This window comes from Leucopleurus acutus (assembly GCF_964270905.1).
Source record: "Leucopleurus acutus genome assembly, chromosome: 11".
Classification (NCBI taxonomy): Eukaryota; Metazoa; Chordata; class Mammalia; order Artiodactyla; family Delphinidae; genus Leucopleurus; species Leucopleurus acutus.
This window is the reverse complement of record NC_139152.1, coordinates 49,777,092-49,921,270: the sequence shown is the minus strand read 5'-3', so window position 1 is coordinate 49,921,270 and position 144,179 is coordinate 49,777,092. Positions and strand designations below refer to the sequence as shown.

Here is a 144,179-nt window from a genome sequence, read left to right as displayed (position 1 = left end):
AAAAAATAATTATTAAGACAAATTTTTTTTAAAAAGTTAAAAAAACAGACGGATAGAACCCTAGGACAAATGGTGAAAGCAAAGCTATACAGACAAAATCTCACACAGAAGCATACACATACACACTCACAAAAAGAGGAAAAGGGGAAAAAATCATAAATCTTCCTCTCAAAGTCCACCTCCTCAATTTGGGATGATTCGTTGTCTATTCAGGTATTCCACAGAGGCAGGGTACATCAAGTTGATTATGGAGATTTAATCCTCTGCTCCTGAGGCTGCTGGGAGAGATTTCCCTTTCTCTTCTTTATTCTCACAGCTCCTGGAACTCAGCTTTGGATTTGGCCCCGCCTCTGCATGTAGGTCGCCGGAGGGCGTCTGTTCTTCACTCAGACAGGACGGGGTTAAAGGAGCCGCTGATTCGGGGGTTCTGGCTCACTCAGGCCAGGGGGAGGGAGGGGTACGGAGTGCGAGGCGAATCTGCAGCGGCAGAGGCCGGTGTGACGTTGCACCAGCCTGAGGCGCGCCATGCGTTCTCCCGGGGAAGTTGTCCCTGGATCCCGGGAACCTGGCAGTGGTGGGCTGCACAGGCTCCCTGGAAGGGAGATGTGGAGAGTGACCTGTGCTTTGCACTCGGGCTTCTTGGTGGTGGCAGCAGCAGCCTTAGCTTCTCATTCCCATTTCTGGGGTCCGCACTGTTAGCCATGGCTCGCACCCGTCTCTGGAGCTCCTTTAAGCAGTGCTCTTAATCCCCTTTCCTCGCGCACTGGGAAACAAAGAAGGAAGAAAAAGTCTCTTGCCTCTTCAGCAGGTCCAGACTTTTCCCTGGACTCCCTCCCGACTAGTCGTGGCGCACTAACCCCTTCAGGCTGTGTTCACGCTGCCAGTCCTCTCCCTGCGCTCTGACTGAAGCCCGAGCCCCGCCCAGCCCCGCCTGCCCCAGTGGGTGAGCACAGAAGCCTCTCGGGCTGTTGAGTGCCGGTCGGCACCGATCCTCTGTGCGGGAATCTCCCCGCTTTGCCCCCCGTAACCCTGTTGCTGCGCTCTCCTCCTTGGCTCCGAAGCTCCCCACCTCCACCACCCGCAGTCTCCGCCAGTGAACGGGCTTCTAGTGTGTGGAAACCTTTCCTTCTTCACGGCTCCCTCCCACTGGTGCAGGTCCTGTCCCTATTCTTTTGTCTCTGTTTATTCTTTTTTCTTTTGCCCTACCGAGGTACATGGGGAGTTTCTTGCCTTTTGGAGGTCTGAGGTCTTCTGCCAGCATTCAGTAAGTGTCCTGTAGGAGTTGTTCCACATGTAGATGTATTTCTGATGTATCTGTGGGGAGGAAGGTTATCTCTGCATCTTACTCTTCCACCATCTTAATAAATCTCCTCCAAATTATTTCCTTTAATAATCATAAAAGTTTTACTTAAAAAGGAAAGAAAGTATTTTGTTATGAAACTTGTATGTAGAATTTAGATGTTAAATGCAGAGCTGGTTATGTTTTTGCCATGCATAATCACAACACTAAATGTTAGGTTTGTGATTTGGCCACCTGTAAAAGGATGCATATGATTGGAAGTTTTCTTTCTTATTCTATTTAGTGATTCTTCACCCAACAGCTGTAATGTCGCCATCCTTGTCATTCAGAAGTGGATGCTTTGCGGGTTGTCAAGCACTGCGCCACCAGGGAAGCCCAATCTACAACTACTTTGAAAGGAGTGAAATACCCCAATAGGGGGCTTCCCTAGTGGTGCAGTGGTTGAGAGTCCGCCTGCTGATGCAGAGGACACGGGTTCATGCCCTGGTCCAGGAAGATCCCACATGCTGCGGAGCTGCTGGGCCCATAAGCCATGGCCGCTGGGCCTGCGCCTCCGGAGCCTGTGCTCTGCAATGGGAGAGGCCACAACAGTGAGAGGCCAGTTTACCAATAAATAATAATAATCATAAAGCAAAATACCCCAACAGGGCATGTAAGAAACATGTGTTTAGTGTTGTCTTCTTGGTGCCTTGTGGAACAGATATTGAGATCAGTCACCTGGTTTTTCCTTATTGAAAAAGGAAGATAATCACAGAAGAATTTTAGATGATGACTGTATCACAGCTAGCATTTATCGACTGATTACTATGTGTCAGGATCTGTGCTTATAACTTTACATAAATTAGCTCATTAACAATTCCAATAGGTATTGTTATTATCTACATACTATGGAAGCAGAAACTGAGGCTTTGTGAAATTAAATAGCATGTCTCTAGCAGCTAGTATGAAGTGAAATCTCAGCACCCACCACTTATTGAGGAGACTGTCTTTTCTCCATCGTATATTCTTGTCTCCTTTGTTGTAGATTAATTGGCCATAGGTGCCAGTTCATTTAAACCTATAAACATACATAGTAACATTAATAACTTCAGTTAGCATGCTATGTTCCAGCTATCTCTACAGGCGTTTCAGGAGTATTTGTCCTTGTATCTAATGATCCTAGAATTCTGTATATTTATAAATTTGATGTCTATTCTCTGATATCCCAGTATCAATATTCATTTTGCAGAGCCATCAGAAGACTCTGTTAACCAGTCTTGCTTCCTTTTTTTTTAGCCTGTTTCATATTATCTTTAATTCTACAGACTTAGGATAAATTCCTAAAAGTAGATTCATTTTCACCTATGATTATAACACATCAGTTCTTTTATTTGTTGCTCAAATACTTTATTTCCCACTAATTCCTATCCAGTTGGCTATGTTCCAGATATTATTAATAATGTATGATAATCGCTGCAAATTGAGTGTCTCCTTTATTCTGGCTTTGTGTTAGATGCTTTATATTCATTGTATTTATTCCTTACAACAGTCCTACCAGTATGTAATAATATTTATGCATTCCATATGTGGGCATTGAGGCTCAGAGTTGTTAAGTAAACTTGACAAATGCATTTACGTATTATGTGTTGGAGCTAGGATCATATTCGAGTAGGTAGTTCTGACTTGCAAGCCCATGCTCTGAAAGAAGGATCTTTGAATAAATAGTAATACTGCTGATTTATCACATATCTTTCTTTTAAGTTCAAACTGTCACATGATTTCTTGTTAGATATAATGACATTCCTGTTTGAGAAAACAGATGGCATTCCCATTTTATAGATAGAAAAGGAAGGTAAGTGATTCAGTTGTAATAACAGATGCACAGCAATGTGGTTTAGCTTAGCCCTCGTCATTTCAGGTGTCTTTCATAAATGATTGCTTTACTTTGCCTATAATGTTTTTGTCTGTTTTGGGTATTAGTGCTTGTAGCCTTAGAATATTGTATGTTTCAGGAAAAATCATTTAAATGATAATACATTTCTATTTCCTATCATTATGGTCTGTAGGTGGCAAAGGTATTTATGTAAAATCAGCACTTTGGCAGTACATTGCTAGGCATAAAGGAAAAGCACTCCTAGGTTTCTATACCCACCAAAATTGCTGTATTGTAGGAAAATGAATGGAAGTATAAATTTTGGGTGAGGGAAGGAGGCAATAGTGGTTCTTAAATAAGGCTTATATTTGCTGCCAGGCAATCCTTAGAAACCAGTGGAGCTTTCTTGGCTAAATCTCCAGGGTTGACTCCTTAACTGAATGGAATCTAAAAGGTGCATTCATCATGAAACACTGATTTATCAAAAGAAAAAGAGAAAGAAAATTTTATAGCTATGGTTTCCATTTAGAAAGAGTTGAGAACCAGATTTATATTCCGAAGCTTTGCTTTGAAGTTACCTAAAAAGTATGAGCTAATTGGACTAATCATATGACTGGCATACAAAAATGCAACTCTATAAACTTTTGATGATAATTTATAAAATGGGAAATCCAGATTCTATTTATTCAATGGGGAGATTCTAATTCAAATAATGTACATAGTAAGTGTGGTGTGAAATACTATAATATGATGGTATTGGATATCGGTGTAAAATGAATCCAAATAAATAGCAATAATAAAAATGACTAGAATTGACCACCTCAGCTTCTGGATGATATAACACACACTGTAGGATTATTGGTAGGGTTACATGATTGCCTCTTAAATTTGTTACTTAAATTTGTTACTATATATTTGTTACTATATATTCTTGTATGTACAAAATATATACATACATGAATCTGTTATACTTTAATATGCATCTATATCTATTTAATCTTTATCTATCTACCTACCTATCTATCTACCTACCTATCTATCTATCTAATCTCAATATGGATATCAGTATCTATCTCAAAGATAATTGCTATTTCAGTAAGTAACTTGGATCTCATAGATAGAGTCATAGTATTTATCATAAATGCTAGTCAGGTTGGACATTATTATTGGATAAAACCAGCAATACAGTGAAATTTGTGGCTCAAGATGTCCTATTTAGTAGGGTTATTATAATAACCTATCAGCAAACAAAGGATAATTTATTTTTGGCAGATACATTTGTCTCTATATAAAATAGGGAAGGACTTGCCAGCAGTATTGAGAGCCATCACTCTAGGCAGCGATTTTCAGACTGTGATCCCAGGATATGGAGCAGAGCAGCACCAGGGCACATGTGAGAAATGCAAAGTCTTGGGTTCCACTCCAGACCTCCTGAGTCAGAAGCCCTGGGACTGGGGTCCAAGCCTTCCAGGTGATCAAATGATGCACGCTCAAGTTTGAAAACCACGGCTTAAAGAAATGAACCTTTCACTGAGGGTTCCTGAACCAAGATGGTGGAGTAGAAGGACGTACTCTCACTCCCTCTTGTGAGAACACCAGAATCACAGCTAACTGCTGGACAATCATCGACAGTAAGACACTGGAACTCACCAAAAAAGATACCCCACATCCAAAGACAAAGGAGAAGCCACAATGAGATGGTAGGAGGGGTGCAATCACAGTAAAATCAAATCCCATAACTGCGGTGGGTGACTCACAAACTGGAGAAAACATACCACAGAAGTCCAACTACTGGAGTGAAGTTTCTGAGCCCCACATCAGGCTTCTCAACCTGGGGGTACAGCAATGGGAGGAGGACTTCCTAGAGAATCAGACTTTGAAGGCTAGTGGGATTTGATTGCAGGACTTTGACAGGACTGGGGGAAACAGAGACTCCACTCTTGGAGGGCACACACAAAGTAGTGTGCGCATTAGGACACAGGGGAAGGAGCAGTGACACCAGGGGAGACTGAACCAGATCTACCTGCTAGTGTTGGAGGGTCTCCTGTAGAGGTGGGGGATGGCTGTGGCTCACCATGGGGACAAGGACACTGGCAGCAGAAGTTCTGGGAAGTACTCCTTGGCATGAGCCCTCGCAGAGTCTGCCATTAGCCCCACCAAAGAGCCCAGGTAGGATCCAGAGTTGGGTTGCCTCAGGCCAAACCACCAACAGGGAGGGAACCTAGCCCCACCCATCAGCAGTCAAGTGGATTAAAGTTTTACTGAGCTCTGCCCATCAGAGCAACAGCCAGCTCTACCCACCACCAGTCCCTCCCATTAGGAAACTTGCACAAGCCTCTTAGCCTCATCCACTAGAAGGCAGACAGCAGAAGCAAGAAGAACTGCAATCCTGCAGCCTGTGGAACAAAAACCACATTCACAGAAAGATAGACAAGATGAAAAGGCAGAGGGCTATGTACCAGATGAAGGAATAAGATAAAACCCCAGAAAAACAACTAAATGAAATGGAGATAGGCAACCTTCCAGAAAAGCAATTCAGAATAATGATAGTGAAGATGATCCAGGACCTCAGAAAAAGAATGGAGGCAAAGATTGAGAAGATGCAAGAAATGTTTAACAAAGACCTAGAAGAATTAAGGAACAAACAAACAGAGATGAACAATACAATAACTGAAATGAAAAATACACTAGAAGGAATCAATAGCAGAATAACTGAGGCAGAAGAACGGATAAGTGACCTGGAAGACAGAATGGTGGAATTCACTGCTGCAGAACAGAATAAAGAAAAAAGAATGAAAAGAAATGAAGACAGCCTAAGAGACCTCTGGGACAACGCTAAACGCAATAACATTCGCATTATAGGGGTTCCAGAAGGAGAAGAGAGAGAGAAAGGAGCAGAGAAAATATTTGAAGAGATTATAGTAAAAAACTTCCCTAACATGGGAAAGGAAATAGCCACCCAAGTCCAGGAAGTGCAGTGAGTCCCATACAGAATAAACACAAGGAGAAACATGCCGAGACACATAGTAATCAAACTGGCAAAAATTAAAGAAAAATTATTGACAGCAGCAAGTGAAAAATGACAAATAACATACAACGGAACTCCCATAAGGTTAACAGCTGATTTCTCAGCAGAAACTCTACAAGCCAGAAGGGAGTGGCATGATATACCTAAAGTGATGGAAGGGAAGAATCTACAAACAAGATTACTGTACCCAGCAAGGATCTCATTCAGATACATGGAGAAATCAAAAGCTGTACAGACAAGCAAAAGCTAAGAGAATTCAGCACCACCAAACCAGCTCTACAACAAATGCTAAAGGAACTTCTCTAAGTGGGAAACACAAGAGAAGGAAAGGGCCTACAGAAACAAACCCAAAACAATTAAGAAAATGGTAATAAGAACATACATATCGATAATTACCTTAAATGTGAATGGATTAAATGCTCCAACCACATGACACAGGCTTGCTGAATGGATACAAAAACAAGACCCATATATATGCTGTTATAAAAGACCCACTTCAGAGCTAGGGACACATACAGACTGAAAGTGAGGGGATGGAAAAAGACATTCCATTCAAATGGAAATCAAAAGGTAGCTGGAGTAGCAAGACTCATATCAGACAAAATAGACTTTAAAATAATGTTACAAGAGACAAGGAAGGACACTACATAATGATCAAGGGATCAATCCAAGAAGAAGATATAACAATTATAGATATATATGCACCCAACAAAGGAGCACCTCAGTACATGAGGCAACTGCTAACAGCTATAAAAGTAGAAATCGACAGTAACACAATAATAGTGGGGAACTTTAACACCTCACTTACACCAATGGACAGATCATCCAAAATGAAAATAAATAAGGAAACACAAGCTTTAAATGACACAATAGACCAGATAGATTTAATTGATATTTTTAGGACCTTCCATCCAAAAACAGCAAATTACACTTTCTTCTCAATTGAGCATGGAGCATTCTCCAGGATAGATCACATCTTGGTTCACCATGCAAGCCTCAGTAAATTTAAGAAAATTGAACTCATATTAAGCATCTTTTCTAACCACAATGCTATGAGATTAGATATCAATTATAGAAAAAATCTGTAAAAAGTACAAACACATGGAGGCTAAACAATACATTGCTAAATAACCAAGAGGTCACTGAAGAAATCAAAGAGGAAATCAAAAAATACCTACAAACAAATGACAAAACACGACGATCCAAAACCTATGGGATGCAGCAAAAGCAGTTCTAAGATGGAAGTTTATAGCTATACAAGCCTACCTCAAGAAACAAGAAAAATCTCAAATAAACAATCTAATCTTATACCTAAAGGAGCTAGAGAAAGAAGACCAAAGCCCAAACTTAGCAGAAGGAAAGAAATCATAAAGATCAGAGCAGAAATAAATGAAATAGAAACAAAGAAAGCAATAGCAAAGATCAATAAAACTAAAATCTTGTTCTTTGAGAAGATAAAGAAAATTGATAAACCATTAGCCAGACTCATCAAGAAAAAGAGGGAGAGGACTCAAATCAATAAAATTAGAAATGACAAAGAAGTTACAACAGGCATTGCAGAAATACAAAGCATCCTAAGAGAGAACTACAAGCAACTCTATGCCTATAAAATGGACAACCTGGAAGAAATGGACACATTTTTAGAATGGTATACCTTCCAAGACTGAACCAGGAAGAAATAGAAAATATAAACAGACCAATCACAAGTAATGAAATTGAAACTGTGATTAAATATCTTCCAACAAACAAAAGTCCAGGACCAGATGGCTTCACAGGTGAATTTTATCAAACATTTAGAGAAGAGCTAACACCCATCCTTCTCAAACTCTTCCAAAAAAGCAGAAGAAGCAACACTCCCAAACTAATTCTATGAGGCCACCATCACCCTGATACCAAAACCAGACAAAGATACTACAAAAAAAAGAAAATTACAGACCAATATCACTGATGAATATAGATGCAAAAATCCTCAACAAAATACTAGCAAACAGAATCCAACAACACATTAAAAGGATCATAAACTATGATCAAGTGGGATTTATCCCAGGGATGCAAGGATTCTTCAATATACGCAGATCAATCAATGTGATACACCATATTAACAAACTGAAGAAGAAAAACCATATGATCATCTCAACAGATGCAGAAAAAGCTTTCGACAAAATTCAACACCGATTTATCATAAAAATTCTCCAGAAAGTGGACATTGAGGGAACCTATCTCAACATAATAAAGGCCATATGCGACAAACCCACAACAAACATCATTCTCAATGGTGAAAAACTGAAAGCATTTCCTCTAAAATCAGGAACAAGACAAGGATGTCCACTCTCACCACTCTTATTCAACATAGTTTTGGAAGTCTTGGCCATGGCAATTAGAGGAGAAAAAGAAATAAAAGGAATACAAATTGGAAAAGAAGAAGTAAAAGTGTCACTGTTTGCAGATGACATGATACTATACATAGAGAATCCTAAAGACACCACCAGAAAACTACTAGAGCACATCAATGATTTTGGTAAAGTAGCAGGATACAAAATTAATGCACAGAAATCTCTTGCATTCCTATACACTAATGATGAAAAATCTGAAAGAGAAATTAAGGAAACACTCCCATTTACCATTGCAACAAAAAGAATAAAATACCTAGGAATAAACCTACCTAGGGAGAAAGAGACCTGTATGCAGAAAACTATAAGACACTGATGAAAGAAATTAAAGATGACACCAACAGATTGAGAGATATACCATGTTCTTGGATTGGAAGAATCAATATTGTGAAAATGACTACACTACCCAAAGCAATCTACAGATTCAATACAATCCCTATCAAATTACCAATGGCATTTTTTACGGAACTAGAACAAAAAATCTTAAAATTTGTATGGAGACACAAAAGACCCCGAATAGCCAAAGCAGTTTTGAGGGGAAAAAACGGAGCTGGAGGAATCAGAATTCCTGATTTCAGACTATACTACAAAGCTTTAGTAATCAAGACAATATGGTACTGGCACAAAAACAGAAATATAGATCAATGGAACAAGATAGAAAGCCCAGAGATAAACCCACACACCTATGGTCAACTAATCTATGGCAAAGGAGGCAAGGATATACAATGGAGAGAGGACAGTCTCTTCAATAAATGGTGCTGGGAAAACTGGACAGCTACATGGAAAAGAATGAAATTAGAACACTCCCTAATACCATACATAAAAATAAACTCAAAATGGATTAGGGACCTAAATGTAAGACCGGACACTATAAAACTCTTAGAGGAAAACATAGGAAGAACACCCTTTGACATAAATCACAGCAAGATCTTTTTTGACCCACCTCCTAGAGTAATGGAAATAAAACCAAAAATAAACAAATGGTACTTGGTGAAACTTCAAAGCTTTTGCACAGCGAAGGAAACCATAAACAATACAAAAAGACAACCTTCAGAATGGGAGAAAATATTTGCAAACGAATCAACGGACAATCGATTAATCTCCAAAATATATAAACAGTTCATGCAGCTCAATATTGGAAAAGCAAACAACCCAATCCAAAAATAGGCAGAAGACCTAAATAGGCATTTCTCCAAAGAAGACATACAGATGGCCAAGAAGCACATGAAAAGCTGCTCAACATCACTAATTATTAGAGAAATGCAAATCAAAACGACAATGAGGTATCACCTCACACCAGTTAGAATGGGCATCATCAGAAAATCTACAAACAATCAGTGCTGGAGAGGGTGTGGAGAAAAGGGAACCCTCTTGCACTGCTGGTGGGAATGTGAATTAGTACAGCCACTATGGAGAACAGTATGGAGGTTCCTTAAAAAACTGAAAGTAGAATTACCATGAGATCCAGCAATCCCACTACTGGGCATATACCCAGAGAAAACCATAATTCAAAAAGACACATGCACCCCAATGTTCATTGCAGCACTGTTTACAATAGCCAGGCCATGGAAACAATCTAAATGCCCATCGACAGACGGATGGATAGAGAAGATGTAGTACATATATACAACGGAATATGACTCAGCCATAAACAGGATCGAAATTGGGTCATTTGTTGAGACATGGATGGGTCTAGAGACTGTTATATACAGTGAAGTAAGTCAGAAAGAGAAAACCACATATCATATATTAAAGCATTCGATAAAAATGGAAATCTAGAAAAATAGTACAGATGAACCAGTTTGCAGGGCAGAAATTGAGACACAGATGTAGAGAACAAACGTATGGACACCAAGGCTGGAAAGCAGCAGGGGGGTGGTGGTGGTGGTGTGATGAATTGGGCGATTGGGTTTGACATGTATACACTGATGTGTATAAAATTGATGACTAATAAGAACCTGCTGTATAAAAAAGTAAATAAAATTCAAAACCTCAAAAATAAATAAAATAAAATAGTGAAATTAAAAGTAATAACAATAACTTATGGTAATAATAATAATATTGTAATAATAACATATTTGTAGAGCATAGAAGTTTACAAAAACTTTTAGTCTTCTTAGTCTACCCTGACATTGGTATTTTTAACTTATCTCTTCCTTCTAGCTCTTTCCCATCACCTGTTCCAGTCTGTCTCTTTTGCTACCATTTTATCTTTACTTCCCTTCTCAGCATGTCTCTTGAAAGATTAGTAATTTAGTCTGCTTTCATTTGTTTTCATCTCCCACTCTCCTCACTTCATTTTGTATCAGTCCACCAGTATGTACACTGTTCTTTCCATTGGCATTCTTAGCTTCTTAGTGTAGCTGACATTTAGCTGTTTAAAATAGAAGAAGTAATAAAAACTTCTTCATTAAAAAGGATTCATTTGTTCTGATTCTAAAATCAATGCACTCATTCCTTCATCAAACATACATTGATGTTCTGTGATGTAGGTATTGTTCTGTGTGCTGGAGCAGTGACTAATAGAGAGGATCTTAGACTTCCCTGGTGGTCCAGTGGTTAAGATTCCATGCTTCCAATGCAGGGGGCACAGGTTCGATCCCTGGTTGGGGAAGTTCTTCATGGTGTGGCCAAAAAAAAAAAAAAAAAGAGAGGATCTTGCTTCAGAGAAATAACATTTTAATGGGAGAAAAAGAAAATAAATACCTCAAATATATAAATAAGTGAATAAGGTAATTTCAGATATAATAAATGAAGAAAATACAGATGGTTCCCAATTTACAATGGTTTAACTTACCATAGTGGGAAAGTTATATACATTCAGTAGAACCTATACTTTGAATTTTGATCTTTAACCAGGCTAGCAGTATATGGTACAATACTTGCTCCTGATACTGGGCAACATGGGCGAACTGCAGCTTCCTTCAGCCACGTGATCCCAAGGGTAAACAACTTCTGCACTTAGAACCATTCTGCACCCATACAACCATTCTGTTTTTCATTTTCAGTACAGCATTCAATGAATTAATGAGATATTCAACACTTCATTATAAAATAGGCTTTACATTAGATGGTTTTGCCCAACTGTAGGCTAATGTAAGCATTCTGAGCATGTTTAAGGTAGACTAGGCTGAGCTATGATGTTTTGTAGGTGAGGTGTATCAAAGCATTTTCAACTTACAATGGGTTTATCTGGATGTAACCCCATTGTAAGTTGAGGAAGATCTGCACTACAGAATATTGGGAGCAAGAGAGACTGGGGTGGGTGTCTCTGGACTCTGAAGGGCAAGATGCTCAGGAGGTGCTCTCTGTGGAGGTGGTCATGAACTGAAATTTACCGTGCAAAGACTAGAGGGAGAGCCTTCAAGGCAGAGCTAACATTTAATGTGAGGTCTAGAACAAGCTTGGCACAGGGACATTGGTTTGCACCCTTGGGGCTTCCAGGGTGAAATCTGAAACCGGCTCCAGTATTTGGAGGGCAAGGAGAGACCCAAGAAAGAGAGACCACTGCAGATTGCTAGGTGGTACATTTAACAAGCAAGAGAACTTACAAGCTTGTCTTGGGTGCTAGATGATGAGTAGATCTCCACACCTGCCCAGGAGATCTTAAGAGGTTTTACTGGGGTTCAGTCACGTATTCAGTCCAGATGGTCTCAGCAACACATTACTCTCAAGGCTACATCCTTGGAACAGCTCCCACTGTGGGCACGGTGGGCAGAATGTACATTCCAAGGACAGGGGAGGGAGTGAGGAGCCTCAGACTGCCTGGGTACAGCTTGAGGGTCAACCGGTGGTCATGTCCTCTGACAGAGGGACAGAGGGAAGGCCAGTGTGGCTGAAGTGTAGGGAAAGAGGGGAACAGGGCTGTGAAGTGAGGTCAGAGAGGTTGAGGGGGGAGATGCTGAGCTTTCTCTCCAATGAGAAATTTAGATTTTTAATCTCATTTTAATAGGTAGGTAAATTCTGAGGTTTTCATCAAGGAGTGGGGTGCAGTATTATCTGATTTACATTCTTTAAGTCTCATTCTGGTCCCTATCAGGAGAGAAGGAACTTGACTTATCAGTTGGAGAATGCTACCTCAAGGTTAAATTCCTGTACTAGATTTGGCAAGTAAAGTTCATGTCATTGTAATTAGTTAATACTAGGTGGGTATGAATGTTAGACCAACGTAGAGAAATGTCCTAAAAATGACTTTTGTTATGTATTGCCACAGAAGTGCCTTAAGCTCTAGGTGAGGCCAGGTGGTTGGATTCTGGGCCGCAGCTTTTATCTCCTTTGTATATAAGCCTTTCCCACCTTGTTTCCCCTTCCATCTTCTCTTCCTTAGATCAGTTAAACTTACCTTCTTTTTTTACAGGGAAGTGATTTTTCTAGCAGCATAACAGTTTTTCAGCTCTTGCTTATTTATAATTAAGTGCACTTTTAATATCAGTGGGGAGGCAAAGGGTTTTAACACCATTCAAACACCTACATCTCAGTGAATAAAACTGAAACATGTAATACAGAAGAGAAGAGCAGAAGAAAGTCTGGAGATTTAATTGTCAGTCCTCTACTTTGACAACTTTTCACTTCAACATCTTTCACTGTCAAGGTTACCATTTCTGAATTATCCTGTTTCCCTTGTCTTGCCAGCTGCTGCTGCTTGGGGAGCAATTTCAAAGTTTCATCCTCTCTGAATTTATCCTTCAGTTTCCAGTTTCTTCTTCCCTCAGCTTTTGCTGTTATAAAATTCACTTAAATTTTGCTTTTTTCTTTAAACAGATAAATGTGACAATTCTGAAAGTGCTTTCGGCCCTTGACTGTGGTGGAAGTTTTTAAACTGATACCTGGTGTTCAGCACATTGAATGAGAAGTGAATGCCCCCTCCTTCTGTGCTCTTGTACAAAGTCCAGAAAAAGTGTATCATTCAGCTTTTTTTCTTTTGGGTTTTCTTCTTTGGTGATGCCCCTTTGTCCAAATTCCTTCATTGCCCTATTATACTTCAGTTTGCTCAAACTTGGTTGTTATTTAAAAATCAGTCAGAATAAGTCACATTACAGATTGGATTTCTCCCTTCTCTTTTTCTTCTTGTCCACGGTGCCCTTTCTTTTCTTCCTCCCTCCTACCCCTTTCCCACTTTCTTCTTCCTGTGTGTCCCTTCCTAGTTTTATCCTAAAATAGTGACACATACTTGCTTCCTGCTCGTGTTGACAAGTACACAGTATATTTGGGTCTACCACATGCCATGACCAGCGTTCAGCAAATACTCATTTGCTAGTTATTGAGCTGAAACTTGGGCCATGCCCTCGGTATTTCCAAATGTGTGGCACACAGTCCCTATCTTTAGGAATCTTATATGACAGTGAAGGATGGAGATAAGTAAATAGAAAATTATATTACATGTGGCAAGTGCCTAGTATGTAAAAGTAGGGCACTTAACGAGGTCTTGCCCAAATCCTATAGGAGGAATTCTAACCTGCACCCTGACCAATGAATAGAAGTTAGAATTTTGAAGAGTGGATGGGGTGAGGAGTGGGTGGCTAATATGTTTCAGGTGACAAGGAGGTGCGATTTAGCTGGAAGCCCTGGAAGAAATTTCGTAGAGTTAAAATGCTGACTGTGAGTGTATGTGGAGAAAGAGATGGAGAAGAATGGAGTAAAATAAGATTGGAGATGTAAAGAGAAAGGTTTTTTTGTTTTTTTCCCTGATACCAATACAAGTTTTGTGTAACCCTGCTAAGGATTATGGCCTTCTTGTTTTTTTTTTTTTTTTCAAAATAGAAGGGAATCATGTGAAGGTTATAATCATATGAAGGGTGTCTCATGATCATAGTTACATGTTTGACTACAGCATAGAAAAATGCATTACACTCAGTCAACAGTATTTATCAGGCACTTACTAAGTACTACATATGGCAAATAGAGTCATGGAAAAAGCAGACACAGACCCTGCCTTCAATTCCAGAGGATGGCAATATTGGCAGCAGGAAGTCCAGTTAGGAAGCTGTGTGTTGCCCATGAGATTTTGGTGGTCCGAATTGCAGTATTGCAGTAGGTATGGAAATAAGTGTGTAAGATTAACAGATATTCAGGAAGTAGTATTGACAGAACATGGTAATTGACTGGACTGGCGTGGGAGTGGTATGAGAGGGAAGACAGGGGTCTTTACAGACTTCCAAATGTTGACTGGCATTCTCCTTCCTTTTTTAGTTTGACAGACTGGTGACTTTTTGGTGTTTCTGTTTCCATATGTCTAGTTACCAGTTTGACCAGCTGTCAGTTCTGTCATCCCATTTGGTGGGTGGACAATGGTATGGAAAATACAATGGGTCATTGACCTTGTAGCAGAGGCCGTTTGCTATGGGAAACCTATTATCAAGAATTATGCTAAGCAGCTCTTCTTGTCAGATGAATTTTGCTAAACTGTTCATTCTGTTAAGGGTATGCAGTCCAATATAGTCACAGGGATTGGATGTAGAAGAGCAGGCAGGATAGCTGCAAAAATGTGAGAAAAGTAGGAGCTCATAACAAAGCTATTAGTAAGAGTGCCCCCTCTGCAAAACAAACACAAAGGCAATAGAATGGAAGATTTTAAATGGGCATTTGGTTTACTGAGAGTGAATAATAAACCAGATTATTTCTTTAAGACACTTCCTGAGGACATAAGTATCCTGTATTACACTGTGAAGAAAGGTTTCTGGAAAATGCTGCACACTCAGATATGCCTCTGGTTAAAAAAAAGAAAAAATCTGGTTAAGTTTGTTGAACCCAGAATTTTGCAAATCTATTTGCCCCCTTTGTTTTTCACTAATACCGTATTAACATTCTGTGAAAGTGATGCCTCACAGAACACACAGATTAGGAAAATGCTGGTCTAATCAAGTAATGACCATAGTAATGCTTAATACTTATTGAGCATTTATTATCTTCTATGCATAGTGTTAAATTCTTTTAATGAACTATCTCATTTAGTTTTCATACAAACAACACTATGAGGTAGATATTGTTGTTATTCTCTTTTTTTTTTTTTTTTTGGTTGCAGAATTTATTTTTTCTAAATTCTTTTTTTTTTAACATCTTTATTGGGGTATAATTGCTTTACAATGTTGTGTTAGTTTCTGCTTTATAACAAAGTTAATCAGCTATACATATATACCCATATCTCCTCCCCCTTGCATCTCCCTCCCACCCTCCCTATTCCACCCCTCTAGGTGGTCACAGAGCACCAAACTGATCTCCCTGTGCTATGCAGCTGCTCCCCACTAGCTATCTATTTTACATTTGGTTGTATATATATGTCCATGCCACTCTCTCACTTCATCCAGCTTACCCTTCTCCCTCCCCGTGTCCTCAGGTCCATTCTCTATGTCTACGTCTTTATTCCTGCCCTGCCCCTAGGTTCTTCAGAAACTTTTTTTTTTTAAGATACCATATATATGTGTTAGCATACAGCATTTGTTTTTCTCTTTCTGACTTACTTCACTCTGTATGACAGACTCTATGTCCATCCGTCTCCCTAAAATAATTCAATTTCGTTTCTTTTTATGGCTGAGTAATATTCCATTGTATATATGTGCCACACCTTCTTTATCCATTCATCTGTCGATGGACACTTAGGTTGCTTCCATGTCCTAGCTATTGTAAATAGAGCTGCAATGAACATTGTGGTACATAACACTTTTTGAATTATGGTTTTCTCAGGGTATATGCCCAGTAGTGGGTGCTGGGTCATATGGAAGTTCTATTTTTATATTTTTTAGGAACCTCCATACTGTTCTCCATAGTGGCTGTATCAATTTACATTCCACCAACAGGACAGGAGGGTTCCCTTTTCTCCACACCCTCTCCAGCATTTATTGTTTGTAGATTTTTTGTTGACGGCCATTCTGACTGGTGTGAGGTGATACCTCCTTGTCGTTTTGATTTGCATTTCTCTAATGATTAGTGATGTTGAGCATCCTTTCATGTGTTTGTTGGCAATCTGTATATCTTCTTTGGAGAAATGTCTATTTAGGTCTTCTGCCCATTTTTGGATTGGGTTTTTTGATATTTTGATATTGAGCTGCATGAACTGCTTGTAAATGTTGGAGATTAATCCCTTGTCAGTTGCTTCATTTGCAAATATTTTCTCCCATTCTGAGGTTGTCTTTTCATCTTGTTTATGTTTTCCTTTGTTGTACAAAAGCTTTGGAGTTTCATTAGGTTTATTTGTTTATTTTTGTTTTTATTTCCCCTTCTCTAGGAGGTGGGTCAAAAAGGATCTTGCTGTGATTTATGTCATAGAGTGTTCTGCCTAGGTTTTCCTCTAAGAGTTTTAGAGTGTCTGGCCTTACCTTTAGGTCTTTAATCCATTTATGAGTTTATTTTTGTGTATGGTGTTAGGGAGTATTCTAATTTCATTCTTTTACATGTAACTGTCCAGTTTTCCCAGCACCACTTATTGAAGAGGCTGTCTTTTCTCCATTGTATATTCTTGCCTCCTTTATCAAAAATAAGGTGACCATATGTGGGTGGGTTTACCTCTGGGCTTTCTATCCTGTACCACTGATCTATATTTCTGTTTTTGTGCCAGTTCCATACTGTCTTGATTATTGTAGCTTTGTAGTACAGTCTGAAGTCAGGGAGCCTGATTCCTCCAGCTCCATTTTTCGTTCTCAAGATTGCTTTGGTTATTCAGGGTCTTTCATGGTTCCATACAAATTGTGAAACTTTTTGTTCTAGTTCTGTGAAAAATGCCCTTGGTAGTTTGATAGGGATTGCATTGAATCTGTAGATTGCTTTGGGTAGTATAGTCATTTTCACAATGTTGATTCTTCCAATCCAAGAACATGGTATATCTCTCCATCTGTTTGTATCGTCTTTAATTTCTTTCATTAGTGTTTTATAGTTTTCTGCATATAAGTCTTTTGTCTCCTTAGGTAGGTTTATTCCTAGGTATTTTATTCTTTTTGTTGCAATGGTAAATGGGAGTATTTCCTTAATTTCTCTTTCAGATCTTTCATCATTAGTGGATAGGACTGCAAGAGATTTCTGTGCATTAATTTTGTATCCTGCTACTTTACCAAATTCATTGATTAGCTCTAACAGTTTTCTGGTACCATCTTTAGGATTCTCTATGTATAGTGTCCTGTCATGTGCAAACAGTGACAGCTTTACTTCTTTTCCAATTTGGAATCCTTTTACTTCTTATTCTTCTCTGATTGCTGTCACTAAAACTTCCAATAATAGTAGTGAGAGTGGACAACCTTGTCTTGTTCCTGATCTTAGAGGAAATGGTTTCAGTTTTTCACCATTGAGAATGATTTTGGCTTTGGGTTTGTCATATATGACCTTTATTTTGTTGAGGTAAGTTCCCTCTATGCCTACTTTCTGGAGGGATTTTATTATAAGTTGGTGCTGAGTTTTGTCAAAAGCATTTTCTGCATCATTGAGATGATCGTATGGTTTTCTCCTTCAATTTGTTAATATGGTTTATCACATTGATTGATTTGTGTATAATGAAGAATCCTTGCATTCCTGGGACATACCCCACTTTATCATGGTGTATGACCCTTTTCATGTGCTGTTGGATTCTGTTTGCTAGTAATTTGTTGAGGATTTTTGCATCTATGTTCATCAGTGATATTGGCCTGTAGTTTTCTTTGTGACATCTTTGTCTGGTTTTAGTATCAGAGTGATGGTGGCATCATAAAATGAGTTTGGGAGTGTTCCTCCCTCTGCTATATTTTGGAAGAGTTTGAGAAGGATAGCTGTTAGCTCTTCTCTAAATGTTTGATAGAACTTGCCTGTGAAGCAATCTAGTCCTGGGATTTTGTTTGTTGGAAGTTTTTTAATCACAGTTTCAATTTCAGTGCTTGTGATTGGCCTGTTTATATTTTCTATTTCTTCCTGCTTCTGCCTCAGAAGGTTGTGCTTTTCTAAGAATTTGTCCATTTCTTCCAGGTTGTCCATTTTATTGGCATAGAGTTGTTTATAGTAATCTCTCATGATCCTTTGTATTTCTGCAGTGTCAGTTGTTACTTTTGCTTTTTCATTTCTATTTCTATCGATTTGAGTATTTTCCCTTTTTTTCTTGATAAGTCTGGCTAATGGTTTATCAATTTTGTTTATCTTCTCAAAGAACCAACTTTTAGTTTTATTGATCTTTGCTATCATTTCCTTCATTTCTTTTATTTCTGATCTGATCTTTATGATTTCTTTCCTTCTGCTAACTTTGTGATTTGTTTTTGTTCTTATTTCTCTAACTGCTTTAGGTGTAAGGTTAGGTTTTGTAGAGATTTTTCTTGTGTCTCGAGGTAGGATTGTATTGCTGTAAACTTCCCTCTTAGAACTGCTTTTGCTGCATCCCATAGGTTTTGGGTCGTTGTTTCTCCATTGTCATTTGTTTCTAGGTATTTTTTTATTTCCTCTGTGAGTTCTTCAGTGATCTCTTCGTTATTCAGTGGTGTATTGTTTAGCCTCCAGGTGTTTGTACTTTTTACAGATGTTTTCCTGTAATTGATATCTAGTCTCATAGTGTTGTGGCCAGAAAAGTTACTTGATATGATTTCAATTTTCTTAAATTTACCAAGACTTGATTTGCGACCCTAGATATGATCTGTCCTGGAAGATATTGCATGAGCGCTTGTGAAGAAAGTGTATTCTGGTTTTTTTCGGATGGAATGTCCTATAAATATCAAGTCCATCTTGTTTAATGTATCATTTAAAGCTTGTGTTTCCTTATTTATTTTCATTTTGGATGATCTGTCCATTGGTTAAAGTCCCCTACTATGTTTGTGTTACTGTCGATTTTCCCTTTTATGGCTGTTAGCATTTGCCTTATGTATCGAGGTGCTCCTATGTTGAGTGCATAAATATTTACAAGTGTTATATCTTCTTGGATCAATCCCTTGATCATTATGTAGTCTCCTTCTTTGTCTCTTGTAATAGTCTTTAAAGTCTATTTTGTCTGATATGAGAATTGCTACCCTTGCTTTCTTGTGATCTCCATTTGTATGGAATATCTTTTTCCACCCCCTAACTTTCAGTCTGTATGTATCCCTAGTTCTGAAGTGGGTCTCTTGTAGACAGCATATATATGGGTCTTGTTTCTGTGTCCATCCAGCCAGTCTATGTCTTTTGGTTGGATCATTTAATCCATTTCCATTTAAGGTAATTATCAATATGTACGTTCCTATTACCATTTTCTCAATTGTTGTAGGTTTTATTTTTGTAGGTCTTTTCCTACTCTTATGTTTCCTGCCTAAGAAGTTCCTTTAGCATTTGTTGTAAAGCTGTTTTGTGGTGCTGAATTCTCTAAGATTTTTCTTGTTTTGTAAAGGTTTTGATTTCCTTGTCGAATCTGAATGAGATCCTTGCTGGGCAGAGTAATCTTGGTTGTAGTTTTTTCCCTTTCATCTCTTTAAATATGTTCTGCCACTCCCTTCTGGCTTGCAGAGTTTCTGCTGAAAGATCAGCTGTTAACCTTATGGGGACTCCCATGTATGTTATTTGTTGCTTTTCCCTTGCTGCTTTTAATATTTTTTCCTTGTATTTAATTTTTGACTGTTTGATTAATATGTGTCTTGATGTGTTCCTCCTTGGATTTATCATCTATGGGATTCTCTGAGCTTTCTAGACTTGATTATTTCCTTTCCCATATTAGGGAAATTTTCAACTATAATCTCCTCAAATATTTCTCAGTCCCTTTCTTTTTCTCTTCTTCTTCTGGGACCCCTATAATTCGAGTGTTGGTGCATTTAATGTTGTCCCAGAGGTCTCTGAGACTGTTGTCAATTCTTCTCATTCTTTTTTCTTTTTTCTGGTCTGAGGTAGTTATTTCCACTATTTTATCTTCCAGGTCACTTATCCATTCTTCTACCTCTGATATTCTGCTATTGATTCCTTCTAGAGAATTTTAAATTTCATTCATTGTGTTGTTCATCATTGTTTGTTTGCTCCTTAGTTCTTCTGGGTCCTTGTTAAACGTTTCTTGTATTTTCTATTTCCAAGATTTTGTATCATGTTTACTATCATTACTCTGAATTTTTTTCAGGTAGGCTGCCTATTTCCTCTTCATTTTTTGGTGTGGTGTGTTTTTACTTTGCTCCTTCATCTGCTGTGTGTTTCTATGTCTTGTCATTTTGCCTCACTTACTGTGTTTGGGGTCTCCTTTTCACAGGCTGCAAGTTCATATTTCCTGTTGTTTTTGGTGTCTGCCCCCAGTGGGTAACGTTTGTTCAGTGGGTTGTGTAGGTTTCCTGGTGGAGGGGACTAGTGCCTGTGTTCTGGTGGATAAGGCTGGATCTTGTCTTTCTGGTGGGCAGGACCGTGTCCAGTGGTGTGTTTTGTGGTGTCTGTGACATTGTTATGATTTTAGGCAGCCTCTCTGCTAATGGGTGGGGTTGTGGTCCTGCCTTGCTAGTTGTTTGTTGTAGGGTGTCCGGCACTCTGGCTGCTGGTTTTGAGTGGAGCTGGGTCTTACCGTTGAGATGGAGATCTCTGGGAGAGCTTTTGCCGTTTAATTTTCCACCAAGCCGGGTGGTCTCTGGTGGACTAGTGTCCTGAACTGAGCTCTGCCACCTTAGAATCACATGCCTGACACCCAGCTGGGCTCACCAAGACCCTGTCAACCACAGAGCTCAGAAGAAAAAGGAGAAGGAAAGAAAGAGAGAGAGAGAGAGGGAGGGAGGGAGGGAGGGAGGAAGGAAGGAAGGAAGGAAGGAAGGAAGGAAGGAAGGAAGGAAGGAAGGAAAGAAAGTTATTAAAATAAAAAATAAAAATTATTAAAAAGTAAAAAAAAAGAAAGAAAGGAGCAACCAAACCAAAAAACAATCCACCAATGATAAGAAGAGCTAAAAAACTATACTAAAAAAACACAAAAAACAAAAAAACGGATAGACAGAACCGTAGGACAAATGGTAAAAGCAAAGCTCTACAGACAAAATCGCACAAAGGCCACCGCCTCAATTTTGGGCTGATTCATTGTCTACTCAGGTATTACAGAGATGCAGGGTACATCGCGTTGATTGTGGAGATTTATTCTCTTGCTCCTTGTGGCTGCTGGGAGAGGTTTCCCTTTCTCTTCTTTGTTCTCACAGGTTCTGGGGTTCAGCTTTGGATTGGCCCTTCCTCTGCATGTAGGTCGCCTTAGGGCATCTGCTCTTTGCTCAGACAGGATGGGGTCAAGGTAGCAGCTGATTAGGGGGCTCTGCCTCACTCAGGCCGGAGGGAGGGAGGGCATGGAATGTGCGGCAAGCCTGCAGCGGCAGAGGCCGGCATGACGTTGCAACAGCCTTAGGCGCCCCGTGTGTTCTCCTGGGGAAGTGTTCCCTGGATCATGGGACCCTGGCAGTGGCGGGCTGCACAGACTCCCAGGAGGGAGGTGTGGATAGTGACCTGTGCTTGCACACAGGCTTCTTGGTGGCTGCAGCAGCAGCCTTAGCGTTTCGTGCCCGTCTCTGGTGTCCCCACTGATAGGCGCAGCTCACGTCCGTCTCCGGAGCTCGTTTAGGCAGTGCTCTGAATCCCCTCCGCTTGGGCACCCCAAAACAATGGTCTCTTGCCTCTTAGGCAGTTCCAGACTTTGTCCCAGAGTCCCTGATCGCTAGCTGTGGCAAAGTAGCCCCCTTCAGCCTGTGTTCACGCAGCCAACCCCAGTCCTCTGCCTGGGATCTGACCTCCGAAGCTGGAGCCTCAGCTCCCAGCCCCCACCCGTCCCAGCAGGTGAGCAGACAAGCCTGTCAGGCTGGTGAGTGCTGGTCGGCACCGATCCTCTTGTGGGAATCTCTCCGCTTTGCCCTCTGCACCCCTGCACCCCTCCGAAGCTTCCGCCATCCACCACCGGCAGTCTCCGCCCACGAAGGGGCTTCCTAGTGTGTGGAAACTTTTCCTTCTTCACACCTCCCTCCCAGAGGGGCAGGTCCTGTCCCTATTCTTTTGTCTCTGTTTTTTCTTTTTTCTTTTGCCCTACCCAGGTACGTGGGGAGTTTCTTTCCTTTTGGGAAGTCTGAGGTCTTCTGCCAGCGTTCAGTAGGTGTTCTGTAGGAGTTGTTCCACATATAGATGTATTTCTGATGTATTTGTGGGGAGGAAGGTGATCTCCACATCTTACTCCTCTACCATCTTGAAGGTCTCCCCTTCTCATTTTAAATACAATAAAAATACTCTTAGTTAAGTAATTTATCCGAAGTCATATAGAAAGTAGGCAGGAAGCCAGATTTTAAACCAAGCAATCTAATCTGAAAGATCAAACACCTATTCCTTTGTACATTATCTAGACATGTCACAAGACCAAGGTCCGTGGAGGACTTGCAGCTATTGGGGCCACTGAAATTCTCTCCAGTCATCTCCCTCCACAGGCCTCTCATGCACTCAAGGAACAAAACATCCAAATGACTGAACACTTTCCGGTCTCATTCTTTTTGAGCCCTTATACATGCCAGCCATTGGGCCAGGCTTTTCACATACATATCCCACATTAGAGAAGAAGAAACTGAGGCAGGAGATCCAGAAACTCGCATAAGATGACAGAATTAAAAACCAGGAGGGCCTGGACTCAAATCCAAACAATCTGACTCGGGGGTAAGTCTGTGTTCTTAGTCATACTGCGCTGTCTTCTCAACATCTGAATCGGCGTGCACAACTTCCCCAGGCCAAGAAGTGTTCATGTATACCCATATTAAATATAAGTAATATAGCAATTTATTTTTTCATCCACTTATCAGTGTGAATGACTTCTCTTCAAAATTATACAGCCATCATTGCCACCACTGAGTCATACTTTTGGATATAGTATATTTTGGAAGTGAAGGTATAAGGAAAAAGATAACTTAGAGAACTCGAGGAAGGGGAATCAATCTAGGTCAGGAAGTGACCTCACAAATTTGCAGTAGAGTGAAGGCAAGAATGTAGGTCAAACAAGATTAGAGTTCAAAATAGGATCCGAACCTGAGAAGGCACAGGGTGATGGATGTATATTTTATCTGCCTCATAAATAAATGCAGATGGATTATATCTTATATATTTCACTTACCCCTTAGCAATATAGTAGTTAATATAAAGATTTTAGATTTAGACTATTTGAGATTTGACTTTTTACTCTATCATCAAACATGACCTCAGCAAATTTCCAAATTTCATCATCTACAAATGGGCTTAGACATACCAACATCCCCAATTCGTCCTGAAAAACAATTGAAATATATTGTATTAGGTGCTATAGAAAGTAGTTGCCAAATTTTTATTATGGGTGGCTATTATTTTATTATAACTTTGGTTCGCTTTCCTGAGTTTTGTAGTCTCAACTTGAAAATGTTAACCTGATATTTTTCATTTTGCTTTTCCATTTTTCTTCTACTTCTCATAAAGTACAGCATGGTAGATTCCAGTAATATTAAAACATCTGTGTATCTCTAGTAGTAGTGTTGTACAGTAAGGTGACTTTTTTTTTTTGCGGTACGCGGGCCTCTCACTGTTTTGGCCTCTCCCGTTGCGGAGCACAGGCTCCGGACGCGCAGACCCAGCGGCCGTGGTTCACAGGCCCAGCTGCTCCGCGGCATGCGGGATCTTCCCAGACCGGGGCACGAACCCGTGTCCCCTGCATCGGCAGACGGACTCTCAACCGCTGCACCACCAGGGAAGCCTGTAAGGTGACTTTTTAAAAACACATTAGGAATAGTAGATTTGAAGTGACTTTATTCTATGCAGGGATTCATCACACACATTTTATCTAAACTGTTTACCCTGACCATTTGACCTGGCCTTGAAGAAGGTTTTGTTTTGTTTTTCTTAAAGTAGAATAAGTCACTTATTTAAAGATTATTCAAACAACTGTGCCTTGGATTTTTTGAATAAGTTGAATCTATATTTATATGGAAAGAAAAATGGTAATGTTTCCCAGTTGATTTAGGCTGTTAAGTGAAATAAGATTGACTGAGGTAGGGCCTCTCTTACCTCTTGCATTGTATCAAGGTACTTTATTTGGAAAACTTTAATATTTTTTCTGTTCATAGTTTATATACAGTGAATAGCATTTTAATATAAGGAATGCAAATTGAGGTGTTAAGGTGTCATGGGAAGCTTTAAATGTAGCGCAGTTATAATGGAAAAGCAATGGTTTCACATACTTAGGATTTTTATTATTATTTTTTTTATTTGCAGGATGAGTAAGAGATACTTACAGAAAGCAACAAAAGGAAAACTGCTAATAATAATATTTATTGTAACCTTGTGGGGGAAAGTTGTGTCCAGTGCAAACCATCATAAAGGTAAGCTGTTCTGTTTTCTTCCTCAGCTCTCTGAGGAAGGGGACTCCATTTAACACAAACTATTATGTTCTGCTTTTACTGGTCAGTTAATTTTACTAAATGTGGGTCTGCCCATGGCAATTCTCTTTAAGTAAAAATGCAGAAAGAGTTATTCTTAATATGGCTTTGATAGGTAATGAATGATTATTTAAATGTTTCCAGGATTACTGACACTTCTGCAAATAATGTTCAGAGTATGGAATCGTGACTTTGTTTTCTTCTTAGCATTTCCATTTTTAAGATAATGATGTTAAAATGTTGAGTTGACACGTAATAAAGATGAGTTTCAAATTGCAATCATCCTATAATGAAACCATCTTTAATGATACGTGTCTTAATAATACGTATACATGTAAATTTCCTTTCCGTGCTTTTTCTAGATCATATTTCTTCATGCCAGAGTACATCTTTGGCCACTCTTTTGATTCTACCCCAGTATGATATTGCGAAGGCTCAATTCTGCCATAGAACAGGGTGACGATATTTGTTTTATATGTGTGTGTTAAGCTTGACAGCTCAAAATTATGCCCTTTCTGTTCTCTTTTCTGAGCATAAGACTCAGTATAGTGAATACTTTTTCCAAATGAATTAAAATTCCATTTACTTTTATTTGAGTCTATTTCTGGACTGTCCCTACCATAATCAAGTATTCATAACCTGAAAAGTCAATTTAGATTTTTCTGTGAAATATGATTTTACAATTCTGTTCCCTTTCCTCTGTAAAGTCCACAGACTAGCAACTTACTTTCTTGTTTTATTTTTGATTGAAGAGAAAGTTAAGACTGCCTTGAATTTTGTAACACTTAAAATAGTTACACATGTGCATTTAATTACGGAACAAGTACACCAGGGAATGGAAAGAGGTGGTGTGAGGGAGGTATGCTTATAAGACAAAATCTTTCCCCCCTGTGTTTAAAACCAAAAAGAGTCATCTTTCAAAATATGAATTTTATAAAGAGGTCCTTCATATTTCACAATCCTGTTTTTGCCCCACAGTGTGTGTGTGTGTGTGTGTGTGTGTGTGTGTGTGTGTGTGTGTGTATGTATGTGTGTGCGTGCATTTCTTCTTTTCTTTAGTACAGCACTTGGATCCACAGATAAAACTTTAAATTCTCTTGAATAAGGGTTACTGGTATAAAATTAAGAAGTTGTTAAGGAAGATGTTATTCACGTGTCTCCAAATTGGCTACAGTGAACCAAACTGAAGGACAAAGCAGCCTTAAATACTTACCTTGTAAAAAGGAGCAAACCACTGGGTCCAGGCCCCATGCCTTGGGCTTAACAGGAGAAGACACATCATGAATACATGGTCACCCCAGTGCACCTTCCCAGCCTATAAAAGTAGAATTGAGAGCTTTGGGGGAGGTTCATAGTAATTGTGGGTGTCATCCCAGCAAAGCGAGGGTTCATGATAAGCATGCTTTCTCATCTCCAAAGCCAAGTGATGGGATCTCTAAGAGAATCATTCATGAGGACTGCTCCGCAGTGAATATTGCATACAATTTTTAAAGCTGTTTTTAAGAATTTTTAAGTTGTGTTATGTTCTATGCTAACTCCAAAACTAAGATCTTTTCTTACTTTTTGCCGAAAAATATATTTCTTGAACATAAGAGATTATACCTTGACTCAGAAAACTCAAAGTGCCAAACTCAAAGTTCTAAAACATTATAGAAGATAAACTTTTGTGTTGTTTTGCTGATCCATTTCCACCCTACCAAGAATATTTTGGAGGAAGAATTGAGGAAAGATTTCTCTGCCTCTCCCTCTTTCCCCTTTTCCTTTCTTTCTTCCCTTTACATTTTCCATGCAAAATGCCCCCTTTGTTTAAACTGTTTTACATTTAATAAGTGTAATGTACATATATGTTTTAGGACCTATTCATAAAATGAACACAAGTGTGCTCACCCCCGAGTTGAGACATGTAACATATCTAATTCTCTGGAACCTGATTGTGTCTGCCACTCTAATTTCATTCCTTTGCCTCCTTACCCAAGATAATCACTATTCTAAATTTTGTGATTGTAATTCCCTTGCTTTTATTTATAATTTCACCATGTATTTATACCTATCCAAATGGCATGCTGCTTAATTCTGTTGTTATTGAATTTACATAATAGTATTATACTGTGTTTTTCTGTAATTTGCTAATTTGCCCAACAATATATTTGTGACATTCATTATACTTGATGGTAACTATAGTTAATACTAATTTTTTTTTTTTACCGTTGCCCCATATTTTGTTGTATGAAGTCACCACAATTTATGTATTTATTCTCTTGTACCTGAACAGTTGGTGTTCTATTTTCTTGTCATTATGAACTATGCTTCTATGAATATTCTACTTCTTTCCTGGTGCACATGTGCAAGGGTTTCTCAAGGGCACATTCCAAGGAGCAAAATTCTGGGTCACAGGGCATTGCATATCTTCAGTCTTACCAGATTATGTGAAATGCTTTTTTCCAAAGTGGTAGTACTAAGAAAGTTGTTCAAGTTATTTCTTTTTACTGATGTATAGTAGATTTACAATATTATATTAATTTCAGGTATGCAACATAGTAATTCAAAATTTGTATAGATTATATTCCATTTAAAGATTTTATAAAATATTGGCCATATTCCCTGTACTGTACAATATACCATTGTAGCTTATTTTATACATAATAGTTTGTACCTCTTAATCCTCTATCCCTATGCTTCCCCTCCCTCCTTTCCTCTCCCCACTGTTAATCACTAGTTTGTTCTCTATATCTGTGAGACTGTTTCTGTTTTGTTATATTCATTTGTTTATTTTAATAACATACAGTATTTGTCTTTGTCTGACTTATTTCACTAAGCACAATACCCTCCAGATCCATCCATGTTGTTGCAAATGGCAAATTTTCATTCCTTTTTATGGCTGAGTAGTATTCCTGTGTGTGTGTGTGTGTGTGTGTGTGTGTACTGCATCTTCTTTATCCATTCATTTTTTGATGGACATTTAGGTTGCTTCCGTAGCTTGGCTATTGTAAATAAGACTCCTTTGAGCACTGAGCGTATGAAAATTTCGAATTAGAGTTTGCGTGTGAATTTTTTTTAATTGAAGTATACTTGATTTACAATGTTGTGTTAGTTTCAAGTGTACAGCACAGTGATTCAGTTATACACATATATGTCTGTGTGTGTGTGTATGTGTATACAGATTCTTTTCTCAGATTCTTTTCCCTTATAGGTTATCACAAATATTGAGTATAATTCCCTGTGCTATACAGTAGGTTGTTGTTGGTTATCTATTTTATATATAGTAGTGTGTATATGTTAATCCCAACCTCCTAATTTATCCCTCTCCCACCTCTTTCCCACTTGGTAACCAAAAGCTTGTTTTCTATGTCTGTGAATCTATTTCTGTTTTGTAAACAAGTTCATTTGTATCTTTTTTTTTTGACTCTACATATAAGCAATATCATATGATATTTGTCTTTTTCTGTCTGACTTACTTCACTTAGTATGATAATCTCTAGGTCCATCTGTGTTGCTGCAAATGGCATTATTTCATTATTTTTTATGGCTGAGTAGTATTCCATTGTATATATGTACCACATCTTCTTTATCCCTTTGTTTGTCGATGGACATTTAGGTTGCTTCTATGTCTTGTCTATTGTAAATAGTGCTGCAATGAACATTGGGGTGCATGTATCTTTTCAAATTATAGTTTTCTCCAGATATATTGGATATATACCCAGGAGTGGAGTTGTTGAATCATATGGTAGATCTATTTTTTTTGTTTTGTTTTTGGAGGCAACTTCATCCTGTTTTCCATAGTGGCTGCACCAATTTACATTCCCACCAGTAGTGTACAAGAGTTGCCTTTTCTTCACATCCTTGCCAACATTTATTATTTGTGATCCTTTTTATGATAGCCATTTTGACAGGTGTGAGGTGATATCTCATTGTGGTTTTGATTTGCTTATCCCTGATTATTAGCGATGTTGAGCACCTTTTCATGTGCCTCTTGGCCATCTGTGTGTCTCCTTTGGAAAATTGCCTATTCAGTTATGCCCATTTTTTTAATCAAGTTGTATATTTTTTTGATTTTGAGTTGTATGAGTTGTTTATGTATATGGTATATTAATCCCTTATCCATCATATCATTTGCAAATATTTTCACCCATTTAGTAGGTTGTCTTTTGTTTTGTTGATGGCTTCCTTTGCTGTGCAAAAGCTTTTAAGTTTAATTAGGTCCCATTTGTTTATTTTTGCTTTTGTTTCCATTACTTTAAGAGACAGATCTGAAAATATATTGCTATGATTTATGTCAAAGAGTGTTCTGCCTATGTTTTCTTCCAGGAGTTTTATGATTTCAGGTCTTACATTTAAGTCTTTAATCCATTTTGAGCTTATTCTTGTATATGGTTTGAGAAAATGTTCTAATTCCATTCTTTAACTTGTAGCTGTCCAGTTTTCCCATGGCTTACTGAAGAGACTATTTTTTTTTTCCCCATTGTATATACTTGCCTTCTCTGTCATAGATTAATTGACCATAAGTTCATGGCTTTATTTCTGGGCTCTCTGTTCCATTGATGTATTTCTATTTTCATGCCAATACCATCCTAATTTGATGGCTGTAGCTTTTAAGTCAGGGAGTGTGACACCTCCAGTTCTGTTCTTCTTACTCAAGTTTGCTTTGTCTATTCAGGGCCTTTTGTGTTTCCCTACAAATTTTAGAATTATTCATTCTAGTTCTGTAGAAAAAAAAAAAAAAAAAGTGCCCAGCAGCACACTCCCCTCTTGTCATCCAAACGATATGCTCTCAGAATTCCCCCTGAGAGGGCTGCCTAGGTCCTTCTGTTGTGGCAGGCTGACTATGTAGGCTGACTGGTGGGCTTTGTTGGCCCCTAGCCCAGTTGATTACCAGACCCTGCCTTGTGTGGATGTTGCTAGCTACTGACTAGTGGGGCCTGGTCATGAGGCAGCTGACTGCAGAACCCCAAGGGGCCCTGGGGCTAATGTTGGCTCACTGGCAGTAGGAGTGAGGGTCCAGAAGACTCTGGAGCTGTTGCTCCACCTACTGGCAGGCAGAGCTGGGTCCTGGAGTCTGGCTGCAGGGCCCAGGGATCCCAGAGCTGGTATCAGATCACTGGTGGGCAGGGGTCTGGTTCCTGACACAGTTGGGTATGTGGTCCATGGTGTCCTGAAGCTTGTGTTGGCCTGCTAGTTGCAGGGCCAGGGCCCAGGGCCCAGATCCCAGGCCCCAGGCTCCACTGGTCCCAGGGTAGGGTCTAGCTTGCCGTAGGTGGACTAGGTCTTCAGGCTGAGGGACTGTGATTTTCTTGCATCTGGTGTCTGCCCCCTAGTGGGTTAGGCTGGTCTAGAGGCTGGTGCAGGCTTCCTGGATGGCAGGGCTGGTGTCTGCCTACTGGTGGGTGGAGCTGTGTCTTGGCCCTCTGGTCGGTAAGGCTGTGTCTAGAGGTGGCCGTGGGTTCAGGAAGTCATTAGGCAGCCTGTCTACTGATGGGTGGGGATGTGTCCTCACCCAGTTAGTTGTTTGGCCTGAGGCTCCTTAGCACTGATGCCTACAGGTTGTTGGATGGGACCAGGTCTTGGCACTATTGAGCCAGAGGGAGGATCCCATGATGCCAGCTGCCGGCAGCAGTGTCCATGTGGTAGAAAGCTCCCTAATATGGCTACTGACAGTATCTATGTCCCGAGAATGAGCTACAGCCACCCCCCGCCTCTCCAGGTGACTCTCCAAGACCAGCAGTTAGATCTAGCCCAGGCTCCTGTCAAATTACTGCTTTTGCCCTGGGTACCAGTGCATATGGGATTTTGTGTGGGCCTTTAAGGGTAAAGTCTCTGTTTCCCTCAGTCCTGGCACTCCCCAAATTAAGCTCCACTGGCCTTCAAAGCCAAATGCTCTGGGGACTTGTCTTCTCAGTGCAGGACCCCAGGGCTGCAGTTCGCCCACCCAGGGGTATGGGAATTGATTATATTGTGAGCCCACCTTTCCTATCCTACCTGTCCCATTGTGGTTCCTTCTTTAGGTTTTTAGTTGTGAAAAATCTTTTCCTGTAGGTTCTCGTCTTTTTCATAGATTGTTGTTCTGCAGATAGTTGTAATTTTGGTGTGCTCATGATAGGAGATGAGCTCAGGGTCTTTCTACTCCACCATCTTGGCCAATGCACCTATTCTCTCTTTATTTTTTTTCCATTTAAATTACAGTGTGTCTTGTTTTGTTCCTCTTTGGGTTGATCCTCTTTGGGACTCTGTGCTTCCTGGACCTGGATTTCTGTTTCTTTTCCCAGGTTAGTGAAGTTTTCAGGTATTATGTCTTCAAATATGTTCTCTGTTCCTTTTTCTCTCTCTCCTCCTTCTAGGACCCCTATAATATGAATGTTAGTATGGTTGGTGTTGTCCAAGAGGTCTCTTAAACATCCTCATTTCTTTTTTTTTTTCTTTTCTGTTCAGCTTCAGTGATTTTCACTACTGTGCCTTCCAGTTCACTGATCCAGCCCTCTGTATCATATAATCTACTGTTGATTCCTTCTAACTTATTTTTTATTTCACTTATTGTATTCTTCATATCTGTTTGATTCTTCTTTATATTTTCTAAATCTTTCTTAAAAACTTCTAACTTCTCATTCTATTCATCCATTCTTCTCCTGAGTTCTTTGATCATCTTTATAATAATTTCCTTGAACTCTTTATCAGATAAATTGCCTATCTCCATTTAGTTCTTCTTCTGGAGTTGTATCTTGTTCCTTTGTTTGGAACATGTTCCTCCATTTGTAACATATTCCTCTGCCACCTCATTTACTACTTTTAATATCTATGTATCTGGTAGTTTAGTTGTTCTTCCCAACCTTGGAGAAGTAGCCTTTTGTAGGAGATGTCCTCTGCGTCCCAACAGCACACTCCTCTCTGATCACCAGAGCTACATGCTCTAGTGGTGCCCCCTATTTAGACTGTGTGGGTCCTTCTGTTGTGGTGGGCTGACTACTGTGGGCAGTCTGGTAGATGTGCTGGCCCAGGGTCTGGTTGGTTGCCAGGCTATGCCTTGTATGGAGGCTGGCTATGGAAGCCTTTGGGGTTCTGGAGCTAGTGTTGACTCACTGATGGGCAGAGCTGGGTCCTGGGGTTGCAGGCCAGGGTTTTTGGATCTAGTGTTGGCCTGCTTGTAGGTGGGGCTGGTTCCTCACATGGCTGGCTACAGGTTCCAGGGTGACCAAAAGCTGATGTTGGCCCACTTGTAAATGGGACTGAATCCCAGGGCAGCTTGTTGAGAAGTCCAAGGTATCTCAAGCTGGTGTTGTCCTGATGGTGGGTGTGGCCAGGGTCTGGGGGTTCCTAGGGCTGGTTATCATCCTGCTGGTGAGTGGGGCCAGAGCCCAGGGTCTCCTGGAGCTACTGCCAGCTCACTGGTGGGCTGAGCTGGGTCCTGGGATCTCTGGCTGCAGGGACCTGGGGGTCCTGGAGCTGCTTTTAGCCTGTTGGTGGGCAGGGACTGTTCCTGACTATGTTCAGCTGACTATGTGGTCCAGGGTGTCCCAAAGCTTTTGCTGGCCCACTGGTGGGTGAAATCAAATCCTGGGGCAGCCGGCTGAGGGTCCCAAGGTATTTTAGAGCTTGTGTTTGGCCTGTGGGTGTTCTGCGGGGCTGCGGTGGTTCTGGGGATGGTATCAGCCCACTGGTGGACAAAGCTGTGTCCTGGGGTCTCTGGTTGCAGGGCCCTGGGGGTCCCAGGGCTAGTGCCTGCACACTGGTGTTTGATGCAGGGTCCTGGTCAGTCTGGTAGACAGGGCCATGTCCTGGGGTAGCTGTGGCGTTGTAAGGCAGCCTGCCTGCTGGTGGGTGGGACTGTCTCTCTGCCTGGCTAGTTGCTTGGCCTGAGGCATCCGAGTACTGGAGCTGATAGGCTAGTGGGTGGGACTGGGTCCTGGTGCCAATAAGCTAGAAAGCGGATTCCAAAATTGCACTTGCCAGCACCTGTGTCCACATGGTAGAACAAGGTCCCCCCAAATTGGCTGCCACCAGTGTCTATGTCCCCAGGGTGAGCTCCAGTTGCCTCCTGCCTCTCTGAGAGACTCTCCAAGATCAGCAGGTGGATCTGACCCAGGCTTCTTTCAAATTACCACTTCTGCCCTGGGTGCCAGAGTGTGTGAGAGTTTGTGTCTGCCCTGTAAGAGTGGAGTCTCTATCTCCCACATGGCTTTCATCATGCGTAAGGCTTAGAGCAAGGAAGACCTATTCGCTTATTTCTATTTTTTATTGTGAGATAATTAATAAGAAATCTGTGTCTGATTGAGAGCACTTCGTGTGAGCATTCAAGATAAAAGTAATACAGTTGAATATTAAAAATCCAACAGCTCTATTCTAAGAGCTTTGTAGATAATAACTCATTTAATCCTTATGACAATCTATAAGGTAGGTACTATTATTCATCCTATTTTATAGATCAGAAACTGTGGCAAAGAAAGGTTAAATAATTTGGCCCAAGTTGCTTAGTTAGTAACCATTGAGAGCAGGATTCAAATCTAGGAAGTCTTGTTCCATGTAACATGATAAATATCTAGCAGTGAATTCTTTTTATTTATACTATTTGGGATTTAGTTGACTTACTGAATTTGTGGATTGATGTCTTTCATAAACTTTGAAAGAATTTCAGGCATTATGTCTTGAAATATTGCTTCTATACCATTGTTACTGAACTAGAACTCTGGTTAGGTATATGTCAGCTTTCCCTCTCTATTCTCCATATATTTCAACCTCTATTTTATATTTTACACCTTCAAGTCTTTCTGTGCTATATTCTGGGATATTTATTCAGATCTGTTTATTTCTACCACACTATTTCTATGTTCTCTTGGGTCTAATCTGCTCTTTAATGCATATATTGAGTTTTAATTTCATCTAGTACATGCTACTAAAAATTCTTTTTTTCTTACAAATTGTCTTGGCTTTTGATATATTTTGTTCTTTATTTATTTAGTTTATATTTCTTTTTATACATTTTATATCAAATCTCACATATATATAAAATTCGATGCTTCTATTTTATGAAATTTTTGTGATTTCTTCCTGTTGACTTTCACTCATAGTACTTTATTTATTTTAGGGTTTTGTGATTTTTAAAAATTTTGTGAGCTAATGTTCACTGGAATCATATTTGCGAGAGTTTTTAAGGCCTATATTTAGAATGCATTCTTCCAGAGATGATTTGCATACGCCATGTGTCTTAGGTTTCTCTAAAAGCAGAGCCAAGTCAGGAATTCTTGTTTATGTGATTTATAGAAAGAGTGCTCTCAGGAGACAGAGAGCAAGGACAGCAGGATAGACTTGGAGACAAAAGATGAGCACAAATAGAGTCTCAGCTGGAGCACAGCCTGGTCAGGTCCTTTGGGGAGGATCAGAAACATAAATTGCTCCACAGAGTGGAGCTCCTTGAGGTGAGATAAATAGTCTCTTGTACACTTGTGTCCATTTGTCATTGGCCATTGATCTGTTACCCATGGTAGGGAATAGCCTTCCTGGGGAAGTAGCTTCTCTTTAGCAGAGGGTGGATTTCTGAACAAGGGAGGCGCTGTGAATTGTAATCCCCTACCATTCACAGCAAGTGGAGGAAAGGTGCACTGCTGATAGAAAGGATGTTGGCAGTGAACCAACAGCTACACATCACTGCAGTCAACTGCTCATACCCCTCAGCTCTGCTTGCTTCTTACTTTAAATTTACTCTGTTTAGGCAAAGCTTATCAAAGATTCTGCTTGGTTATAATTTCCAAGAAAACCTACGTGAGGAGGAATAGTGGGGCTGCTACTAATGCTGTTGGTACCAAGGCCTTTATTGATACTCATTATCTGCCCACTTCCCTAGCCATTTTAGATTCCTCTCTCCTTCCTGTTCACCTAGAAGGCTTACCTGATGTTTTACGCAGACCTCGTACCTGAGGGTTCTGAGCTCTGGATTATCATGTTCTGAATTCTGGGGTTGTTGTACTTATAAATTTATAGTTGTAACTGGGCATTGGAATGCCAAGAAATACCTCAGTGGATCATCTGAGAGCCTAACATATTCTCCCCTGCCCTGGTTCATAGCAGCTACCCATAGCAGTGATCACTGGGGTCATTAAACTCATCAGTACTTAAGTCCTTTTTTTCTTGCTCGTCTATGGGGCTGACTATGCAGCAATTGGAGCTATATGTTTAGCAGGACTCTTACCGTTGCCCCTAAAAGCATTCCCTTTCTGGGAATCAGGACTTCTAGATTCATAGAGTCTATTGGTAGTTTTCACAGGAATATTTTAGATTGGATAATTCTGATGGAAAATTTGTTTTACTCAATAATTTTCGAGTACCCACAGTAAGGACTGAGAATATAGCAGTACATACAAGAGGCAAAAATTTTCTTTATGGAGTTTTTGTCCTAGAGGTGGGAAGATAGATAATAAAAAGGAAAAGTAAACCAGTTTTATAGTATAAATGCTATTTATAGGAAAAAATAAAGAAAGAAAGAGGTATAAGAAGTGTTCAAGTGGGACTGTAGTTTTAAATAAGGCCTTTGGGTAAGACCTAAATTTTCCAATGGAGCCAGCCATGAAAATATCTGGGGGAAGGATGTTGCAGGCAGAGCAGTAAATAAGTATGAATCCTTTCAAGTAGGAGCATGCCTGGAGACATGAGGAGTAGCAAGGCTGCTGTGTATAGAGCAGAGTATGTAAGAAAGAGAGTGGTAAGAGACTGGGTCATTACAGAACAGGTAAGTATAGGAGATGAAACAACAGAATAAGTAGCTCTTCCAAATACCAGTGCAATAGCACTGTGTTCTCAAGAGCAACCAACTGGAGAATTGTCTTACTCTGTTTCTTGAACATAATGTAGAAGCACTGTAGAAATCTAGAGCATTTGTATTTGAAAAATGAGATATGTAAAAATCAGAGAATGTTGTCACCTGCTTAATAAAATCTTCTGAGATTTGGGAACTAAAAGTCCCTCACACACAGACAAACCTCCACAGAGATTCTGTCCTGAATTCTTACAATTGTCTTCAGCTGGGCATTTTGGGAGCAGGGTGGGTGGTGGGTGGGGGGTGGGGGGGTAGTGGTTAACTCAGAGCATTGTGACAGCCAATCAGAAAGTATAAGCAGTATTTCCCACTTGGAAGCAATTACATTAGGTACAGCTTCAGATAGTGGGGATTAGAGAGGAAATATTTCCGTTTAGAACTCCAAGTTCCCAACAGAAAAGCATAGTCATTAATCTTAGAAGGCCAATATGTTTTCTTGCCTTTTCTTCCTTTACCCATCACATCCAAACTAAATCTAACGAGAATGAGTCATCATTGAATGTTTGGGTTGGAAAAGTATTTAGTGTGAAAGAGATTATAAACAGATGAGAGTTATACGTAACAGAAACAAATTTTTTAAATGTTCATTTGATTAGCTAATATTGAGTGTTATTCCCATTATTGTACTAGGTGTTTACTAATCTGAATTGCAACTTTTGATTGAATGAAAAATTTTCAAAGAAAAACAAATTTAAAATAAAGGTGATTTTCAGCCCAAAGCCTAGGTGAGAGAGCAGCCATTTAATTTGTTTTGGTAGCTCTTTGTTTGTTGGTTCATTTGATAGTTTATTCATTTCTCTAACCAACAACCCAGAAAACAAAATATATATATATATTTTTTTCATTAAAACAAAATTTGTTTTAATTCTAAAACAATAAATATTTACTATTGACATTTTAAAAAATATAGATAAGCAAAGGAGGGAGAAATAAAAATCATTCATAATCCTACCTTCCAAAATAACCACTGTTACCCTTTCAAAAACAGAATACAATTTTGTGACCTCCTTTTCTCACTTTGAAATATACAAAATACTTATTGAGTATCTGTCAAGTGTTGGGCTTTAGGTCAAGTTCTGGGGGTTAATAAGTGACCCACACAGGCATGATCCATGCCCTATGGAACTTACAGAAAAGTAGGCATGAAAAACACTAATCTGATAATCAGACAAATAAATATTTAGCTATAAATTATTAAAGTGTTTAGAGATAAGATTTCAGGATAAGAGTATGTAAACTGTAAAATGGGTAGAGGGAAATCTGGGAGGTCTTTTCTAGGGAAGAGACATTTGAGCTGAGATCTGAATGGGGAGTGGGAGCTGGGCATCCAGATAGGATCAGTAGCCTGTGCAAAGGTGCTGAGACATGAAGGAATAGAATGCTTTGGAGCAAAAACAAGATCACTGTGTCTGAAGGACAAAAAGCAAGGAGGATGGTAGGCACAATTAGGCAGGGGAGGTGGTGGGGCAGATCCTTTGGGGCCATATTCAGAATGTTGGTTTTCTTATAGTTAAAATTGTTTGAGCCAATTTCGCTAGGATATTACTAGGTTCTCTTGGGCGGGTTTGCAGTTGACTATGATATACACCAAAGTTTAAGAACCCTGATTATAATGCATAGTGTTCCAAGGACCTTGTTTATGAGAACAATTGGATTAATGTCCTAAGAGAAAGAAAAATGGCCATAACATAAACTGACTCTACTTTGGACTTTTAACAATATATTTTATTTTTCATTTTATTGAATTTTCAGAGTAATACATGTTCATTGAGAAACTTTGGTAAGAATAAAATATATCAAAAGAAATCAAATTACCCATAATTCTTGCACATAGAAATTATTAGATGCCATGTGGGCATATTTTCATCTGGTTTAATTTATGAATGTATTAAACATATTTGAGAGCATGATGTTCATTCATTTATTTAATTATACATTTATTGATATGGACTAGGTGAGAGACTATGCTGCTCTGAGCTGGTGATTCTGCTTTAAATGATGAGATAAAGTTGCTGTTTTCTCTTTTTATTCTAAGTTATCTCATTTATACAGAATAATGCATAAAACCCATATGTACCCTCAAAATAACAATCATAAGGCAAGCGGCTGTGCAAATACCGCCCAGGACAATAAAATATTAGCCCCCCAAACCTCCTTATGCCTCTGCCCTAATTACAACCACTCCTCCCGCCGAGGTACCCCTTTCCTGACTTCTTATGCCTAAACAATAGAGTATTATTTTGTCTGGTTTTTAATTTTGTAAAATTGGGATCCTATTTTAGGCATTTTTTTTTTAGTGTGATTTGCTTCTTCCCTCAACATTTTTTCTTAAGATTCGTCCATGTTGTGACATAGGAGTCCGTTGTGTGAATAGAATGTGATGCATTTATCTTTTACGGTTGATGGGCATTTGGGTTTTTCCAGTTGTTGGCTGTTATTGCCAATGCTGCTGTGGACATTATTTGTACATGTACTTTGGTTCACAGGTGCAGAATTTCCCCCAGGTGTATTTTTAAGAATAAAACTCTATGGGCCGTATGATAAGTACATATTCAACATTACTTTTTTTTCCCCCACTTAGTAGTATAATTAGCAATAAATGATATGTATTTACTTATATATCTAAAACTATCCATAAAAACATATTTTAATTGGGGCATGAAAAAACATTGTAATAATGTGCCCTAAATTACTTAAGAAGACTCTTTGTTGTTGGATTTCTTTGAGACTTTTTTGTTTGTTAATACTAATCTAAAAACATTTGTGTGAGAATTTTTGTTTACATTTAATATTAATTAGCTATCAATTAATTAAATTTATTAATACATTTTGTTCATTTTTAAATTTCTTTACATAGTTAACACAGATGAGAACTTTTGAGGTCAAAGAGAATGAAATTATTAGGTTTGTATCATTCAACGTTCACTCAGGAAAAAAAAAATCACACTAAGGGGTTTAAAATAAGGAACTGGTTACAACAGTGTTGAAAGAGCTGGAGAAGGTAACAGGGAATGATGATACTACTACCCAGACATTGGTTAACTGCAGAAAGCTATTACTGCCCCTAGAGGTGGGAGAGCAAAAAGAAAAGCAGAATTACCCAGAGCTCCGGACTGTAGTATTTGCTGTTGAAGTTGCTGAAGCACTGCTGCTGCTTTGGGAATCACTTCCACTGCCACTGAGCAGGAAGCCTGGAACCAATTCCCTCATGATATTGCAAGAGCCCAGGAGGGTGAATGCTGCTAGCGCTGCTACACTCTCTGCTAATGCTGCTGAAGTCCACAGGCATTCATGTGATCTCCCTTAGCATTTCTGAAGCCAGAAGCAGGGAAAAAAAAAAAAAAGGTGGCCTCTCTCTTTCTTATGAGTGCCTTCCTCTCAGAAGCAGACTGTAGGACAGAATTCAATATGCAAGAAGTTTATTGGGGGAAACACTTTTGAAATATAAAGAGGGAGGGAGGAGGAGTAGATGGGGTGAGGCTTCACACCAGGAGGAAGGGTTGACACCTGTGAAAGAAGAGAAGGAAGGAAGGAGGCTTGAGTAGGAAGAACCCCAAACTTCAGCACAGTTTTGAAAAAGTCTTGGCCAGGCCAATTTGGGGTCCTGGAGCAAAGGCTGCCCATTGCAAAGACTCCCATAATGGGCAAAAAGGCCAGGCTGTTGTGTTCCTGCCATGCTCAGTCACTGACTGGTAGCAGCCCAGACAAAGTGTGTCCTGTGTAACTCCACAGGTGGGGTTACTGGAGGCCATCAGTCAACTGTGTTCTTCGCAGTGGGTTCTTTTGAGGGAGAACTAAGCAGACATCTTTGTAGTTGCTACACTTCCATGGGCAGAATCTAACCAGAAGCCAGCTGGCAAGAAAGTCTGAGGAATTTAGTATTTAAGCTTCCAACCCATTTCAATATACAGAGGAATATAGAAAGATAAATGTTGGAAGAAAATGACAAGTATCTGCCACAGGAACATTTATACATGTTGTTAAATTACTTCTGATTCCCTCACAGAGGTATATAAAACTTCCCTTCTCACCAGTCTGAAAATATTGACTACAAATAAATATCATTGTTAATTTAGAAGGTCCTGACATAGTCTCTTATTCATATTTTAATTTATATTTTTGGGTTAATGAATGGATAGTTAATTTTTGAATTATTTTCATTTTCCATTATTTGAATTATTCATTGATTCCTTTGCCAATTTAATATTTGTCATTGATATGTTTGAAAACCTTGGATAACTTTTAAATCTTGGTCACATTCATTGTAAATTTTCATGCTTTTCAAATTTAATGTTGTTTTAAAATCGTGTTTGTAGCTTTTCAGAACATAAAGTATCCTACACTGTTGTTAGAAAAAATTTGAAAATATATAAAAATATAAAGTAGAAACTTTCAAACACCTGAAATCCTATGCACATGTCACTATTAACTCTCAAATATTATTCATATAATATTAGGAATATACTGTATCCATAGATTTTTCTCCTTTCTTATTATATTTTGAGCATTTCTTCATCTTTCCTGTGAAAATTATTTAAACACACTATATAATTGGATATTAGAGCTGTTTATTTTTCCTCTAGTAAAAATAATGCTGCAGTGAACATTTATATTTGCAATTGCTTTTCCCCATATCTACTTATTAGGCTAGGTTTGCAGTGATGGAATTACTAGTTCAAATGACTTAAATTTTAAAATATTATTATGTTTTGAAAATGGTATTTTTAACTACAAAATAATTTGTGTTCATTTTAGAACATTTGGAAAGTATAAAAGAAGCACTAACAAAATTAAAATGTATTCATATATGAATATATATTCATATATGAATTCATTTGAATTCATATAATTCAAATAAACATTCATATGTTTATTTATTAATATTATGCATGTTAAAAGGTATGCATTTTGATATATATTGTCAAGTTGCAAACATTCCTATTCATATTCCCATCAGCAGGGAATTTACACACCTTTGTCAACACTTGGCCAGATGAATTTGGAGTCCTTGAGATTTATCATTCTATTTAATCTTTGTCAATTTCATCCTGTTTTAATTTGCAGTTTTAAATTATTAAAGATGATAAAACTTTTATTGTTTATTGACCATTAATATTTTTATTAATTACCTTTTCATGTATATTATCCATTGTTTTTATTAGGTGACCCTATTTTTCTTTATGTTTTTATGAGAGCTCTTTATAAAGGATTAACACTTTGTGTTGTTACCGGTAGTTTACATTTTGCCTAATCAACGCGTTAGCATATGGTGTGCATGAGCACAGCTTCAGAACTCCAGACAGTCTGTGTTTTCATCCAGGCTTGTCCTTTTACTAGCTGTAGGTAATTTTTCTTTTTTTTTTTTCTTTTTCTTTTGGTTGTGGTAGGGTGATGGTAGGAGTGGAGTATCTGAATCCTTTTAACGTAGTTTCTTTAACCTTAAATTTAAAAAAAGATATTGCCAGTATATATCTAGGTTTTGTCTCTTAATTATTGAGTGACTCTTTTCAAGCTTAAAGTTTTCAAAGAAAACCTTACTTTCATTTTTTATTTAACTAATGCTCTTATCTTTTTGTCCCATTTTACTTTTTTCCTCCTCTGTCAATTTTGGATCTCCCATCGTTTGGCTGTTTGACCTCCCGAATTTGTTTTGTAATAGTTTTCTTTTGTCTCTCTGTTCTTTTGCTCTATTTGTTTGGAGGAGGGGGGTTGGGAGATTTTGTCACCTTTATTGTAGAAATTTGTGCAAAATTTTATGTCTTTTACAGTTTTAATTTCTGTGTGCTCTCTACTTTTGTTTTCTGAGTGTTCTCCTGCCACCCCTCCACCCCATTTATAAGTATTTCTTCTTGCAAAGTCTCTTTTTCTTCCTAGATTTTGTCCCTACTTTATTTTAGTTTCTACTTTTCATGCTAGAAGCTTTCCTCAGATAGCTGATAATCCCAAACTGTCTGTTCTGAAAGCTCTCAGCCTGTTAGTGGGGCTTGTAGAATTTGAGATTCAATGTAAGATGATGTGGCAGGGCTTTTATTGGAGAACTCCAGGTGTTAGTATGTTTAACTTTTCTCTTTTGGATCATCCAGATTCCTTCGAGAGGAATCCTTTAATCTCTTGTCTGAGGTTGTCAAGAATTGAGAGGTGAAAGCAGCTGAGGTGAGGAGGTATGCCCACGTCAACATTCTGTAGTTCATTCAGTACAGTGCCTACAACCTCTGCTGTGTCTTGTGGTCCCCGGTCCAGAGACCACCTCTGTTTCCCCACCCGACCCCGCCACCACAATAAATCTTCAAGCTTTTGCCAGGTTGGCAGGTAAGACGGCTGCCCAGTGACGTGGAATGATAGAGAGTAACTAGAGATTTAATTGCTTCTCAGACAGCTTTCACCAATGCTTCTAATTATAGCCCTCAACCCCTTGTCCCTTCCAGACCTACCTGATAAACTCTCAGTCCCTCACTCTTTTGATGATTCTCTACTGCCAGCCTAGAGATTCTCTTTCTTGAGTCCCATAAGTCAGTTCTAAAATTTTGTTGCTGTTGTCTCCTACTGAAATGCATTTTTTTCAACCCACCATCTTAAATCAGAACACTAATAATGTTTCTAATTTTGCTATTTTCTTTTAATTTTCTTATCCTCTTCCTTCTCTTCTTGGGCTCTCTTTTATTTCCACGTGTCTCTTTCTCGGTTTCAAAATTTTCCTCCACATCCTGTTCTTGTAGCTCATTCTTCATCTTTGCTTTGATCAACTTCCATCTTTCTTGAATTATATGGATGTACAAAGCAGGAGCTCTATAAATTTTATTTTTAGTTCTTGTAATATATTTTTAAATGATGCTGTCACATTGCTTGTATTAGAATACTATGGTCTTTGTCTTCTCTGAACTGTTGCAATTCCCTCCTCATCCAAAGTTTCCTGACTCCAGTCAGTTCTCCCCACAGCAGGTGAAATGAATTTCTAAAGAGAAATATTTGATAGTTTTACTTCTCTACCTAGAACCCTTAAGATAAAGTTAAAAACTTATACATGACAAATCCCTGTGTGATTTGTCTCTTCTTCAGATACTTTCGCTCTTACTCAATGTGATCCAGACACATTCTCTTTTGCAGTTTCTTGAAGGCCCTGTGCCCTTTTATGCCACATTTCCCTCTGTGTGCTTTTCACATTTTTGTTGCTTTATTTGTCTAGTTAACTGCAGGCCATCATTGATGTCTAGTATCTCCCCCATAAAGCTTTTCTTATCCTTCTAGGTTAGTTTCTCTGTGATATGATCACATAGCACCTTGCTTCCTTGACATCTCTCGTCACAATTGTACTGAATGAATTATTCATATAATTATTTGTTTATGCTTACTTTTCCACTTATCTGTAAGCTCTATGAAGATGGATTCAAGTATTCAGACATCACCTGTTCCTAACAGTATCTAACATAAATGAAATTATGATATGGTCTCTTCTTTTAAAGATTTCATATTTCAAAACATTGAACAGAATCTATAAGAGGGTTTGAGAAATTAATGATGGTAGCAGGTATTCTTAGTGTTTTCTTTCTATTTTAGTGGTGGTGGGTCTAGTGTTCCAAGATTAATTATTGACTTTTAGAAAACAGTTTAAAAAATTACATTTAAGCCATCTTTTTCTCTATATTTCCTCTATTTTAAGACACTGGATTTTGCTTTCAGTTTAGAATGTACTTGGAGGTATAGAATTAGGGAAATTCTGAGCATTTAAAGTTAAAACAAATGAAGTAATCCTACATATTATTTCTAGTATGATTTCATATTCATTATTTATTTGGGCTATGAAAGGAATATTCTTTTACTGTAGCTTCTTTTCATGCATTGAATAATTTTTTTTTTTTGGTAATAAAACAGATCTGCTAAGAGGAGAGTGAATCTTACTATTTCAGAAGAGAGAGTATAGTTTTCTGGTGTTGGTGGGTTTAATACTCACTGAATGAAGTTATATCATTATTGCATAGCTGTGTGCTTAAAAAAAAAAGAGATGAAAATCATGAAGCATTTGTTCTCTTTTGACTGTGAACAATTCGTTAATTGAAAAAATGTTTAGTCATTTCCAGGCATATATACTGGACACTGCGCAGTTATCAACAAGCATTCCATAACATATTTTGGGAAATTTTTTAAATGTATTCCTATGACTGATCCTCATCACCTAGCAACAATTATAGGAAGTCAAAGGAGTCTCGAATTTTTTTAACTTGGTGTAGAACTTGCTAATAGTTGTTTACTGTGTATCTGTTTATGTGCTGTATGTATATCTGTGACTTATAGACAAAGTAAGATTTTTCCATGATTATTTTCATGGTTCCCATGAAACAATTTTCACCCCCTTGGGGGATGATATTACCCTCGTTGCAAGTACATGACCCAGAGTTAATCAGTTTTCTTTACTATGATACCTTTTTCATCTTGCTATTCTTTATCTCATTAATCATTTTTATAAAAATTCATAATAGCGTATCAATATAACAGACCTTAAGGACTTGGAGGAGTTGGTATAACCTACTAGATCAATAATCTACACATTTGTGAGTTCATATGACAAAATATTTGAGGAAAAAAGTTCTTTTCTATATCTTATAATTTGTTTTATTTGTATTTTTTTCCACAGTGTCATAATAAAAAGATGATGGCCTGCTGAAGTACTTAAATTTTTTTTCACTCACACCAGGCTTCTAGTCTTGGTCCTGTGAACACCTTTCTTATCAAGTCACCAAACTGTACTGTTCTATAATTTTTATAATAACACAAGTTATCAGGCCACTGGTAAATATGTTTAATATCTTCTCTAGTCTCTACTTTTTCATACTGTGAGTTCCATTTGTGTATCCCTAAGTACTGGATGTCTATATAATAGGAAGTCATTTACTTACTAATTCAAGTCTGGTCATGATATTTGGATGTTAATAAAATAAAATCAACAGGACACAAGACTAGATATTAAATTACCAAACAAAATGACTGCTTAGCTGATCACTCATGATGAACATGTCTACTTCCCCAAATAAATTATTTATAAGTTCACAATGAGTATGAGAGAAGACTGCATTTATAGGATAAACAGATTGAAAAACTAATTTGAAATGGTGCCTAAGCTACTTATCAGGGTGGTGAAAAAAAGAAAATTTGGAGTCAAGAGAATTTAGGGTTTGAGCTGAATGCCCTTGGGTGAAATATATTACCACTGAAATTTTAGTTTACCTGTAAAATAGAAGTAAAAGGTGCTCATTTTCCTATACTGGATTGGTGAAGAGATAAAAAATGATAATGCATATGGAATTTCTTTTAAATTGCCATAAGTTATTATAGTTTCTATTATACACAAAATTTTAAATTTTACTGATAATACTTTTATAAATATTGATGGTTTTGAAAGGCATTTCTTGGGAAATAAAATTAAAGTATGAGTCATATAGGGAACATTTTCTTGCTTTTTTGAAATGTGATATATATAATAATCAGTCCCTTAATTCTTTGCCCATACATGAAATTAATATGCTTTTGAAAATGTGTATCTACAAGGGTATTTTGAGGAAGCTGTTACCAGTTAGAGAAAAATCTATCTGCTTTATAATATATTTTCAAATTATAACTATTATAGTTCACTGGGAGGTTAATGCTGAGAAAATCAATCAATTGATCAATTTTTTTCCTAATTTGAAACATTGGAGTTATAAAGAGAAGTGAAAATCAACTATAGATAAAAGTGACAGCGCCACTAATAGAGGACTCAGGGAGAAAACATCTATTTAAACATGCTATTTAAACATCTGTAAAAAGCATGCTATTTTAATAAGTTATTCAGTTATTTGTGTAGTAGGTACAGCCTATGTGTTATTTCCTAACTCTGCAAATGTCTTATCTCAAAATAGATGTTACTTAAGTAAAATCACCCTTAGCATTGTTCTTGTTTCCTAACAAAGATATGCTACTCTAACATTATTATGAAACACTGTAGCAAATACTACCCGAGAATGCTCGTGCCCTGGGGATATTTGGGTCAAAGATAGATAAAGCACTTTTTTTCTTTGCAATTTATATATTCCTAAAATTTATGTTAAATAAAATTTGTAAATGAATTCATTTAAAAAATGAAGAAACTTTACTCTTTTTAGGTCAATCATGTTGACGTAGGAATACATATATCCTAACATAGTTCTCTTAAACATTTTACATATTATAGTTTTTTCAAAGTATTTATACATATCAGATATTGAAGATAATTAACTTTCAGAAATAATATCGAATTCTCATTGGTTTTTTTTCTTTCCAAACATTTAGTTCCCTAATAATTTATGTGTCATTCATTCATTCAACAAATATGTGTTGCATATTTATTATATGCCAGGTATTACTTAGGCACCAAGAGACTATCACAATGAATTAGATCATTGTGCTTTTGAGGAACTCATCAACTAAAAGAAAAACACATTTGTGTAATGAAAGTCTGAACACAACAAGTATTTAATAAAATCTTACCTATTCACAGATAAGGACAAAGCATGTGCACATGTGTATAAACAGCAGAAGAAATGGTAAAGTCCACCTTAGTGTTGAAAAAAAAGTAAAATTACTAGACACTGAATAAATATATGTCAGCCTGAGAGGGTCAGTGAAGGTAGGATATGGCCGATATGTAATGGATGAGTGAAAGACTTGTAACGGGAGGAAATGTGTAGGTGGTTGGAAGGTGGCTCAGAGAAAGATGAGAAACGCGTGTGAGAAGTAAGAAGGAAGGGATGACTGCAAGCTATGATAACAACATGACTTATTTGATGAAATACTCTGGGAGATGAACTCGAGTCTTTAGTTTTCCTAGAGTAACAGCTTGGATTTTGAAATTGCAGAACTTTGACCACTGTAACTTAACAGTCATTGAAACTCTGTATTTGTATGGAGGAAATGAAATATCTCTATCAAATATGACTGTCATTCTCAGAGCTGCCATTGACCTGGTGGTTGTTTTAGGTTACAAATCTCATTTAATCACAAATCAAGTTTTTATTTTAATTGAAATAATATTCAAGTTACATAAACAAAGACAGTAACTCTAATCAAGTCAAACTTGGTATCACGGAAACATTTAAAAAGTTATCCTTTACAGATTTCTTACTTGAATTTGTTTTGGGGTTGTGATCTTATTTTATCAGAGTACAGAATTCTCACATAAGTTGTAAACTTTTAAGAAATTGTGTCATTAATGAAAATTCTGTATTACCTTGGTAGAAGTACTAGAATGAGGCCCACTCATCTTTCAGAAGTATTTTTGAACTTGAATCTAACCATTTAGAGAATGCTATTGAAAGTGAAGATGTATATTTGTTTGAATAGAAGAAACATTGAACCCAATTTCTTAAAAACTTGGAAAAAATATGCTATGGGATATCAGATGTCAAGCCACAATAATATTTACACTACGTTAATAAGCATAGGGAAAAAGTCTATCCATCTGGTATATCAGACATGCAATGACAGCACCTATGAAGATACTCCAGGATATTACTATTGACCAGTACTGGAATTGCCACTTTTCAAGACTGACTTTTTTGTTCCTCAGCTAAAGTTTCAGTTTTCAAAAAGGGTCTGGACTTCTAATCTGGACTCTAAATATATTTATTTCAAAATGTAAGTTAATATTACTTTTTTATTTTTTTATTTATTTATGGCTGTGTTGGGTCTTCGTTTCTGTGCAAGGGCTTTCTCTAGTTGCGGCGAGCGGGAGCCACTCTTCATCACGGTGCGCGGGACTCTCACTGTCGCGGCCTTCTCTTGTTGCAGAGCACAGGCTGCAGACGCGCAGGCTCAGTAGCTGTAGTGCACGGGCTTAGTTGCTCCATGGCATGTGGGATCTTCCCAGACCAGGGCTCGAACCCGTGTCCCCTGCATTGGCAGGCAGATTCTCAACCACTGCGCCACCGGGGAAGCCCAATATTACTTTTAATATCATCAAGCAAAGTGGAACAAAAGCTTATTTTATACAATGAATTCTGTGGTTAGTTCAACACAAACATTCTATTGTAGTGTTAGTGAAGGAATTATGATCTTATAAAATGGGATTAGGCAACCATTTATCTATTCTATTAATAGGAACGTCCTGGACTCTTTCCATATGGTATGTTGGATGTTTTGTATTTTATAGAACCTTATTTTGTGGATTGTTTATATGAATGCTAGTGGCAAACTGCTTTAGACTTTAGAGTTATCAAATGATTGCTTATGCCTCTGGACACACTGGGGAACTTCAGTAATAAGTTGTATTTCCAAGGGCTGAGATACTCTGTTTGGAAAATGGGTAGTCTTCCCCAGAGGATGCAAACTTATCTCATCCCTTGAGGGGATGTTAAAAAATTGAAGTACAGTTGATTTACAATACTGTGTTAGTTTCAGATGTACAGCAAAGTGATTCAGTTTCATTCATATATATATGTGTGTGTGTGTGTGTCTGTGTGTGTGTCTGTGTGTGTGTTTGTGTATATATATATGCTTTTTCAGATTCTATTCCATTATGGGTTATTACAAGATACTGAATATAGTTCCCTATGCTATACAGTAGGTCCTTGTTGTTGAGGGGATTTTTTTTTTTAATGTTTCTAATCTGCCTTCTCTCAAAGCCCTGATACCAACTCCTCACAGGGACGATTTCTGTGCTAAAAATCCTATTCTTGTTAATAAATCAAAGGTTGATCGTAGAGCCACAATGTTTCATGATGTGATATTTCAAGGTCTCTATGGCAGTTGTCCTGACCCTATAAGGCAATGAGAAACTTGAGTCTTGGGATATTGGGAGCCAGAATCTGGGGGTGACTAAGCTCTTGGGCATATCTGGAGTCTCCATATGCTTTTTTTCCCAAAGAGATAGTGTCTCTGAGTAAACAAGGGAACCTAAGTAAAAAGTATTAAGAATAATATAAATTTAAATATATTTACATTTTAGTAAGTCTCACTGAATGGTTGGTGTCACAATAAAGAAGCTCCTATATTTTTGTCACTGCTACAACTGCTAGCAGTGTAGCGATCGTGTCCTAATCGCGGACACGATTAGGCAGCATCTGTCTTAGACACCTGAGATTTACAATAATAACTGAACTACTTGCCTTGGAAACTTCTCAGTTTATCATCTGACTTTCTTCTAATTATGAAACTTCTGTTTATTCTCTGCTGTTTTCCCAGGAACCAACAGCTACCACATCAAGGAGACTATTTCATCATTCTTAATTCCTTTTGACTTACACTCATTTCTGTAGCTGATCCTGAGCTCGACATGATAGTAGCTTTCTTTGAATTTTAGATAGTCTATTTGTATTATATTAAGATATAAATATACACTGTGTATATACTTCTAAGTTTTGTACTACTTCCAGATAAGGTTGCTTTGTGGAGTGTTTTTAAGGCAGGCAACAATATACCATCTAGGGATGAGGAAACAGCCAGTTACCCCTCATAGACAAAGCTGATTTTCTATGAACTAATAATGGATTCTCACATGGCTGATAATTGTTCACGAGTTGTGCTTTTTAGCCAGTTTGTTAGTTCTCTGTAACTGTGTTTTGTGATATTTTGTTGAAGCACAGTGACTTCTTATTTTAGCAGAATAAAATTACTGTTTGTTTACTTTCATTTCAAATTAGATCATAATGGAAATCTTTGGGTGTAATGAGCTTTAAAACCTAGTTTCTGTAAAAATGATTCATTTTAACCTAAATAATAAAGACCTTAGTCTCGGTAATATAATAATATAAATTTCGGTATCTCAAAGGAATAATAACCGGTTGAAAATATGTAGAAAACGCTGCTTTCTTTTCTACTACTGTAACAATAAAACAAACTTTTCCTTCTGTTTTGAGAAACAAATGACTCCATATATGATTCATTTCTGAATACTGCAACATTGAAACACTACTTGACCAGATTTCAGTCTTGCTGCAAATGCCTTGAAATATTTCTCAGAAAACCACGTAGGTAAGAGTCTTTTTCAAACAGGAGATGCCTGCCACTCCATGTCAGTCTGAAGCTCAAGGCTGAAGTGTTTCTCTACTGGCTGAAATGTAGAAATAATTTAAAGTGGAATTCTCATGAAGTCTCATTTGGCTTTTCTAGGGAAGGAATTATTAAATGAATAATGAGAAAGTACCAGTTTATAAAGTCTCATCTTTAAAGCACCACCTGCCCCAATAATCTACATAAATTAAACACTTTTAGAACTACCTCTTCGAAGCCAAGTATGTATTATTTTTCCAGTATTATTATTAATACTGAACATTTTCTCTTCCCAAGCTAACCAATTAACTCAAAATTTCAGAACTGTAAAATCTTGGCGGTCATATACCATAACCACTAATAAGGGCGTGACTCTCCTCTATGATACTCCTGACCAGTCTTCAGCTTTTTCTATGTGTTGCCACAATTTGCTACAAGTTCATAAACTTCATTTTTTGAAATATCAAAGTGTTTGAACTTACTCAAAAGCTTTTTTCTCCTGTCTTTATATATTTATACATTTGTTTACTTGTTTATGTGTGTATGTATGCAACTACTTCCAAAATTAGAAGTCATTAACGTCTGCTGCACAACTGCAGCCAACTGAAAATAGATAACAAGGCATCGCGTGACTTCCTTCTGTGTAATGATCCTTTAAATATTTTCAGGCACCTGTCTTCTATTAGTCCTCCTTTCTTTAGAATTAATATCCCCCAACTTCCTCAATTCATCTTCAAAAACGGGCTCTGACCTTTATGATCCTTCAAAGACTTACTTCTCTGTATTATAGGTTACTCTAATTCTGGACTATTCAAAGCAGAATAAAATGAGAAATACAATGTTCTGAGTTTTTTTCTGTTGCTTTTTCTACAATTGTTGGGTCAACCTCACTTTTCTGGATTTTCCTAAATAACAATTTCCCCAATATCTAGAATCCCACTGCTTCGTAAACAGGATTATAGCCCCCTCTAGTCCATGGGGGATGTGTTCTAAGACCCCCCCCCAGTGGATGCCTGAAACCATGGGTAGTACCAAACCCTGTATATACTATGTCTTTTCCTATGCATACATGCCTATGATGAAGTTCAATTTATAACTGAGGTACAGTAAGAGATTAACATTAATAACTAATAATAAAATAGAACAATTATAACAATATACTGTGATGAAAATTATGTGAATCTAGTCTCACTCTAAAAGTATCTTACTATACAAATTTAATGCCTTTTCCATCTTAACTAAGCACTTATCACGCACTGTGGCTTTAACTTTTGCAGTTTGAGGTGCGACAGCAAAGCTAGCATGAATTTTGTTTTCCTTCTTCACAATTTCACAAATAGAAGATTCATTCTTATCTTAGATCTTGACAACCTAGGCACATGATATTTTTTCTTATTAAGTCAAGAACTTTCACCTTTTCATTTAAAGAAAGCACTCTGCAGCTTGTCTTTGACATCTCTGAATTGCTAGCATCACTACTCTTGTGTTTTGGGCCGTTATTAAGTAAAACAACGGTGACTTGAACACAGGCATTATAATCCCCCCACAGCTGATCTGATAACGTCAGTCACTCCTAAGTGACTAACAAGCGGGATACACTGAACAAAGGATGCTTCACATCCAGGCGGGTCTGAGCAGGACATTCTGAGATTTCATTATGCTACTCAGAATGGGGTGCAATTTAAAACTTATGAATTGTTCATGTCTGGAATATTCCAGTTAATATTTTCAGACCACATCGTCCTTGGGTAACTGAAACCACAGAAACTGAAACCGTGGGTAAGGGGGAACTACTGTATCCCAACTTTGTTTTAAGAACAGAGTGCCGTAGAGTAATTCAGCAAACAAATAATTTATCTGACTCAGGGATCTCAGACTTGTATTTACAGACAGAGAAGACTTTTCTGAAATAACCTTTCATGATTGCTGTCTTCTTCCTCACGTGCTTTTAGTGAGATAAGTTTCTTCGGAAGTTTGTCCCTGTTCTCCTGCAAGACCTAATGAACATACTCTGATACAAAGGCAGCCCGTCCCTTAGTCTCCCTCTCCATGTGGTGATCAATCTCAACTCTTCTCTGCATGTCCGGTTCCATCTTCCCTCCGTTGACCTGCTCCGCTTCTCTGTGCATGTGGCCACTCATCTCCTCTCCAGCTGAAGCAACATCAGTTGTTGCCACACGCTGAATCTGAGGCTAGTGTATTTCAACATCAAGTGAAAATTCCTCAGAGAGACATCCTATGTAACTGTGGCTTAATTTTAAATCTGACTTGCATAGGGCTTTGCAGAGAAGGAATGTCTTCTTCAGTGGTGAACAGTTCTTTGGTTTGCCCCAAGGTTTCAGTCTGTGGCTATTATTTTGTATTTTTGATGAAATTAAAACATCAAATATTTAGGGCTCCTCATGCTTTGAGGTTTTTGAAAAATTGAGTCTCATCATATGTGTTTTAGTTTAATTTATTGAAAGTATTGCACTGAGTCCATTGGGCCTTGACATGAGAATCCTTTAAATGGCCTCATTATAAAAATCTCACAAATCTGAATAAACTCAGGTTCTTAACTTGGCCTCTTATTCTTCATACACATTAATGCTATCCATTGTTTGGAAACTGAAGATGTCAGACATTTCAGAGGATTTGTACCTGACGTTTTCAAGACCAACAGAGTTCAGCTTTTTAAGAAAATCAAGAACACACTGTGCTAAAATAGCCTCTGCCTTTAGAATATAGACACTTAAGTTGCACTTGATATTGACCATTTGACACCCCGCCCAAAATAAAGAGCAAGTTCCCCAGTGTGGGAGAAGCTCTTTGATTGAACAAACCAAATGGTATTTTTTTCCCTCCTATCTTTTTTCCCTATGTGCTTTTGTGGGTGGCTGAGGAGATTCATAATCTAGTGTTAAGTGTAATTGTTTTCTATACACCTTTGCATCACGAGCAAAAAACAAAAACAAAACTTACCTACGAAGACTGTGCCGTTAAAACCCCCGGTCCTTTTCTTAAAACTTGAGCTTTAACTGGCAGTGACCAGTCTTTAATTTGAGGGTAATAAACTGAAAACATGGCTTGGTTTATCTGGGCTCTATTTATCCATTTACCTCCCTTGACCCATTCGGATACCCCATTATCAGTTGGTCTTTTAACTTTCTACCTTTTTGCTCTTTGAATTAGCCTCATCCTTAAGAAGTATGCTGGATTGAGAAAGATTTTTCCAAAATACCTTTCTTTTGGGAAGAAAAGAAGTCCTATGTTGACTATTTAAATTTTGAATAAAGGGAGAGAGCTTTTGGTATAATATAATGAAGCTCTTTTGCCAGAGTCTATTCTTGCCATGGTTGTACACTATCCACGGCAGATACAGCGCTGTGGACCACGTTTATACTGGGACTCACCTACTGGTACACGCAGACTGTGGCCTGACCTCTCGCTAGGGCTGACCCTTGCTCCAGCAGGAGACATGGACATGCATAGTACCTTGAGGGTTAGGCACTCCATCAGTCTTTGCTGAATTAAACTGAAGAGGCTTTGTGCCAGTATAAGAACTTTTTTGTAACCGGGATCTTGACTGTCTCATGCTGATGGTTGACCTTGCTGAGCCTTTATTTCTGGCACCTCTATAATTTTTGGCTTCTGACTGCTGGCCTTGACCTTGCTTTCATTCTAAATTTCCTTCATGCTGCCTGTTCCTTGTCTCTTAAGTATTTGTGTATCACCATCCTCACTTTCCCACTGTCTTGGTAAAACAATCTCAGAAGAGAAACTGAATTAAAAGAAACATTATTGTTTTCCTTTGCTCCTTTACTAGAAAGCTGGTCATGAAAATAGTAAAATTTTTGTTTAACTGGAGATCTTGAATAATTCAAAGAGAAAAAGACCTTTAAGAAAAGAAAAAAGCCTGAAAATTTTCCATAGTATTAGAGATACTGAAGACAGCAAGCTGTGGTGGGAGTTACCTTAGAAACAGATAATTCCCGGCAACTGGTATCAAATTGTTTTGCTCTCTACCTGAGATTTTTCATTTGGCTTATTTGTTCTGTCATCTCTCAACCAGTGTCTTTAGTAAGGCTTCTAGTCCCAGAATCTGCGCTGCTTATTGTCTTTTCTCTGGTTGAAGGGTATCTATTGCAGATTAACATGTATATAAAATTAAAGGAAGGTTTGTCAAGGAACAATGGAGGTGGGTGTTTCATATATCCAGCCTTATAACCAAAGTAAATTTAAGAAGTTTTAAAATATGCGAGGTTGATTCCTTATGTCAGTCAAACTGACTGGTTGTGAAACATGCCAAATAACATTATCACTGATTTATCACACTCTTGATATAAATATCCAGGCACAGTGAAATACAGAACTCAGGCATTTCAGGCACATGTATAAAAATAGACTTGAAGCATATTAAGTCAGAATTAACCTAAAAATGCCACTGCTTCCCGCTTCACAATACACCAGGTCACAAAACTGTGCTTTGTAAACTCGATTGCTGCTTTCAGTTTGAGTTCCTGCCCCTCTGAGGACAGCAGGACTTACCCCTCCAGCATTCTCTCTGCTAGCCTTGACCCTCCTGGGCTCTCTGCTTCAAATGTCCTGAGGACCTGAGCCCCATGGACATTCCATACACTCTTACAGCTCCAGATCTTTGCATTTCAGCCTTCTTCTATGTGCAGTTTTCACCCTATGTCTGCTCCAAACTTGCTTGACTAATTCCTTCTCATTCTTCTGATACTGATTCTTCTGATCCTTCTCTTACCTCCTTAGGCAGCAACTAAGACATCTCTCCCCCAAAAGTGTTCCTTGATCCCCTAGACGGAGTTGGATAGTCACTTCACTGTTCTACAGGATCATATGCTCATTGGTATCTTAGGATTGATAGTGTTGCTGTCTATTCATCTTCACATTTTTCTGGCCTATGGTACCCCATTAGTAAGTTTCTAGAATGCAAAAGATGGCCTGCTTCAGTGCCTCAGAGGCTTAGGCAAGTTTTAACATCTGGTAGGACAAGGCTGAATGAAATCTCTACTCTGGCTCCTTCATGTCTAATAGATAGTCTTACTATCGCCTTGCTTCCTCTAAGGCAGGGTTTCTCAACATTGACACGACTGATACTCAGGGGTGGATAATTCTTTGTTGTGGAGGGCCTGTCCTATGCACTGCAGGACTTTAGCAGCATCCCTAATCTCAACCTATTAGATGCAAGCAGCCCCTCGCCTCAGTCCTAATAGCCCAAAATGTATTCAGACATTGCTGAATGTGTCTGGGGGTGGCAGGGTGGGAGGTGGGGCTTTTCCCAGTTGAGAATCTCTGCTCTTAGGTTATTCATAACAATCTTTACAAATGTTACATTTCTTCAAAATTATTGAAAAATGTACCTTTAAAATTTTTTTAATTTATTTTTTTAACTATTTAAAAAAATTCAAGTATAGTTAATTACGGTATTGCGTTAGCTTCACATGTACAGCAAAGTGATTCAGTTATACATATATATATATATATATATATATATATATATATATATATATATATATATATACGAACAATGTACCTTTTAAATAATGTTTTCTGGGAAATCAAATACTTATCCCTCCCCCTGCTGCCCCAGCCCCTGCTACACTTTTGCAGCACCTGGCATATAATAGGTGCTCAAAAATGTTTGCTGAAAATATTTTTTAAATGCCTGGGAGGAACATATTTTTCAGTCAATGAATTGCTTTTTTTGTTTGTTTGTTTCCTTCCCTTTCTGCTTTAGTAGGAATGGTGTGAACATTTCTCATAGGCTATATCCCCAATTCTGTATATGGCCTATAAGGCACCCCAAGATTCCGGCTCTTCCTACCTGACTAGTCTCATCTCAGATGATTTTTCTTTCCATCTTAAAGGATTCTTTCAAAGTCTCAGTCTTTCGTCTGCTTTGAGCCTTGGTGTATGTTGTCTCTCTGTCTGCAGTTCACTTCCCCCCATTTAACATGCTTTTGTGACTTAGCTTGCTTTGGATTGAAAGTTACAGAAATTAATATTCAGCAAGTTTGGAAAAATAGGGATTTATTGGAAGCACACTGCAGCGTCTCACATAACTGCATGAAGGGCCTTGGGGACAACTGGCACAAGAAACTTAAATGCTGCCTTGATCCCCTTTTGTCTCTGCCCCTCATGTCCATTCCTTTCTGATACAAACTTCATTTTCTTCTCCTACAGTTTCCTTCCTCCTCATGCAGAGAACAGCGACAGCAATGTGCTGGCTTTCCCTCCTGTGTTGACTCTTTTCTGACCAGAGCGGCATTGATTCTCCTCTCTTAGGTTTAGTCCCCAGAATTAGCTCACCTTGGATCAAATGTCCATGCCTACTTTAATCAGCTCGGGCTGTGGGCCAAGCTCGCATAAAACAGTTGTGGTAGCACAGAGTTATTCTGAATTTTGTAAGCCACTCAGCCAACTCCAATGCTGTCTAGTCTACTGGCTAATTATTTCCAGTCCTTCAGTGCTAATCTCTGAGAGCATTTCCTCAAAGAACCCTAATTACGAGCTCTTGTAGCGCTCTGCACTTCTTCATAACACGTATTAAAGTTATAATTCCTTTTTATTGGTATAATTTGTTTGCCATCTCTCTTCCCCACTAGAATGCAAGTTTCAGCAATGCAGCAACCACATCTGTTTTTTTCTGTGTTATTTTCAGCCATTAGCACAGAATCTTGCTAGGAGTATGTATCTGATTAGTAGTTATTGACTGTAGGAATGAATTCCTGGACTCAGTCACAAAATTTCTAAACAAGCATATCAGAAATAAAAGTGATGGATATTGGGAAGTGTTCAAAGATTCCAAATTAGTTTCATTTAAGAGAACATTAGTGGATTTCGTATAATATTTTCACCCTGTCTAAACCGGAATATGACTCATATTTACATACTACTACTACTAAATGGTTATATACCAAAGTGCTTTGCAATTTATGTAACTGTCAGGTAGCACCAATGGGGTAAGGGTTATGATGTGAAGAAAGAACAATGTTCAGTTTTATCCTTGTGAAGAGAGATGTTAAAGAATGGAGAAGAAACCACACAGGGGAATAACAAGGTGTGTCAGATAATCTTTGATTGTTAAAACTCAAAGAAATAGTAATAAAAGAAAATGAAAATAAAGTAAAATGGCTCTGAGATAGAACATTGACTGTAATCCCTATCAAATCTGTTGATTGTTATATCATTTACAAGATAGAGATAAGTTTAGAGATGAAAGTTATGGAATGATGAATTTGACTATATGAAATGAATTAAAACTTTGGTCAGTTAGCTAACAGACTTCAAAAAATATTTATGACAGATAACGAGGTAATAGCTGAAATACCTTAAGAATGTTTTACAAATCATTAAGGGAAAACCCCACAAACACTCTTACAGGGTAGCAGAAAATTCACAAAGGAAGAAATACAAATTCCCAATAAACATATAAACATAAAAATATTTGTTCCATTTTACTATTAATTTGCTAAAAGCATAACAGTGAGATAGATATATATATATATATATATATAATTAGCAAAGATTCTGAATACTAAGTGGTAGCTAATTTATGGTAAATAGACACGAATTAGTTTTGAGGAATAGAATTAGACTAACTTTCAACAAAACAGTTTGAGACTATTTTATAAGAGCTTTGCTTTTGTTAAGGAATAGTTTATCTTTTATTCATTGTCATTGAGACCAGGAGTGATTAGTTAGTCCAACAGCTGACTTAAGGAGGACACTGTAAAATTTAAAACTGGCAAAAAGATACATCAGTTCATTCAACTTTTATGGAGGGCTAAGGCCTTTACTTTGAGACTGGTCCTCTGAATAGAGTTTTGCCTTATCTTCCCTGTATAAACAACATTCATAATGTATCATCTCAATTTCCAGGTTGGGATTCAAGAATCTGAGACACTTGCTGAATAATCTGTGTGCAACATCTTTCCACATCTCATTTTCTCTAATCTTTTACACTTTTTCACTCACACCTAACTCTTCAGAAATACATTTTTAGTTACTCCTCTTTCTTGAATCTTACCAAAGCTTTCACATTCAAATAGCATCAGTTTTTATAATAGTTAATTGAATTATGTAAGTGCAGTAACAAGTAAAACGGATATAGACATGTTTGGGGACACACACAGCTGAGTGTTGGTAATTACACAATTCCACTGGGAAAAGTAGCCATTAACCAAGAGTATGCTACTCTTGGTGTTGGGGAATCCACTAATCAAAGGCTAGGAATGAAGAACATCAAATAATCCAGAGTTGCTTAAATGGAAGTTAGTTAAGGGAACATCTACTGTACTTAGTATTATTTCAGTACTGAAGATGCTTAGTTCAATTGTACAATTACTGTATCTCCGGCTGAACTGTTGGCCTCATAAGGATGGGTGCTGCAACTTGTCCATAGCTGTATTTCTAGAGCCTAGGATAGGGTCTGGCACCAAATAGGTGTTAACAACCTATCTTTTAGGTTGAATGAAGGAAGGAACAGAATTTTTGTGCTCTTTCATTCAGTAATATTTCCCTCCTATAAATCTATCTTGGGAAAAATTCAGACCTATGTCAGAGATCTATGTTTAAGGATAAAAGTTCTTTTTGACAGTTTAAAAGTAGCTATAGGGTTGCTCATAACATTGTTTGTAATAGAAGTAGAAGATGGAAAGTATCCTAAACATTCAACAGTATGAAAATAATTAATCATAGTAGTGTCTGGTAAAGTATTATAGTCATTAAAAATAATTTGCTTTTTAAATATTAAGTCTCCTTTCCCAAAGAACATGGAAAGTGCACAAAATCTGATATATATAATTTAATTATAGTAAAAACTATGTATAACATTATCCTAATTGTTAAAATATAGTTATTCATATATAGATATATCAAAGCCTGGAAGGAAAAACACATTACTGTTAGTAGTGGCTTAGTTTGGGTTGTAGGTAGTGTTTATTTTCTTCTTGATACCTGTTTGCAGGTTTTATGTATTTTATAGTCAGAAGAGAGTAAAGTTTGGTGTTGAGCTGAAATTTCTCTCAGGCAATGAGAAGCATTTAGTTAGAAGTGTAGAAAATTAGTTAGAAGTTTAGTTAGAAGAAGTTTAGTTAGAAGTTTAGTTAGAAGTTTAGTTAGAACTTTAGTTAGAAGTTTAGTTAGAAATTTAGTTAGAAGTGTAGAAAATTTAGCATTTAGTTAGAAGTGTAGAAAATAGTCAAGACAGAGCAGCTGAGACAACAAAAGCAATTATAGAGGCTCATAGTCGCAGAGGAAGAAAACTTCAGAAAATGACAGAAAAAAAGAAATACCGTGTTCCAAGAATTAAGTTTGGAGTGACCAGAACCTTGGAAGAAATAAATTACATGATTTGATGGAAAAAAAAGTTGCTGTGGCTTCAGTAAGTTGTATAGTATTATTGATTTTATTGCATAGGGAGTGATAATAAAGAGAAATGGCTGTCACTTAGGCCAGAAAAAATAAGAATCCAGTTAAATGATAAAATCTACTATTGGTAAGATTTTAAAGCTGGAAATTTCTTGCAGTTTTTTCCCGCTTATTTTTACCTGCAGGGTTTGTTCACTGTTTGAAGTTATCTAATTAGGATAGTCCCCCATGAGTTGATGTTTTCCCCAAGAAGAGACTTGGGAAAACATGTACTGACCTCATAGCAAAACAATGTACCAAGCTCCGTACACCAGGTCAGTACACAACTGTATTGAGATACAACCTGAGGGTGTGCTCTATTGCAAATGGAGCTGCAGACTGGCCTGAAGGTGCAGTCAGTTCACCATATTTCCCTCTGCAGAAGCCAAAGTCACTGGGTCAAGCTAAGTTCAACACTGTGAATCACAGGAGTTATTCATAGCAGAAATAAGAGCTGATGTTCAGGTAAGGCATTCAGCAGCAAGTCTCAACATCAGGCAGCCTGATGCTATTGATTTTACTGACTTCCGCTCATTCTGCCACATTCTTATTTCTCTTGAGTGAGAAGAAGCAGGAGATTTCTATAAGCTGAACACTTGTCTATGCTAGGCCCAGGAGCAAAATGATGAGAGTAAGAAGGAACTATATCTAAGCTATGTTGATTCTTGGTGCTTGTGAGGATTAAGTGAGATAATATGTATGAAAGCATTTAGATCAGTGCCTGGCATATAGAAAAAATAAACATAGTGTACACGAGAAAGGGAGTAATGAATTTCAGCAAGAAGAGTAAATGATAAAGAGATATTCCCTGGATCTTGAAGTATGAGAAGAATTTTAATGGGTTCATTTGGTACAGTGGTTTTCATCTTTGGTTTAGGGATCAATTTTGGCTCTGTAAGAATCACATGAGAATAGTGAGAATCTCTAGGCGCTACTCCAAATCTTGCAATGCGGCTATTTCATGTGTATTTTAGACCTCCCCTAATTATTCTGATGCACAGCCAGGTTTGAAGTCATTAAAATTTTGGAGCTGTGGAAGTAGTAAAATAGTATAATGAAACACAGGGAGTTGTGAAGGTTTGTGGAATGTTTGGAGTGTTGACTCAGCCCAGTTTATCTGGGCAAGAGAGTTCTGGAACATTATAGATGGAGATACATTCAAAAAGGTAGTTTGGGGCTATTATATAAGGTCTTTTGGGTGCTATGCCACAGATATTTGACTTTACTGGCTAGGCAGTAGAGACTCATTGAAGAATGAGTAGGGACTAAGAGTGATGTCCTTGGTCCCAAGAATCAGGAATATAAATTTTACCATTTCTGGACACAACTAACTGCAGAACAATCATCAACAGAAAGACACTGGAACTCACCAAAAAAGACACCCCACATCCAAAGACAAGGGAGAAACCACAGTGAGACGGTAGGAGGGGCGCAATCACAATAAAATCAAATCCCATAACTACTGGGTGGGTCACTCACAAATTTGAGAACAATTATACCACAGAAGTCCATCCGCTGGAGTGAAGGTTCTGAGCCCCATGTCAGGATTCCCAACCTGGGGGGTCCAGCAACAGGAGGAGGAATTCCCAGAGTATCAGACATTGAAGGCTAATGGGATTTGATTGCAGAACTTTGACAGAAGACTGGGAGAAACAGAGACTCCACTCTTGGAGGGCACACACAAAGTAGTGTGTGCATCAGGACCGAAGGGGAAGAAGCAGTGACCCCATAGGAGACTGAACCAGACCTACCTGCTAGTGTCGGAGGGTCTCCTGCAGAGGTGGGGGGTGGCTGTGGCTCACCGCAGGGACAAGGACACTGGCAGCAGAAGTTCTGGGAAGTACTCCTTGGCATGAGACATTCTGGAGTCTGCCATTAGACCCACCAAAGAGCCTGTAGCCTCCAGTGCTGGGTCACCTCAGGACAAACAACCAACAGGGAGAAAACTGAGCCCCACCCATCAGCAGACAGGAAGATTAAAGTTTTACTGAGCTCTGCCCACCAGACCAACACCCAGCTCTACCCACCACCAGTGCCTCCCATCAGGAAGCTTGCACAAGCCTCTTAGACAGCCTCATCCACCAGAGGGCAGAGAGCAAAAGCAAGAAGAACTACAGTCCTGCAGCCTGTGGAATGAAACCCACATTCACAGAAAGACAAAATAAAAAGGCAGAGGACTATGTACCAGATGAAGGAACAAGATAAAACCCCAGAAAAACAACTAAATGAAATGGAGATAGGCAACCTTCCAGAAAAGCAATTCCGAATAATGATAGTGAAGATGATCCAGGACCTCAGAAAAAGAATGGAGGCAAAGATTGAGAAGATGCAAGAAATATTTAACAAAGACCTAGAAGAATTAAAGAACAAACAGAGAATTCAGCACCACAAAACCAGCTCTACAACAAATGCTATAGGAACTTCTCTAAGTGGGAAACACAAGAGAAGAAAAGGACCTACAAAAACAAACCCAAAACAATTAAAATGATAATGGGAACATACATATCAATAATTACCTTAAATATAAATGCATTATATGCTCCAACCACAAGACACAGGTTTGCTGAATGGGTACAGAAACAATGGATATGCTGTGTACACAGACCCACTTCAGACCTAGGACACATACAGACTGAAAGTGAGGGGATGGAAAAAGATATTCCATGCAAATGGAAATCAAAAGAAAGCTGGAGTAGCAATACTCATGTCAGATAAAATAGACTTTAAAATAAAAAATGTTACAAGAGCCAAGGAAGGACACTACATAATGATCAAGGGATCAGTCCAAGAAGAAGGTATAAGAAATATAAATATATATGCACCCAACATAGGAGCACCTCAATACATAAGGAAAATGCTAACAGCTATAAAGAGGAAATCGACAGTAACACAATAATAGTGGGAGACTTTAACACCTCACTTACACCAATGGACAGATCATCCAGACAGAAAATTAATAAGAAAACACAAGCTTTAAATGACACAATAGACCAGATAGATTTAATTGATATTTATAGGACATTCCGTCCAAAAACAGCAGATTACACTTTCTTCTCAAGTGCACACAGAACATTTTCTAGGATAGATCACATCGTGGTTCACAAATCAAGCCTCAATAAATTTAAGAAAACTGAAATCATATCAAGAATCTTTTCTGACCACAATGCTATGAGACTAGATATCAATTACAGGAAAAACTCTGTAAAAAGTACAAACACATGGAGGCTAAACAATATGTTACTAAATAACCAAGAGATCCCTGAAGAAATCAAAGAGGGAATCAAAAAAAATACCTAGAGACAAATGACAAGGAAAATATGATGATCCAAAACCTATGGAATGCAGCAAAAGCAGTTCTAAGAGGGAAGTTTATAGCAATAGAATCCTACCTCAAGAAATAAGAAACATCTCAAATAAACAATCTAACCTTACACCTAAAGGAACTGGAGAAAGAAGAACAAACAAAACCCAAAGTTAGCAGAATGAAAGAAATCGTAAAGATCGGAGCATAAATAAATGAAATAGAAACAAAGAAATCAGTAGCAAAGATCAAGAAATCAGTAGCAAAGATCAATGAAACTAAAAGCTGGTTATTTGAGAAGGTAAACAAAATTGATAAACCTTTAGCCAGACTCATCAAGAAAAAGAGGGAGAGGACTCAAATCTATAAAATTAGAAACGGAAAAGGAGAAGTTACAATGAACACCGCAGAATTACAAAGCATCCTAAGAGACTACTACAAGCAACTCTATGCCAATAAAATGGACAACCTGGAAGAAATGGACAAATTCTTAGAAAGGTATAACCTTCCAAAACTGAACCAGGAAGAAATAGAAAATATGAACAGACCAATCATAAGTAATGAAATTGAAACTGTGATTTAAAATCTTCCAACAAACAAAAGTCCAGGACCAGATGGCTTCACAGGTGAATTCTATGAAACATTTAGAGAAGAGCTAACACCCATCCTTCTCAAACTCTTCCAAAAAATTGCAGAGGAAGGAACACTCCCAAACTCATTCTACGAGGCCACCATCAACCTGATACCCAAACCAGACTAAGATACTACAAAAAAAATTACCAGCCAATATCACGGATGAATATACATGCAAAAATCCTCAACAAAGTACTAGCAAACAGAATCCAACAGCACATTAAAAGGATCATACACCATGATCAAGTAGGATTTATCCTGGGGATGCAAGGATTCTTCATTATACACAAATCAATCAATGTGATACACCATATTAACAAAGTGAAGAATAAAATCCATATGATCATCTCAGTAGATACAGAAAAAGCTTTTGACAAAGTTCAATACCCATTTATGATTAAAACTCTTCAGAATGTGGGCATAGAGAGAAACTACCTCAACATAATAAAGACCATATACAACAAACCCACAGCAATCATCATTCTCAATGGTGAAAAACTGAAACCATTTCCTCTAAGATCAGGAACAAGATGAGAATGTCCACTCTTACCACTATTATTCAACATAGTTTTCGAAGTCCTAGCCATGCCAATCAGAGAAGAAAAAGAAATAAAAGGAATACAAATTGGAAAAGAAGAAGTAAAACTGTTACTGTTTGCAGATGACATGATACTATACATAGAGAATCCTAAATATGCCACCAGAAAACTACTAGAGCTAATCAATGAATTTGGTAAAGCTGTAGGTTACAAAATTAATGCACAGAAATCTCTTGTATTCCTATACACTAACAACAAAAGATCAGAAAGAGAAATTAGGGAACAATCCCATTCACCATTGCAACAAAAAGAATAAAATACCTAGGAATAAACCTACCTAAGGTGACAAAAGACCTGCACTCAGAAAACTATAAGACACTAATGAAAGAAATCAAAGATGACACAAACAGCTGGAGAGATATGTCGTGTTTTGTATTGGAAGAACCAATATTGTGAAAATGAGTATACTTCCCAAAGCAATCTAAAGATTCAGTGCAATCCCTATCAAATTACCAATGGCATTTTTTACAGAACTAGAACCAAAAATCTTAAAATTTTTATGGAGATACCAAAGACCCCAAATAGCCAAAGCAATCTTGAGTGAAAAAACTGGAGCTGGAGGAATCAGACTTCCTGACTTCAGACAATACTACAAAGCTATAGTAATCAAGCCAATATGGTACTGGCACAAAAACAGAAATATAGATCAATGGAATAGGATAGAAAGCCCAGAGATAAACCCACACACCTTTGGTCAATTCATCTATGACAAAGAAGGCAAGGATATACAATGGAGAAAAGACAGCCTCTTCAGTAAGTGGTGCTGGGAAAACTGGACAGCTACATGTAAAAGAACGAAACTAGAACACTCCCTAACAACATACACAAAAATAAACTCAAAATGGATCAAAGACCTAAATGTAAGACTGGACACTATAAAACTCTTAGAGGAAAACATAGGAAGAACACTCTTTGACATAAATCACAGCAAGATCTTTTTTGACCCACCTCCTAGAGTAATGGAAATAAAAAGAAAAATAAACAAATGGGACCTAATGAAACTTAAAAGCTTTTGCACAGCAACGGAAACTATAAACAAGATGAAAAGACAACCCTCAGAATGAGAGAAATTATTTGCAAACGAATCAACAGACAAAGGATTAATCTCCAAAATATATAAACAGCTCATGCGGCTCAATATTAAAAAAACAAATAACCCAATCAAAAAATGGGCAGAAGACCTAAATAGACATTTGTCCAAAGAAGACATACAGATGGCCAAGAGGCACATGAAAGATACTCAACATCACTAATTATTAGAGAAATGCAAATCAAAACTACAGTGAGGTGTCAGCTCACACCAGTTAGAATGGGCATCATCAGAAAATCTACAAACAACAAATGTTGGAGAGGGTGTGGATAAAAAGGAACCCCCTCCTACACTGTTGGTGGGAATGTAAATTGATACAGTCACTATGGAGAACAGTATGGAGGTTCCTTGAAAAACTAAAAATAGAATTGCCGTATGACCCAGCAATCCCACTACTGGGCATATACCCAGAGAAAACCATAACTCAAAAAGACACATGCACCCCAATGTTCATTGCAGCAGTATTTACAATAGCCAGGTCATGGAAGCAACCTAAATGCCAATCGATAGATGAATGGATAAAGAAGATGTAGTACATATATACAATGGAATATTACTCAGCCATAAAAAGGAGTGAATTTGGGTCATTTGTAGAGACATGGGTGGACCTAGAGATTGTCATACAGAGTGAAGTAAGTCAGAAAGAGAAAAACAAATATCGCATATTAATGCAAATATGTGCAATCTAGAAAAATGGTACAGATGAACCGGTGCGCAAGGCAGAAATAGAGACACAGATGTAGAGAACATATGTATGGACACCAAGGTGGGAAAGTGGGGGTGGTGGTGGGATGAATTGGGAGATCGGGATTGACATATATACACTAATATGTATAAAATAGATAACTAATAAGAACCTGTTGTATAAGAATAAAATAAAATTCAAAAAAAAATATTGCACTCACTCAAAAAAATTACCATTTCTGGAGGGGTTTGGAAAGAACCAAGTTGCCTTATCTAACTTAAATTCATGGTTATCAAATTAATTGAGACTTAGTTACAATTAATAATTTCATTGGTAGCTCTTAAACAATAACTGTGCCTTGGTCACAGTCCCTGAAAATCTGATTTAATTGTTCTGGGATATTGTGGGCATTGATTGCAAGTAAGGTTTCCCCACGTGAATCCAATATGCAGCCCAGATTGAGATCCTCCACCCTCATCAATTCACCTATAAACTGGCAAAACTGTTTCACAATTTCTTTCTCTCTGTGTGCCCTTAATCTTCTTACCTCATGACTTTCAGTTGTTGACTTTGTTCTTTTTTTTTTTTTTTGAGAAAATAAAAACAATCAGATGAGAACTTTGACATTCTCATACAACCAAACCTGTAAACCCACGTCTTACTCAATCCTCTCCCTTTTCTTCTGTTAGAGAAGATGAACTTTCCGTGCCTCTGTTCATGGCAAATCCTCTGCATATACACTAAATAAACCCTGCCTTAACAATGCAAGGACTTCACTTCTTTAGCTGTTCCTTTTTCTGCCCTGCATCATTTCCTCTCTATTAGATCATTCTTATTAACATAAAAATATACTTGTATCTCATAGCTTAAAAATTTTCTCCTGACCTCACATTTACTTCCTGCTTTATTTATTCACTCTGAATTAGAGCAAAATTCCCTGAAGGAGTTGTCTGAATGTGCTGTCTGTACTTTTTGTCTTTACATTTTCTCTCTTAACCACCTCAGTCAGGCTTTTGTTCTCATCACTCTTCTGAAACTGTTCTTGTCAAGGTCAGCAATGATCTCCATGTTGCCAAGACGCATGGTATATTCCCAGCAGTCACTTTACTTGACATCACAGCGGATACTGACACAGGGCATACTTTCTCTTAAGATATTTCTTCACTTACTTTTCTTGGAGACTCTTTCTGTCCTGGTTCTCTTTTAACTTTATTTGCCATCGTTTTTCAGTCTCCTCAAAGGATCCTTCTCATCTTTCTGGCTCAGTCCTTGGACCTCTTCTTTTCTCTATCTAGACTCCCATGATTTTGAATACTATCTATATATTCATGACTTCTAATTTTTTTATCTCCCATCCCAACTTTTCCCCTTATTTATGTAGCCACATACCCAACTCCTTAAGTGACATTTCTCCTTTATATCTAATATGCATTTCAAACCTAACTTTTCTTTTTTTTTTTTTTTTGCGGTACGCGGGCCTCTCACGGTTGTGGCTTCTCCCGTTGCAGAGCACAGGCTCCAGACACGCAGGCTCAGCGGCTATGGCTCACGGGCCCAGCCGCTCCGCGGCATGTGGGATTCTCCCAGACCCGGGCACGAACCCATGTCCCCTGCAACGGCAGGCAGACTCTCAACCACTGCGCCACCAGGGAAGCCCCCCTAACTTTTCTAATATCATATTTTGATTCCTTACCTCCTGCCCCGAATCTACTTTTTCTTAGTCTTCCCCATCTCCATTCTTCTCCTGCTAAGATACAAGCTTGAAATCATCCTTGACACCTCTCTTTCTTTCACTTTCAACATTCAGTCCATCAGCATATCCTATTAATATCTTTTAAATGGATTTATATATGCTTGTTTAACTTTTCACCATCATTCTCTTTTACTCTCAAAGGTATCCTAATTTGGATAATACTCATCCTAGTTACCACCTTAATCTGTTTCACTATCATCTCTCTCCTGGGCTATTCCTATTGACTCTCACTCATCTCCCTGATTTTATTCTTTTTCCTTACAGTCTATTTTCCACAAAATAGCCATATGAACTTTTCAAAATATAAGTCATCAAGTCACTTTTCCGTTCAAACCCTGCAGTACCTTCCATTCTTAGTCAAAGTCGGCTAGATTATACTGTAGAAATACATCCCATTGGTAAACCCCCGGAAAGGCTCTCACTTGTACAACCTTGTATGTCTGTTTGGGGAAAGGAATGGTGATCTCTGTTCCCCATAGTCCCTCAGGTTCCAGGCTAATAGAGACTCTACATTATTGTAGCTCAACCACGGGGAACACGTAGCCTTATTGGTTGCTCAGGCAGGTAACATGTCCCTCCCACTCATATTTCATTGGCCACATCTAGTCAAAAGGTCTTGCCCAGTTGAGGAGTATATTTTTCTGTGGCCCAAAAGGAAAGGAGAACTAGAGATTCATTAACATATATGATGTTTCCACCTCATCTTACTCAATAAAATCCAAAGCCTCTGTGATAGTCAAAAGATCCCGTCTGCTTCCTGAATAAATCTCTGGCTACATCTTCTACAACTGTCCTGCTTTGTCACTCCCTCCAGCTATTCCTGCCTTCTTGTCGTTTTTGAACACTCTGATCACATACCTTTTCCTGGAATGATCTCTCTATATATGTAGGACTAGATCCTTCATTTTATATAGGTCTCTGATCAAATACATCTTATTAAAAACATCTTCCATTATAACTCTGTATAAAAGAGTACCCCTCTGTTCTTTTCACCCTGCTTTATATTTCTTCATAGCACTGATTTCTACTTGGGATATTATATTATTATATGCTAATTTATTTTCTGTATATCCTTACTAGAATGTATGCACTGTCAGAGGAAGGATGCTGTCTGTTTGGGGCATAGTAATATATATCCAGTCCCTAGAACAGTGTCTGACACACATTGTAGGTGCTCAGTAAATATTTATTGCATGAATTAATGAATAACTGAATTTATAATTTAAATCCTAGCAGTGGATGAGCTAGTCAAGAGAAGACAGCAGGGAAGAGGGCTGGAGGAAGGACCTCTGGGAATGCTTTCTTTTGAGAGTTCGCTAGAGGAAATGAATCCACTGAAAGAGATTGAGGTAGTGAGAGAATCAGAATGTGCTCTGTCATGAATATAAAGGTAAGAGGAATATTTAATTCAAGGTTAGAGAGGATGAAAAATGAGTAGAAAACACTGGATTTAGTTAAATAATAAAGCTATGAAATTTCTAGTTATCTGTTGCTGCAAAATAGATATCAGCTATCCCAAACTTAGTGGCAGATAGATGACCATTTTGTTATGCTCACGAATTCTGTAAATCAGAAATTTGGACAAGGCATATTAGTGATGGCTTATTTGGGGTCTCAGCTGACAACACTTGATTGGCTTGTAGTGACTTGAAGACTGGAGCTGGAATCTCCTGGAGACTTTGTTCGCATTTCTGGTGCCTTGTCTGGCATAACTTGCCTGTGGGGTTCAGCTAGAACTGTTGACCAGAACACCTCTAGGTGACATCTCCTCTGGCTTGGGCATGTCATAACATGGTACCAGGGTTGTTTCTAAGAGGAACTGTCTAAGGGAAGCAGATGTAAGTTCCATGGCCTTTTCTGATCTAGCTTGGGAAATCACATGGTATCTTTCTGCTGCTACATGGTGTTGGGCGCGAGCAAGACACGAAGTCCAGCTCAGATGAAAGGAGGAAAATCAGACTTAAGGGGAGGGGAATTAGACTTCAACTCTTGATGGCTGCTGGTAATATCACACTGCAAAAGAACATGTGCAAAGGGGGATTTCATTGCAACCATCTTTGAAAATACAATTTGCCAGAGTTGGTAAATTTTGATAAAGCTATTTAATGTACATAAATTTATTTTCAAGAAGTTTGGTGGTAAAGGAAAGAAAAGAGATGGAAATAGATTAGTCTTAAAATGGAATACTTCAAACTCCTTGTTATCAAATTTAAAAAAAAACAACGAGATTAACAAAAGAGGTTAAGTAACCTGCATAAGGGCATACAATTTGGGGTAAAGACAGTTTCCAGAAAGTAGAACTCATAAGTTCTCATGCTTTCTGCTTTCCATTCCTTTACAGTATCCTGAAACTCTTTAGGAGTGGGGTGATCAAGAATCCACTGTGCTCAGCGTAGAAAGGAAGGGAACACAGGTGGATTCACGGCCCTCCATCTCTGCTTCAACCAGAACAGCTCTGAGTTGATCAGTTTTATATTGGGGTTCCATGTGGAATTTTATTTTGAGAAAGGAGTTTACTACTAAAAATATTGAAAACAATAGAGTAGATGTTCTAAAAGTTCCCTTCCATTTCCAAATTTCTATGTTTCTTTCTTTCTAATTTCCTTCGTGGTCCATAAACTGACAATGACAGCAGTTCCAAGCATTAACGGCATAGGCAAGCGGAAGAAGAAAGTGAAAAGCACCAATCATTGAGGATCTTTACATACCAAGCACTGAGTTGAGGTCCTTACACATGTGATCCCATTAAATGCATTCATTACTGCAAAGTAGGTGTTATTATCCATGATTTGTAAGAAACCAATATTTAAAGAAGGAAAATCACTTATCTAGGGTCACCCAGTGGTTCAAAATTAACTTGGTTAGTCTCCAAGACAGCGTTCTAACAAAAATGGAGTTCATAAACTTTTAAAAGCAAAATTTGGAAACAAACTTGTATTTATTGGAATTGATTGAATAAAATATGAATAAAATATTCGTTTAGATGTAAATTTTCCTATATTTTTGGTAGAAGTGCACTGAATACATATATGGCCCACTGAAGCCAAGGCCAAAGCTGAATATCACAATCATAGAATTAAATTCTGAAGTTGATAATAAATCTAAAGTTTTATAACTTTTAAAATTCTTAAATTTTATTATCAAAATATCAAGTACTCAAAGTTTAAATGTTTAACATTATTGTGCAGGCACAATAACTTCTCTGCACTCTCATCTTTTAGAATGCTTCTGCAGACACTCTATCGCATTATTTGTGATATGAAATAGATGCTTACTGTCCACCAAAGTAGGTGGGGGAGCAAGATATTTTGAGATACTACATTTTTCTCTCAAACCTTCTTCATTTTCGTACTTTGTGTTCTTTATACTTGGGCTGAAGATGGTTTGAAATAACTATTTTTTAATGTTATCAGTGCTTATAAACTAAATAATTCTGGAAAGATTAGCATTATAATCTTTACTATTCTACCTTACTATTTACATAAATTATTATTATTTACATTTCATAAAAATTTTTGGATCAAGAAGATATATGTTTTTCCTAAAATTACCTAGCTAATTTGTGTATTTTTAAATTTATTAAATATATGCCTGTCCCTATTTAAAGCTTTGGATGTTTTAAATTATTTTTGACATAAAATTAGCAGCTTTCAATATTAAATATAAATTATTGCATCATTTTACTCTTAGAAAAAATAAATTTGCATTAGTGACTGAAATAATTATTTAATATATAAAGGTCATAGGGACGTTTCCTCCAAGTTACATGTTCTCATATTAACAATGGATCCAAACGACTTGCTGTCTTTATTTATGTTGCTATTGTGATTAGAAATTAGGGTTATCTAGCCATTCATTACATGAGCATTGATCATACACAAGTTCAGTGAGGCCAGAAATAACACTGAAGTAGGTGTTTGACTATTTGACCTTCTCAAAGCCACGTCTGAAACCAAGCCTAATAGCAGATTTGGGCTTAATACCAAGGCTGAAGCCAAACTTTAGTCCAGCCCATATTAAATGCCCACTCTTTGTAAAAACATGTGTCCAACAAACAGCTCAAGAACCAAATGTATCCTGAGACTTTTTTAGTTTTAAATAGAATTAATACCCACAAATACCTTACCAATGTGATAAGACATTTGAATAAGCTTAATGTGAAATTGTAATTAGGAAAAGAAACAAGAACATTATTAATTTATTCAAGAATATATTTGTATTCAGAACCAAACTGTCCATGTAGAATCATTAGATGGCTATTCAAATGTTTATATATTATCAGAGCTCAGTAGAATCACTATTAATTCTCTTTAATTAAACTACTGACATTTAATGTTGAGAGCTACAGTTAGTCATGTCCAAGAGATTTGACTGAAATCAATTTGATTAGTTAAACTTATTGAATGCAGCTTAAAAAAATTCCTGAGAACTATATATTTGGTCAATTTATTAAAGGGTAGCAAATAATCAGCTTGAAAGCAGCTCGATCACAAGCAAACTGGCCAAGACAATAATTCTTTTAAAAAGTTGATCAAAACAAATCATTTAGAAACTCTTTTCTCAAATATTGGTTATGTTGGTAAAACAATTTTTAATTTCATGGTTAAACAGTTACTATTACCATACACATTACCATATCCATTTATATAAAGTTAGTTATGTCATAAATTTTATTATTTTGGTTGATTAGCATTATTTTAAAATTGCTAATAGACTGTGCTTTATTATGACTAATGAAAGATTAATGTGGCCCATGCACATATGGATTTATGACTGTATCGTGGCAATAATTATTGATTAGGAGAATGGATGTAGAAGACTAAATGAGCACTTTAGTTATATAACTCGTTGGCTTTGCAACTCTCAAGATCCTAGTCAAATGGCAAGTAATTAAACTGGTCATACTGAAGATAATTGGCTTGCTTTGAATATTCTTTGCTAGGTTATCAGATGATTGAGTGAAAATAAGATTTACTCAATTTACTTCTTCCTCTCTAACATGTAGAATGCTTGTGAAACTGAAATGAATTGATCAAACATTGCTGAAGAGAAACTCAATCTGCTAGTTAGATTGAGTATGTGAGTTGTTTCAAATGAGTTCATTGAACTTTCAGATGCCATCATTAAAATGGTAAATGATCCTTAATATACATTGTGGCAAATGAGACGGAGGTCAAAAAGGTGGATGTGGGCACATTTAATAAAACTAATTAATATCCTTCTTAATATCTTTATTTTCAAAAGTGAGAAGTGGGTGAAATGGACCATCTTTTGACGTAGCGAATTTTCTGTTATTGGATGGTATCTAAGTAAGAACTGAAGGACTATCTGTTAAACATGTAGTAGGGACTTATACATTATCTAGTGTTTCAAAATTCTCCAAAGAATGTTCCACAGCACAGTATTTATAAAGTATGTTTATGTATATTGTGTTTAAATGTTTCTATATTCCATTGCTAGGGGGAAAAAGTTAAACATGTTCATTTATTTCAGGAATACTCTTATTTTTGATATGCTAATATGCCTTGTGAATCTTAAAAAGAGGAATTAATTTTAAGAGTTTTCCAAACTTTTTTGACTTTGATGCCCTTTATTTATATTTTACGAGATTACTGCTTGAATTGAATGCACATCAGGAAATACCAGATCATGTGTTACATAAAGCTTCTTACAGCTCTGAGATTATTTGAATACAATCCCTTTTTCAAAGTGGAACAACAAGTTTGAAAGGAAAATAAAACAAGCATGATTTCTAAGAACAAATAACAGCAGAGAACCTATTTCCTCAATAATATACATGAGGCTTTTGGAATCATGAAGATATAAATTCAAAAACATGACAAGATTCAGAGTAGTACTGCTTAAGCAAGATAGAAGGTTATTTCTCTCTCATAAAATTCTGAAATGATATTGGAGCTCTGTGACAAGAATTCATCAAGTTGGAGGATTCTTCTCCTTTTGCGCTTCAGCTTCCTAGTGTGACCCCCTCATCTTCATGGTCCATGATGGTGGAAAAGGGAAAGAAGAGGACAGGCTACTTTCTTTCATGGGCACAACTTATCAGTTGCACATAATACTTCTACTGGCATCCCTTTGGCCAAAACAAAATCAAAAGGCTGCCTGCAACTGCAAGGGACTGGGCTTGGTTCATTCTGAATAGTTATATGCCCAGCTAAAGATTGGGAAGTTCTCTTACTATAAGAGAAGGAGAGCATGGATATTGGAGAACAATCTTCAGTTTCTGCAGTGTGGGCCATGTTGTCAGTACAGTTCCTTTTGACAACATAATATTTGTAAGAAAACATGGCCTCTACAAATTGACTCTGTTTGTTTATTGACATTCTTTCATTCCCTTAAGTATATACCATAAGACCGAAGAAAATCTAGCAAAGTATAAAATGTTAATAATAGAGCTGAGAGAGAGAGAGGAATTACGAATGAATGAGGAGGTGAGCGCAGTCTAGACCATGCATAATGCATCTTGCTGTGAGTCAAAGCTGAGGGTAATATTTTGCATTTAAGGTGAGATTCCCTGGCCACTGGGAAATTAATATGTGTCAAGACCCACATGGACTGTTTGACTCATAGCCACTCAAATATTCATAAATTATTTGCTTTATATTGGTGTTAATACTTCATATTTTTATATAATATAGCTTCTGTTTCCTAAGCTTACTGTTTCCCAGTTTTCGTTTTTAATCTCAAAACTTGTTCACTATTTCTAAGTTGCATGTTTCTTTTAAGTATTTAATGAGCAGGCAGTTTACCAGCTATTTTACATCTGTTTTCTCATTTAAAACACAATTTCAAATTTACAGATATGTGTGTGTGTGTATAATTATAGATCAATTGATAAGCATAAGCACTTTTTCTGCATAGGACTATGTTAAGTGCTATGTGTTAAGATGTGAAAAAGAGTGGCACAACATCAAGTTGTGTGCTACACATATTCCAAAATTAGAAGCCACGGAAAACAAGAAAATCTTATAAAACAAAATGCAAATTATAGGACTAGTGGGCATGGTGTTATTTGCTTGTCTGGACCTAACATTCTTAGTCAAGAAATAACTTGCTTTCCATAGCTAAAAGCAAAGTTGTTATAATCCTGCATCTAGCCATCATTGCTTCAACACAGGGGGTTGTGTTAAGAATTGGAAAGCACGTAAGAAAATTGCCCAAAGAAGATATATAAAATAACTTCAGATTTCCCTGAACTTTCATCAGTCTTTCCACACTCAATGCAGCTATGCATATATTCCATTTTTATAGATCCATGGCTTATTAATACTATATTCAAAATAGAGATGGAAGGTTTTTTTCCCTTTAATTTTCCCTAATAGAAAAGGGACTTGCTATGTTCCAAAATAACCATTATAGTTGAAATTTGTGCTTTAATTATTTCTATGGAGTCTTTTAGTAAACATTTCTTTTCGTATTTTGAAAAGACTCAAACCAGAGCTCTCCTTTTGAGTTTTTGTTGTAAGACATACCCTGAAAAGCATTAAGTAACTCCAATCTCCTCCTAGTTTTTTCGATGTTCTTATTCAAGAGCCTTGTTGCTGGGCCACCTTGAAAAGGTGTCGTATGTATCGCTATGTCCATTTTTCTCTACCACATTTGTGACTCATCATAAACCCAATACTCAGCTGAAACTACTGCTTTGTTTCCTCATTCCTTCTCCTTTCCCTCACCTACTTCTCAACCCTCCCTTCTCACTAGTCCTTTATATACAGCAGGTACCACATCCAACTGTTTCTTCTTCACAAGCCGGTACTGCCTCTTAGCTTTCCTCATTCTGTTAATGATGCTTCTATTCCCTCTCATGTAGGCTTGGAACATCAGAATCATTTTCAACTCATCTCTATCATCTGTCTCATGCAACCAGCTGTCCTGCTTCTTCTAGGATCCACGTCCATGATTTCTTTCTTGTCTGCTGGATCCTCTGTTCCATCCCAGCCTGGTTCAGGCCCTCATTATTTTTTAATTGATGCTCTATCCTGTGCTTTTGATCTTTCCAGTAAACCATAATGACTTTCAAGACAAAATCCTTTGTCCTCAGAACATGCCCCTCATTCTTACCTCTGTGTGCCTTTATTCACTGTTTTCTCCTATAGAATGTTCTCTTCCATGTATCCAGTTATTGAAATATTACATGTCTGTAAGACTCATGATTATTTACCCACAATCAACATTTTTTAAGAAAGATTTTGTAGATGGGTTCATGCAAGCAATTTTACTTTGCTATAATGCATTTATTTTCCTCTGTTCTGAAACTATGATCCTTTAAGACATACAGTATTATAAACAACTTAAACTCTTTTGCACGGTCAACACATTCTCAAAACTTAGTGTAGTAAGGTTGCAATTTCTCTTAGCACACTAGCCATGTCTTATTCATATCTGGATTCCCCAAAGTACTTTTCACAGTTTCCACAAAATGGAAGTTCATTAAATATGTGATGAATAAGTGAATAAATTTAAGATGTTATTATCAGTATTAGTGGACCCTAACTGTAAAGAATGACCAAAGACCTCATCAGTTACTTTGAGAATAAGTTCCGCATTCATTTTCTAAGGTGCTTTATTTCAATTTTCTGAGAGAATAAAGTGTTACCTTTTTTTGGAAATTAAATAGCTATATCTGTTGTTTGGCCAGAGGGGAGAAAATGAATCGGAATGCTTTTTACTACCTAAGTGTATGGCACTGATGAACACCCAACACAAAATGCAAGCATGAAAAGACCAAGATTACCTTCACAGTTGTATTAGTTATCTATTGATGCATTACAAATTACCACCAACTTAGCAGTTTAAAACAACGCATGTTTATTATTTCATGGTTTCTGTGGGTCAGGAGTTCAGACACATTACACTGGGTTCAGTGCTTCAGGATCTCACCAGGCTGCAGTCCAGGTTTTGGCTGGGTCTGTGGTCTCATCAGAGGCTCAGCTGGGTAAGAATTTATTTCCAAGCTCACTCAGGTTATTGGCAAGTTCATTTCCTTGCAGCCTAGGGCTGAGGCCGCCCTCAGCTCCCAGAGACTAGCATTTTCCTGTAGTGTGAGTTGTCACTTCCTGGCAGCTTGCTTCTTCACAGCTGGCAAGGAAGAGAGACTCAAGAGCCACTTGACTAGCAAGACAGAGTCTTATATAACATAATCATGAAGTGGCATACCATTACTTTTGCCATCTTCTGCTGGTTAGAAGCTAATCACAGGTCACACCCATACTCAAAACGAGGAGAACCTACAAGGATGTGGACAGGAGTAGCTGGGTATCTTAGAGGCCAGTTTAAAATCTTTCACCACGATGATGGCTTTGTGTATATGGTTCCTATTTGTTCACACCTAAGTCTTGCCTCATGTTCTGTTGTAAGTATTATTCTAGGAATCATCCCCCCACCTCTTTTTAAAAAAATTTTCATGCCAGATCCCCACTGATAGGATATAAACACTGAAGGACCTGATGGATTTGGAGAGGGAAGGAAGGCTGTCTTTATTTGCTGTTTGTTGCAAGGACTGAAACAACTACAGAGTTTGTACTAAGATTCCTGAAGAGGAGTTATACCAGTACAGAGTGCTATGAGCAGGACAGAACCTGCGAAGTTATCTCGTACAACTACTCATCTTACTGACTTGCTAACAAAAGTGCTCAGAGGTTGAGTGATTTGTCCGGGATTGAAGCTGAATTTGTGACCTACCTGGAGAACCTGAGCTCTTAGATAGCAAAGTTAATGAGTACCTGTACTGAAATTACTTCAGTTAAACATAGTTTAGGAAGGTTGGCTCTGATCCAAAGAAGCAAGTTTTCCAATATTTTTTACAAACATTTTAAGATTGGTAAAACAGAGTGAAAAGTACACAGATATTATGCTTATTTTGGCACACAAAAAGAAAATTAAAACATTCTTTTACACTTTTTTTTTTTTTTTTTTTTTTTGTGGTACGCGGGCCTCTCACTGTTGTGGCCTCTCCCGCCACGGAGCACAGGCTCCGGACGCACAGGCTCAGCGGCCATGGCTCACGGGCCCAGCCTCTCTGCGGCATGTTTCTGTGGGTCAGGGGCACGAACCCGTGTTCCCTGCATCGGCAGGCGGACTCTCAACCACTGCGCCACCAGGGAAGCCCCCTTTCACACAATTTTTCAAATGAGATTTTTTTGATGCATATGCTAGCTGTTAGCTTATAGAATAAAAAATAACTATCATGGTATTTCCTCAGAGTTAGATATAACTGTATGGAGAGCAAACATGGAATGACTGAATAGTCAAAATGATCGATTATGAATACGTGAAACACTTTGATCTGAACCTTGGCTGTATTCCCGGCTCTTTTTCTGATCCTGGTTAGGCTCTACTCCTTGGAGAATATACTTGTGCTTCCCTCAATGTAAATCATTCATTCTTAATTACATATTGTTGTACTTTAGTATATACTGCATACTAGACATTACACTGGCCCTAGGAATACAAAGGTCAAGACTTAGTTCTTACTTTTAAGTGTTTCATAGTCTATTGGGGAAGAAGGAAGCATAAACAAAATTATCATACGATATGCTAAAAATGTGGTGATATAAACTAACCCTGGAGCAAATCTACAGGATGGAACAGTCCCTATATCTGAAGAGTTGGAGAGATTTTCAGAGAAGTGACAATTAACACCAGGAAGATGCACAGTGAGCAAATACCTTGCACTCCCTACTGGTTTCTTAGTTAGCAATTTACCTTATCTGCATTTTGACTCTTCATGGTTGCATTTTTATTCTGATTTAGGATATTTAGGTGGCTTTGAAATTCTAATAGATTGGAGTTAGGGGCACAGATGAAAGCAGTGTGATTCTTTTCCTTTACTACTTGATACTGCTCCCAATTTAATGCTATTCAGGGCCTCATGGCAAATGGGTACATGCATTGATAAGTGTCTAATAAATAGGTGATTTATTTTAGATCTGCCGTGCTCAAAATACAAGATTTGCGAAGTGAAAGAACCATTTCTCGATGTTTTGAATTCATGTTTTCTCATCAGCAGCAAAGAATAAGATGAACACCTTTACCTATAGTAGCCACAGATTGAATTAGTACACACATTAATTTTATCTTTTAGCGCAAATGACTCCTTTGGAATGAATGAGAAATTATCACTTGCAAAATATATTCAGAAGAGAGATTTTCCATAAAATCTATCATTAAATTTCTTGCATTTATTGCTTTATAATTGATTTTCAGTTCTAGCAAATTTTTTAAATAATTCATTTAATCACATATAACTGTGATTATCTGTAAAATGGGGCTAACAATTCCAATTTACCCTATAGGTAGATTAGAAACTCAAAGACGATAATGACTAGGAAAATTCCCTATAAATTAAGAGCTCTACAGAAATGAAAATCATTCAATATTGGGAATACTAAGTTCAGAATTTTCATTTCTTAAGTTTTGGAAACAAGTTTTGAGGCATGGCTGAACACAAGTTAATTTTAAGAAATTTTTTCTCTGAATTTAAATCCCATAAAGTCAGTTACACATTGTTATAATTAACATTCTCTTGCAGAAGTGCTGGTGGATTTTTAAGGATGGAGGGTAAATATGTTCTTATTAGAGTTCTTACTTGCAAATTTATGTTAGTATGAGTCACATTCCAGTGACATACAGAATTTCCTAGAACAGCTCTGAAGCAACATTGTTTCTAAGGGTCTCTCTCTCTTCTCCTCTCTCATTCTCCCTACCTCCCTCCCTTCTTCCCTTGTTTTCTTCTTCCCTTTCTTCCTTGCAATCTACTTTATTAAAAGATAATGCTCACGAGGCTATCTGAAAACTCCAATTTAGGTTCTGGAAGAGAACTTTTATTTAACTGTGGGTATATTTTGGTTTTCTTTTTATTTCCTAACCACTTCCTAGATTAGCTATTAAAAAGAATCATAAAAACAGATTCCATTTAATAAAAAATTGAGAATTTTCAAGCCATTTACCTGTATAATAAATTCTTAATCATCATTACAAATATATCAACATTTTACCCTATAGCTAGAAAAAGTAAGTTAAGAGATGTATTTATCTTACATACAGCAGTTAGTTCAGATTGCAATGAGATGTTTCATTGCATGGTGTGTGTGTGTGTGTGTGTGTGTGTGTGTGTGTGGCTTAAGCCTTATCAAATGAAGTGTCAACACTATAAGTAGTCTTCAGAAAAGAAGAGGAGCTAATCATTGAATGAATGCCTATTAGGTGCAAGGCAATAAAAAATACTCTCTCTCTCACTAACAAATTAGAGAAGGTACAGACATCTTCCCAAAGTTTAGTATATAGATTCATACATTGAATAATATTTCAAAGCAAAGGACATGAATCTTTCTTCCTTTCTCTCTCTCTGTATGTGTGTATATCCCTTTGTAAAATAAAATGAAATAAAATAAAAACTCATAGAATGTTACTGCTAGAATTACCAGTCACCTAGTCCCAGTCCTTTGTTTTATATGTGAGATCCAGAGAGGTCAGGTGTTTTCAGATATTCCATCGAGGGACAAGAGCTTGGATTTGAATCCATCTCCTTTCCCAAGTAGAGTTACTTTCACTTTGTTTTCACATTCATTTATTCAGAGTCATCAGATACTCAGTGAGTGCCTCGTTCAGTAGGGCTGAAACAAAAGGTAGTATAATTAAGCTTATCTTTTTCCTCTCCTCTCCTTTCCTTTTCTCTTTCTCTCCACCCCCCTCCCTCTCTCCCTTCCTTCCTCCTTCTCCTTCTCCTCCTTTTTGTATTACTTACTCTGACAGGCATTATTCTGGATATTGGGAGCTCCTAAAGCTCACAATTAGGTAGAGCGAGAGAATCAGATAGCTAGGAAGAAAGAGATAATACTATTACTGCTTATTAGAGGTAAGTGAAAATCAGTGAGGGGATGCATGTAGATGTTATAGTTAACCTAAACTTATATTTCCCACATTATTTGGATACGTCGAGACAGACTTAAGGTTGAAACACAATACAATATTATTATCTATTGGTGTCCAGTTATTTGAACAATTCATGCCCACACCATCATTTTATAAACATGTCATGTTGAAGTGAATAAATTAGATGCACTGTCTATCATTATGTCATCATTGATCCACAGCATAATGGAATCCTTGACACAGCGAGGGGTGTTGGCAAATATTGGGGCAGGAGAAACTGATATAAATGTAGTTTCTTTAAGAATTCAACAGTGATTATTAAGACTTGTGCAAAAAAAAATTTTCCCCATATTATCTGGATAGGGTAGAGTGGCTCTTTTCAAGATCAGCTACACTTTTAACAAAATTTGGAGACCAATGAAGTTGCATGATTATTCCAGAAGTTTGTCCATAGATTTTGAAAAGAAAAATGTACAGTGATTTTGAAACTTAAAACTTTGGAGGAGAAAGTTTTTACCTCCCGGGTGTTGGTGCACTTATGAAATTTAATAAAATTTCATGGAAATGCACACTGAAAAATGCCTTCCAGGACATTTGTCAGATTCTCAGTATCGATTCATGAAATGGAAACCAGAAACTGTTCTGAGCTGTAGCCATTAGGTAACAGATAGTAAACATGTGTTTTGGACAAATGAGTAGTTGGCAAATTAGGCATCTGGATGAAGTGGAATTTTGGATTCTATATTGCATAAGTCACCCCTGAATATCTGCCAGAGGAAAAAGAGCAAAGATAGCAAAGGTATTCTAAGGACATGGAATTCAGTTGATTATCTGAGAAGAAATCTGCTTATCTTTACATTCTACTGTTGGAAAGATTTGACAAGTGCTAGAAATCCAGTGTATGCCCTGAACTTGATGGTGTCTGGATGGATTAAGAGGATTTAAAAATATATTCTTTGAAGTAACATTTTCAGGTAACCACAGTTTTCCTAGTACATTTAAAAATCTTAGGTTTGGAAAGTTTTAACTATTTATAAATATATCAATGTTGTCATCTCTATGTCTCTCTTTAGGTCAAAACTATTATTTCTTACCACTGTACGTAAACCTACACCTTCTTATTGTTCTACTTTTCACTAGGATAAGTAAATACAAACGTATTCCATGGCTCGTATATTCTGAACATCTTTACTATACAGTATGTCAGAGAATGTAATTAACCAGTGATGATGGCTGGATGAAGGCTAGGTTAGGAAAAGGTGATCTGGTTTAGAGGTAATGTACAATAATAGAAGAAACAAGAGTTTGAATCCCATCCTAGCCTCTAACAAATATATAAATTTAACCAAGTTATAATCTCTGAGTCTCTGTCTTTTCATTTGTAAAAATTAGTATGATAGCATTATTGGGGAGACCTGAATGAGATACTGCTTATGGGGTAATTCAGTAAAACAAAAATTGGCACTCAACAATATTATAGTTTCCTTGCTGATCAATCTTTCTTTCCTCATTGAACAGAATCTTTTGATATTGGAGCTAGAGAGGGACTTACTGATCACTTAGTTCAAAGACTATCATATGCCCTTGGAGTCTTGAGACTAGGAAATACCTCAGGAGTCATCATTAGAAAGGATGACGATGAACCAGGGGGACAGGGCTCTGGAATCCTATTTCAACCTGCATCAGATGGTGCTCCTTTCGGGGCAGTTTGTTTTGTACATTGGTATACAATAGCATTTGAAGAAAGAATCTCACTATTTCATAAAAGTTTGAAATCCACTAATTTTAGTTCACCCCACCCCAATTTTACCGATGAGAATATTCTATTCTATTTGGCAAAGAAAGAAAGAGACGTGACAGTATAGACCAGAGAGAATGAGTTGAAGATTTGATGATGGGTAAGCAGGATAGAGAGAAAGTTGGGGCTTCAGAAAAATGATCGGCATCAATGGGCTGAAAGTCCCAGTGGAGGAAGATGTAGAGTCCATTCTTGTTGTGAGGATGGCAGGCATCCTGCTGCTGAATTGTGAGGGAGAATGGTACAGCTGATGTTGGATGCTTGGAAGAGCCTATTTTGGAGAGTTGGCAGCCTTGGGTGTTGCTGAAGGATGATGGAAGCAAGAAGTGAAGGTTAACTGAATAACAGATGATGCTTCTCAGAGCCATCATTGTGTGATATAAAGTTTCTGAGAATGAAATTTGAAGCAGTTGGGGGAAAAAAATGCCTGGAGAAAAGTAGAGGTTGGTTGAACAGACCACAGAATTGTGTCAATATGTCATTTTGAAGTGGCTGATTGATATTTATTTTGGCGATTTTTATAGATCACTGTTATTGCTTTTTGCTAAAATTCACTCATTGTGGCTTTTTTATGGCTGCTCTGAGCTACATTAATCTGCATCAAAACTGGAAAGAGTTACGGCATCGGTTTTTAAAGACCTAGGGCATACCTAGTCACCACTTAACACAGAAAACATCTTTAAAGCTCTAACTTTAAGATGACCTTCGGGGTAGGAAAATATAAAAATCTCACTCTTGGGGAAAAAGATTCTTGTCTAGGAATTGATTGTGTATGTTTAAGATTTCCAGTAAGTCAAAACCTTATAATATAAATTCTTCATCATATATTCTCTATCTCCAGAGCATCTTTTGGCACTTTAGTTTCTTAATAATGTTATCCTACTAATAATTAGGATATATTATCCTAATATGTATTTTTACTATCATAATAATTATTATTTTCCCTTTCCAACCGACTTAGCCCTGTCATAGGCAAGTAGGACAGGAAGATCTGTTTATTCCCATTTACAGATTAGGAAATTAAGTCTCAGAAGTTACTTACTAAGGTCCCCAATCCTATTATGTGTAAAGTCTGGTTTAAAAATCTTGTCTTCATATAAACCCACTTTTAGTTCACTTTATCAGGATGTCATCGTGTAGCATATAATGTAGTAGTGTACAATATGCTGCTTTTTTTTTTTTTTTTTTTTGCGGTACGCGGGCCTCTCACTGTTGTGGCCTCTCCCGTTGCGAAGCACAGGCTCTGGACGCGCAGGCCCAGCGGCCATGGCTCACGGGCCCAGCCGCTCCGCGGCACGTGGGATCCTCCCGGACCGGGGAACGAACCCGCGTCCCCTGCATCGGCAGGCGGACCCCCAACCACTGCGCCACCAGAGAAGCCCCAATATGCTTCTTGATATATTGCCATCTCAGTCACTGTGTTTTTATATATAGTCTCTTCAAATAAATCATGAGCTACTGGAAAGAGCAACAGAATCTTTTTCTTTTGGCCTTTCAAATCTAGTACATAATATATAGTTATTATTTGCTCATAATTTTTCAAAGGCATATATAATAATATATATCATAATAATAGCTATCTCAGGGCTTCTCTGGTGGCGCAGTGGTTGACAGTCCGCCTGCTGATGCAGGGGACACGGGTTCATGCCCCGGTCCGGGAAGATCCAACATGCTGCGGAGCTGCTGGGCCCGTGGGCCATGGCCGCTGAGCCTGCGCATCCGGAGCCTATGCTCCGCAACGGGAGAGGCCACAACAGTGACAGGCCTGCATACCGCAAAAAAAAAAAAAAAAAAATTGTTCATGTCATGGTTCATGTCCTTTACATATTCTTATTTCCCACAGTCCTTGAATATCATCATGCCCTGTACATAAACACTTTCTAATTGAATGAACAGTGAACTTACAAATTTGCATTATTCTTATTGGTTTGCATTTCTTAAATGTTCTCTTTATTCACTAGCTGTATGATTATCTTCCAGTTGATGGGTATTTTAAATCCCTTCTCTACCAACTAATATCAGTATAATCTTGGGCCAGTCACTTAGCCTATCTGTGCTTTATATACATAATTTTCTTTTAAAGAAAGCATTTTTAATCTTATGGTACAGTACCTTGAAAAGTACAGTAGCACAGTACAACAGCTGGCATACAGGGACACATGGGCATCTTTGAAAGTTTGCAACTTGAACGTTTGTGTGTAGGGGACTTACTGTACTCCAAAGAATGTTGGTTTTTCATACAGGTTCCCTCATAGACATCTGAGTAATAGGGTCAGAAAGATGCTATGGTATGAAGAGAAAATGAGGAAGACAACTGATCCTGGTCCCATAAGCAAGTTTAGCCAATTTAGACAAGTTTAAGCCTGGTATGGCCAGGTCAGTGAGGGCACAGACGGAGGAACAAGAGTCCATGTCCCCTGGCACAGCCATGAACTTGGTCAGGTTTGTTTGCGTTATGAGTGTACTTCCTCTCTAATTCTAGGTACCCCATTAGGGAAACTTGTCCTCCTCTCCTCCCAAAATCTCTTCTCAAAGGTCTCCAGTTTGAAGCCAAATGATCTTATCAAGGGAGTTCCAACAGCACGTTATTAAACAAAAAGCAACTGTTTTAAAAGTTTATATGCTTTATATTTTTTAACAGTAGGGTTTTCAGAATTAATTGTGATAATGTATGTAGAATTGTACATCATAAGCAACTGATAAATGTTAGGTAAATTGTAAAATAAATTTTTATTTTGTATTATTATTAATAATAATTGTTACTCTCTTGACATTACCATTTAGAAATCTCTCTTTGAGAGAAATTTTAATTTTTACTTATATGTAAGTTATATAGTGTTAATGTAGTTTCCCTTTACTATGTAGTAATTGGACTGGATGGACTAGTTAAGATTACTCTAGCTGCTGTAAAAAATAAACCACCAAATCTCAATAGGTTAATACAGTACAAGTTTATTCCCTGACAGTGTCAGGAATAGTGGTGGGTTGGTCTTAGTTCTCACCCAGTCTTTCAGAAACCCAGGCTGACTAAAATGTGCTTTCTTCAACACCTGGCTTACAAGGTCACCTTAAGTAAATATTTCCAACTGGCTGATTCGAGAAGAACAAAAGATCATTGAGGATTGTATAGGAGATTCTTATGCCCCAGGACTGGAAGTGGGTAATCTCACTTCTACCTTGATCCCTTTGACTACACCTTGGCTTCACCAAGGTAAAAGGGAAGCTGGGAAATGTAGTCTCTAGCCAGGCAGCTACTTTCCAGCAACAGCTCTGAAATAAGCAAAGGAGTACAAGGGGGGGATAGCTGTCTTGTTAGGTAACAAGCTATTTCTGCCATATTATTTAAAGTTTATTAATACTTAAATGTTATTACAGCAGTCACCTTAACGTAATAGGAATCATATCTTGTGAAACAATAATTCGAATCTGTTCTTGGTTGCCAGCACTGCCCTCCCAATCATTTAAACTTTATCTGAGGCTACATTTAATCTCCTAAAATGTACTTAAGTGTAAGTGGAAATATCTACATTTAAAGACACAGGAGTCACGATATTAAGTTACATACATACGCTTTTTAAAAAAGGAACTCAAAGTAATGACTCCTTTAAAACACTTTTTCCCCCCATTAGAGAAAGAGTAGAACTATTTTAGGAAGTAAGGTTTAAGTTTAATACACTGAAAATCAGAGGCAGAATTTCTTAAAATGTTGGGTGGGGCTTATTTTGAGGAAAAATGTTATGGTGTTCATTTTTACCAATATTTGGGGTAAACTTTAAGTGATGAGAGGATAGGAAGAGGAAATCTGTGTTTATATTTTACACAGAAAGAAGTCTTTGATCAGATGGCAAAGGTGATGGGAGAAGCAATGTATTGGGTTGGCCAAAAATTTCATTTGGGTTTTTCAGTAAGGTGTTATGGAAAAACCCGAACGAACCTTTTGGCCAACCCAGTAGTTCCCAGGAGGACTCTAACATGTGGAGGGGTGGCCTGTTATGTCTGCAGAAAGCACTGTGGGATTGGGAAGTTGTATGGAAATTACCACCTGCAAATGCTGGCACTTATCAAATTTAAGTCACCTATGCTTATAGGTATTGCCATCCAACTTTCCCTTGCAAAGGTAGCTATTAAAGTTGAGAAGGGCTTGGGACTTTGTGTTGATGACAATAGGGTAAAGTAGGTTCACAAGCTTACCACCCCCCACCCCAACAGGCTTTTCTGTACTTAACCTTAGGTAAAATTTAGATTTCCCTTAGTACAAAAAATTAAGATATAAAACTAGGAAGAAAATCCAGTAATGCTGTTGGTTGAAAACTGTTGTAGGAATAATGCTTTTTTTAATTGAAAAATGTTCACATGTTCTAATCATGACTCTTGTTAGTATCATGAGTTAGACAATAATCAGTTCCTGTGTTGTTCTTTTTATAAGGAGCTATCTACAGCCTAATTTTATTATGACAAATGCCCTGAGACTCCGTTAAGTATACCTGACACACATCTGAAAGAACAATCTCCACATGAATGTAACTCTGTGGAAAAGAAAATAACCTCAAGAACAGCACCTAACATTTACTGATGCTTACTACATGTAAGACAGTTTGCTAAGTGCTCTACTTTTATCTCAACTCATAAGTATTATTCTAATGCCATTTTAAAGATAAGTAAGTACTATCACTATCAGGTTTGTAAATATGAGAAAACTGAGGCTCACGTGGTAAAATAACTTGCCCAAGTTTAGCTAACAAACATTAAGTCTGTGATATGATCAAGGCAGCCTGACCTTTGCGGTTGCTCACTGAACCCTGTGCTCTCCGCCTCTCCTTAGGTGTGGTCTTGCACACAGAGCACCTTCAAACTGTGTGCTTTCACATAGCTCCAAACTTGGGTGTCATCTGTGATTCATCGATTTCCCATAACCACCGTTTCTAAATGCCTTTACCGGCCTCACTTTCCGCTTTGATCTCATAGTTCATTCGTTGATGCCTCGTTCGGTAAAACATTTACTCATTGCATATTGTGCTGCAGGCACTGTGTAAGGATGTGAGGCTACTGTGAACAACATTGAATCATTGATTCCAATCTTTCCCTCCTATAACTCATCCTGCATTACTCCTTCCAGACCAATAGCCCTTCAATGTTGCTTTTATCCTGGAAACCTAAGCTCTTCTGCTTAAACTTAAAGGCTTTTAAAACACCCATCTCATCCTAATGTCCTGCTAAACAGGACATGTCCTGCTATCCTCTCATTTCTACCTCTATGCTTTCACACATTGCTTTGCTTCTCAACTTATCTAAATTCTAATCATCCTTTAAGGTTAGTTTTCCCATGAGGTTATTATTCCCCATGAGATAGGGAAGGCACACACATATACATACATACAATTACATACCATTTTTTTCTAGTTGGTATACATTTACACAGAAAGGATAAAATATAAAAATCATACATTTTCCTTGCAAAAATACAACACAGTGTTGGGGAACCAGCCATCATCTGCCCTCTTCATCCCTCACATCAAACTAATCAATGTTAATAGTTGTCACTTTCCTTCTTTTCTCTATATGTTTTGATTATAGAGACTATATCTTAAGTATGTTTGTGGTTAGTGTTGTATATTGCTGAGTACATAATAATAAAGAATTTAATATTTTAATTTGTTAATTCTATTGAAATGAAACCATCGGAAATTTAGGGTCAATCCCAACCCAGCTCTGGGGTCTATGAATAGATTATAGTCATATTAAAAACATATTAATGAGTTCTACTTAGTGGTATCTCTGTACTTTCAAAAGGTAAAATTAAATAAGTTGCCATTTGCACATTCTAGTGAATACAATTCCTTATTTCTGTAGGAGGTATGTATTCATTCTGGAAATTATAAAGCATCGCCTAAGGCATCTTGATGGACTTATCCTGCACAAAGGAATTACCTATCATAGTCATGAAGTTGCCATGATCATCTCCACCACAATATTAAATATTAAACAATATTTAACATTTGGGTTATAAACAGAATCTTTTAAAAATATTTATTTGGCAAAAATTCAAAATGTACTTTGTCTATTTTTGTTTAAAATAATAAATATATTATTCTAAATTTAGTAATATATAATCATAAAATTCATTGAAGTTTGAGCTTTTGAATTAAAATTGAATGTTTCCACATAGTCGTGAATGAGGTGAAGTATAGAAATCTCACTGGTATGTGTTCTGGGTCTCAGCTGCCCATTTCTTAGAACTGCTAATGTGTTTTGACAAATAACTTTTTAAAATTTAGCAGCTACATATTGTGGCCAATTGTTGCACATTAGAAAGAATTGTGCCTTCATTCTACCCATTTTATTTCCTCAGACACTATTTATTTTAAATTAAATGAGTAAATAATCATTAAAATAAAATTTTGATCATAATATATATTGTCTTTATCATGCGTTAATACAAGAAATGTACCCCATTATGGATAGATAAAAATAGAATTGTTAACTTTGTGCAAGGAATAATCTTAGCATTCATGCTATCTACTAATTATGCTTTTAAGCTTAATTGGTCACATGTGAATGTGTGTAGTAAGGCTTGTCCTGCTGTCTGGTTTACAATGTCAAATCATTTTTATGTAGAAATAGGAATGTTATAGGTGCAGTATAGGTAACTTTCCAAAGACCATTTGAATTTGGAAGTTTTGTTAATTTTGTTTTTGATTCTCCCAATTATGAGCTGTATGATCTTAGGTAGTTACTTAATTTCTATGGACCTCAATTTTCTCATTTGAAAAATGGGAATAATAAGAGGTATAAAGGATTAATGTAAAATTTAAATGAGATAATGTGCATAAAGCACTTGGGGCCTAGGCAGTGCTTCAAAGGTGTTCGAATTTATTAATTTTTAAAAGACTTTCAGGCATTAACGATTCCACAGCATACTTATCGTAGGTGCTTGTTTCATAGAAGCTTAACTTGGCTCAACAACCTTGACCCAAAGATATTATATGAATGGCACCTAGAATCGTTGTAATACAAAATGCTGTTCCTGACTCAATTCTCTGCTCCAGACTTGACCTAATCTATTTCCTGGACAACATTAACATAAGTTTATAAGTAGGAACTAGTTGAAGTACCCTTCTGTCTTCTTCTCCTGGTGAAGATCAAAGAGAGTGTGCCTGCTGAGCTAATTCAAGTCTCCCTGAATTTGAAGTTGTGGGAAGAGGGTAGCATAAACCATATGGCTTTGTTTATAGCAAGTTCTTGACAGATATGCTTATGAATGCTTATAATTAGTGACAAATGTATTTGAAGATGGACATAATATATATTAGCCACATTAATAGTGAATTGGACACTTGTGTCAACTGCCTGTTAAATATTGAAAATTTACAAAAGAGAAATATGGCTCATAAGTTTTCTTATTTAAGTATGAAAGCCATTATATTCTAGTTTTGACTTGGTTGGGAAACTGTGGACCAGTACTTCCGGTCTCAAAGAATTCATATTGTCATTTGAAGATGTTGAGTATTTTGAGTGGGAAACTTTGAACAAATGCACTGAGTTCAGTCCTACCTTTCTTCCTTAATTTGCTGAGTGAATAACATTGTGTTTAGTAATAATACTTTTCTGTGGGCTTATTATGAGTATTAAAAATGTAATATATGTAATATGCGTATAATTACACTTGGCACATAGGGAGTGATATGTAAATCTTAACTATTCTTATTATTATTCTGGAATATGTACTATATTTTTGTTATTTCAGTGGTTTATAATAGCAAATTTCTTGAGATCTCATTCAGCTAGTCATGAAGGAAGAAGTTATTATGCTTCAGATTTTAAAAATTAACAAAACTATTTAATAAATCAACAAACTATAGTTACGTATTAGAAAGTTGAGTGAAAGCTTAGAAAAAAAAATTGTGTTTATGTTCAATTCATGTATTTACGCCAGTATAGGGTTGACTGATACAACACATGCCTAGGGGATTTAGGCTAATTTTGTTATCCATAAGATGCACAATTACTGACATAGGTTCTTGCTTTTAATCATAGAAAATTCTTATTTAGTGTAAGTAGAGGGAACAGAACATTGATACTTAAAGTTGGGAGCAAAGTGGGTTGCAGAATCTGAATGAAATCCACCCTAGATGAAATCAGACATTGTTTTTGTTACTTGAGAGTGAATTTTTATACCTTTGCCATCAGTGATTCCTCTTTTACACTTTCTACTCTGTTGCATGATAGACTTTCAACTCCAAGGTAACGTCTCCCTGGTCAGAGACTTTGAGCTAACAGAACTTTGGGCTTTAGTCCTGAGAACAGAGCCATGCTCCCTAGTAAGTCTTCCCAGTTATTGAACATATCATTGATTCTTATCAAGTGGTTTGTCTTGCTCAGCATTTGTACTGCAAGGATGAAATTATTGATTAGGTCTATATTTCACAGGAAGAAAATATTAAATAGTTATATCTGCTATCCATTCTTAAAAAATGGAACATATTGTTTTTCAAAGTTCAAAAACAGCTTTTAAAGGATGCTAGAAGTTTCAAGTTATAATGCTTGCAGTGTCGAACAATGCACACATGGAGCTCTCTGACACTGAAAATACCTAGCCCAGTGGATTCCTTTGAAGCAGTCTTCATAACTGACATGCACTACAGTGATCCTTGCTGGCTTTACAGTGTCTTACACTGAGGATGATAAATGGCATCTCATTAACTTTTATCTCTTTTGTTCCACGTGGAGTCTATTTCTGACCCTGTGATTTGTAAGTGTTCTCTTGAAGGTCAGCAAAGGACTTTTCTCCCTAAGGGTCCTCCTTAGGCATTCTGAAGCATTAGACACAGCTGCGTACAACCTCTTTCTTAAAGACGTTCCATTTCTATCTCTAGTTGGCCTTATCCTGTTTCTCTGTATCTCTAACTATTCCTTCTCTTTGGTGCTCATTCTTCTCCCTTTCTAAACTTCTGCCTTCTGAGTCCTTATCATCGCTTGTGCCCTCTGCACTCTTAAAACTTCATAGATTTTACCATTGTAGCAAATTACTTCTCAGGCCAATCAAGTTGCCACATTTCCAACTAAGTGCCTGATGAATTTCTCCCTCTATATTGGGCTGTTACCAGTATTCAACATGTCCAAATAAAGTCCTCTCATATTTTCCTGATTTCAGTTATTGAATCAAGGTTTGTCACTTGCAGCTTCCTCCTAATAAATATAAATTTCATAAAGCTGTCAAATTTTTCTTCTGAAAGCAAGGGTCCAATGGTGCAATTTTTTTCTCCAGCAAGTTTTAAACTTGAATTCAGAGTTCCCAGACAAGAGAACTACCAATTTCTTAGGGTTGTATTGAAGATTAAAAGAGACATCGTAGATAAAGGTGATCAACATTATATGTGCCACATGGAAATATAGTCAATGTATTATTCGTGACTATGACTAATTATATTATCTTCTGATCACTAATTTTATTACTTCAAATACGTTCTTTTTAAGTGCTATTTAAATTAATTCTATGATATCATCTCAATTATCATTTATATAAAAATATCTATTACTTACCATTACAAATGATAGTATTTATTTGTGAGCAATGTAACTTACTTGATTTTATGCAGTCTTAAACTAGAAGGAATAGAAAGATTAATACTTCCCCAGAGAAAAAGAGAACTGTACTAGAAACCCAAAACCATATCTCTTTGGATTCTACCACTTGGGTAAATTATTTTATCCTCTGTATCTTTGTTTTTTTAATCTCTAAATTGGAGATATGAATATATTTTCTGACTGTTTCCCTTATAGGTTTATGATGAGCCTTGGATAGTGGTTCTACCCCATTAGGGCTTGGGTTCCCTTGCCCTCTTGAAAGGGCTGTACCCTTTGCCTCAGTTTTCACACAGGCCCCTCTTATACCCATCAAAACCTGATCCCAAGATAGGAAAAACATCCTTAATGACAAAGTCTAAATTATTGATAACACTTATTGTGTGACTTCTTCCCAAAGGTTAGGAAGGTCACACTTATTGTGTGATGTCTTCCCAAAGGTTAAAATAATAATAATAATGACAATAATATACTGCCAAGCAGTGAACAACATATTATTATTTTTTTAACAAGAAGAAAAAGGGGAACAAACACATGCTGTGAGGATCACAGATGGACTCTGTAATACTGTTCCCTATCCACAAAGTATTATTGTCTGTCTGAGAACTTAAAAGTGAAAAGTGTATTTAACTCAAACATTTGGTAATAAAGCTTACGTGCAAATTTGGTACAAGTCATATAGAGACCCAGTGGAGCTGAGAATGAAGGAAGCTGTGTTTTCTATCTGCCTTTGTTTCTGGGCTGAAAGCTATTCTAGGATATGCTGCTTCTTGCTGGGTTCAAACTGTTGGCCCTTGGCCCTATGAAGGAAAAATGGAGAACAAAATTTGTTGATGCTGAGTGTTTCCTCTTAAAGATCATATAATCCATTATCTTAGATAACATTCTACAGAACATTTTAAATATCTCATGTATCTAGTAGATCTCTGTATCACTGATCTTTAGTATCTTTTTGTAAGACATTTAACAATATAACGTGTAAGTATGAGAGAACTTTGCATTTGATGGTGGTACTATTATATGCTCATTCCTATTCTGTAGAAACACTGTGAAACACAGGTACCTAGAGTAGTCAAATTCATAGAGACTGAAAGTAGAAGGGTGGTTGCCAGGGGTTATGGGGGGAGAGGGGAATGGGGAGTTAGTGTTTAATGGGTACAGAGTTTCGGTTTGGGAAGATGAAAAGTTCTGGAGTTGGATGGTGGTGATGGTTGTACAACAATGTGAATGCACTTAATACCACTGAACTCTACACTTAAAAATGGTTAAAATCGTAAATTTTACATTATGTATATTTTTCCATAATAAAAAAATTCATCACATTGTCAAGGGCAGTGTTTTTCAAACTGCAAACCATGATGCATTAGTTGATCATGAAAGCAATTAATAGGTCATGATCAGCATTTAAACAAATGAAAGAAAGAGAATAGAACAGAATAAAACATACAAATGCATTGCTCATAGTAAGGGTAAGAAGTATGGTTCAAACTTGTGTTTCATGAAAATTTAGCCAGTTGGTATTGGTATGGTGGTAATGTGGTGTACTGATGCCTTAGTCTCTTTGGTTAAAGCCCTATTCTGAAAGATGGATGCCTGTAACACACTGGTTGTTAAATATTTGGAAAATCACCTCTGTGTGTATAGTGTACTGGATCATGATATAAAATATATTTCTTATTGTGGTGGATAGTCAAAAAATTGAAAGACAAAACTTTCAGATGAGAGAAAGTCTTACTGACAGGCAGCAAACTCTTGCATCAGCAAGCCCAGCGAACTGGTGTCCAGCACATGCCTACAGCTGTAATTGAAGCATTGGCAATAAAGCTTTATCTGTCTCTCTGGCCATGGAGGGGTCTTGATTTTGTGGAAGATGAGATCACCTATTCAGAGAAACATGCTAAAGCACTGATTGAATAAAACAAGTCCCTGTACACCCAGGAGGCTGAAGTCAGATGGAGGAAATCTGGCCAGGTCTTAAGAGTTTTTACATGAAGTACTCCATCTGTGGTTTTCTGGGGTTTTGTTGTTGTTGTTGTAGGTTTTTTTAATAACAGATTTTTGCACCCAGCTGAGTCTAGGCCAATTTGCCGTGTAATTCATATACAATTTTTCCTGACTCAGCAGCTGTAAATCCATTCAGCTGTCCTTTGCAGCTCATGGGCAGTGTCCCAGTACTATTTGAGACTTAATTTCACTGGGTCATTAGTGCATAACTCTCTAGAGAATGCTTCCATTTTAGCTTTCCTTGATTTTTTTCCAAAGAGGAAAAGTCTTGCTTGACAGACGGCTGTTACTGGTGGCTGGCAAGCAAGCTGATGGAGGAGGATTTTTTTCCTCTGGAATGTGCAGTGGGGCATGCTCAGCAGTGTCGCTGTGGCAAACTGTTCATTAGCCTTGCTTTGGGAGGCTACTAGAGATGCTGTTGGCGCATGATGCTGTGTGAACTCTGCTCACATCTAGCTGGACTCAATAGGTTAATTGCTCAGTGGAATCAGCTCTTCCGTGTTAGCTGGCCTAACATCTGGGTGGTAAACATCAAGAATTACTCGTGTGAATTCACAACTGCTGTCTCTGGTCTGATTGAGAGTTTTGTAACAGCTGTTTGAAACATGTATGATGAAGCATGTCTGCTTTACCTACTTGCTAGTTGTTAGGTATGTTTCTGCATTTCCTTTTATGTAAAACTGTGCAGTCAGTAAATTTCAGATTGAGAAAGACTCCCTGTCATTTCTCGTAATCTGGGACCAAGAAGATGCTTCACAATATTGTTCAGAGCTAAAGAATTAGACAAGTTTAAATATAAGTTAATTTTGTCATCTATTCATCACAAGGACAGTAGCTGGACTCAAAACTGCCAGACACTCATGAGTTTTCTAGTCAAACCGCAATTTTAATAATACCTTTCAAATCTCATTTCTTGATTCTTATTTTCCTTTTGAGTAAGAAATTTCTTTCTTAGAATAGGAAAATAATGTAATTTTTCCTTGTTTTCTTCTTTTCTAAAATCTTGCCTTCCTGCTTCTTCCTACCTCACCTTAGCTTCCAACTCCCAGGCAACCATGAATCTGCTTTCTGTCATTATAAATGAGTTTGAATTTTTCTAGACTTTTATATAAATGAAATTATATTCCTTAAGTCTGGCTTCTTTCATTCAGCATAATTATTTGAGAAGCATCCACGTGTTGCTTGTATGAATAGTTCACTGCTTTTTAATACTTAGTAGTATTATGTTGCATGATTAGATCACAATTTGTTTATCCATTCACCTGTTGATGGCTATTTGAGTCATTTGAAGTGTTCTATGGGTGTGCTTCTGTGTGTGTGTGTGTGTGTGTGTGTGTGTGTGTGTGTGTCTGCTATAAACATTTATTTACAAGTCTTTATGTTGACATGTGCTTTTATTTCTTTTGGGAACATACTAGGAGTAGAATGACTAGGTCATATGGTATATTTAGCACTTTAAGAAATTGTCAAACAATTTTTCAAAGTTGTTGTTCCATTTTTACATTTGCACTAAGTGTATGTGAGACTTCTAGTTTTTCCATTTCCTTCGCATCATCACCAACGCTTGGTTTAGTTAGTCTTTTCAATTTTAGCAATTCTGATAGGTGTGTAAGAATGTATCATTCTGGTTTTGTTTGAATTTTCCTAATGACTACTGATGTTGAACATCCTTTCACATGCATACGTGCTGCCTGTTTTATTTTTTTATTGTGGAGGTGTTCCTTTTGCGTGTTTAGACAGTATTCCCAGCACCATTTGTTGAAAGGTTGTCTTTTCTCCTCTAAATTGCCCTTGCATTTTTGTTGAAAGTCAATAGTCCGTATAGGTGTGGGTCTATTTCTGGACTCTTTATTATGTTCCACTCATCTATTTTTCTATCTTTATGTCAGTACTATATAGTCTTGATTATTCTAGCTTAATAATAAATCTTAATATAAGGAGGTATTAGTTCTCTTTGTTTTTCTTTTTCAAAGTTATCTTGGGTATTCTAGGTCCTTTTCATTTCTGTAGTAATTTTAGTTGCTGTTTATAAAATTCTACAAAAACCTCCTGCTAGGCTTTTGGTATCCATTAAGATTGCAATAAATCTGAAGATCAATTTGGGGAGAATTGACGTCTTAACAGTGTTAAATATTTTGACAGTCGAACAAGATATATCTCTCCATTAACTTGGATTTTTCTTAGTTTCTTTCAACAGTATTTTGTAATTCTCAGTGTATACAGCTTGCACATCTTTTCTCACTTTTATTCCTAAAGCATTTCATAATTTGTGATGCTATTTACAAATTTTTTCAATTTCTAATTGTTGCTTATATACAGAAATACTATTTATTTTTGTATATTAATGTTGTGTCCTGAAACCTTGCTAAACTCAGTTCCAGTATCTTCTCTGTAGATTCTATAGGGTTTTCTACATAGGTGATCATGTTGTCAGCAAATACAGTTTTACATCTTCCTTTCCAATCTGGATGCTTTTTATATCTTTATCTTGCCTGATTGAACTATCCAGAACTTCCATTAAACAGTTAATAGAGGTTGTAAGAGTAGACATCTTTGTCTTGCTTCTGATTTTAGGGAGAAAATATCAATCGCTCACAATTCTGTAGGATAGTTGTAGGTTCTCCATAGATATCCTTTATCAAGTTTAGCAGGTTGTCTTCTATTCCTAATTTGCTGAGAGTTTTTTTTATCATGAATACATGTTAGATTTAGTCAATTGCTTGTTCTCTATTTATCAAAATCATTTTTTCAGTTTTTTAATACGGCAGATTACATTGATTTTCAGATGTCGAACTCTGCATTCCTAAGATAAACACCACTTGGTCAATCTGTTATCATTTTTATATATTATTATATTTGTTTTGCTAAAATTTTGTTTAAAATTCTTAAACCTATATTCATCAGGGAATTTTTCTATAGTTTTCTTTTCTTATAATGTGTTTGTTGGTTTTGTTTTCAGGGTAATGAGGGCCTCAGAGAATGAGTGGGGAAATAATATCCCCTCTTCAATTTTCAGAAAGTCTTGATAGAAATGGTATTATGTCTTCCTTAAAGACATTTATAGAATTAACAAGTGAAGCCAGCTAGGCCTAGATTTCTCACTGTGGGAAAGTTGTAAACTAAAAATTCAATTTCTTCAATAGATATGGGCTATTTATTTGGGTTATACTGTTCTTCTTGAGTAAGGTTTGGTAGCTTATGTTTTTCAAGGAATTTGTCCATTTCATCTAAATCATTAAAATTATTGGCCCAAAGTTATATTTTTCCCCTTTTAATAGCTATAAAATTTGTAGTGATGTCACATCTCTCATTCTTGTTATGGGTAATTATTTTTCTTCTCACATTTGTTCCTGATAACCCAGGCTAGAGGTTTATGAATTTTATTGAATGTCTCAAAGAATCAGCTTCTGGTTTTATTAATATTCTCTATTTTTCTAGTTGACTGGTTTTTAACTCTAATATTTATTATTTCCTCTCTTTTGCTTACTTTGCATTTAATTTCCCCTTCTTTTTCTATAATTTCTTAAGATGGAAGCCAAGGTCATTGATTTAAGATTCTTATTCCTTTATAATTTAGTTGCTTAGTCCTGTAAGTTTCCCAGCATCCCATAAATTTTGACAGATTATATTTCATTTTCATTAAAAATTTCAGTTAAAAACAACTTTTAACTTCCCTTTTCATGTCTCCTTTGATCTATGCCTTATTTAGAAGTGTATTATTTTGTTTCCAAATATTTGGGCAATTTCTAGATCTCTCCCTATTGTTGACTTCTAATTTAATTCCATTGTGGCCTTTGTATAACTTGATTGTTATATCCTCTTGATGAACTGATTCTTTCTCCCTGTTTGTATTCGTTTTTGCTCCTGTTAATATTCTTTGCACTGGAATCAACTTTGTCTGAAATTAATACTCACACCAGCTGTTTTGATTAGTGTTTGCATGGTGTGGCTTTTTCCATCCTTTTATTTTAACATATTTGTGTCCTTATATTTACAGATGATTTCCTGTAGCCAGAAGATAGTTTTGTCTAGAAGTTTCATCTAATTTACTTATCTCTGCCATTTAATCAGAATATTTAGATAATTTTGTTTAATTTGATTATATGGTTTAGTTTATTTATTTATTTACTTTTTTAACCTTAAAAAATCTGTGTATTTTATTTTATCTTAACACCTTTATTGGAGTATACAATGTTGTGTTAGTTTCTGCTGTATAACAAAGTGAATCAGCTATACATATACATATATCCCCATATCCCCTCCCTCTTTTGTCACCCTAACACCCTCCCTATCCCATCCCACTAGGTGGTCACAAAGCACCAAGCTGATCTCCCTGTGCTATGCAGCTGCTTCCCACTAGCTATCTATTTTACATTTGGTAGTGTATATATGTCACTGCCACTCTCTCACTTCATCCCAGCTTACCCTTCCCCCTCCCCGTGTCCTCAAGTCCATTCTCTACATCTGCATCTTTATTCCTCTCCTGCAAATAGGTTCATCTGTACCTTTTTTTTTTTTTTTTAGATTTCATATATATGTGTTAGCATATGGTATTTGTTTTTCTCTTTCTGACTTACTTTACTCTGTGTGACAGACTCTAGGTCCATCCACCTCACTACAAATCACGCAATTTCGTTTCTTTTTATGGCTGAGTAATATTCCCTTGTATATATGTGCCACATCTTCTTTATCCGTTCATCTGTTGATGGACAATTAGGTTGCTTCCATGACCTGGCTATTGTGAACAGTGTTGCAATGAACATTGTGGTACGTGACTCTTTTTGAATTATGGTTTTCTCAGGGTATATGCCCAGTAGTGGGATTGCTGGGTCGTTTGGTAGTTCTATTTTTTGTTTTGTTTTGTTTTGTTTTTTTGTGGTACGCGGGCCTCTCACTGTTGTGGCCTCTCCTGTTGTGGAGCACAGGCTCCAGACGCACAGGCTCAGCGGCCATGGCTCACGGGCCCAGCCACTCTGCGGCATGTGGGATCCTTCCGGACCGGGTCATGGACCCGTGTCCCCTGCATCAGCAGGCGGACTCTCAACCACTGCGCCACCAGGGAAGCCCTATTTTTAGTTTTTTAAGGGACCTCCATACTGTTCTTCATAGTGGCTGTATCAATTTACATTCCCACCAACAGTGCAAGAGGGTTCCCTTTTCTCCACACCCTCTCCAACATTTATTGTTTGTAGATTTTTCAATGATGGCAATTCTGACAAGTGTGAGGTACTACCTCATTGTGGTTTTGATTTACATTTCTCTAATGATTAGTGGTGTTGGTAGCTTTGTAGTATAGTCTGAAGCCAAGGAGCCTGATTCCTCCAGCTCTGTTTTTCTTTCTCAAGATTGTTTTGGCTATTCAGGGTCATTTGTGTTTCCATCAAAATTGTAAATTTTTTTTTTCTAGTTCTGTGAAAAATGCCATTGGTAGTTTGATAGGGATTGCATTGAATCTGTACATTGCTTTGGGTAGTATAGTCATTTTCACAATGTTGATTTTTCCAATCCAAGAATGTGGTATGCCTTTCCATCTGTTTGTATCTTCTTTAATTTCTTTCATCAGTTTCTTATAGTTTTCTGCATACAGGTCTTTTGTCTCTTTAGGTAGGTTTATTCCTAAGTATTTTAGTGGTAAATGGGAGTGTTTCCTTAATTTCTCTTTTTGTTGCAGTGGTAAATGGGAGTGTTTCCTTAAATTCTCTTTCAGATTTTTCATCATTAGTGTGTAGGAATGCAAGAGATTTCTGTGCATTAATTTTGTATCCTGCTACTTTACCAGATTTATTGATTAGCTCTAGTAGTTTTCTGATAGCATCTTTAGCATTCTCTATGTATAGTATCATGTCGTCTGCAAACAGTGACAGTTTTACTTCCTCTTTTCTGATTTAGATTCCTTTCATTTCTTATTTTTCTCTGATTGCTGTGGCTAAAACTTCCAAAACTATGTTGAATAATAGCAGTGAGATGGGCAACCTCGTCTTGCTCCTCATCTTAGTGGAAACAGTTTCAGTGTTTTACCATTGAGAAGGATGTTGGCTGTGGGTTTGTCATATATGGCCTTTACTTGCTTGAGGTAAGTTCTCTCTATGCCTACTTTCTGGAGGGTTTTTTTCACAAATGGGTGTTCAGTTTTGTCAAAAGCTTTTTCTGCATCTATTGAGATTATCATATGGTTTTTATCCTTCAATTTGTTAATATGGTTTATTGCATTGATTGATTTGCATATATATAAGAATCTTTGCAGTCATGGGATAAACCCCACTTGATCCTGGTGTATGATCCTTTTAATGTGCTGTTGGAATCTGTTTGCTAGTATTTTGTTGAGGATTTTTGCATCTACGTCCATCAGTGATATTGGCCTGTAGTTTTCTTTTTTTTGTGACATCTTTGTCTGGTTTTTGTATAAGGGTGTTGGTGGCCTCGTAGAATGAGTTTGGGAGTGTTCCTCCGTCTGCTATATTTTGGAAGAGTTTGAGAAGGATCGGTGTTAGCTCTTCTCTAAATGTTTGATAGAATTCGCTGCTGAAGCCATCTCATCCTGGGCTTTTTTTGTTGGAAGATTTTTAATCACAGCTTCAATTTCAGTTCTTGTGATTGGTCTGTTTATATTTCCTATTTCTTCCTGGTTCAGTCCTGGAAGGTTGTGCTTTTCTAAAAATTTGTCCATTTCTTTGAGGTTGTCCATTTTAGTTGCAGGTAGCTGCTTCTAGTCATCTCTCATGATCCTCTGTACTTCTGCAGCGTCAGTTGTACTTCTCCTTTTTCATTTTTAATTCTGTTGATTTGAGTCTTCACCCTTTTTTTCTTGATGAGTCTGGCTAATGGTTTATCAATTTTGTTTATCTTCTCAAAGAACCAGCTTTTAGTTTTATTGATCTTTGCTATTGTTTCCTTCATTTCTTTTTCATTTATTTCTGATCTGATCTTTATGATTTCTTTCCTTCTGCTAACTTTGGGGTTCTTTTGTTCTTCTTTCTCTAATTGCTTTAGGTGTATGCTTTGGTTGTTTATTTGAGATTTTTCTCGTTTCTTGAGGTAGGATTGTATTGCTATAAACTTCCCTCTTAGAACTGCTTTTGCTGCATCCCATAGGTTTTGCGTCTTGATGTTTTCATTGTCATTTGCTTCTAGGTATATTTTGATTTCCTCTTTGATTTCCTCTGTGCTCTCTTGGTTATTTAGTAGCATACTGTTTAGCCTACATGTGTTTGGGGTTTTTTTTTTACAGGTTTTCTCCTTAATTTATATCTAGTCTCATTGCATTGTGGTCAGAAAAGATCTTTGATATGATTTCAATTTTCTTAAATTTACCAAGGCTTGATTTGTGACACAAGATATGATCTATCCTGGAGAATGTTCCATGAGCACTTGAGAAGAAAGTATATTTTGTTGTTTTTGGATGAATGTCCTATATATATCAGTTAAGTCCATCTTGTTTAATATGTCATTTAAAGCTTGTGTTTCCTTATTAATTTTCATTTTGGAGGATCTGTCCATTGGTGAAAGTGAGGTGTTAAAGTTCCCTACCCTGATCGTTTTATTGTCAATTTCCCCTTTTATGGATGTTAGCATTTGCCTTGTGTATTGAGGTGCTCCTATGTTGGGTGCATAAATATTTACAATTGTTATATCTTCTTCTTGGATCGATCCCTCGATCATTATGTAGTATCCTTCTTTGTCTCTTGTAATAGTCTTTATTTTAAAGTCTATTTTGTCTTATATGTGAATTGCTACTCCAGCTTTCTTTTGATTTCCATTCTCATGGAATATCTTTTTCCATCTGCTCACTTTCTGTATGTGTCCCTAGGTCTGAAGTGGGTCTCTTGTAGACAGCATATGTACGGGTCTTGTTTCTGTGTCCATCCAGCCAGTCTATGTCTTTTGGTTGGAGCATTTAATCCATTTACATTTAAGGTAATTATCAATATGTTTGTTCATATTACCATTTTCTCAATTGTTTTGGGTTTGTTATTTTAGGTCTTTTTCTTCTCTTGTGTTTCCTGCCTAGAGAAGTTCCTTTAGTATTTGTTGTAAAGCTGGTTTGGTGGTGCTGAATTCTCTTAGCTTTTGCTTGTCTGTAAAGGTTTTAATTTCTCCATGGAATCTGAATGAGATCCTTGCTGGGTAGTCATCTTGGTTGTAGGCTTTTCTCTTTCATCACTTTAAATATGTCCTGCCACTCCCTGCTGGCTTGCAGAGTTTCTGCTGAGAAATCAGCTGTTAACCTTATGGGGATTCCCTTGTATGTTATTTGTTGCTTTTCCCTTGCTGCTTTTAATATTTTTTCTTTGTATTAATTTTTGATAGTTCGATTAATATGTGTCTTGTCATTTTTCTCCTTGGATTTACCCTGTATGGGACTGTTTGTGCTTCCTGGACTTGATTGACTATTTCCTTTCCCATATGTGGGAAATTTTCAACTATAATCTCTTCAAATATTTTCTCAGTCCCTTTATTTTTTTCTTCTTCTTATGGGACCCTTGTAATTCGAATGGTGGTGTATGTAATATTGTCCCAGAGGTGTCTGAGACTGGCCTCAATTCTTTTCATTCTTTTTTCTTTATTCTTCTCTGTGGTAATTATTTCCAATATTTTATCTTCCAGGTCACTTATCCATTCTTATCCCTCAGTTAGTCTGCTCTTGATTTTTTTCTAGAGAATTTTTAATTTCATTCATTGTGTTGTTCATCTTTCTTTGTTTGCTCTTTAGTTCTTCTAGGTCCTTGTTAAACATTTCTTGTATATTCTCCTTTCTGTTTCCAAGATTTTGGATCATCTTTACTATCATTACTCTGAATTCTTTTTCAGGTAGTCTGGCTATTTCCTCTTCATTCATTTGGTCTGGTGGTTTTTACTTTGCTCCTTCATCTTCTGCGTATTTCTCTGTCTTCTAATTTTGCTTATAGTTACCGTTGTTTTTGGTGTCTTCCCCCAGTGGGTGAGGTTGATTCAGTGGGTTGTGTAGGCTTCCTGGTGGAGGGGACTAGTGCCTGTGTTCTGGTGTATGAGGATGGATCTTGTCTTTTTGGTGGGCAGGACTGTGTCCGGTGGTATGTTTTGGGGTGTCTGTGAACTTAATATGATTTTAGGCACCCTCTCTGCTAATGGGTGGGGTTGTGTTCCTGTGTTGCTAGTTGTTTGGTATGGGGTGTCCAGCACTGGAGCTTGCTGGTCATTGAATGGTGCTGGGTCTTAGCGTTGAGACAGAGATTTCTGAGAGATCTCTTGCCCGTTGATATTACGTGGGGCCGGGAGGTCTCTGGTGGTCCATTGTCCTGAACTCAGCTCTCCCACCTCAGAGGCCTGACACCCGACCGGAGCACCAAGATCCTGTCAGCCACATAGCTCAGAAGAAAAGGGAGAAAAAAATAGAGAAAGGGAAGAAATAATATAAAGAAAGTTATTAAAATTAAAATCATGTATTATTAAAAAATTTAAAAAGTAATTAAAAAATAGAGAGCAACCAAACCAATAAGCAAATCCACCAATGATAACAAGCGCTAAAAACTGTACTAAGTAAACATAAAAATCAGAAACTAGTCAGTTGCATACAGCATACCCCAAATCTACAGTTGCTCCCAAACTCCATTGCCTAAATTTCGCGATGATTCGATGTCTATTAAGGTATTCCACAGATGCAGGGTACACTGAGTTTATTGTGGATATTTAATCCACTGCTCCTGCAGCTGCTGGGAGAAACTTCCCTTTGTTTTCACTGCTCCTGGGTTCAGCTTTGGATTTGACCCCACCTCTGCATTTAGGTCGCCCTCTGGCGTCTCTTCTTTGCACAGACAGAAGGGGTTAAAGGAGTGGCTTATTAGGGGGCTCTGGCTCACTCAGGCCGGTGGGGGAAGGGTACGGAATGTGGGGCAAGACTGTGGTGGCAGAGGCTGGCGTGATGCTGCAACAGTCTGAGACGTATCGTGTGTTCTCCTGGGGAAGTGGTCCCTGGATCACGGGACCCTGGCAGTGGCGGGCTGCACAGCCTCCCAGGAGGGGAGGTGTGGATGGTAACCTGTGCTTGCACACAGGCTTCTTGGTGGCTGCAACAGCAGCCTTAGCATTTCATGCCCGTCTCTGGTGTCCGCACTGATAGCCGTGGCTCACACCCATCTCTGGAGCTTGTTTAGGCGGTGCTCTGAATCCCCTCTCCTTGCACATCCGAAACAGTAGTCTCTTGCCTCTTAGGCAGGTCCAGACTTTTTCCCAGACTCCCTCCTGGCTAGCCGTGGCGCACTAGCCCCCTTCAGGCCGTGTTCACACAGCCAACCCCAGTTCCCTCCCTTGGATCTGACCTCCGAAGCCCGAGCCTCAGCTCCCAGCCCCCACCTGCCCCAGTGGGTGAGCAGACAAGCCTCTCAGGCTGGTGAATGCTGGTCGGCACCGATCCTCTGTGTTGAAATCTCTCCACTTTGCCCTCTGCACCTCTGTTGCTGTGCTCTCCTCCGTGGCTCCAAAGCTTCTCCCTGCCCACACTGCCGTCTCTGCCAGTGAGGGAGCTTCCTAGTGTGTGGAAACTTTTCCTGCTTCACAGCTCCCTCCAGAGGTGCAGGTCCCATCCCTATACTTTTGTCTCTGTTTTTTCTTTTTTCTTTTGCCCTACCCAGGTACATCGGGAGTTTCTTCCCTTTTAAGAAGTCTGAGGTCTTCTGCCAGCATTCAGTAGGTGTTCTGTAGGAGTTGTTCCACATGTAGATGTATTTTTGATATATTTTTGGGGAGGAAGGTGATCTACATGTCTTACTCCTCCACTGTCTTCAAGGTCCTCCCCTTTGGTTAAGTTTAAATCGCTCATCTGCCTATTTTTTTCTGTTTGTCCTATATATTCTTTATTCGTTTTTTAATTCTTTTTTCTTTTCCTGAGTTCTCTTGGATTGAGTAATTTTTATGATTCTGTTGTATCTGTTGTATCTTATGATTCTGTTGTATCAAAAGTCTTGCTAGCTATAACTTATTTTGTTTTTGCATTGGATGCTTTAGAGTATATAGTATATACCTTTAACTCAAGGAAACAGTCTACCTTTCAGTGATATTATGATGCTTCACATATAGTGTAAAAATCTTACAATAGTGTGCTTCACCTTCTCCTTCCCGCACTCTTTGCTGTTGCTAGCTTACATTTCACCTTTACAGTTGTTAGAAACCTCAGACTACACTGTTATTGGTTGTTAGAAGACATTGTCTTTTAAATAATTAAATTATCAGAAAAATCTTATATATTTTTTCACATAATACTACATCCTGTACCCTTCATTCCTTTGTATATATTCATATTTCCATTTGGTACTCTTTCCTTATGTCTAAAGGACTTCCTTTAACATTTCTTGTAGTGCATCTCTGCTCCTGATGAATTATTTCTGCTATTGTATGTCTAAAGATGTCCTTATTTTGCTTTCAGTTTTAAAAGATATTTTTTGCTGGATATAAAATTATTGGTTACAGTTTTTATCTTTCAACCTCGAAAAGATATTGCATTACCTCTCACTTGCATTGTTTCCAGTGAGAAATCTGCTGTCACCCTCATCTTTGTTCTTTTGGGCCTAACAGGTCTCTTTTCTCTGGCAGCTTTTATGATTTTCTGTTTATCAGAGTAATATGATTATAATGTTCCTTGAAGCAGTTTTCTTCATGTTTCTTTCTTGTACTTAGGGTTTGGTGAACTTTTTGGATCTGCGGGTTTAATTTTTAATCAAATTTGGGGGATTTTTACCCATCAGTTCTTCAAATATTTTTTCTATCCCCCAACCTCTCTCCCTTCCTTCAGAAACTCAAACCGGATGAAAAAAAATAAATGTAGTTGAAAAATACACAATCTAAAAAAAGAAAATCTAATTACACATATTTTAGGCCCATAGCTCACTGACCCTCTGCTTATGTTTTTTTTTTTTAGTTTTTATTTCTCTCTGTGTTTTATTTTGGATAATTGCAGTTACTATGTCTTTATGTTTACTAATGTTTCCTTCTGCAGTGTCTAAACCACCATTAATTCTATTCTGTGTATTGTTTCATCTCAGACATTGTAGCGTTCATATTCAGAGTTCCATTTGAATTGCTTTTATATTTTCCTTTTCTCTAAATATTTTCAATCATTTTTTTCTCTAACCTCTTGAACATGTGGAACACAAATACAGTAACTGATTTGATGTTTGTCTGCTAATTCTTATTTATTTTTAGATTTTTTTTTTGATGTAGACCATTTTTAAAGTCTTTATTGAATTTGTTACAACATTGCATGTGGGATCTTAGCTCCCCAACCAGGAATCAAACCTGCACCTCCTGCATTGGAAGGCGAAGTCTTAACCACTGGACCACCAGGGAAGTCCCATTGTCTGCTAATTCTAACATCTGTGTCAATTATAGATCAGTTTCAATTGCTTTATTATTTTATTTTCTTTATTATAGGTCATGCTTTCCTGCCTCTTTGCATGTCTGGTAATTTTTGACTGGTTGAAAGTCTTTGTGAATTTTACCTTTTTGGCTGCTGGATTTTTTTAAAATTAGAAATACTGTTAAACTTCATTTTGGTACACTGTTAAGTTACTTGGAAATAGTGTTATCTTCTCTGGGTCTTGCTTTTTCAGATTAGTAAGGCAGGACCAGAGCAGCATTTAGTCTAGAACTAATTATCCTCTACTACTGAGGCCAGGCCCTTCTGAGTATTCTATTCAATGTCTCATGAATTATAAGATTTTCCAGTCTGGCTGTTGAAACCAGACACCATTCCCAGTCCTATGTGATCTCCGGCTACTGTTACTTTTAATCCTTTTGGGTGTTTCTTTTCCCTGCCTCAAATAGTTTCTTCATAAGCACGTGCTGATCAGTACTTTGCTGAATACTCGCGTTCTCTCTCTGTACGGTGTCTCCTCTCTGGTAAACCGTTTTGTAAACTCTAGCTGCTGTTTTCCCCCCAGACTCACAACTCTGTCTCCTCAGTTCAGAGTCAGCCAGGTTCCATCTGGGATCTTCCTCCCTATTTTTTTTTTTAAGTTTAATACCTCATTTTGTATGTGATTCTTATAGAGATTAAACTATTCCCATATTGGGAATTAGTTTCCTTTGGAGAAAACATGAAACTTTAATTCTTTAGTCACCAAAATTTTTTTAAAGTAACTTCCAATATGCCACAGTTAGTTTAAGGCTTATAACAAGTATCTGGCCATTTGGTGATTAAAGCCATTTCAACTGCATAAAACTAGAATTTGGAAACTGAAGAGCTGAGTTTCAGTCCTGGCTCTATCACTTATTAACGATGTGGCCTTAAGCAAGTTGCTAAACCTCTCTGAGCCTGTTTCTAAAAGTGTGAATTTTCCATGCCTACCTGTTATGAAGTTACAAAGTTTATATGAGATAATAGATGTAAGAGAACAGATTCAGTATGCTATTCTGGGCTGTGCTTAAAGGTAATATTTGGTTTTTTTTTTTTTTTTTTGGATACCAGTTGAGGAAAAAGATCTGGTTTAGATGGTAATATAAAGACATACTGAATCATTACAAATTGAGTATGAGCTACTGATACAGAGGTTTATGGATAGAAGTTACCTTTATGCATGCTTTTTATTTCACTGTTAGAACAGCAAGTTTTGATAATATGGCATATTTATCTTATAACTTAGAAAGTACTTTTAAGAGTAAAATCCTCATAAACAATATATTTTGCTAAAGCGCTTTTTGTGTTTTATGCTCAATTTTTAATTTCTCACATTTCTAATATCTCCTATTTTTATTGATAATTATTTTATTTTTCCAACATTTCTTACATAGGATTTTGAGAGGAGCCATGTGTATATATAAATCATTCATTTTTTTTCTGCCTGTATCAGAGTCAATATTTTGGCATCAGTAAACAATTATAATACAAATTTCTTCATATATTCACAGTGCAGAGGTATTATACTCCACATCCTTACAGACAGTTCAAGGCATGATTGGCACTTCATGGGCTGCAGAAAGGCAGGATGTGCACCTGGCTTCCAGAACTGTGAGAAATCAATGTTTGTTGTTTAAGCCACCCAGCCTATTGTATTGGTGTTATAGAAGCTGGAACTGACTAAGTCGCCTAGGTCTCCTACTCACCATCCTTCCTTTCCCCTCTTCACTTTCCTTTGTTTCTGTTAAGGAGGACTTACTTCCAAACTCTTCAAAAGAATTAGATTATGACCTTTCCTTCTCTCCTATTTTCCTTCCCTTTTCCAGAAAAGGCCTGTCTCACAAGAGAAAGCATGACCACCCATATAAACCTTGGGATGACAAAAGTATACTGCTTTCATAAAGTGGCCGTGCTGCTTTTATGTCTCTGACTTCCAGTTAATCTTCTGCTTATGCATGATCTAAAGTTTGTCTTAGGTTACTTAAGTAAAAACACCACTAGAGTCATCTTCTCTGACTAAATGAACTACTAGTAAATGACTTGAAATGAAACATTCAGCTACATCAATATTGAAAGGACATACTTCTAGTCCTTCTTAATGACATTGAATTTGCTTTAACATTGTAAATATAGGGAGCTGAATTCTTGGGTTTTTAGTGGGGTCTTGTTGATGATTTTGTCTTGGGACCTAAGAATCTAAATGAATTAAATTTGAAATAATTTAGTACAGTAGAAACCAACACGATGTTATACAGCAACTATACTCCAATAAAAATTCATAAAAAAGGAAAGTAAAATAATTTAAAATACTAATCACCTACTGCTTTACTAGTTTAAAAAGCAGATCCCCTTGTCCACTTCCCTTTCTGAAGTAATTTTCTATTAATGTAGTAAGTAATGTCAGGTCTGGGATAGGAAGTGAAGAATACTTTGTTAGCTTCTGGTCTGACATAGCCTTAGTGTTCATTAATTTCAATTCAATAAATGTTTATTGAATACCTACTCTGTGCCAAACTCAAGAAATCCCTATCTTAGGTGAGGAAGCCAATTCTTACAATAGAGTATGATAACTAAGTACACTGGTGGGGCAAGAGAGGAGCTGTAACAAGCTCTTCAGTTTATTACCAGAAATAAGACTTGATTCTGTCATGTGTGATTAGACATATGAAATCAAAGCCTATTCACATGAACCTGTCTTAACCAAAATAGGGAGGCGTTATTCAACAATTCCATGTAAAATGAATATTAATTTCTGTATTCATTACAATATCCCTTAATAGCTTTGTTTTCATATTTCTGATTGATCTTCTGTGGGCTCCAAACACTGCAGACTTCCTTGCCTGGGGCTGTCTGTCAGGTAGTTAATGATCTGTAAGCAGTGTTTTATGTAAGTAGTTTTCAAACAACTTATCGACCCTTTGATGTACAGTATGTTGAGAACTAAATATGTAAAGTATTTTAGCATAAATTCTCCACAATTTAATATTTTCCTCAAGCTTTAAGATTAAATTCTAGAACCTCCTGGAGAAAAATTATAAATGTCAGCTGTGCTTTTCATTATCAGAAAATAAAAGAGATCTTTCAAATATTCCTAGGGGAAATATGTTTCAAATCTTTGCTAAATACCTTAAACAAACAGGCAATAAATATATTTGCTTCACCTAAGCTCATAAATACTGCATTACATATGATGTCAACTTCAGTTAAAACCTCTTCAAATAGTCCCTGAATTAAGAGGAGCTTGAAACCTGATTAAATAATGAAAGGATAGGGAAAATCTTTGCAAGTTTAATTTTTTAGGCCTAGAATTGAAGCTTGTACCTTTGGGCTCAAATATTTCCATGGGAATATAGACTTTTTTAGTAGTCATTTATACCACTGTATATAACACACAATTCCTCCTGGCCCCAATCCCACTGTTTCCTAAGGGAGATCCCCCAGTTCAGGAGGTAGAAGAACAAACTTCAAACATGTAGAAGAGTTTTGTGAGCTTTATTGGTTGGTGAGTGACATGAAATCTCATAGACTTCCATTTTCACTTCTTTTATTGGCAACTATCCCTACGCGAAAGTAAAATTGCTGCTCTTCTTGATTTTTAATTGTAGTTATTATTATTTTAGCTCAATTATTTTGTTGGTTAGAGGTTTTTAGTAAAATTTTTTGTAGTAATATATAATTGTGTTACACTATTTTTTCTATAAGATTCATTAATGACTTTAAGATATATATATTTATGGCTTGTTTCTAACGTTTTTACACTGAGGGCTTTTTTTTCCCAACATAGCGTTGTCTGTCATGGGGGGGGATTGGTCATTTTTGCTTTGCCTGAGGCTGTGGTGTGCGTGTACACACACACACACACACAAATTTGATTCATGCCATAGAAAGGAGAGTAGTAAAACCATGTCAGATTTCAAGTACAGTGATATTCTAAAATCTAAGCTACTTTATAAGTCAGAAGTGTTTAAGGAAACAAACCCTGAACATCTTCATTAATCAAGCCCGGTGTGGCTGCCTGTGTTTGCAGCTGCACGACAAAAATACCTCAGCCCCCAACTTCTTTTTATCCAAGCCCAGTTGGAAGTAGATGAGGCAGATTCTAGGCTAAGCCGTAGATCTTGTGAAATTTGTCTTTCCCCTCCTTTTCCTGACTTTCCCCTCCTGCACATTCCCCCTCTTTGTCCTTCTATTCCTCTCACGCTTCCTGCACCCATTTATACCTATTGATTGACTGCTTACACCACTCCTGAGATGCCTTCACACTGAAGCGATACCTCAACCAGACTTTTGTCTCTGATTGTAGGAGAGGCTTATTCCTTGTTAGGAAAACCTTGTTTCCTCTGCAAGCTGGTGAAGAGATTGTTTTTGGAGAGTGTGGTAGGAGGAGGCCCTTGGGAGCTTCTGAAATCACAGTTGTCTTAGTCACGCACATTTGATTTAGACCTTATGATGTTTTCAGTATCCAAGCAGATGCTGTACGGTAAGCCCCTGTAAAAGAAAAAAATTGTGCTGGACCCTTGTTAAAAATGGCAAGGAAAACTTTATTCAAGACTATTCTTTACTAAACTTTACTAAACTTTATTCAAGACTATTGCCAAGGGAAGAGAGATGGAACTCCACTGAAATAAAAGGCAGGAGGATTTTTAAACACTGCAGGCGGCGGGGGAGGAGGGTGAGTTGGAGGACAAGTACTGGAGGACCTTGAGGGGTGACTGGTCAGTGCGATTATCTGTGTTCATCCGCATCTGCTAATTGGTGCAAATCAGAGTTAGGCTCCCACTCTCCCACAGAGACTGGGACACAGGCTCTATCTCCCTTGATGATTGTATTTCAAAGGGATGGCTTCTTTGAGGTCCCTGAGAAAAACATCCCTGAGATGTAAAACTGGCAGGAGACTGGAAGAAGATTCACACCTGAAAGGGGCAGAAGAATTTTCAATTGCAAATTTGCTACAGTAAATGCTATAAGAAAAGGAAAGTCAGGGGACTATAGTGTGGGGAGAAAACCCCCCAAAAACCTGGCTCAAGTTTAGTCAAGCTGAGAAACTGACCCCTTCTTGTCATCCACTTTCCACATTCTTTCCCTTTCTAACCCCACCTCTAAGCTCTCCAGTTGTTAAAAAACATTATCAAGGTTTCTGGTTCTCACTGAAATTGATTGAAGTTGATCTCATGTCCCAGCATTATTGGTTTCTTCCATTTGCGACCCTTGTCCTGCCCTAACACAGGTATACCTGTTGGCATTTATCCTCTCTCTCAGTAGGTTGCCTGCCCTCTCTTTTGATTTTAATCTGAGCTCTGCCGTTTCTTCCATATACCCTGTCCCTGAATCACCTACACTATGTTCTGGGATGTTTGACATTGTTTTCAGAATGGGCATTTAATGATTTTCATGTTGTAACTGTCCTTATTTGGACAGATATCCTCAGACACACCCGGAACACAGAATTATTTACACCTCTGGTTGTAAAGTTTTGCCTAAAATCAATATCGTTTGGGCTGCATTCTCTTCATTAATAGAGATGTTCTCATACTGAGTATTAATATTTATAGTAACACAACAAAGGAAAAGAGCAGATTGGATAGAAAGACACCACGGATGCAGCAGCTTTGCTTTCTGACAGTGAGAGGAAACCACGTGATTGCACCTGGGCAAACCTCCAGCCCAGCACAGGCTTTTCAAAGAAAACATGGCTGATGCTTTGGAGTGAAAAATCTCCATCCTCATGTAGGAAAGCATGTTTCCTACCAATTGATTTTAGTCTCCTCTAGAATTTTAGTCTCCCATGATCCCCACCATGAGAGTTCATAGGACATAGTGATCCAAAGCAGCACATTTTCCAAAGCCTGGGTAGTTAGCCCAGAATAAGACCATTGTTAGCAAGGGCAGGCTTTAGCAGAACAGTTCAAGGTGAGCATTGGCTGTGATTATATGCTCCAGTTTGCACCCAGACAGCTCCATTTAATACCTATTATTCCAGCATAATCATTAATAGCAAACCCCTTTACTCTCAAATGGGTCCTGATTTGGATAATAAATTATATGGTCACTTGAACTTCATCACTCCAAGTACTGATTCCTTCTGAGGGTCCTCTACACCTGTACCCATGTGTAGTAAGAGTACTCCTCATTCTACTTGCTTTCAGATGTGCAATTACTGGATTAAGTTTTCTCATATTCACTCTTTCTCTTTCACACACACACACACACACACATACACATGTACAGACATGCATACCACTACCTCCAAAGAAAAAAATGTACTTCTTAGGCTGACTACCTTTTAAGCATAATTTAAGAAGAAAAATGTTTTCTTAAATACAACATAATATGCAAAGATACTTGCCCATAGTGAACGCAGAGCTTTGTATTATTGATATGACGCTAAACACAGTTCCTTCTCCAACTGGTCTCATTGCTTTGTGTCTTCAAAAAGCAGAGATGTGGTGGTGACCTTTTATCTACAGAAAGATTTGAAAATTATTTTAAAGCAAGTTTGAAGCCAAAGGTTTGAAAATTATTTTAAAGCAAGTTTCCTCTTCCTTCTGTCTTTGTAAGCAAAGGGTAACTGGTAAAATGATTTATTTTCTTTGGTCTTAAGCAAATTCCCAGAAGCAAGTAAGGGGGTGGTGTTACTCATGGAGGAGGGTTAGTCATCTAGTTACAAGTGGACATTGGTATTCACATTTCTCAAAAGCTGAAATTGAATCTCAGAGCAATTACATAATTCATTGAAGACATTGCTAATAAGCAAGAGGGCCAGGGCTGATCTGATTTCATAGCCTGTATCTTGAATCAGTCCCCTGTGCTGCCTTCCAACTATGTCATAATTTGCTGGAAGTGTGGCTTCTGCACCAAGGCAGAGACTTTGGCCTCCCTGTGTTTAGCATACCACGGGCATTGGGTAAATATTAAATGAACAAATCATTGAAATCATGCATGAGAGGCAGAGGGAATAAGAATGACAGCCAGAGTGGGTGGGGGGCACAGGGTTGGACCTAAAAGGTCAAGGATGGTGGCAAGTGTCTGTCAGTAAATGTTCACAAGACGTCATGAGGACTCTCACTAAGAGTCCCAGGTGAGAAGCAAATTTAGCATGGGGTGGGGGGGTCAAATGATATAATGAAGAATAAGGTTCAAGAGTGAGGGTTTGGTGGCAGAACAGTTTGACAGTTTTTCTGAGCAGCTTTCTTGCCCCTTAGGCTAGAGAGACAATTCAGGATTAAGGCGTGGGCTTTGAATTCACTGAAGCCACAGGTTGAGCCCTTTAAAAAAAACCAAAAGTATAGAGGTAACCGCTTTACATTCAGTATCCCATTTCATTCTCACAATGGTTTTTTGAGGTAGATAGTTTGATTCCTATTTTATGACCAAGCCCCCTGAGACTTTGGAGTGAAGTCGCTTGAACGAGGTCATGCACAATAGGTCAGCTTTCCAATCCAGGTGTGTCTGACCCTAGAGAATGGGCTCTCAGCTGTCCTTCTCCTCAGAAGGGCTTCATGAGAATGCTGATGCCACTGAGGTAAGACCAAACCACCAACCGCATCTCACTCCCCATCGGTGACACTACCTCCTACTTCACCAGAGGTGTTAAGCAAATTGTCATTTCTATCAATAGCAAACATTTACAGAATATGTACCGTGGCCAGAATCTGTTGCAAATACTTTCTATGTATTAATTAATTAAGTCCTTAAGACAGTGCTATGAGGCACATACTATGATTTTTCTTCATTTTAAAGATGAGGAAACTGAGCTGTAGAGACGTTAAGTAACTTGTCAAAGGTTATGTATCTAGTAAAGAGCAGAACTGGAATTTGAATCCAAGTAGTCTGGCTCTAGAATTTGTGTCCTCAACTACAGTTGACCCTTGAACAGTGTGGTGGTGAGGGACATCCACCCTTGGAGCAGCCAACCATCCCCATAAAACTTACAGTCCACCCTCCGTGTACGTGGCTCCCACGCATCCAGGATTCTGCTTCTGCAAATGCAGCCGAGCACGGATGGTGCAGTACTGTGGTATTTACTACTGAAAAAAATCTGTGTGTAAATGAATCTGCACAGTCCAAACCCGTGTTGTTCAAGGGTCAACTGTGCTATGCGATTATTTACATTATCTACTGACTCTTCGATGAGAGGGTAACTTGCTGAGGACTATATCCATAAATTAGTTTCATTTAAAACCACTGCCATCGTCCTATCTTTCATCCTGAAGAATGTTCTCGCAAGGATAATAGGAGCCCTGGATCTGTAATAGTGATGATAATAATAATAGCCAATAACCACTGAACATTGTCTATGTGGTAGACACAGTGCTAAGAGCTTTACCCCCTTTTGTAATTTAATCTTCCCAACAACATTGTGAAGTAGGCTTATTATTCTTGTTTTGCAGATGAGGAAACTGCAGCTTGAGTGTAAGAAACTTGCTCAAAGTTACACAGCAAGTCACAGCTGTGTAAAAGCCAGCATCTGTCTGCTTTCCTCTTGAAACCACCAGATGCTCTGCTGCCTCCCAGCCTAAGGCTGCTTGAGCCTTTGATTCATTAATTAGTTTTGCTGGATGGTGTCCATTTTACACTGCCCATGAGGGCCTGTTACTGTACATGCTCACTTCGCTTTCACGAGAAAAAAGGCAAATTACCAAAAGAACGAATTAACACCAGGGAACTCTTCCACAAAATAACATTCCTGGGATGCCACTTGGTTAGTATTCACTTACTGCTACATTTCACACTGTGTCATGTGTTTTTTTGCATCCGTTTAAAGCTATACTTCCAACACACCAGAGGGCTGGATGCCTATAATCAAGGCAAAGATTAAACTGAAAAGTTAAATGAGGCTTAGGATATAAATGTTTAAAGAAGCAAGATAACTGTTTTAGAAAGTTTTATGTTATAAATATTTCAATATAAGGTTTTGGATAGTATATGTACTGTGGTTAAATATATACATGTATAAACAAAACAGAAATAAATACCTTTCTATATTGTTATTAAAGATGTCAGTGAAATTATAGAAATTTAAAACTGGAGGAAGCTTAGAGATCATTTAGTCTAGACCAGGAAACTAAGCAGGACCAATATTGCTGACTTGACTTGGCAAGCTTCCAAGAATCTTGCAAAATTCAGATTAAACATCATCTTCTTTACAAATTGTTTCCTATCTCCCTTCTCACACCTGCCCCTTCCTGGCTGCAATTCATTTTTTAAATTATCTTAGTACATTCTGTGGCTATGTGGGTCATGGCCTCTTTATCACTTTATTTTACATGGCTCTCCCCCTCTTCTGCCTGCTAAGCTCCTTGAAAGCAGGGACTGTTTTCCCTTCAGTTTTATATTCTCAGGAGACAGCGCAATGCCTGGAACTTCATCGGTGTTAGATGAATCTTCTAATGTGTGTGAATGAGTTTGCAGAGATCTCACGGTTAGTTAGTAGTGGAGTGCAAATGAGGGCACCGATTTTTCCGACTCACCGACCAATGATCCTTCTACTACACTTTGCTGCTTCTCTATTCTAATTTGAATTTCCCATCATAACTGAATTCTAAACACATTTTTTAAAAAGGACATTATCAGAAGCTATCAACAACCAAAAAAGTTAAATTGATATGTCGGTGTAAAATTCTTACCCAGTGACTAGGGAGTACAGAATATAGTTTCTCAAAGAGCTACTAGCATCTGAAAACTTTTTTTAAAGGCTTATGTAGTTTTCCTTAAAAATTCGACTTAGGAGTTATATCCTTTTGATCTAGAGTGACACTCAGAACCTGGATGTTCCATATTGAAATTACTGAAGTGTTGAGGAAAGATAACCTAAATTTGCTTTTTATGTCAATCACTGGGAACAAAGCAAACCTTCCATGTGTGAGAGAAGATTTGGTTGGAAGGCAAAGATTTTGTTCATTCTTGAATAATACCAATTTCTTCTGTTTATAGATATCTTGCTGGCTTCAAAAAATACTTCAGATGTAGAAAACCTCTTAGTATATTGAAGGGTATGGGATTATGACTCTGCAAAATTAGATACAGGAAATAGAAGTTCATCCTTCTCTCAGTAGATAATCATTTTTTAAAATTAAATTACTTAATGCCTCTATCTATCTAGATTTGTATGTGGCTTATAATATATTTTCAGAGTGGAAAAGAAACTTAGAGATCCTTCTAATTTTGTAGTTGAGGAAACTGAAGTCCAAATAAGTAAAGTGATTTTTCAAAGAGTTGTCCTGACCAATTTGGGACCAAAGTCAAGGTCTCCAGGGTCAGAGTACAATATCCCACTGCTTCTCTGATGAACAGGTTTTCACTGATTATGTTGGAAGTTTCTTCTATTATGTACAAATGCTACTGGTTGAAATGCTTTTAGCTGACATTACATTTTTTTCTTTAATACACGGTATTAAATGTTCTATCATATATGGCCAACTTCCTTATTTTATGGATGATAAATTGTGATTTAGAGAGATAGTTAACTGAATTACGCAAAATTAAATAGTCAATTTGTGGTAGTTCTGGAAATAGAATTTAGGGCTTCTGACCTCCCAATCCAGGGCTCTCTTCTTGAAACTCTACTTGGTTCTCCAACAGAGCAAATTAAACACATATCCACAAAATAGCAAGGTCAAATGTTTTTACAATTCTAATAAGTTCATCTAAGCCTAGACTTGAAAAAATGATTAAATTTACTGTTTTTCCTCTCTTGAGAACTCTTGTAGTAAACCATTTATGTATGCATTTATTCATCAAGCATATTGATTTTTCTATTATGGATCTCAAACTGTGCCTCAAGCTGGGGATTCGGAGATGAATAATCATGAGTTTGGGCCTCACAATTTAGTAGAGGGAAAGAGAGATATAAAAGTAAATATAGAAAACTGTCACAAGTGTGGCAAAATAAGTAAGGAAATGTTAGAGGACAGAGCAGTCCAGTCTACCTGAAGGGTTGATTAAATCTTCATTGAGTAGGTGTTACAGTGTTCTGAACTTTAAAGATGGGTTAGGTGTTCCCGTGGAGTAAAAAGTGGGGCCAGCACTCAAGAAAGAGTGAAAGGTGCTGAGCAATGATATAATAAAATTATAAAAATAGTTTCTATAACTTCCGCATAGGTTGCAGCAGGAGTGCCCAGGAAAGTGAGGCTGGAGAAATCAGAGTTGGCCTGATGTAAGGATACGTGTGCTATGCCCAAGAGTTTTGAATTTATCCTATGAAAAACAACGAGCCAAGGATACTTTTATACCCTAGGCTTTATTTTAGAAAGACCTACTATGGTAGCATGTGTGTGTTTATGTGTGTAAGGGAACCATCTAGCAAATAGGGACCCTCGTGATTCTTCAAGGAAAAGATGCTAAGGATGCCTAGGCTAGGACAGTAGAAGTGAGGTCGTAGAGGAGGGAGAGGAATTAAGGTGTAAAAGGGGCAAAATGAGAGGAATTTGGTGAGCAAAGAGATGTGGGGAGTTGGTAATGGAAGTGACATTGAACTAAAATTAAGAGAGCTGAGTACTAATCTATGATCTTGAATTAGGATTATGTTTTCTAACCATCAATTTCTTTTTTGTAAAATGGCCAAGTAGAACTTTATTAGACTTGAAGTCTCTAAAAATCAATTGATTCTCTTTTAGATATTCACATTGTATATAAATAGATTTAAGGATTTAAGGCCTCCATAATAATTATAGCTAACATTTACCCTTTATCATATATCGTTATGAGTGTTGACTCAGTTGATCCTCATTATAACCCTTTATGGTAGATGATAATGCAATTCCCATTTTACAGATGAGGAGCTGAGGCTTAATGTTTTCAAATCACATCTTTTATCTTCTGCATGTCTTAGTCCACGTGGGCTGCTATAACAAAATACCAAAGAGTGGGTGGCCTAAAAACAACAGAAATTTATTTCTCACAGTCCCGGAGGGTGGAAGTCTGAGATCAGGGTGCCAGCACGGTAGAGTGAGGGCCCCCTTCCGGGTTTCAGACTTCATGTTGTATCCTCACATTGCAGAAAGGGTAAATTCGCTCTCAGGGCTCTCTTTTATAAGAGCACCAAATCTAATCACCTTCCAAAGGTCCCAAAGTTCCTACCTCTTAATGCTATCACCTTGGGTATTAGGTTTTCAACATATGAATTCTGGGAGGACACAAACATTCAGACTATAGCACTGCTCTTTTTATTCTCTGTGTAATTTTTCTCATGAAGCACTTGGATTGTACCCAACTCCTTCCTAGGTCCATTACTAGGAATATTATTGCATATTAATTAATACTGGCTATTGTAACAGGTATAACACTCAATCCTATTGGTTTAACGTAGCCTAAGTTTATTCCTTGTGCGTGTGAATCCAGTTAGTATCGGGGGGGAGATCTCTCCTCTACACAGTCATTCAGGGGCCCAGGCTGATGGTGACTCTTCAGGATCACCTTTGGCACTGACATCTATCTGGAAGGGGAAGAGAGAGTGGCTGATAGAGTGGGAGGTTTTTTGTAGGCCTGGTCTTGAAGAAGTATAACTCATTTCTGCCCCTCTTCCATGTGTTACATGCAAGGGAGACTGGAAAATGTAGTCTAGTTGTGTGCCCAGGAGGAAAGGAAAAGGAGGCTTGGTGAATAGGTAGATACTCTCTTTTAGAGGTGGGACTTGAACCTGGACCATCTGACTTCAGTCTCCTCACCCAAACCACCGTGTTACATATTACCTTTTGGACTTGATTGCTCTCATGGAATCAACAGTAATCAAACTATTTTGTACATAAAGCAACGTGAGGATACAGGTTGACTTTATAGTGAATATTACACTGTGTAGTTAAGATTTGTGGCTTCATACAGGTAAGAAATAAATCCAAAATATAAATTTCATAAACTCTCTTCTCAGTTTCTCATTAAGTTCAGTGACTTAGTGAGGTTAATTTGTCAGTTTGAAGCAATTAAAACAATACATTTTACTTCGACTTTCATTTTCTGATAGGTCTCATATATTGTACCCATTGTAATGAAACTTAATCATTTCATAAACTCATAACACTTTAGAAATGGAAGGAACCTTTAAATTATCTCTCAAACTAGTCTGATTTCCTCATTTTGCAGACGAGGATAGAGACTCAGGGACTTACTCAACATTTCACTCTTCAGGGACAACATCCCATCTTTCTTTTCACTGCTCTCGCTGCTCACTCTATCATTTCCCTGAAGAAGCTCTTGGGCTGCCTGCTCTCCTTCCTAGGAGCAATTACAGAAATATTATTAGTCATAAAAGAACAGTGTGACTCTCATAGTGTTTAGGAATTGGGGATGTTCTGATTCTTCACATTTTGGGGGTACAATTTGGGATTAAGCAGGAAATCTACTTTTAAACGTTTGCCTTTAGAAACATTTAAAAGAATATTATGGACCATTTTCCCCTCGTAGTAATTGGAGTTGGTTATCTTTTGAAATATCAACTTTCACTATGAGGTAAATATGGGAAGTGAGACTGTTGAATGGTGAATTTCCTGGATCCTACTTTGAAGGTGGAAACTTGTCTTTTGCTCTTAAAAGTGGGAGTAGAAAATACTTCTTTTTTTTTAAATTGAAGTCTAGTTGATTTACAGTGTTGTGTTAGTTTCTAGCATACAGCAAAGTGACTCAGATGTGTGTGTGTGTGTGTGTGTGTGTGTGTGTGTATACACATATACACACACACACATATATATATGTTCTTTTTCATATTCTTTTCCATTATGGTTTATTCCAGGATATTGAATATAGTTCCCTGTGCTGTACAATAGTTCTGATTGATAATTAGCTTTTGTTAATTTTAACTTTATCTAAAAAAAAGGAAATATCCTAGTCAGTATATTATTTTTGGTTCAAAGAACAGAGACATCATCAAATTACGTCAGGAAAAAAGGGGCTCACTGAAACCTATTCTATAAAATATTTCAGGAATTGAGGAAAAAGTTCAGGAAGACCTCAGGAGAGGGAGACACCAAGGCAGGTGGTGGAACTACCTACTTCTTTATCTCTTACCTTTGCACCTGTGCTTTTTTCCCACTCCTGTGTGTCCCCATGTCTCAACACAGTGAGGCTCTCACAAAGCTCTCCACAGGTTACCTGACTCCTGATGCCAAATGACCTTTGGACTCAAGTGCCCATTTCCATGGGACAATTCTGTGACTTTTAGTTCAAATTTCTAGAGAAATGGATTTGATTGGACCAGTTCCTCTTTTTCAGAGCAGACCTTACCAGCAGAAGTTGTTGGACAGTTTATAAAGAGACCAATATTCTTTGAGGTTTGCCTTCCTCAACATCACTTCTCATTTAAAACGTGGATATAGAAGATGTTCATGATTGAGCTGAGGGGCAGTGAATCTAAAATTCCCCCAAGAATGAATCTTCTTCTTCTATTCTGCCTCTTTCTCTTAAAATAGACTGTGGTACATCCTCTGGTTGAGAGTTTGCTTCTGTTAACAGAGACCGTACTGTTATTAGGATTATTATCCTTTGTGGCAATCTGTTTTTCCCCAATAATTTTATTTTTTCCATATGAAACTAGAGCAGTTTTAGAAAACAAGCTCTGTAAAAATGTCATTGACATTTGGTTATTTCCTCCCCAATCATCCTGACTTCATAAATTATGTGAACTTTTGAAATTTCATTGAACTTTTTTTTTTTTTATAACTTTATTTATTTATGGCTGCGCTGGGTCTTTGTTGCTGCGCGCGGACTTTCTCTAGTTGTGGCAAGCAGGGGCTACTCTTCGTTGTGCGTGGACTTCTCATTGCAGTGTCTCTTGTTGCGGAGCACGGGCTCTAGGCACGCGGGCTTCAGTAGTTGTGGCACGCGGGCTCTAGAGCGCAGTTTCTGTAGTTGTGGCACACGGGCTTAGTTGCTCCGTGGCATGTGGGATCTTCCCAGGCCAGGGCTCGAACCCGTGTCCCCTGCACTGGTAGGCGGATTCTTAACCACTGCGCCACCAGGGAAGCCCTCATTGAACTTTTTAAATGGCCATTTCTTTTAATTAGATTGCTTCATCATGAATGTTTAAAAATGTGCCCTATTTTTTCAGTCTAATGAATTAAAGTGAGAAATTGGCTGTCTCAGCAAGTTTTTGTTTCAGCACATTTTTTCCATTCAAAGTGATTTACAGCAACCTGAATCCACTAACTAGCTTGCACTTCAGATGCCTATTGGTGCATGTAGGTGATGCTTTATTTCTGCTTAGAAGGTGTAATGCATACTCTGGGGAGCTAGTCAAGCTGGGTAAAACTATTAAATAGGAGTGTATGGAGACAAACAAAATTTCAGAGTCAATGAGACAAATCAGAATCCAAATAAGAACTGAAATCTAATGGAGAGGAAACCAAGTAGGAACAAATTCACAGCTTGACGCTGAATTTACTCTCTTCTGTAGCTTGTGTCAGATTAATTTTTTTTACATGCATCTCATGTCAACACAATTATGTGTGTATACATATATATATATATATATACACACATAGATTTTTTTAAATATCAAATTAGAACTTTTATAGAATATAGATCTTTCTCTAACAACTATATCTTTTAAATTTATATGTTATATCATTTTGGTATTCATTAATTACATTAATAGTTAAAATTAAAATAACATTTAAGTAATGCTATACAATTTAAAAGCAGTTTCACATACATTATCTCATTTGGTCTTTATAAGGACTCGATGGAGCTATCTTAGAGATGAACAAACCAGTTCTTTGAAAGGTGAATGGGCTTAAGCATTTACTCAAGTATAGTATAGGTTAGGGTAGACTTGCACTGAGATATTTCAGTTCCAGAGCCCATGTCCTTTCTAGGCTACCAAGCATCACATGTAGGAACAGTGACACACTTCTTGCTTTCCTTCACATCACCTGGAACTATAGTCTACTGCATGTGCGTGGAGCTCTGTAGAAAAGGCGTCATATGATAGTGTTGAAGATCATGGTTTCTGAAAGCAAACTGTCTGAATTCTCACCTCTGGTTTTCTCTATTACTGTTTTACTTTGGGCAAGTTTCTTACCATTTCTCTGGCTCAGTTTCTTCATCTGTAAATTGGGGATAATTATAGTTTCCTCTTTAATGGTTGTTGTGATGATAAAATGGAATAATGCATAGCATACAGTGAATATTCTATGGCTGTTACTTAGCAAATACCACTATTCCTTAAATTGTTTCCAGAGTGAATGGATTATTCTTACATTTAGAATGTGATATGCATAGCTTTGTGCTCTTATTGACCAAAGGCCAGCAACCACTACTGAAGGTAAATGATTTGCATAAATACTATTCTGTGAACCCATTTTTCATATTTATGTATACAGTTGGTTCACAGGTAATGGCTAAAATGTGACCATACTAACATATATATAAACATATATGTGTATATAATTAAATGTGTCTATATAGGTATGTGTATGTATATATATAATTTTAAAATATTTATGCACACATATAAACCAAATGCTCTTCAGATTTTTTTTTCTTATGGAGAAGGTAAAAAACAGTTAGAAACAAAGATTTTGCTAAAATGCCTTATAAGACTTCATTCTAGAGTATTCCAGTCATAATAGCTTTGCAAAAGCATTTAGGAATCTTAAGATATGATTTAAGAGGCAGTCTCTTAAGGCCATGTTTCTGGGGAACCAGTAGGGCAGTATCCTATTGTTGAAATGATATATGAAGGTAATAACCTTGAAAGGCAACAATTAGAGTGGGGCAAGACTTGGTAATCCTGTTTTCATAAGAATTAAAACCTATGTGTTCTCTAGTGTCATTTCACAAAAATGTAGGAGGCAACATTTTGTATTAATGCATCACATTCAGGGAGGAGAAAATAGCGGAAAGGTGTGGGGCTTTTTGTTTTATCTTTTGTGACTTGGGGATTGTCACATGAAGAAAATTGTTCCTTCTTTTTTCATTTAAATCTTCTCCAGGGGGTCTTGCATCATTTTAGTATGACGCTGATTGTCTGTGAAGTCTAATTTGTTAATTTGGAAAGCCCTAATATTTGATTAGATTAGTTTATCATGAGCTCTGTCTGACTCCGTGTAGAGAATTCTAGTAACTGCTTGAATTTTTTACAGTCTCATTAACCTTTTAAAGGAAAACCACAGGAATTAGGTTTACCTCCTTAAATTGCTTGTTTACCATTTATTAAACACATGCCACATACTAGCAGTTTACATGAAAACTTAGCCTTTGTCTACAAGAATTTGACATGAGAAGTTAAGATATATAGCAGACAAATAAGAAAACTGTGTGTGTATATGTATGCCATGCTTAGGTGAACTAAGTTTTGCTAGAAGATTCACGTCCCTATTTTGAGATATCTCATTTTACTTACCATATATACTGGCATATATAAAAATATTGAACAGTCAATATTCTCCCTACCCATGCCTTAAGACTCTTTGAGTGCAGGATTATCCATCCTTCCATCCATCCATCCACCCACATCCACCTACCTACCTACCTATCATCTATTCTATTTTAACAAGGTTAATCATCCCCTTCTCATCCCCCCACAGAAAGCTTTACAACTTCAATTTTAATAAGAAGGACAAAGTCTGATAGAGACTTTTCACAAAATCCTATTTCTCACAAGGAAACTCAACCTGTGTGTCTGTGCATTTTATTCACAGGCAATGAAGAGAAAGGTCGGGGCAGAAAGGCCTTGGGTCTGTGAGGCTTGCTCTTCTGCGTCACCTTTGTTATTAATTCCTTAACATTTAGTCCCATATTCTCTGAAGGGGGAGGACATGCCTCTCTTCTTCCCAGTGCAGCTCCTACCTTATCCTTCTCTTCATTACACCATATGGGCATCATTTTACCTCCTTTCTTCTCAAAGAAGAAATAAGCACACTTTCTTCACCAGAGCTCTGACATACTGAACTTAGCCAACATAATTATCCAATTGTAAAATGACTCTTTACAACCCTTTGAATTATATAAATATCTGAACAACATTTTCTTGTTTCTGTTTGTTCTGCATTGACTCAATAAGCTAGAATGATCCAGGTTTTTGAGATATCATGTTTCACTGACTTATCCTTCAACTAACACATTTGACAATATATATCCTACTGCACAACCTAGGAAGCAATGGAAAGTACTACTGTGTAGTCAGGGTAGGCTAAGTTTTGTGACAGTAGCAAAAAACCACCAAATTTTAGAGGCTTATAACACTTTAAGGTTTCTCACTCGTATGTCCATATGGTTGGCGGGGACTCTGTTTCATGTCTCTTGGGGACTCAGGCTGATATAGTCTCTACTATCAAGAATATAATTAGTTGCTCTTGCTGGTGGGAGAAATCTGGTGAATGACACTAGCTATTAAAATGTCCACACAGACTGATATCCTTTGCTTTTGCTCGTAAGTTTAGCTTTCATTTCATTGGCCAAAGCAAGTCACATCACCACATCTAGATTTAATTAACGGGGTGGAGAAGTACAGTTTTCCTTGTCAGGAAAAGTAGAAATGAATTTTGACATTGGCATTGGGAAGGGAAAACCAGGTGCAAATTTTTCACCTGTCAATTCTTTTCCAACATATGATAAAAATTTCCTTGTAACAAAGATGATAAAATGGCCCTGGTGGATGATGCTGAAATGGTGCCTGCCTCTTTTCTCAGGATAGAGACTAGTGGAACCTCACTGTGTGCTCCTGGCTGCTGCAGTTCTGTGGAAAAGAGAGCCCAGCCACTATCCAGCTCTTCCTGAAGCTGTCTCAGCTCGGTCCTCTGCCTGCTAGCATCACTCTCTGAAGAAACCCTAATAATCTCTTGTTCTCTAAACTGGCTTCCATTCAAAGACTTGCAGGACACATCTCATCATGACTTACATCTCTGTTTCCCTAAATTGCTATCAGAGCTCCAAGCATCCCAAATAATCTATCATCACACAGACGTTTGTTTCCATTTTGTTCTGTAATCCCACCCCTTCATTCATTCCACTGTGTCCTCTACAGTTTACTGGGTGTATCGGCCAACTCCCTGCCGGGCAGTCCTACTACTCTTTCCCAGTAAATTTATTCTTCCTCTTTGAAATATATATTTCATATTCTTTTTTTCTTCTCAAACATCTCTCATATTTCATAGCAAAATGAGATAAAATCAGATATGAAACTTCATCTTCTCACCAACTAATCCGCTCACACCTACCTGACTCTGTATTCACATATCTCACCTTCACTCTTAGGATTAAATGTCCCCACATGAATCTAATGCCAACCCCCTAGGTGCCCTCAATCTCAATTCCTTATTTCCCTTTAAGGACATTCTTTTTTTAATTATCCACCTTCTCTCCTATATTGTCATTTTCTTTTTCTCAGATTTCTCCAGCAAGCAAGCATGCTTTTATGGCATCCATTGAAAAAATTTCCCTAAACCTTTGCTTCATTCCAACTATTACTTCATCTCCTTCTTCCCTTCACAGAAAAACTCCTTGAAAGAAATTTTTATAATTATCTGCAGTTTTGCATCTCATTCTCTAATAAACTTACTATAATCATGCTTTTATCTTCATCATGCCATTAAAATGATTTTTATCTAGATCAAGTGCTAATAATAGCTAACACAGAGTACCTGCTATGAGGCCGGGAGTGTTCTAAATACTTTATACATATTAACTCATTTAATCCCCAAATCAACCATATGAAGACGGTGCTATTAATGTCCCTCTTTTAGATATGAAAAAATACTAATCAGAGATATTTGATGATGTGCCCAAGGTTACAATGCTGTTTGAAGAAGCTTAGATTTGAACCTAGCTACTGTGGTTTTGGAGGCTCTGTTTTAACTGCTGCATCATATTATTTTTTTAGGAGACAATTATTTCACTTCATTTATTAAACCTTTCAGCAACGTTTGACATAACTGACCAATCCCTCTTTCTTGAAACATTTTATTCTTTGGTTTTCCATGCCTTTATCTCATGTTCTTTTTCTCTTACCTCATGTTCTGCTCCGTATCAGTTTTTTCTACTGTCTCCCTTCTTCCAGATTTAGGTTCTGGACTATTCCTTCCCTACTTCTCTATCGGTAGCAGTAGCCTTTCCATGGTAATTTAGTCCAGTCTATGGCTTTAAATATCACCTATCAACCTAGATCTCTTAAGTGTGTATCTGCAGTCTAGATCTCTTCCCTAAGCTCCATTTTATAAATGTTGCTGCCTGATTTACATCTCTACTCCTGTGTCTTATAAGAATCTCAGACTTAACACAGACAAAACAGAACTACAGTAATTTCGACCCAACCCAACTTTTGCCAAACTCCCCTTTCCCAGGCCTCCTCTGTCTTCCAGAACCACCAAATTCTAATTCCTCAGGACAAGCTTAGGAGTAATCCTTAATTCCTCTTCCCCTCACAGCTCATACTCAATCCATTAGCAAGTCAAACCAACTCTACTCTGAAATATGCCGCATCTGGTACTTCTTCCCAACCCTTAGTCTAGTCTGTGTCCCATCCTTCACCTCCTGAACTCCTGCAACCCCTTCACGACTGGTCTCCCTGCTTTCACTCTTGCTTTCTTCAAGTCCATTCTCTAAAGAGCAGCTTGAGCAAACTTCTAAAGCATTAATGAGATGACAGCATTTCCACCCAAAGGCTTTCCCTTGCAACGAGAATAAAATCCAATCTCTTTACCATGGCACCCGCCCCTACACCATCTTCCTACGTTTCTGACATATTGTCCTCAGCCTCTCAGCTGTTCAGCCACAGTATATCCACACTGGCCATCTTGCTGTCCTGGGAACACACCACACGTTTCCCCATTTCAGAACCTTGTCATTTTCTGCTCCTTCTCTTTGGAAAGTTCCTCCTTTCTTAGCTTTTCATCATGGAGGCTTTCTTCTCATCATTCAGGCCATTATTCAGGTTACCTCCTCAGAGAGTTTTTCCCTGAGACTCACAAAAATCTGCCTTCCCTCCATGTTTGATTACTCTCAATCATATTACCCTACTGCATTTCTTTCAAGGAGCTAGAAAATCTAATATTGTCTTACTTAATCGTTAGTACCTAATTATTATTTGTTTTCTCCACAGGAATATGAGCTCTTTAAGGGCAGGTCTATGTCCATCTTACACATTGTTGCATCCCCATTACTCAGAACCATGCCTGATATGTGGTATTGACTCAAAATGTGACTAAGTGAGGTTCAGTGTAGAAAGCAGTATTTTGACTCATATAATATTACATAAAGCATTCAATAAATTAAAACAAACTGAATCATCCTTAGCTAAGAAAACATTTTCTAGAGCACAAGGAACAGAAATCTGGCTTTCAAGTTTTTAGCTTTTGTTTGATAGCCTTGTGTTTGAATCACATGGAGAAATCCCCATTTGTATCTACCATGACAGAAAAATCTTTGTGACGTTGGAAATGGTATCTGCCTCTTAACATTCTTTTGAGGATTATGTGTCAAAGCTGTATGTTACACCTGAGTTTCTCTGTTTCACATGGGGGGTGAGGTGGAAAATCCATGCGGTTTGGTCTCTCTTAGAAGAAAAATCCAAGCAATCTAACCTGAGTTACTGCCTAGTGGTTCCTCATCTCTGAGGGGAAGATTGATATGAATGCATGATGTACTCATCTCATTTACAAAATGATCTCAGTATACTTTATAACATTAAACAACTTCCTATGTCCTACTTTTCTATTTAAATCTGTTTTTATATCAGTCACGTTCTTACATTTCTGAAAGCATAACATTTCAACAGATGTTTGATTTTAAGCTGGTTTTATCTTTAGCAGATGGAAATTTTGCTTGATCATTTCACAGGAGGGTTAATACTTTGAAGAAGAGATGCTGGGTAGAAAACACAATGAAGGCAAACTCGAACCCTATCCTAATGTGATAAGTGAGGTCCAAAAATTTCAATCACCCAAACAGTTCAGTAGCCTCACTGTGAGGTTAAGAAGATGGGTGATGGAGCCTCACAGCTTAGTGCACTGGGTTTTTCCAGGCTAGATATAAATCCATCCACGTTCTGGCTGTGGTGGTTGTCATTCGGTGGCAGCTGTTCCCTCAGGCAAAATGGAAAGGAATGATTTTTTTTTTTTTCCCTCCTGAACAGGCATTTAATAGTCTTATTTCAGTTGGAAGCAGTAGTTGGAGAATAAGTTACAGGAACAGACAAACAAACAAACAAACAAAAACCCCACGTAACTTAAAGTGCTTCAGACTACAAATGTAAACATGAGGGCGAGGGGAGGCCACCGAGCTCTCTCCCCTGACCTGAGACAGGAGGGTCATGTCATTGTCGGGTCCCTTTACCATCACCACCCTCTGATCTCAACCCTGCAGGTGGGAGGGAGGGAGGGAATGTCAGAGGCAGGGAAGAGGACTTAAAGGAACGAGGAAAACACTTCGTAAACTTAGAACCAGGGTGCAAGGTGGGGGGGCAAGGGAGCTCCTGGAGCCCTTGCCCTGGCTGAGGGGTGGGGCCAGCCCCCCCAGGAGGTGCGGGAAATACTGTTGGCTCCATGCCGCAGCCATCCCTGAGACTGGATGGAACGTTCAGGAAAATGGCAGCAATTTCAAAAATCACCCAATTAGTTCATTTCCAGGGAAGTTGAGCAGAAGAATCCTGAGGAAGTGGGTTCCCACCCTCTGCCTCCCGATTTCTGAAAAGAATTTCCCTTCCTGGCCCTTACACTCACCCCTAGATGAAGAATATAACCTTTATCAACCCACCTACTTTGAGAATAAGGTTTGTCTCAGCCCTAGTACAGGGCACCTTGTCCGGGGGTTCCCTTACTTTGATCAACACGTTGAACAAAAAGGTGTAAAAAAAGTCATATGCAAATAAATATGTTTTTGATGATACCACACATTGCCTCTATATTTCAGACTGCTCTAACAGCTCATTCTAATCTAGTCACTAATTGTTCCTGCTTCACCAAGCATTTACTGACAGAAATGGTCCTACCACATTTAACAAAGAGATCAAATCTGCATTATGGAGTCAGCATCATTGTATTTCTAGTTTCATGCATGGTGGATCCTTTATAGAGCTATATTTAATGTGCTTCTAATTAAAAAGAGGGGGGAGTATCCAAGCTTTCTCAATGTTATCTCAACTTTTGTTTTTGTTTGTGCAGCTCACCATGTTAAAACGGGCACTTGCGAGGTGGTGGCACTCCACAGATGTTGTAATAAGAACAAGATAGAAGAACGGTCACAAACAGTCAAGTGCTCCTGCTTCCCTGGGCAGGTGGCAGGTACCACACGAGCTGCTCCATCTTGTGTGGATGGTGAGGCTTCTTCCATTGCTCTTTGGGATAGGGTAGACGAGGACTGCTTAGAACTGGAATCCCACTGTGATGCTGATGACTGGGGTTAATCTTGGGGGACCGCACCATCAACCATGTGGTTGGTACAAGGTCACTTGAAGAGCGTTTTGAAATCTAAAATCTATTGGAAGATGGTCTAAGATCTTATGCAGTTTTGTAGCAAAAGGCATTATAATGAGGTTCCAGTAAGTCCATGTGCCTCTTACTTTGATGCCATGAAATATTGATTTGCCAGTGGAGGGCGAGCGTGTGTGTGTGTGTGTGTGTGTGTGTGTGTGTGTGTGTGTGTGTGTGTGTGTATAAATTATTTGGCGAAGGAAAAATGAAAATAGGTGATTAAATAGTGTGGGTACCTAAACACATGGCTGGTTCTTAACAATGAAAAAATAAACACTGAACAGATGAGTGAACGTTTAGCTGTGGATAGAATTCACATGAAATATTTTTATAGAGATTTATCAAAATATTAATTTCTTTCTTGGAGGATTCACCTAATTACAAAGGATATAAACATTTATGTGGGTCTATATAATTGATGTTATCATAAATAATAATGTGTTAAGTGCTCATATTTTCATGGTGCACTCCTTGTGACGATAGTTACTGCCCACAGTAAAAAAAGATTGTGTTCATTTGAATGCCTTCCTGATTTTAGCCTACTTGTGGAAAATACTACATTGATTCTAAAATATTGACTCTGGTCATGGACTCACTTTCTTATATGTTTATGTAAATCAGCACATGCATGTATCCACGTAGTTTCTTTCCAATATGTTATTGTCCATGAAGTCCATGAAGTCCATAACATACTCATGGACAATATGTTATTGTCCAAATTCTTTCCAATATGTTACTGTCCATGAATATGTTATTGTTGCATGAAATATCCTTTAAAAATGTGCCTATCATTAACAATACTGTATTATACACTTAACATGAGATCTACCATCTTAAAATTTTAAGTATTCTTACCACAGTAAAATAAAAATTAAAAAAATATTTTTAGTCAAAAAATCTAGAAAGATTTATTCCCTTTGGACCAAAAAAAAAAGAAAAAAAAAAGCATCCTTCAAAATCTAATCATCCCAGTGGTGGGAAAAATATGTGGCTGTTGTTCCTCTTTAAATGTGCACCCAAAGAATTAACAAGCCCAAACAGAAAATATTAAATTGATTTTTCTATCTCCTGTAGCTTCAATAGTGGAACAGAAATGGTGGTGCCATATGCAACCATGTCTTGAGGGAGAAGAATGTAAAGTTCTTCCAGATCGGAAAGGATGGAGCTGTTCCTCCGGGAATAAAGTGAAAACAACTAGGGTAAGTGGACAGCCAGCCTGTGAAAGCAAAAAGTCTCTCAATTAATAGAGCACGGAGCACGTGCAGTGACATCTTTAAGTGGTGGTTGTAGGATGAGAGGTAATAGTTTTCCATAGTACATTTTTCTCCCATTTTCTCCCTGCTTCGTTTTTTCATAGCACATCTTTATTTCACCCAGAATAACATCTTCTGTAGATTGCCATCAACTGTCATATTACCTAATAATTAAATACTCTTTGTTCCTTCATGAGATACTGACAAAAACGTGAACGCCCCCGCCCCAAGGATGCGTGTTAAATGCTGGGAAGGTGACCCCAATCCCTCATTCTTCTGATGGATAGTGATCTGAATAAATTCTGAAAAAAAGAGAATTTATATATGACTCAACAAACATTTCCCAGTTAATAGTCTTTCATTTTTATGAGAGTAATTATTTTGACCTCCCTGATTTCTGGATCAATAAATAGTTTTCTAATGGTTAAGTTTGTAATCATTGTAATGAGTTATCAAGAGGAGTTTTCAAATCTCAGGGTCAATATAAAAGGAATGCTCTTCAGACAGTGAGGTATTTCAGCTTGCAATGACTGATTTCTGGGGGGTAGGAGAGAAGTGAAAAATAGCTTTATTCTTTCATTTTCTAATTACCTCCATGGATATTCTGGACTGGCAGAATTTAAATTCTTTGTGGAATCAGCAAATGAAAGTTTTGTCTTATTTTGCTTTTTGCCCTAAGGGGAAAGCTGACTACTGTTTAGAACTGGATAACTGGGGGCTAGAACAGAATAATGTTTTATAAAAAGGGGATATTTTATTTAATAAAGTGTAACATAAAACTAGAGACTGTAATTTACAGTATTGATTAACAATAGCAGTTTTTTTTTTTTTAAACCTTGTGTGGACATATTCAAGAGGATTATTTTAAAATCCCATCAGATATATAATGTTGAGTAATCTCTTCAGTGCATTGACTATTCAGACATACAGAGAAGTAACCAAGTTTCTAATAAATAATAACTTTATATTTTGTCAAATGATTTCATGACTCTAGACTCATCAGTTAAAGGCTGACACTCTTCCAGAATCTGTGGAGTGCATGACCCGTTAATTAGAATAATTGTATTATTCAGTTAGCACATGATATAATCCATATTGATTTGTTAAAACCATTCTGGCAATGTAAAATTTCCTTATAAGCTATTTATAGCATGAAAAATTTTTTCCTAACACTATTAATCCTTAGTCTAAAATAACACTCATGTAAATGCCTGGAGATTTAAGATTCTGAAACAATTTTTTTTTTTAAATAGTGAGTTCTCTACATCTAAATTCTATGTTTCTATTACATCAGTGGGTATGAGGAAGCTAACACTTATTAGATACTTAAAACATATGCCATATACTGAACAATGTGCTTCATGTGAATTAGCTCATTTAATCCTCTTAATAGCCCAGTGAAACAGGTAATATTATTATCTCCTTTTACAGCTGAGTAAACCAAAGCTTTAAAATGTTAAGTGACTTCCCAAGGTCATATAGCTAATTAATGGGAAGTTACGGATCAAACTGTATATTTTCATTCCAGAACCTAATCTCTTAACCTGTAGTTTATACTAGATCATTTAACTTATCCTTAAGTAATAGTGATGAAAGTTTCCTATAATTCTGTTCATATAAAGTAGACCTTTAAAAATATTTTTAGCTTTTTGGATCATTGAAATGAAAAGGTCAGAAACATGTGATCTAAATTCTCATAATAAATTGTTTTAGAAGTGTTGCTTCACTCCCTGTTGGGCCATATTCTCAATAGTTCAAACGTAAAATTGAGTCTCTGCTTCACAAATTCTTCATAATGTAATTAAACAAGATAGATGAAAGACTGAGAACTTGTGAGTAGGGAAGACCACATCTAGATCCTCTAGTTTGTTTTATTTATAAATTCATATAACGTATAGTGGATTGCCCTTTCTATTTTTCCTTCATCTCCTTTGCCCTGGAGAACAGCTGTTAATGGAAGACCTCACTGAAGATACTGTAGAGAGGATTCATGCAATAGTGGGTGTTTGTATTAAATTATCTTAAAAATTCCTTCCAACCCTGAGAGTCTATGATTCTCATTTAAAAAGGAAAAATCATTATATATAAGAGAAGATAAGAGGGCTTGAGAGAAGGAGCTTCTTCAGTACAATCAAAGTAAATTATTGTTACTTTTTCCTTCACAAGTAAAAAGATTGCTGGTGAAAATGAAGCTACTTGGACATTTTCAACTAAAGGAACGTCATGGCATTTCAAATGCCTGGGCAAAATGATGTTCAATTACGAATATTAGTTTGGCTCACAAAACAATTAGGTGAATTTCCCTGAGGCCCCAAAGAAGCAAAGTTGTCAAGGTCATCATGTTATTAGTGTTCTGCCATCTCCTTTGAAATAGTCCAAAAAGTATTGGAGATGAGATAAATTCTTGAAATAGTTCTGGCACGACATTACTTTGCCCACAGTGGAAGTGTTGGGTAGAGGTAGGTTCTGCCCTACATAAACAGCAGCAATATTATTGAAAAGAAATCTGATCATTATTTTAATCACTGGTGTTACTATCCACTTGCTGGTCTTGAATAAGGTAGCCATGGCTGTGGTGAGCCAAGAAGCCACTGAAGCCCTGGTTTGGCAGGTCCTAGCCACAAATGGGAAAGTCTAGAAGTTAAGCAGGAATAGGCTATAAAAGTAACTGAAGAGCTGCTCTCAGCAAAAAGTCATTTGGGTTCCTTATGCAAGGTATGTTGGTCTTATGGGATTATCACTGTAAGCAAAGTGGCTCGAGAAATGATTAAAATTTGCAGTAATGTACATCCTCCTTCATAACTGCCCGTATCCAATCTGGAGTGCTCTGGTAAATTTAATGTTAGAAAAAAAGCAGTCAGCCAAAAACATCAATGAGGCTTGCTTGGCCTCAGCAGAGATGCATGGTACTTTCCAGAGTTGACTACAGATCAGGGGCTGGGTGAATTTCTCATTTAAGACTAATTTGGAACTTACATTGTACTTCCCATAAATGCTAATTATATCCTCCTCTGTCTTTGTACTAAATTCAGGAAGCTTATTGTCATAACCTATTTTCTAATTGTCCTAACAAGGGGAAAAGGCAAAGAATAGACAGCCTTTGTTAGAACAGCAATATTTGCATACACGCTCTTCAAAACCCCAAACATTTAGTCTGCAGAGAAAGGAGGGTGCAACATTGTTTCCCGAACCCTACTTCTCACCTTAAAGCTGGAAACTAATGACTGCGTATGACATCTGTAACCATCTACTGTATTACTTTAAAGAACTCCTAAGTTAAAAGGAAAAAAAGGAAAAGCCATGAAAGCCTTTTGATTTCAAACTCACTTTCAAAGATAAATAATAAAGAACTTTTCAAAGAGTCATTAATAAAAGAATAGTCTTTCCAGTGTGAAAAAGCACATAATTATATGCTGATTATATAATAGAAAAGTAGAAGGGGGGAAAGGTGCTGTAGAGCTTGTAAGAATTGAGAAAAAAAACTTTGATAACATTGTTAGAATCCTCAGAAAAAACAGACTGTGATTCATTTCTTTTAATGTTTTGATACTCTTTCTCTGTGGAATATCTCCTAAAAGAAGTCACATTCTGATTTTAGGATTTACAGCCCTTGGCCATTGGTATGGACTCCACATTCCTATGGTTATGCAGCTCAGATGTCTGGTTCTTACCTAAGGAAAAATGAACTTGATATAAGATTTTTATATTTTCATTAGAAATATTATCTTTATGAATCATGAATCCTCATATGCTTAAGAAGACATTTTCTGAGTAATTTTTAACTAATTGGAATTCTTTCATCTTTACTCATTTACTTAAAGTGCCTTAAGCAGATAAGAACTCTATAGTTTTTTAATGTCCCTTCAAACATAAACGGATTTTAAGGGCATAAAATATGATTTTATTTTGTTGTATAATGCAATGAAAATCAACAAATGTTAAAAAATTTCCTGTGCATAAATATTCTATAATAAGAATGCTCATATTATAATCAAAGCAACAAAATCAAATATGAAAGCATTCACTTAGCTCTTAAAGTGTGCTGGGCACTCTGCTAAGTGCATGCAGGTATTATCTTATTTAATTTCCCCAACCACAGTAGTTACTAACTAGAGCACAAAGATATACATAGCATGATGCCTGCCCACCAGGAGTATGCCCTTGAGTGGGGGAATGAATAGTAGACAACTGCATTATTCTTTTGTCATCCATATGCAGCCCACTAACAATAAACATTGGAATCACTGGTAAATATAAATCGAGTAACATTATTATAATAATGGGAATAACATAAGTCTCTAGTTCAGCTTCCTCATCTGCAAAAAAAATGAGGATGTTGAGCTATATTCAATTTCAAGTTCCTCTAAACAACATTTATTCTTTGATTCCTTGTGCCAAGGACATTTCTAACTTCCTTTCCAACTAAATTTATATGACACTAATAACTAGCTAATCTCAGAACAGAGGTGAGTGTCAGGTTTTTCATCCTCTCCCTCTAAGGGAGAAAAGAAATAGCATCTTAGGGTGCTTTGTTGATTGAAGCCTCAAGTCATCCCCTTCCAGATGCTGCCTGATTTTACACCAAGACTCGGTGACTCTGAGTTGGTGGGTCTGAATGGTGTCCAGGGGTGCTACTCCAGGTCCAAGGCAAAGGAAGAACACAAGAGGAGAAAAGTTCATTTTCTCACCTTAAGGGGGTGCAATCTGTGAATTATTCAATCACAAACTCTCTTCTTGTCTTGTAAATTTAACATAGACTTGGGGTAGTGTGGTCCTTTTTTGATCAGCCCTTTCTAACAGACACATTCCCCATTCTTTTGTTTTCATCTCACCTCTGACCAGGCCCTGAATTGCACCCTGGTCCACAGGACAGAGCATGACAACTTTTAGGGCTGTGGTTTTCAAATTATCTTGATGGTACCTAAGTAAGAAATACATCTTACGTTGTGATCCAACATATACACAACACTCCCACACGCATACACATACACTCATATACCCCACACTAAAATTAAAGTTCTGATTTTTTGGTTTTATTTCCTTCCTTCATTCCTCCGTCTCTTCCTCTCTTCCTCAACCCCATAAATTGATTTTATAACCCATCAATATGTTACAACATGCAGTTTGAAAACCACGGCTTTAGAAGCGGTATTTGACTGCTTCTCGTGTTGGCTCCATGGAAGTGGTAGCCACTGCTAACTGGCAAAGATGCAAACTACTGAATAGACAGTTTTCAAATCAATTCATCTTTTACATTTTAAATATTTTTAGTCAATATTTTGGGGTAAAAATTTCATAAGATCTTGTAAAATATAGACTTCATGGGAAAAATGTGTATACTGGATACATTCTTCCATTCAACGAGTGTTTACTGTCTTTTATTGTTGGGTGCTATTCTGGGTTCTGGAGCACAGCACAGGGGAAAAAAAGAGGGGATCCCTGCCCTCATAAGGCCTAGATTCTAATAGGGTGTATTGGTTTTCTATCGCTGCCTTAGCAAATTTAGTGACGTGATACAACATCCATTAATTATTTGTAGGTCAGGCTTCCAGGCACAGCGTAGCTCGGCTATTTGTCTGCTCTGGGTTTCACAAGGCTGAAATCAATGGGTATGCTTCATCTTTTCACAACAGGGCTGTGTTTCTTTTCTGGAGGCTTTAAGGGAGAATCTGCTTCCAAGCCCATTCAGGTTATTGACAGAATTCGGTTCCTTCTAAATGTAGGAATGAGGTTTCTACCCCTCCAGTAGCTGTCATCTGAGAGCCTCTCTCACCTCCATCAGAATATCTGCTTTCTCCATCACATTGCCTCCTTCATCTTCAAACCAGTCAGGGCACACTGAGTCTTTCTCACACATTGAATCTCTCTGACGTCCCCCTTCCGCCATTTCTCCTCTGCTTTACTCTTCTGCTTTTAAAAGCTCAAAGGATTACATTTGTCCCACCCAGATAGTCCAGGATGATTACCCTATTTTAAGGTTAGCTGATTAGCAACTTTAATGACATTGTCCCTTCACAGCTGTGCTAAGATTAGTGTTTATTTGAATACCTAGGGGACAGGAATCTTGAGGGTATATCTTTAGAATTCTACCTATCAGACAGGGGGAGACAAAAATTAAAATATATGAGTAAAGTATATGTTAGATGGTGGTAGGTGCCATGGGAAAAAGTAAAGCAGGGAGGGGAAATGGAGAGTGCTGAGCCAAGGGTGTTTGCATACTGAAGTCTCCAAGGAGATGAGGGGATAAGCCACGTGACTATATAGAGGACACGCTTTCCAGGTAGGGGGAGAAACAAGCATAGTGCCCTCCATGGAAGCTACCCTGGGAATACCATATTCAAGAGACAGCAGTGATGCTAGTGTGGCTGGGGGGAGTGAGCAAGGTAAGTGATCATATTTTGGATTAGAAAGGTATTATGAGGCATGTCACTATAGACCTAAATTTTTGTCCTGAGCAAACAGAATGAGGAAGTTGACATGAGGTGAGTTGGAGAAAACTGTGGGGAGAACAGGTTTTATGTTATACATTAATATTCATTAAATCTAGCTTATTTAACTTAATAGAAATTTAAATATGGTATAACATCTTGAAGTTGATATTTATTAAGATAGGTGAAAATTTTTTACTATAGTAAGAAAAATGTAGACATTGAAATTCCTATCAGAAAATATTTAAAATCTCAAATGATATGGACATTTGAAAAAAGCACTTAAGGAACTATATAATTACTATAATGACATTAAGCTTTTTTTTTTGGTTTTTTTTAACATCTTTATTGGGGTATAATTGCTTTACAATGGTGTGTTAGTTTCTGCTTTATAACAAAGTGAATCAGTTATTCATATACATATGTTCCCATATCTCTTCCCTCTTGCATCTCCCTCCCTCCCACCCTCCCTATCCCACCCCTCCAGGCAGTCACAAAGCACCGAGCCGATATCCCTGTGCCATGCGGCTGCTTCCCACTAGCTATCTACCTTACGTTTGTGAGTGTGTATATGTCCATGACTCTCTCTCGCCCTGTCACAGCTCACCCTTCCCCCTCCCCATATCCTCAAGCCCGTTCTACAGTAGGTCTGTGTCTTTATTTCTGTCTTACCCCTAGGTTCTTCATGACATTTTTTTTTCTTCTTAAATTCCATATATATGTGTTAGCATACGGTATTTGTCTTTTTCTTTCTGACTTACTTCACTCTGTATGACAGACTCTAGGTCTATCCACCTCATTACAAATAGCTCAATTTCGTTTCTTTTTATGGCTGAGTAATATTCCATTGTATATATGTCCCACACTTCTTTATCCATTCACCCGATGATGGGCACTTAGGTTGTTTCCATCTCCGGGCTATTGTAAATAGAGCTGAGATGAACATTTTGGTACATGACTCTTTTTGAATTTTGGTTTTCTCAGGGTATATGCCCAGTAGTGGGATTGCTGGGTCATATGGTAGTTCTATTTGTAGTTTTTGAAGGAACATCCATACTGTTCTCCATAGTGGCTGAACCAATTCACATTCCCACCAGCAGAGCAACAGTGTTCCCTTTTCTCCACACCCTCTCCAGCATTTATTGTTTCTAGATTTTTTGATGATGGCCATTCTGACTGGTGTGAGATGATATCTCATTGTAGTTTTGATTTGCATTTCTCTAATGATTAATGATGTTGAGCATTCTTTCATGTGTTTGTTGGCAGTCTGTATATCTTCTTTGGAGAAATGTCTATTTAGGTCTTCTGCCCATTTTTGGATTGGGTTGTTTGTTTTCTTGTTATTGAGCTGCATGAGCTGCTTGTAAATTTTGGAGATTAATCCTTGGTCAGCTGCTGCATTTGCAAATATTTTCTCCCATTCTGAGGGTTGTCTTTTGGTCTTGTTTATGGTTTCCTTTGCTGTGAAAAAGCTTTGAAGTTTCATTAGGTCCCATTTATTTATTTTTATTTTTATTTCCATTACTCTAGGAGGTGGGTCAGAAAGGATCTTGCTGTGATTTATGTCATAGAGTGTTCTGCTTATGTTTTCCTCTAAGAGTTTGATAGTTTCTGGCCTTACATTTAGGTCTTTAATGCATTTTGAGCTTATTTTTGTGTATGGTGTTAGGGACAGATCTAATCTCATACTTTTACATGTATCTGTCCAGTTTTCCCAGCACCACTTATTGAAGAGGCTGTCCTTTCTCCACTGTACATTCCTGCCACCTTTATCAAAGATACGGTGTCCATATGTGCGTGGGCTTATCTCTGGGCTTTCTATCCTGTTCCATTGATCTATCTTTCTGTTTTTGTGCCAGTACCATACTGTCTTGATTACTGTAGCTTTGTAGTATAGTCTGAAGTCAGGAAGCCTGATTCCTCCAGCTCCTTTTTTCGTTCTCAAGATTGCTTTGGCTATGCAGGGTCTTTTGTGTTTCCATACAAATTGCGAAATTTTTTGTTCTAGTTCTGTGAAAAATGCCAGTGGTAGTTTGATAGGGATTGCATTGAATCTATAGATTGCTTTGGGTAGTAGATTCATTTTCACAATGTTGATTCTTCCAATCCAAGAACATGGTATATCTCTCCATCTATTTGTATCATCTTTAATTTCTTTCATCAGTGTCTTATAATTTTCTGCATACAGGTCTTTAGTCTCCTTAGGTAGGTTTATTCCTAGATATTTTATTCTTTTTGTTGCAATGGTAAGTGGGAGTGTTTTCTTGATTTCACTTTCAGATGTTTCATCATTAGTATATAGGAATGCCAGAGATTTCTGTGCATTAATTTTGTATCCTGCTACTTTACCAAATTCATTGATTAGCTCTAGTAGTTTTCTGGTAGCATCTTTAGGATTCTCTATGTATAGTATCATGTCATCTGCAAACAGTGACAGCTTTACTTCTTCTTTTCCGATTTGGATTCCTTTTATTTCCTTTTCTTCTCTGATTGCTGTGGCTAAAACTTCCAAAACTATGTTGAATAAGAGTGGTGAGAGTGGACAACCTTGTCTTGTTCCTGATCTTAGTGGAAATGCTTTCAGTTTTTCACCATTGAGGATGATGTTGGCTGTGGGCTTGTCATATGTGGCCTTTATTATGTTGAGGAAAGTTCCCTCTATGCCTACTTTCTGCAGGGTTTTTATCATGAATGGATGTTGAATTTTGTCGAAAGCTTTCTCTGCATCTATTGAGATGATCATATGGTTTTTCTCATTCAATTTGTTAATATGGTTTATCACATTGATAGATTTGCGTATATTGAAGAATCCTTGCATTCCTGGAATAAACCCCACTTGATCGTGGTGTATGATCCTTTTAATGTGCTGTTGGATTCTGTTTGCTAGTATTTTGTTGAGGATTTTTGCATCTATGTTCATCAGTGATATTGGCCTGTAGTTTTCTTTCTTTGTGACATCCTTGTCTGGTTTTGGTATCAAGGTGATGGTTGCCTCATAGAAGGAATTTGGGAGTGTTCCTCCCTCTGTTATATTTTGGAAGAGTTTGAGAAGGATAGGTGTTAGCTCTTCTCTAAATGTTTGATAGAATTCGCCTGTGAAGCCATCTGGTCCTGGGCTTTTGTTTGTTGGAAGATTCTTAATCACAGTTTCAATTTCAGTGCTTGTGATTGGTCTGTTCATATTTTCTATTTCTTCCTGATTCAGTCTTGGCAGTTTGTGCATTTCTAAGAATTTGTCCATTTCTTCCAGATTGTCCATTTTATTGACATAGAGTTGCTTGTAGTAATCTCTCATGATCTTTTTTATTTCTGCAGTGTCAGTTGTTACTTCTCCTTTTTCATTTCTAATTCTATTGATTTGAGTCTTCTCCCTTATTTTCTTGATGAGTCTGGCTAATGATTTATCTATTTTGTTTATCTTCTCAAAGAACCAGCTTTTAGTTTATTGATCTTTGCTATTGTTTCCTTCATTTCTTTTTCATTTATTTCTGATCCGATTTTTATGATTTCTTTCCTTCTGCTAGCTTTGGGGTTTTTTTGTTCTTCTTTCTCTAATTGCTTGAGGTGCAAAGTTAGGTTGTTTATTCGAGATGTTTCCTGCTTCTTAAGGTGGGCTTGTATTGCTATAAACTTCCCCCTTAGAACTGCTTTTGCTGCATCCCATAGGTTTTGGGTCATTGTGTCTCCATTGTCATTTGTTTCTAGGTATTTTTTTATTTCCTCTTTGATTTCTTCAGTGATAACTTCATTATAGTGTAGTGTATTGTTTAGCCTCCATGTGTTTTTATTTTTTACAGATCTTTTCCTGTAATTGATATCTAGGCTCATGGCATTGTGGTCGGAAAAGATACTTGATATAATTTCAATTTTCTTAAATTTCCCAAGACTTGATTTGTGACCCAAGATATGATCTATCCTGGAGAATGTTCCATGAGCACTTGAGAAAAATGTGTATTCTGTTGTTTTTGGATGGAGTGTCCTATAAATATCAATTAAGTCCATCTTGTTTAATGTATCTTTTAAAGTTTCCATTTCCTTATTTATTTTCATTTTGGATGATCTGTCCATGGGTGAAAGTGGGGTGTTAAAGTCCCCTACTACGAATGTGTCACTGTCGATTTCCCCTTTTACGGCTGTTAGTATTTGCCTTATGTATTGAGGTGCTCCTATGTTGGGTGCATAAATATTTACAATTGTTATATCTTCTTCTTGGATCGATCCCTTGATCATTATGTAGTGTCCTTCTTCGTCTCTTCTAATAGTCTTTATTTTTAGGTCTATTTTGTCTGAAATGAGAATTGCTACTCGAGCTTTCTTTTGGTTTCCATTTGCATGGAATATCTTTTTCCATCCCCTTACTTTCAGTCTGTATGTGTCTCTAGGTCTGAAGTGGGTTTCTTGTAGACAGCATATATAGGGGTCCTGTTTTTGTATCCATTCAGCCAATCTGTGTCTTTTGGTGGGAGCATTTAGTCCATTTACATTTATGGTAATTATCGATATGTATGTTCCTATTCCCATTTTCTAAATTGCTTTGGGTTCATTATTATAGGTCTTTTCCTTCTCTTGTGTTTCTTGTCTAGAGAAGTTCCTTTAGCATTTGTTGTAAAGCTGGTTTGGTGGTGCTGAACTCTCTCAGCTTTTGCTTTTCTGTAAAGGTTTTAATTTCTCCATCGAATCTGAATGAGATCCTTGCTGGGTAGAGTAATCTTGGTTGCAGGTTTTTCTCCTTCATCACTTTCAGTATGTCCTGCCACTCCCTTCTGGCTTGCGGGGTTTCTGCTGAGAGATCAGCTGTTAACCTTATGAGGATTCCCTTGTGTGTTATTTGTTGTTTTTCCCTTGCTGCTTTTAATATGCTTTGTTTGTATTTAATTTTTGACAGTTTGATTAATATGTGTCTTGGCATATTTCTCCTTGGATTTATCCTGTATGGGACTCTCTGTGCTTCCTGGACTTGATTAACTATTTCCTTTCCCATCTTAGGGAAGTTTTCAACTATCATCTGTTCAAATATTTTCTCAGTCCCTTTCTTTTTCTCTTCTTCTTCTGGAACCCCTATAATTCGAATGTTGGTGCGTTTAATGTTGTCCCAGAGGTCTCTGAGACTGTCCTCAGTTCGTTTCATTCTTTTTTCTTTATTCTGCTCTGCAGTAGTTATTTCCAGTATTTTATCTTCCAGGTCACTTATCCGTTCTTCTGCCTCAGTTATTCTGCTATTGATCCCATCTAGAGTACTTTTAATTTCATTTATTGTGTTGTTCATCATTGCTTGTTTCATTTTTATTTCTTCTAGGTCCTTGTTAACTGTTTCTTGCATTTTGTCCATTCTATTTCCAAGATTTTGGATCATCCTTACTATCATTATTCTGAATTCTTTTTCAGGTAGACTGCCTATTTCCTCTTCATTTGTTAGGTCTGGTGCATTTTTATCTTGCTCCTTTATCTGCTGTGTGTTTTTCTGTCTTCTCATTTTGCTTATCTTACTGTGTTTGGGGTCTCCTTTTTGCAGGCTGCAGGTTCGTAGTTCCCGCTGTTTTTGATGTCTGTCTCCAGTGGCTAAGGTTGGTTCAGTGGGTTGTGTAGTTGAGGGGACTAGTGCCTGTGTTGTGGTGGATGAGGCTGGATCTTGTCTCTCTAGTGGGCAGGTCCACGTCTGGTGGTGTGTTTTGGGGTGTCTGTGGCCTTATTATGATTTTAGGCAGCCTGTCTGCTAATGGGTGGGGTCGTGTTCCTGTTTTGCTAGTTGTTTGGCATAGGTTGTCCAGCACTGTAGCTTGCTGGTCGTTGAGTGAAGCTGGGTGCTGGTGTTAAGATGGAGGTCTCTGGGAGATTTTCGCTGTTTGATATTATGTGGAGCTGGGAGGTCTCTTGTTGACCAGTGTCCTGAAGTTGGCTCTCCTACCTCAGAGGCAGAGCCATGACTCCTGGCTGGAGCACCAAGAGCCTTTCATCCACAGGGCTCAGAATAAAAGGGAGAAAAAGTAGACAGAATTAGTAGAAGTATGAAGAAAGAAAGAAGGAAAGGAGGGAAGGAAGGAAGGAAGAAAGAAAGAAAGAAGCAAAGAAGGAAAGAAAGGAGGGAGGGAGGGAGGAAGGAAGGAAGAAGGGAAAGAAGGAAAAAAGACAGAAAGAAAGAAGATACAGTAAAATAAAATAAAGTTATTGAATTAAAAAATACTTATTTAGAAAAAAAAGGGACGGATAGAACCTTAGGACAAATGTTGGAAGCAAAGCTATACAGACAAAATCTTACACAGAAGCGTACACATACACCCTCACAAAAAGAGGTAAATGGGGAAAAATCATAAATCTTGCTCTCAGAGACCACCTCTGAAGGAGGAAGGAAAGAAAGAAAGAAAGAAAGAAAGAAAGAAAGAAAGAAAGAAAGAAAGAAAGAAAGAAAAGTATAATAAAGTTATTAAAATTAATCATTAAGAAAAAAAATTTTTTTAAAAAACCATGGACGGATAGAACCCTAGGACAAATGGTGGAAGCAAAACTATACAGACAAGATCTCACACAGAAGCATACACATACACATTCACAAAAAGAGGAAAAGGGGAAAAAATCATAGATCTTGCTCTCGAAGCCCACTTCCTCAATTTGGGATGACTCGTTGTCTATTCATGTATTCCACAGATGCAGGGCACATCAAGTTGATTGTGGAGCTTTAATCCGCTGCTTCTGAGGCTGCTGGGAGAGATTTCCCTTTCTCTTCTTTGTTCTCACAGCTCATCAGGACTTAGCTTTGGATTTGGCCCTGCCACTGCGTGTAGGTCGCCGGAGGGCGTCTGTTCTTCACTCAGACAGGACGAGGTTAAAGGAGCCGCTGACTCGGGGGCTCTGGCTCACTCAGGCCGGGGAGAGGGAGGGGCATGGAATGCGGGGCGAGCCTGCGGCGGCAGAGGCCGGCGTGACGTTGCAGCAGCGTGAGGCGCGCCGTGCGTTCTCCCGGAGGAGTTGACCCTGGATCCCGTGACCCTGGCAGTGGCGGGCTGCACAGGCCCCCGGAAAGGGGGTGTGTATAGTGACCTGTGCTCGCACACAGGCTTCTTGGGGGCGGCAGCAGCAGCAGCCTTAGCGTCTCCAGCCCGTCTCTGGGGTCCGCGCTTTTAGCCGCGGCTCGCGCCCGTCTCTGGAGCTCCTTTAAGCAGCGCTTTTAATCTCCTCTCGCGCACCTGGAAACAGAGGTAAGAAAAAGTCTCTTGCCTCTTCGGCAGGTGCAGACTTTTCCCCGGACTCCCTCCCGGCTAGCCGTGGCGCACTAACCCCTTGCAGGCTGTGTTCATGCCGCCAACCCCAGTCCTCTCCCGGAGCTCCGACCGAAGCCCGAGCC

General features: G+C 37.6%; 1 protein-coding gene across 1 annotated transcript; it reads left to right on the top strand.

Moving 5' to 3' along the window:
• Positions 1 to 24,690: 24,690 nt before the first annotated feature.
• On the top strand, positions 24,691 to 130,403 carry TAFA2 (TAFA chemokine like family member 2; the record flags this gene model as incomplete). Its single annotated transcript, XM_082849443.1, has 3 exons — positions 24,691 to 24,796; positions 128,851 to 129,003; positions 130,234 to 130,403. 3 exons carry the CDS (start codon positions 24,691 to 24,693, stop codon positions 130,401 to 130,403), a joined length of 429 nt encoding a protein of 142 aa, XP_082705569.1.
• Positions 130,404 to 144,179: the final 13,776 nt, after the last annotated feature.